At 45.4% G+C, this 144179-nt stretch overlaps 2 protein-coding genes across 4 annotated transcripts; one reads left to right on the forward strand and one right to left on the reverse strand.

Annotated features, from left to right (window-relative positions):
- The first annotated feature begins 15075 nt into the window (after positions 1-15075).
- VIM (vimentin) lies at positions 15076-31551 on the forward strand. Its single transcript, XM_053264755.1, has 9 exons — positions 15076-15763; positions 16857-16917; positions 25672-25767; positions 25858-26019; positions 27536-27661; positions 28972-29192; positions 29289-29332; positions 29875-29957; positions 31104-31551. Exons 1-9 carry the CDS (start codon positions 15207-15209, stop codon positions 31140-31142), a joined length of 1389 nt encoding a protein of 462 aa, XP_053120730.1. The 5' UTR covers positions 15076-15206; the 3' UTR covers positions 31143-31551.
- A 9472-nt stretch (positions 31552-41023) lies between these two features.
- ST8SIA6 (ST8 alpha-N-acetyl-neuraminide alpha-2,8-sialyltransferase 6) lies at positions 41024-120307 on the reverse strand. 3 transcript variants are annotated; one of them, XR_008309359.1, is made up of 10 exons: positions 119421-119686; positions 118949-119065; positions 105379-105477; positions 72838-72924; positions 56996-57140; positions 56396-56505; positions 55500-55592; positions 53381-53855; positions 46236-46867; positions 41024-41298 (listed from the first exon to the last, which is right to left on the reverse strand). XR_008309359.1 is itself a non-coding variant. In XM_053258725.1 (9 exons), the coding sequence occupies exons 2-8, from the start codon at positions 119014-119016 to the stop codon at positions 53387-53389; spliced, it is 1071 nt and encodes a 356-aa protein (XP_053114700.1). In that variant the 5' UTR covers positions 119017-119065; positions 120184-120307; the 3' UTR covers positions 41312-46867; positions 53381-53386. The 3 variants fall into 3 exon arrangements, 2 of the variants coding, with proteins under 2 accessions (XP_053114700.1, XP_053114699.1); XM_053258725.1 differs by lacking the exons at positions 41024-41298; positions 119421-119686 and adding an exon at positions 120184-120307 and having other exon boundaries at positions 41312-46867; XM_053258724.1 differs by lacking the exon at positions 41024-41298 and having other exon boundaries at positions 41312-46867.
- Positions 120308-144179: the final 23872 nt, after the last annotated feature.

Here is a 144179-nt window from a genome sequence, read left to right on the forward strand (position 1 = left end):
GCCAGTGCTCATGAATGGGGCATATGGTTCTACCATTGCTCTGCATGACGCCATTAAAACAGTTTGCCAAGAAAAGAAAAAATCCTGAGTTAGACTTCCAATTTATTTTAACATAGTTGTCTGCCTCAGAAAACAAAAAGCTAGAGAAGGAAAGCTCTCTGCTCCTACAAAAGGAGGCAGGAGGACAGAAAGAAGAATTGGAGTTGTCAGGAGACACTTGAATAATGTGAACAACTATCAAAGTCCTCTCCAGATAATTAAACGAGTGTTGTTTTAAAAAACATGTTAACATTTAAAGATATGCTATTAGGACTGTGCCATCGAGTTGGTGTCGACTCATGGAGACCACAGAGCCCTGTGGTTGTCTTTGGTAGAATACAGGTGGGGTTTACCATTGCCATCTCCTGCGCAGTATGTGATGATACCTTTCAGCATCTTCCTATATCGCTGCTGCCCGATATCGGTCTTTCATGGAAATGTACCAGCAGGGATTCGAACCGGCAACCTCTGGCTGCCTCTGGCTGTCAAGTCACTATATCAGGCAGTAGCGATATAGGAAGATGCTGAAAGGCATAATCTCATACTGTGTGGGAGATGACAATGGTAAACCCCTCCTGTATTCTACCACAGGGCTCTGTGGTCGCCAGGAATCAACCAACTCAATGGCACACTTTACTTTATTAGGACTGTGCGTGTTGGAAAAATGGGAATGCAGATATTGGAATTCCTGCCCCCCGCCACCAAGACACATCTGAGCATGAAGCAAGTGCCCCAGGTAGCACGGTGATGGGGGCGGGCTTTAACTGGCCGCCCAGCCCTTGCATGCAGGTGGCTGAGCGGTGCAGTGATGTTCAGGTGTTGGTGAGTGGGCAGGGAGTGATGTTAGGTACCCTGTGAAGCCCGTGTGGCTGCTGGGAGGACATGTGGGCTTCCAGGGTTTTAGTCCTACTCAGAACACCTAGTGGTGGGAACCAGGAATTCTGATGCCAGAATTCCCATTTTTCTGACATGCACATTAAAGCAGGCATTCTCTACCTTGGGTTCCCAGATGGTGTTGGGCTACAACTCTCATCATACCCAGCCAAAGGCCAGTGGTTCTGCCATCCCCAGCCAAAGGGCTTTGGCAAACATATGGGGACCCAAGAATGGGAACCCCTTCATAAAGTTGCCCCTGCAACTCGCATCCACAGAAGAACATTTATATACTTATTTCTCTTAGCCAGCTATGTGTGGTTAGGATTTGGTGGCAGAACTCTCATGACACACTGCGAGAGTTCCCGGCATTGGTGAGAGTTCCTGGCAATGAAAATGGTGGAAGCCGATGGTGGCGGGTCAGAAAACAACCTGAGGAGGTGGCCTGGGCTGGGAAGAGGAGTCAGGAGGCAGTGGCAGTGGCAGTGGCAGCAGCGGGATGGACTGGCCCTGGCCCTGCCCCGCCCAGGGAAGGAGTAGGCAGCGACGACCCAACCTGGCCTGGCTATCGGAAGCAGGAAGCGGGAGGAGGCAGCGGCTGGATGGAACAGACTGGCCCTGGCAACAGGAGAGGAGGCGTCGGCAAGAGGAGAAGGAACAGGGAACAGACTGGGGTGGAAGGGGGGGAAGAAGCGGAGAGCTGGAAAGCCGGCCATAAACCGCGGCCAGGAAGTGTGTGTGTGGGGGAGAAGCGGCCTGGCGGGGGGGGGGGGTGGAAGGCAGGTGGTGGGGACTGGAGCCTGGGGCAGAAGGCGTGAGGGGGAGCAGAGTGGGGCAGAAGTCTTGAGGGGGAGCGGAGTGGGGCAGAAGGCTTGGAGGGAGTGTACTACCACACAGATGCTCTGTGTGGGTTCTGCTAGTATGAATGAAGCTGCCTTGTATGGAGTCAGCTGAATTTTCATGCTTACAGGGCCAACCCGAGGGGTTTTGGTGTCCTAGACCAAGTATGACTTTGACTGTTTGTACCAAACAGAATGTAAATTTAACTGAATGGGGGTGGGAGTGGGCAGGGGCGTAGCAAAGTTGGAGCAAAGCCCAGAGACAAGATTTAAAATGCATCCCCCCCCCCGCCACTGAAGCTCAGCTCATGAAGTAAAGAAATCTTAAATGAGGCTGAATAGGGGTAACAAAAAGCACAGTAAAATTTTTATATGTGCCACAATAGAACATCATCCTAAATTATTTTTTAAAAGGTTTTGTAAATTGTGGATGATGCAAGGCATTTACTGGTGCTAGAGAAAGACGTGCTGTTCTGGTAGTGCCAGGTCTTAAGACCCACATCAATTTTGGAGGATGAATACAAAATACAACTGAAGGAAGCCCGGGTGGCTGGGCAGCTGGGCGAGTCAGTCATGTGACTTGCCGGGGGGGGCAAGGCAGTGAGCCCCCAGACAACTGTCTCCCCTTGCCCTATTATAGTTACGTCCCTGGGGGTGGGGGGTGCACCAAACTTATACTCGGTGACTGGCGTTGACTGGGATGGTGGGGGGCAGTGCCAGCCACCAAGTCTGACTCTGGTGCAGATTATACCTTTAAAAACCCATAAGATGTCTCCCCACTGTCACCCCCCCCCGCCAGCTCTGCATCGGGTCTGTCCCCCTTGCACACCCCGCTCCTGCCACTCAGCTGACCATTGCACATGCACAGCGGCCGTTTGAAGGGTGAATCCAGCAAAGTGGTGTTGCTCTTAACCAAGCTGGCTTATCAAATGGGTGCTGCGCATGCACATCGGCCAGCTGAGCAGTGGAGGCAGACTCAGATCAGAGCAGCGGCACAGGGGTGGCACCAGCAGGACGTTTTATGAAATTTTAAAGGTATAGTATCCTTCTCACGCCCCCCTCCCAGTTGCCACTGGGAGCTGCTGCAGCTATTCATTGTGGGGAATGAGGGTTGGTGGTATCCACCCTGTCCCCCAATATTTGGCACCCTACGTGATCACCTAGGCCAGCCCTGGGAGCTTAATATTGTCTTCAATGGCTGGCTGGTAATGGGTCTCCGGAATCCCTCCCAAGCCTACTTGAACATGCCAGGGATGATGATTTAAAATATGATTTAAAATATTTATATTCTGTCCCCTCCAGCATATTACTACTTGGGATGGCTTGCCACAGTAAAACAACAAAAGCAGTATACAATTTAAAACAATTAAACAAATAAAACACAATGTAGAATAAAAACAATTAAAACAAACCCAATTAAATTTTTTTTAAAAAAACACACAACCTACCGGGCTGTAGTAAAGCACATTAAAAAGTCTCTCTCAACAAGTGAGTTTTGAGATCTTTTTTTAAACCCCAAGGGAGGGAACATGATGAAGCTCTTCTGGGAGGGCATTCCAGAGCTGGACTGAACCTAGAACTCCCTTCCTCCAAAGCATAGGCTTTACCACTGAGTTGTGACCCCTGCCTGTGTTTCTGCAAAGATGTGTACCTGTCTTTTAGGACAAGTGGGGAACAGAGCAGCCTCCATTCAGAATGGTGGGCAATTCTGAAGACCTTTTAAAAGGAAAAGCAGCCTGGGAGGGAGAGCCTGCAATCAGAATATTGGCCGCAGTGGGAGAAAATGATCCTTACCTCTTTGTTTGCTGGCAATCTTTCTGCTGCTGCCCGACTGAGGGAAAAGTTATAGGTATTCATGCAGATTCTACAGGAGGCTTTACAGACAGGCCTTCTACCCCGAATCTCCTTTAGAAGAGAGTGTTTGCATTCACATACACATACACACATCAGCCAAAGTCCCTTCAAGATCCTTGGGCCCACTGCACACACAAACCAGGCTTTGTCTTGCGAATTCTAGCTTATTTCGAGTTATTTTCGGGTTTTTTAAATGCTGGTTTTAAGCTACTTTTTCTGAAAATGCAGGAGCAAATAGGGAGAGGCACTGATGTAGAATGGAGGCATGCCATGTGAACTTGCATCAAGACAAAACCTGAGAGCAGAGGGGAGGGGCTGCTTCCCTCAATGTCACGAGTGAGATTCGAAGTGGCTTCGCTCAACATTTACCCCGCAGCATGAAGCCATGTGTGAATAACTTCCAGGAGCATTTTCAGACAGCAGGCTTTACTGTCGGTTTAACTGTGAGTCTTTACTGAGAGTTCTAAGTTGCCCCCAAAACTGGTGCAAAAAGTGGATTTTTTTTTTTAACCCAGACATAAATCCAGCTATGTTCCAATGCCTAATGAAAAACATGAATTGTGTCTGGAGTGCTCCTTAATAGTTTGTGGGGACTTCAGGGTAAATCTGGCCGATACGTCAATGCATGCTCTCCATTCCGGAGGAGAAGTAAACTAAAAGCCCCAGCTGGAAATGCTCCTTCAGAAGAAAAGTAGTTGGAGCAAGCAACTTCTGAACAGAAAAATGGCTAGTGAGAAAGAGTAAGGACCCACTGCTGCAGCATCCCTGTTGCACTTACAGCATCCTGAGTCTGCTTTATCATGGAAAAACCATTTTAAAAAGTCATGTTCATAAAATACAAAGATGGCAGGGGGGCATGTTGTGCACATCTGCATGTGACATCCCCTCCGGCCCTTAGCAATTATCCCCAAATGCTGACAGCTACAATTTCTAACTTCACTCAAGTTAGCAGGCATGAGGTGTGAACCACAAGGGATTCTGCTGCAAACCTTACAATCATTTACTTTGAGGTCCTATTGATTGCAATTGGATGATGCAAGTCACCTGGGGGTTGCAGCCATGGAAACAGAGTTTCTATGTTATGGACCTAGCATTTAGCAATGGGACTCAGACCCCAGTCCTGCCAATATGTTTTGCTGTGACAATGCACATGGTGGCTGACATGAGGAAAGTTACTCAAAGAAGTTCCATTTAAATTAAAAGGACAAGTTAGGGAATGACGTCCTTTTAATTTCTATTGGCTTCCCCATATCATCCATTTTTCCTCCTCATGTCAGTCAGTACCTCGAACCACTAAAGCTTACGGTAGCAGCTGAAGGAAGAGACAGATCATTTCCCCATGAGTTAGAAATTACAGGAGTGATTTTCAATGGTATTTTATTTTATTTATTTATTGTTAAATTTATATACCGCCTTTCATTAAAATAATCCTAAGGTGGTTTACAGCAGAATTTAAAACAAGATTATAAAAATGACACAATTAAAATATAAGCTAAAAATATAAAAAAAAATCTAATTAAAAATTTAAAATGGTACAAGGAGGCAAAGTTAAGGGGATCACCTTTGTGCCCATCCTGGTTTTTGCTTTAAACTGCAGCCTCAGCTTGCAATTGATATATGCTGGTGGTTCAATCCACCCTCGCAATCACAGGTGTGCCCACCATCATGAGAAGGGATTTTCCCTCTTCAGACAAGTGCTGTCAAAACCGTGATTGATGGAGTGCACGCATGAGAGATGTGATGGGACTCCCTTCCTCTCTGCCCCTCTGTACAGTGGGGCTTTTGGATACCGTCTGGATCACTTTCTTGTCTTCTCCCTATCATGTCATCTTGCCATTGTCTGCTTCTCCCTACTGTTTATTCCTGCCCCCCACACTGTTGAAGTTTAGACTGAAAGATCCTCGGGGACAGAGGAGCAGATTCTCCCTGCCCTTGTACTACTTTGTAAAGCAACATTTCCACTGATGGTATGGTATGCATAATTTTAAAAATAATAATAATAGCTGTTTCAGAGACAAATCAATAGGAATGTGTGCTGCTGTCCTGGCACAGTGTCATCAGATCAGCTCATATTAATGGTGCAACACCATGAGTTGCAGCATAGCGTTGGTGATGAAATCCTTCCACTTGTCCTGCATAGTGACTCATAAGATTGGGCCATCAGACTATATTATGCAAGTCACTTGGACTGGCCTGCAGTAAGGACTAGAACAAGGGTAGGCCAACTTGGCCCTCTGGCTACTGTTGAACTACAATTCCCATCTTCCCCCACCACAAAAGCTGGAGCTGTAGTTCAGTAGCCACAATAAATTATAGCTGGGGCTGATGGGAGTTGTAGTTCAACAAGTTTGCCCAACCCTGGATCAGAATCTTCAGTAATGGAGCTAGGACAGGAAACTTCTTCTGCTAACTTTCCCCTGAGGTTTTAACATTACTGTCTTGTTGGGTATAAATTTAGAAAGAACAGATATTAACCAATCAAAAATGTGCTTTCTGTACCAGTCATTTTTTTAAAAAGAAAAAAAAAAGAGGAACTGAAATTTAAAAAAAGGTTAAAAAATCAAGAACCATCACTATGGAAGTAGTACTCATACAGTTTGCAAAGTATGAATAACCTAGACTAGTGAGCCCTTGGGGGCGGGGGAACCACCTTCATAAAGTATAGCAGTATTAGTTGTATGGTTTTGAAAAACCACAATCGTCATTTCCTTTTCTAAATCACTGGCTTGCTGTTTGAATGTGTTTTTGGTGGTTTCACATGGCAACTGGAAAACATAGTATGTCAGTTTGGTTTTTGCAGGAAAGGACCTTGCTTATCACCAAAAAGCACCGAAAAGAAAGCTATGTAGAGTTTTCTAGATTTGCATATTTGGCTTCCAAACTCTAGGTCTGGAATTAGTTAAGGTTATTTTAGGGCCTTCTAGCCAAACACACACAGAGGCCTTTAGCCTCAGGAATGTTCCTAAAGAGGAAGAGAAGGGGGGAAACATGTTGGTTGGTTGGTTGGTTGGTTGGGTGGTTACCAAGCGACCAGCTGTGCCACTGTTTTTGGATCCAGTATTGCCCAGCCATTCATTGGACCTCCTTTCAGGGCCAAACTAGACATTACATGGAGATGCATGGAACATTATGACAGATGTTGTAAAAAGGAAAGCAGCTTCAGGAGAGGGTTGCTTGGAAGTAGAAGAGCAATAGTGGGGAGTGGGTGCTTAACCCTTTCATGAAACCAATCTGGGGTGTGTGGAATGGAAGGAGGCCAGTAAAGATTAAAGATGGCTGGTGTGTCAATAAGCACCCCTCCTGCTGCCACTTCTGTGGTCCAGATGATTGCCTTTGGAAGCTGTTTTGATTTCTTTTTTTTAAGCTTGAGGCAGTTGTTACAAACATCTGTACCATGTCTTCTTTGCCTTCCCCCCAGACTCAAGCACTATTTCAAAGTATGTTTTATTTATTTATTTTTACATTTATATCTCGCTCTTCCTCGAGGAACCAAGAATGGTATACACAGTTGTGTTTATCCTCACAACAACCCTGTGAGATAGGTTAGGCTGAGAGATAAGTGATTGGCCCAGAGTCACCCAAATGAGTTTCATGGCTGAATGGAGATTTGAACTCAGGTCTCCCCGGGCTTAGTCCAGCTTTCTAACCACTAAAATCTGTGTACACATGTACAGATTTGTACACACCTACAGTTATTCACACATTATGTCCAACACACAGAGGGCAGTACACTTCCTATCTGTACCCAAGTTCACTTTTTAAATGAACGTATGTACATCCACACTAAAACAGGTACGTGTGTACAGATACTTGTATGCATCTACAACATCGTGTCTGAATAGGCATCTCACATATGAATAGTAGCCGCAGTAATGGTTCCTGGTCTTGTCAAGGGCAAGATCTCATGTCAAGCAGGATAGTTTTCCAATCGGGACAGCAGTTCAAGGCCTGCTCCTGGAAATGAACATACTCACACTACCCTCCCCCTTGTGAATGAATCTCCCTCCATCCCATTAATCTGAGTAAAGTCCTGCAAACATTTAGCTACTTTATGTTAAATACAAGTCCTAAGAAGCATCATTTCTCCTATCAAGTTAAATATATAGATATATAGACCAAGGACATTCTGCAGATGAAGTTGCAATGTGGTTGATAAATTGGCCCTGATACGGGGACGGGGAGATTCCCCATATTCATCAGCAAAAGTTCAAATTGCCTGAACCTTTGGAAAAAAACAAATGCAAAGCTGGAAGAACACTAAGCGTCAACAGAGTGGGCAAGGTTATATTCCATAAATACGTTAGCAATGGTAGCAGGTTGGCTGGATACTGTAAGCAATTTTTTAAAAAAAATACTGCTGGAGTACGTGTATAAGCATATACCAAGAACAGCATCTTTAGTCCAAGAGTTTGCTCATTATGTGTTTTCGCTACCTCACCTTCTGGGGTGTGTGTGTGTAATTTTTTGTCTGTGCCAGGATTTTTGGAAGGCTCACAAAGGATTATAGCTCAAACTTGATGGCTGAATGAGAGAGCTCTGAAAGAACAGGACAGCTCAACAAAATACAAGACTGGGCGCCAGTACAGATAGCCCCATCAATGTTCTCTGTTCGGGCAACCTCTGACCCCCACTGAATGAGTGAACAAAATGGACTACAGTACAAAACTTGTGCTACCAATACTTGACTACACTGCCTGAATAAAATGAAATAAGGCTTAAAGCTAGTTAGCCCAGCCATCTAAAGCAAATCCCTTTATTTATGCTCTAAATGGCATTACCTCTGTGTCCCATCTAGAAATCAATGATACTACTTCACGTGGACAAAGCAGTATGTAATAACATTTTCTTCCCCAAGACAGAAGTCACTGGTGGCAATAAGAAGTCAAAATTTGGCAGCTCCTATTAAATTTTGCCCTACTGTTGGCACATCTAAAACTGGGCACAATTTCCTCTGTGCCATAGCTTGAGACAATGCCTTGGACTGTTTACTAAAACAGGAACTCATGGTTCATGCTAGAACATCCTTCATCCTCGGCAGCATGGGGGTGCTCTTGTGTACAACAGGGATGTGAAGCCATAAGGTAAGCTGGCCCCAGCCTGGTCTGCATTTGAATGGGAGACTACATGTGAGTGCTGTAGAATATTCCCCTTCGGGGATGAGACTGCTCTGGGAAGAGCATCTGCGTGCTTGGATGCAGCTACCTACTGCTCCACTCCCTAATCCACATAGGAATCAGGTTAATCTGGTGCTACTGCTGTCTAAGTGACATTACCTACAGACCGGCCTTTCCCATCCAGTTACATCTCATCCGGTTATATCATCTCAGATGGCCTTCTTGTCGGTCCCTAATTTCTGAGAGGTTCAGGGGTCTCGGGCCCGCAAAAGGGCCTTTTCGGTTGCTGCCCCAATTCTTTGGAACTCTCTTCCCCTCCAGATTCATCTAGCCCCTTCCTTACTGATCTTCAGATCTCTATTGAAGACTTTTCTTTTTCACCAGGCTTTTGCCCTGTAGTTTACCTATTTGTTTTTTGTTAGTTACTTTAGTTTTTAAATTTAGAATGTCATTTTTAATGTTGCCTTGTTTGCATGTTTTTGTGCACCGCCCAGAGTCTTCAAAGTGGGCGGTATATTAAATGTTTCTAATAAATAAATAAATAAATAACATTTTAATTTCTCTGCCTTCAGCCTTCAGATGTAAACGAATGGAATTTTCATGAACAGTAATAATTTCAGTTGAAAGAAGCAATGCAACCCTATCCAGTATAAAGAAATATGAGCAAATTGCCATTTTCTGACTAATTTTCCTCTTCCTCTGCCTTCTGGTAGAATAGCTGCAAGGAATCATTTCTTGTGACTAAAATGTTGCATGCATCCCCCCCTTTTTTTACAGTGGTTCCTTTAAGAATGTTTGCTCCACCTTGGAGACAGTCACAAGTTAGATTTGCAGTGACATGACAAATGCTGATCCAGTCTGAATTTGACGTGTGACAGGAAGCAGCATGTACGTAACCATCTCATGCCCTGGATGATGCAGGTTGCTGAAATTTGACTTTGACAGAGATGGTCAACAGTAGTGGAGCCATGTAAAAATTGTGCCTTTCTGGGAGGGGGAACTTGTCCCATATGTTAGATTTCTGAAAGAAATACAATGTTGTGTTTATCGTGTTGCAGGCCAAGCAGGGTCTCCAACAAGGCAGGAATCCAAGAGCAAACCAGACTTTGGACAGCTCTGAGGACCCAAATCAGTACCTGAGCCAGTGCCAAGCAGAGATACCAGAGTTGGTCACTACAATATAGAACAACGTGCTCCAGCAATGTCTTACAGCACCCTCCCAGGTTTTATAGCTGCTACCCAACAAGGTGAATTGGCCGTGCACATGTTCTGTTAATGCATTTGCTTTTTAAGCAGTTATATCACAATGCTGGCTCATGTTCAACTTGGCCACGACAGGCCAGTTCACTCAAACACAGCCCCAACACACAAAGAGGGTGGCGACACTCTGTGGGCATGCCCACCATCATCTGATGGATATCCTGACACACTGTCAGCACTAGGGATGTGCACAAATTAAGGTTCATGCATTTGTTTCACGCTAAATGAGTTCGGACAAGGTCCGAACCATTTTGGCGCCATGTGGGAGTGGGAGTAGCAAGTACAAGTTTTAAATAAAAGAGCAGATCCTCTTATTTAACACTGTGCTGACCATGCAAATGGTGCATGTGCATGTGTTGACACCATGTGTGTGCTGTTGCTGTGTACAGGTATGGGTAAGGACCTGTAAGTGTGCAGGTAAGGACCTGCTCTCCTCTTATTTAAATATACCAGTCGCCGCTTCTCTCCCCGGGGCACGGAACATCCCTAGTTAGCACAGTCTTTAATCGCGTGTGGAGGTTGTTCATCTGAATGGCCCCTAAACTCACAAAGAGGGTGGTAAGTAGGTTTAAACAGGATTTTGGAGTGTGTGTTTAGGGGCTGTTTAGATGGACAGTTCCCACACACATTTAAAGAATGTCCCGACACCAGAGAGGGGGGCACTCATGAAGTATTGCCACTCTCTTTGTGTGTTGGAGCCATGTATAAGTGAAACGGTCCTTAGTGGACAACAACATTAGGCTGCCTTAACAGAATAGGGGAGGACTACAATCTATAGGACTACAATCTATGGGTTGAAATGACAAGGAAGCAGATTGAGGGTAGACATTAGGAAGAATTTCCTAATGGTGGTAGCTGTTTGACAGGGAAACCATCTGCCTTGTGCAGCGGTACAGTCTCCTTTGCTGGAGCTTTTTGAACTGAATTTGGACAACCATCTCTCAGGGATGCTACAGAAGTTTCCTCATTGACCAGGAGGCTGAACAGGAATGCCTCCAAGGTCCCTTCCAACTCTAGCATTCTATGAATGAAAAGCACTGTATGGAAACAGCGAAAGTGCTTTTTCTTCAGGTTATCACAGGGATCCAGCTATTTGGTCAGTGGGGGTGACCACTTCTCTGGGTGTGTGTCCAAGCTTGCTCCCCCTCCCGCAGGCACCACCTTTAGTGGTTGTCAGAACTTATAGAGCTTTGCTTGGGCCAGTCACTGTAGGCTCCTTCAGATGTTATTTTGAAGGCTTACTGTACCCTTGAGTGGTGGAGTGAAGGGTCCTGAGGGGGCTTGTCTGAAGAGGAAAAAGCCCTCTCTGTGATGGCAGGCCCAAGAGGGAAAAGGCTTTTCTCTCTTCAGACAAGCCCTGTTGGAACCATGAGTGATGGGACGCAGGGATGAGTGATGCGGTGGGGGTAGGACTTCCTTCCCCTTCACTCCACCACTCACAGGTATGGCAAATCTTCAGACTAGCATCTGAAGGAGCCCTGTCTCTTAACTGAATATACCTCATGGTGGGTGGCAATAACCATGTATGCCACCTCAAGTTCCTTAGTGGTTACGACTGTATCATCTACTTATGTAATAACTTATTCAGTTTTAGTGTTCTCTCTTTCTTTTAGTTTAAACTTTACTTTGCAAAGAAAGGAAGAACACCTTAATGTTGATGAAGTATAGTGACTGTGCCATGAATCAAGATTTCACTGAGTTGACTCTCACCTCTTGTCATGAACTGCCTTAGGAGGTGGCTCCCTTTGTCTTCAGCTTTTCCCACTGTATTTAAAGATGATACCTTACAGCTAGTTTGGGTCCCCAGATGTGGCTGGATTAAACAAACAAACAAGCAAATATACAATTAAGTAATACATACATAATTTTATTTGTTATCCACCCCATTGTGGCTGGGGATGATAGGAGTTGTAGTCCAACAACATCCTTGGGAACTCCTACCTCCCGGGGAACAAGTCAGAAATGTGGCTGATGCTCAGGGTCTGCACTGCCTTAGCTGCTGAGCCCGTTAATCAGGGTGGAGGGCAGGGCTGAGCTGTGCACCTAGCCAGCCAGTCAGGAGGAGAGTCAGGTCAGCAGTACCAGCACTCCAGAGTGTGGGGGTTGGGGGAGGAAGCCACAGTGTAGTTAGAGGTTTGGTTTCAGGGGCGTAGGAAGGTTGGAGTGGGCCCAGAGACAAGATTTTAAAATGGGCCCCCTCCTCACTGAAGCTCAGCTCATGAAGTAAAGAAATCTTAAATGAGGCTGAATAGTGGTAACAGAAAGGATAGTGTGTGTGTGTGTATACACACACACACACACACACACACACACACCCCTCTATGTGCCACAATAGAACATCATCCTAAATTATTTTTTAAAGGTTTTGTAAATTGTGGGTGATGCAAGTCATTTCATGGTACTAGAGAAAGATGTGCTGTTCTGGTACCTCCAGGTCTTAACGCTCACATCAATTTCGGAGGATGAATACAACTGAAGGAAGCCCGGGCGGGTGCGTGGCTGGGGGAGTCAGTCATGTGACTTGCCTCTGGGGGCCCCCCCAAGGCAGTGGGGGGACAAATGTCTCCCCTTGCCCTATTATATAGTTACACCCATTTGGTTTTTGTGTGTCCCTTTGTCGAATTCCAGGGCAGGACAGATCCACCCACTTGGGAAAGCCTTACTTTTGGGGGTGTCATAATTCCTGGCTGCTTATGTGGGGGTACCTGAGCTGAAGCTTTGAGGCAGAAGGGGTGCACTTGGAATCCTCTCCGTTCAGAGTATTCCCCCGCCCCCTCTAAACCAGACACTGGGCTTTTGTTTCTTTCTACTCGTTAGTTCTGTGGGATTATTGTTGCCCACTCAAGGGCCAAGTCTCTGCCACGGTCCTTCTGCCTGCCAAGGCTCTGGCACTTCAAAGCGCCACTTCTCTGCTTGGCTTGCTGAAATGTGCTGGGCGCAGGCCGTGCAGTCTGGCTGCCATCTCAGCACAAGTGCGAAGGAGGAGGAAGCGCCCTTACTTGGGGAGAAGAAAGTTTCGTTGAGTTCCCTGGGATGTATTTGCGTGGACACGTGGGCATGGGCTTGGGCCGTGGGGCCTGTTTCTGAAAGGCTCGGGTTGTCTCGCTGAGCAGTGCTTTGAGTACAGAGAGGCCCTACAGAAAGGAGGATGCCGACTACTTCTGCCCACGACTACCATTTCCTTCCCTTCTCGTAAGGAAGCAAAAGTTCCGGGGCGTCTCCGTTGAGGCAGCAGCGCCCGGCAGCAGCCAGCCAGCTGACTAACGGACTGGACTCGCCTCTGCACATGACATGATGATCAGCGAAGAGCCGCCATGTGGAAGCCATTGATAAGCTGCCCCTCTCTGGCTGGGCGTCCCGAAAGCACCTTCTCTCGCCTGCAAGAAGCCCGCCTCTCCCGTGGCGGGGCTTCTTGCAGGGCTGTAACTGTCGAGAGCTGCCCCACCAAAAGAGAGGAAATACCGCGGCGATGAGATCCGCTGCCTCCTCTCTCCCGCGCGGTTCCCCTCGCGTCCCCAACTCTGAGCAAAGATAACGGGATGATGGTGGGGCACTCCTCATGGAGTCCGCCTGCCTTTGGGAGCCCTCCGCCGTTCCCTTCCCGTTATGTAGGCAGGGTGTTCCCCGCCGCTGCTGCCTGCAGGCCCCACGGCCTTTGTTTTATTTATTATTTATTTACATTTTATATCCCGCTCTTCTTCCAAGGAGCCCAGAGCTCCTTGGAGTACTACATACTTAAGTTTCTCTTTCACAACAACCCTGTGAAGTAGGTTAGGCCGAGAGAGAAGTGACTGGCCCTGAGTCACCCAGCTAGTCTCATGGCTGAATGGGGATTTGAACGCGGGTCTCCCCGCTCCTAGCCCAGCACTCTAGCCACGACACCACGCTGGCTCCATCCACGCTTTGCATCCCCCTGCTGCGCCCGCAAACTTCTAACTCTCCCCAGCCAGGCCCGCATCTGTTTTTAATCGGGGCTCTTCCAGCCCGCTCCATCTCGGCGCGCTGCCTCCCCCTCCCTCCCTCGGGCTCCACTCGCCTCTCTCCTCCAGCCTGGCCGCAAACCAGGAATTCCTCCCGGCTGGCTGAGTGCGTGGGTGTCGCTCGGTCTTTCCCGCTCCTCAGCTACAGCCCTCCTCATCCTGCAGGGCCGGGATTGGCACCCAGGGTAGCTGATGAGGCGGCCCAAAAGTCTCTCTCGCAGGAGGTCCCGCTGCCGTGTTGCAGGCTGTGAACGACCAGCCCCGGCTGCTGCTGCTGCATCACCCCGTCCTCCACAGCAACACCTCCGCCAGGCTTAAGCTCAGAGGGCCGTCGCTGCGTGCATGCCCCCCACCCCCCAATTGAGCGGGGAGGATTGGGCCCCAGTGGCACTTCTCCGTGCGCCGTCGTCCCCTCTGCCTTCCCTTAGTGCCAGCCAGTCCACCTCGCCACCGCGGAGCCCGGGAGGAGGGGAGAGAGGGGTGCAAGCGGGCACACAGGCGGCTGCTTGCTTGCTCACTCACACGTGCGCTCTCCCTCTTTGCGGCTGGCGCAACTATACGGATTGGGTCGTGTGAAGGAGGGGGAGGGCAAGAAAGTAGCCACGTCTTCCTCCTCTTGCTCACTGAGCAGCCGCAGCAGGTACAGGTGGGGCTGCCAAGTGATTTGGGAGGGCGGCCCCACCTGATCGCCTGCGCTGCCTCTCGGGCTGGTCCAGAAGGCAGGAGTGGGCTCAATGGCCCCGATCCCCGCTGTGTCGCGCAGAGGCAGAATGCGGGGGAGCAAAACAGAGGATGTGGCAGCAGCTGTTCTACTGCCCCTCCCGACTCGCCTCTCGGGCCCGGGTGGGGGCTGACAGGGTTGCGATGGGAAAGAGGGCTGGGCTGGGCGTTCACCAAAAACGCCTGTGGCGATGCCCTGTTGGATGAAACACTTGTGTGGTCACGCTGGGCGGGCAGGGATGGGAACCCCGCCCCGCCCCCTCTTCGCTGGTCACCGTTTCGCTCCTTTGCCTCTCCCGCCCCGGGACCCTCAGAATAGAGGAGCCGCTGGTCCTCCGGCTGGTTGGCTGCTGCAGTTTGATTGACGGACCAAAGTCTCGGCGAGGGCGTGGCTGGGGCATAAAACCGCGCTGGGCGCGCACAGAACTTCTCCTGCGCCTCTTGCTCCTGCAGCGCACGCCGGCTGAAGTCTTCTAATTCGCCGCTGCCAGCCCGGGACCGTCCGTCCCTCCCTTCGGATTACAAAGATGACTTCCACCACCACGAAACGGAGCTCTTCTTACCGCCGCATGTTCGGGGGCGGCAGCCGGCCCAGCACGGGGAGCACCCGTTATGTCACCTCTTCGAGCCGCTACTCCTTGGGGAGCGCCATCCGGCCCAGCAGCGTGCGCCTGGTCTCCTCCTCGCCCGGAGGCATCTACGCCACCCGGTCTTCGTCCACGCGTTTGCGCAGCAGCCTCCCGGCCATGCGCCTGATAGGCGAAGGCGGCGTGGACTTCTCCCTGGCCGACGCCATCAACACGGAGTTCAAGGCCAACCGCACCAACGAGAAGGCCGAGCTGCAGGAGCTCAATGACCGCTTCGCCAACTACATCGACAAGGTGCGCTTCCTGGAGCAGCAGAACAAGATCCTGCTGGCCGAGCTCGAGGCGCTCAAGGGCAAAGGCACCTCTCGCCTGGGCGACCTCTACGAGGAGGAGATGCGGGAGCTCCGCCGGCAGGTGGACCAGCTCACCAATGACAAGGCCCGCGTGGAGGTGGAGAGGGACAACTTGGCCGACGACATCTTGCGCCTCCGAGAGAAGTAAGGCGCGGGGGGCGGGCCCTGGGCTGGGGCTGCGCAGCTCTCGGAAGGGGGGTCTTGTGCTTCTGAGCCACTTGGGAGTTAGGCGCATATATGGGGGGGGGGCGGGGGGGGTAGAGGGACTTTCTCCCAAGTGTGGAGAGTGCGAGCCCACAAGTCCCATTACAGTTGAGGGTGGTTTGCAACACTGCAAAAAATTATCTATCTATTTCTCCTCCTCCCGGCCCTTGGACAATGGAATCAATGCTCTAGTCCTGGACAAAAATTCCGGGGTCTCATTCCTTTAATGCAAGCCCGTGAGAGTTTTTGTCACATCGGCGGACTCGGAATTATCATTCCATGCTTGTACTGTGGCTCTAGAAAGTCATCTCATGGGCGTACGCACCATGTGGAAAAGTTTCATAAAACTTTTCCCCCAGGGATGAGCCTGTGAAAAAAACAAATCTGCATTCTTGCTGGAGGCACCAGTGCGGGTAGCCTAGCAAATGCCTCCGTCGAAAAGAATCTCTGTGCAGTCTTCTGTAACTTTTCCCACATTCTGCAGCACAAGAGATACAGTAACAGCTGTGTCTTGTTACTTGTCTTGATACCTCATTCTGTCCCCTGATGCACCAATTTATTCCCATTTTTTGGGGGGGGGAGGTCCTTCTGGAGAGCTTATGGTGGTTGTAAGTAAGCTCCTTGTAACTTGCCACGCCGATACTAGAATTACCAAGTTTGCAGCACAGCTAACACTGAATTACTGCCTTTGTGGGCTGAGGCAGCTTTTTGAAAACCTTTGTCTTAGCAGAATGTGAACCTGTAGAATTAGACCAACTACCCACAATGTAGGTTGGCTTCTTGTTGGTTGTGGATAAAATTTGTTGTAGGGCTGGGGTTTGGGTGGACTTAATGCTGCTACTACAACAGACCTCCTCCACGCCTGCTCTGCAGTCTTGAAAATGGAGGAATGAGGATGCTTTTGTCTAGAAGCATTCTCCTTCTCCCCCTCCCCTTCCTTTGTGGTTTTCATGGGTGTGGCTCCTAGTCTATTGAATCAAGCTAAGTGTTGCTGTGAGTTGTCTCCGTTTCTGAACGTCCTTTATTTTTCTAGACTCCAGGATGAGATGATTCTGAGAGAAGAGGCTGACAGCACTCTGCAGTCTTTCAGACAGGTCTGTAAAAGTTTTCTATTAAACTTTGAGAAGCGCATGCTAAATCTAGAATATAGTGCGAAGACTTTATTGGATGTAAAACTTAAAGCCCCCTAGTGGCTGAAAAGGGATACAAAAGTGTTGGTCCTGTAATACCGAATTATTTTCTCAGAGCCATGAGATTTCTTTGATTAGACTTCAGCTTTGTTTAGAAACTCATTAGGTTTCTTACAAAGCAGCTTATAATGCTGAACATATCTTGTATTTGTAAAAGCAATATAATACATAAATAGAAACTTAACTACTATCTTGCCAAGGCAGTGCTTATTAATTCTGAGCATTCACATAGTACCTGATTAACTTACTTTCTCAGTAATAGCAATAGGTCAGTATTGCTGTGTTGTAGACTTCTTGGCCAAAGAGTTTTGGGCTGAAGACTTGCAGTTCATACCTCCAGGCTTTGGAGTACTCCATGTTCTCAGCTGCACCTAGGTTAGCAGCTGCACTTGAAAGCATAGAGGAATACTTAAATCTGCCTGTCCTTGGACCTGCTAGGAGCCAGCTATTGTTCCTGCTTTATCAGAGTCTAGCCTGTTGCACAGAGCAGCTCTGTGGAATTGGTTTTTCTGATTGGTAAGGGTGAAAGGGAGCCATCTGTTCACTTGGCTGGAAGGTATTAATGGTTTCTATGGGATTCACTATGGAATGCAGATGCAGGCATTATGGCAAGTGTGGTGGCAGCAGATTGAAATAATAGAAGCCTTTGTATTCTGGGGTGCTTATAACAGGCTGCATTCTTACTGAATGTGTAATGATGCAAGAGTATTTTAGAAACCCACAAATTAAAGCACTGGTCACTTCGGCAGGCCCAGTCTGCCTAAAGTGGACATTGAACCAGATGTTAGCTGATCATTCCTCTGGTACAGAAACTAACAAAGTTCTTGAGAGAGAAAGTTAATTCAGGGCTGAATTCTTGAGTAGCTCCCCTCCTCTTTCCACTCTACTTGGGATAGAAGCAAGTACTACCAGGAGTTGCTATTCATCACCTTCAAATGACTATTTCCTTTTGTTAGGAAAGTAGCGGAAACAAATATAGTGAATCTACCTTTCAATGTGTATCTAAGCCATTAGGATAACATCTTTGTTCTAGAAATGACTTGGCTTTTCCTGGGCTAAGTTTCTGAATTGATTGTAGAAAATTTCAACTCTTGGCTTCAGTTGTGTTGGGCAATTTTAACTTTTGATGACAAACTTTTAAAACTTCTGACTTCCAAGGAGAAAGTAAGAGAGAAGCAAATCCCCTGGAAGCAAAATGTTCTTGGCTGCAGCTTCGTGTTTCCTCAGCCCAACATCATCTTGGTGGGGACCCGATGGGAGAAGAGCTGGTCTTGTGATGGCAAACCTGAATTGTCCCTTTTGCTAAGTGGGGTCTACCCTGGTTTGCATTTGAATGGGAGATGACGACATGTGTGAGCACTGTCAGATACTCTCCTTAGGGGATGGGGCTGCTCTGGGAAGAGCATCTGCATTATGCTTGCATGCAGAAGGTTCCAAGCTCCCTCCCTGGTAGCTCCAGATAGGGCTGGGAGAGACTCCTGCCTGAAACCTCGGAGAAGCTGCTGCCAGTCTGGGTAGACAGTACTGAGCTAGATGGACCAATGGTCCACTTCCTGTATTCTGAACCCCTGAAATATGGAAGTGGCCTGTGGGGAGAGAGGCCTGATTTTACTCAGTGTGTGCTGGGTGATTTTTTGTTACCCCATAACTGCCACATGGGCATTACCTAAGTCATCTGCTGTATGTATAAGCAACAGTACACTGGCCCACAGCTGTATCAAAGCCTCTCACCTACTTGGGGCCAAACAAGAAATGTGGAGCAACTGCATGTATGTATACATATTTGCCCCCTTCAACCATAAGGAGAGGGTGGAGGGGTCTACTTGCACCAAAAGGACTGTTTAGGGGAGAGAACTTTAAACCCACTGCTTCCCTGCTTAAGCATTATTTCCCCTGGTGAGCTCTGATACTAGAAGCAAGCCAGGCTGGGGGATAATGGGATTAAAACTACATCCAGTAAGGCAGGGTTTCACATGCTCCTTTGGGTAAAAATTAGATTCCCCACCCCAGACCTCCCTCTCACATGTGGACCGGACAAATGTGTCTAGCATACATGTACAATTGTCCTGTGTCTCCTCGAGGCCATCTAACGATTTAATTGTTGATTAGGATCAACAGAAATGATGTGGAATCAACTTGTAGGGATATATTGTCTTTAGTGACCCCTACGATACAATCAACTAAAGTTCACTGCCAGTGTTTGCTTGAGCACATGGGCTGTATGCACAACTGATCTGATGGTCGTGCACAGAAGCAACTATACAATTGGCTTTTAGTATAGCTTCTGGTAAAGTTAAACATTATGTAGGAAACTGAAATAATATAGTGTAGGTTTTGCCAGTGAAACATTAAATTTGCCAACAACAAAAAAATATTTATATACTGCTTTTCAACAACAGTTTCCAAAGCGGTTTTACAGAGATAAATAATAAATAAGATGGATCCCTGTCCCCAAAGGATTCACAATCTAGAAAGAAACATAAGATAGACAGCAGCAACAGTCACTGAAAGTATTATGCTGGGGGTGGATAGGGCCAGTTACTCTCCCCCTGCTCAGTAAAGAGAATCACCACGTTAAAAAGGTGCCTCTCTGCCCAGTTAGCAGGGGTAACAGTATTACTGGTGCATTATAGTAATGGAGTAAATCAACATGTGGGAGAAAAGCAGGATTGTGTAACATAACTACTTGTGCAGCCATCTTAATGTGAAGTCTGAACTGCTTTTGTGTGTTTTGTGGTAAAGGCCAATAGAAATACATTAAACTAAGTACTGGTAACTTAGGCCTTCGAACTGAATCTGTAGTCCCTTTATTAGCTCTCAAATGCCTTCTCCCTTCTGCATGTTTAGGGCATCTTGCAGGAAGGGAGAGAGGAACCAAAGTTGTAGGGAAAGGTAGAATGGAAATTATTTTACTTCAGAGGGGGGATCCATGTGGTTTAGGTGTTCTTAGAGTCATACTCTAATAGTAAAGCACTAGGCCTGTAAAAATTTGGATTTGGAAAATCAGATTTTTTCCAACATTGGTAAAATCCATTAAAAAAAAATAAAGTCAGATTGGTAAAGTTGGAGTTTTGAAATATCAAAATTAATTTGGAAATATGTCCATTTTGGAATTGGCAAAATGGAATAGGATTTCCCTTAATGGCCAATGGGGAAATGGGGGGGGGGTTCCCACCAAAAACCACCGGTTGGTCCTAGAGCCTTGAAACCTGCCACACACACACGAGGAACAGGGTTGGGGTTCCCCTGTAGTAAACTTGAAGAGTTCAGTGGTCAATCCCACCAACATGTGGAGGAATTTGCCCTTTGCCTTCATGAAATGTGGTAACATGTCCCTTTAGCACCCCTTTTATATTTCTGGAATGGATGGACATATAGTTATGAAATCTGGCACACATGAAGGCCACATTGGCAGGACTGTGTGTATTATTTTCCCCAATGGTCAGTCACCTGATTTTGGGTGATCTTTTTCTTAAATGGCTGAAAATGATGACATCTGGCTTGAAAAAGGCCAGAACTTTACAGAATAATTCTGGATCTGGAGCCCCTTCTTGAACAAACATTCCACCCACATGTGGAGGAACAAGGACATTCCTTTGATCTTATATTTTTGTCTTCCCCATTGCAGAAGCACACAGTGAAAGTACTTTGGATGTTTCTGTATTTGTGGTTAGAATTTCTCAGGTTCCCTTTTAACTATTAAGGGATAAAAAGGTGTGAAGTCCTCTTAAAAACCTTTAAAAGCTCTGCCTATTCCTGCAATGGGGAAGACAGTTAATATACAATCAAAGGAATGTCCTTTTTCCTCTACATGGGGCTGGAATGATGGTCCAAGGAGGGCTTCAGATTCAAAACTTAAAAATTTCTGGCTTGAAACAAGCCAGGTTTGACAATTTTTTAGCCATTTTAAAAGAGAATTTTCAAAAATTCACCCAAAATCAGGGGATTGACCCGGAGCTCTGAAAAAAGAGTCCTGCCAATGTGGACTTTGTGTGTCCCAGATTTCATAACTATATGCCCATCTGTTCAGGAGATATGAAAGGGGAATGTTACTCCTTTTATGAAGGCAAAGGGCAGATTCTTCCCATGCTAGTGGAATAATGGTCCAAGGAGGTGATAATGGTGGTCCAAGTGAAATAATGGTCCAAGGAGAGTTTCATAGGTTTTTGTAATATTCTGGCTTGAAACAAGCCAGATCTCACCATTATAACAATAAATAAAATCACCAAAACCAAGGGGATTTATCGACCTTCAAACTCACTACAGGGGTCCTGACCCCCTTCCCCACATGTGGCAAGTTTCAAGGCCCTATGGCCAATGAGTGATTCTCCCCCCGCCATTGACAACTTTGGGGGGGAAATCCAAATTTAAGTTGGGATTTTGATCTGATCCAATATTGTCAGAGCTCATAGAATCCGATATTGTCAAATTTGGAGTGGGTCGAATCAGAATTGGAATTTTCTGAACATGCACAGGCCTATAGAGCATGTGTGTTGCATTTAGGTAGTTCAGGTTCCCAGGTGGTTCCCAGGAATCTCCAGTTGACAAGACCTCTCTGTTTAAGAGCTGTCATAGAAACATAGGAAGTTGCCATATACTGAGTCAGACCATGGGTCCATCTAGCTCAGTATTGTCTTCACAGACTGGTAGCGACTTCGCCAAGGTTGCAGGCAGGAATCTCTCTCAGACCTATCTTGGAGAAGCCAGGGAGGGAACTTGGACCTTCTGCTCTTCCCAGAGCAGCTCCATCCCTGAGGGGAATATTTTACAGTGCTCATACATCAAGTCTCCCATTCATATGCAACCAGGGTGGACTCTGCTTAGCTAAGGGGACAAGTCACTGCATACTTTGTTCAAGTGGCTTATATGATGACATGACTTACAACCCTCCTGGAGGAGGTTGATAACATGGTTACTCAGAAGTTGAGAGCCAGCTTTGAGATCAACATAATGCGTATCTCTAGCAGAACCACATGTGCTAATCTTTAAACAGCTGCAGCAAAATACTCTTCCTTGATACTATGGCCATGTGACAAATAAGGGCATAGGGAAATCAATGCATATGTCTAATTAACCTAATTGCTGCTACTTCATGCAGCAGTAAAGGTGCCAGTGCCTCTGCAGGCGGTCACTTTAATATAGGCCTACAAGTTGACATTGGCCTTCAGACAGGTTATTAGGGTGGTAATTAACAGAGCTATCTGCTGTGGTTGTGTGAAGCCTTTCCTGTGATCTAATATCTCAAACTGAAATGGCTGAAAACACCCATTGTGAATTGCAGGATGTCTTTGAAGTCTGTGGATGATGCTTGAATGGGATGTGAATTGGGTCCTGCTGTAAAGGACTTATGAGGATAAACTTTGTCCCATCTAGATAATTGCAGCTGAAACACTAGTAACAGTTAGCCATTGTGTTTTAGTAAGAGGTGTCTTAACCTCTACAAGTGGGAGAGCAGGCTTAAATGTTCTCTGGTGGCCTGTATTTAACTTCTGTCCTGTTGCTTTACTTAAAATTTGTGGCATATACTCACAAATATTGAGAGCAACCATAACTATTAAACACAACCAGAAAACAGCAGCAATAAAACTAGAACAAAGGATTACACATCAAATGCTTGTCTTAGTAAAAGGTTTTATACCGTATCTAAAAGCAGGAAGAAAAGGAGCCTGTTGGAGCTTGCCAGTGGATGTTGCAAAGCTGTCAAGCCACCACCAAAAAGGCCCAGTCCCTACTGCCTGCCGACTCTGTTTCCAGTGGGGATGGACCAGAGTAGGGTCTCTTAAGCTTAACTGAAGGCCTGGTGGGTTTGTATGGATAAGAGTCTCTCTACCACAAATGTCTTGAAATGCTCGTCTAAAACAATTTCATAGTGTTAGGCAACTCTTGCCTAGCTTTTGGTTGCTCAGTAACCTTTTATTCCTGACCGCACACAGTGTGTCTTGCATTCTGTTGTGATCTTCTGTTCCATTGACTCTCCCTGCCTTAAGTTTGTTGCTTCCCACCTGAACCTTTAACGCTATAGTAGCATCAGCAGTTGTTATGCCGTTTGAGATGGCACTCTATATCTGTTACCAGATGTAAGGCAGGGTGATGTTTCACAGATGCAACTTCTTATCAAAATGTTGCATGGATGAGGAAAACTAGCACCTACTGTATGTTGCCCTGCCTTAGAACAGGAAAGAACTTCTGACTGGATGCTCCATATGCGTAGCTGCAAGAGTGCCCCCTGGTGACTAGCTACTGCAGTTGCATTTGAAAATGACTGCTTGGGGCACAGTTATAACTACCCAGATTTTGACAACTTCTACTTTTTGACAAGATTTGCCAGAAGCACTAGCTAGATAAATGCTTCACAGCTTTTGAATACTGTATCTTGTGTTACCAAATGTTCAAAGCAGCTCAATCCAAATGCAAACTTAGATTTTTATCCTAATGATGCTGCTTTTTAAAAACCACTAAAATCTTACCAACATTTATTAACATTTCATTTGTGTGCAACATCTAGAAAATAGATCAGTATTTTGATCTGGGCACCTGGTGGATAAGCCACATAGCCCAAAGTTTAAAGAGATATATGTATGGAACTTGAAGCTATGAGTGAAGAAAACTAGACTGTAACTACCCACAGGGAAAATCCTGTGTCTTATAAAGAGCTACTAGACACAGAATATTTTCTGTTTGAGTGCACTGTGCCTTGAAGGGGGAAATGGCTTTTTCCTCCATTCCTCAAATGGCTTTGTGGATATGAACTTTCAGTATTCTTTTGCTAGCTGAATCTAGAACAAATCAGATGTTTAAATGTAGTCAACATCTGGAGTTTGAGCTAGATTGCAGTAGGTGGCTTTTGAGGATATTAATTCTTACTAAATGTCTAGTATAAGCTGTGAATTTTAGGCATGAAATTGGGGGTCTCAAATGACACAATGCTATTTCTAAGTGAAATGACTAGCACTACTACTAAAAATACTTACTATATATATATATATACTGCTTTTCAAAAAACTGCTCAAAGCACTTGACCTAGAAAAATAATAAACAAGATGTCTCAAAAGAACTTGCAGTCTAAAAAGAAATAAGGCAGATGCCAGCAACAGCCCTTGGAGAAATACTGGAGTTGGATGGGGCTTGTTGCATGCGCACACACCCCTGCTAAATACAGCCCAGCTGGATCAGGCCCAAGTTCTTAGTCCAACATCCTATTTCACACAGTGGCCCAACAAATGCCTCTGGGAAGCCCACAGGCAAGAGGTGAGGACAGAACATACCTTCTTTCCTGCTGTTGCTCCCCTGCAACTAAATATTAGAGGTATTTTGCCTCTGAGGCTGGAGGTGCTTATAGCCGTGAGACTGGTAGCCGTTGATAGACTTGCCACCCATGAATTTATCTAAGCCCTTCTTAAAGCCATCCAGGCTGGTGGCTGTCACCACATCTTGTGGCAAAGAATTCCGTAGGTTAATTAAGTGTTGTGTGAAAAAGTACTTCCTTAGTTGGTCCTAAATTTCTTTGCAATCAGTTTCATGAGATGACCTTGGTTCTAGAGTTAATGTGAGGGGAAGAGAAATTTCTTTCTCTACACCATGCATAATTCTATAGACCTCTATCATGTCTCCCCTTAGTCTTTTTTTTCTAAACTAAAAATCCCCAGGTGTTGTAGCCTTGCCTCCAAAAGGAATTGTTAGGCCCCTGATCATCTTGGTTGCCCTCTTCTGCACCTTGTCCAGTTCTATAATGTCCTTTCTGAGGTATGGTGACCAGAACTGTGAACAGGACTCTAAATGTGGCCACACCATAGATTTGTAGAAGGACATTATTATATTAGCAGTTTTATTTTCATTCCTGATGATTCCAGGCATGGAATTGGCCTCTTTCACAGCTGCTGCACATTAAGCTGATACTTTCAATGAGCTGTCCACCATGACATCCTTCTCCTGATCAATCACTCACAGCTCAGATCCCATCAGAATATATGTGAAGTTGGAGTTCACTATTTTAAAAGGTGTCTCTTCACTCAGTTCGCAGGGGTACCTGCTAGCACAGTGCATAGAAAACAAAAGTAGCAACTGATATGGGCTCTGATCTCTTCAGGTTAATAAGCCTATATACCCAGCACAAATATTCTGTGTTGGTTGTGGCTGTACCTGTTGTACTTGAAATCTTCCAATTTGGCTGATAGGTCCTTGCCTAGAGCCTTACATTCTACAAAGTTTTCTCTTCATGAGCAACCTGTCCTCTGCCCTAAACAGAATGTAGTGATAAAATGCATGCCCACTAATTTGTAGCTTGCTTTAGCTGCATCAAGACATTGCTTATCTGGCACCAGTGATATATTTGAATAACTTAAAACTCTTGGTGCATAGATTCTCTAGTAATGAAAATGTATGTTAGTCAGTGGCTTTAAAAGACACCCAAACATGCCACAACATCCCTTCCATCTAAAACATCATGCAGTCTACCAACTAGAATAAAGCACACACTAAAACCTCTTTCTAATCAGACATGTTTAGTCCAAGTTTACATCTCTTAAAACTCTGTACTGGGAGAAAAGGGTCTCTGATCACTGCTGATTTAGACAGTAATTGCTATAAAGAACAAGCTTAAAGATACTAACTGTATTTGGTATGTGGACGTTACTGAGCTGTGTGTGTGTCTTTCTGCAGGATGTTGACAATGCCTCTCTGGCCCGTCTGGATCTTGAGCGCAAGGTTGAGTCCTTGCAAGAAGAAATTGTTTTCCTGAAGAAGCTTCATGATGAGGTAGGTGGAACTTGGTTGGCTTTGGGGTGTTGATATTTAGCAAACGAGTTGTATTAAGCCTTGATTAAACATCTGGACTTTTTCTTGAAGGAAATCCGTGAGTTGCAGGCCCAGATCCAGGAGCAGCATGTCCAGATCGACATGGATGTTGCTAAGCCCGATCTCACTGCTGCCTTGCGTGATGTGCGTCAGCAGTATGAAAGTGTGGCTGCTAAGAACCTTCAGGAAGCTGAAGAGTGGTACAAATCAAAAGTAAGTGACTTACCAAAGCCCCTGTGCTGTCTTAAAATACTTGACTTCGTGATGCATTTTAATGGAAGAGACTAATCTGGAGTTCAACCATTCATGGTTGGTTTCATCACTCAGATGCAATGTTTTAATGCTGGCTAAGTATTAAGGGGAATTGTATGGGCTTACAATAGGACCAGGTTCCACAATAATTCTATTTTAAAACAATATATCCTTAACTTGCAGCTCAGAATTGCATATCCTACTACTATTATTTTGGTGATCTTGACTGTTTTTTTCAAGCGGGGGCAAAAAACCTTTAATGTGAGAGGCATTTCTCACTGCACCTCACTGTGCTTTTCTCAGACTCGGCACTCTGTGCACACCTTCGAAGATGGTGCTGGGGCTCTAGGGCTCTGTTTCCCCTAAAGGAGCCCCCTGGCACTGGGCAAAGCACAACATTGCATGCTGGGAACAGTTATTTCCGCAGAGTACCAGGGGAACTCTGCAGAGTATTCCCAGTTGGCTAACGTTTTGCACAGAGCCAATAAACCATTAAAGAGTCACACTTGGTGTTGATGGAGGCTGCCACTGGCCCCCAGGCCTTACAATGAAGAACACAGACTTTTCAATGAGAAATCTTAAAACACTAAAAAATAAGATGTCTCCCAAGGGCTCCATCTAAAAATAGACTAAAATTTGAGGTGGTGAATACTTCACTCGAGTTCTCCTCATGTTGTGGAAGAAATTTTATCAAACTACAAAACCTTATTGAAAAAGGTGTTTCTGCAACATGATAAATGGTCACACCTTGCCACTGGAGGCTTAACGAAACAAATATCCACCACAGATGTGAGTGAACTTCACAGTGACTTTCCTATATCAAAATAACTTGAGGTGGACGGGACCCAAGTTCCTTGAGAAATGGGGCTATTTGCCTGTGAAGTGGTAGGGAATGTTGGGAAATGAAAGCACAGCATCACACATTCCAATCTCCTAAGAATAGATTTCTCCACAAAATGCATGCACAACTCTTATTTGCTTTGTTGCGGCTTGATCCAAACAGCAGCTTCTTTGTATTTCCCCCTATCCTGATGGAAAAACAACAGAGTCGCAACACATTTTAAAAAGGTCTTGTATGTTGTTGCAAAGGAGCATCTGGTGTGCTGCAGATGGGTCTGGTAAAAAGCAATTGGAAGTCTGTGGGGAGATCTTTGCTTTGTAAACAAATACTCTTCAGGACAAATAGACCAGGAAGACGGCTTGCAATCTGTTCATGAAATGAGCTCGTTAAAATGTGGAAAGTTTTTTAATGTGCAGAATTTGATCACATTAAGTGCTGCACAGATTAGTTGGTCTTGTAAAAGTGGTTTGTGCTGTGGGGTTACCCTTTCCCTTTTTGCTCTGCTAACTCCAAGTCAAGAATCCTTGTAAAGGTATTTAATCTCCTCCCTCACTATCACATCTTGGGCAAAGATGCTGTGACAAAGCATTTTACTCCTCCAAAGTTGGTATGACTGTGACTCTACTGTGTTAATAGTTTGCAGATCTCTCTGAAGCAGCCAGCAGAAACAATGATGCCCTGCGCCAGGCCAAACAAGAAGCTAATGACTACCGCAGGCAAATTCAGTCTCTCACCTGTGAAGTGGATTCACTTAAAGGAACTGTAAGTGAAAGTGTCACTCAGAGGAGGCGGCTTTGGCTGATCCCCCTCCAATAATTGCAGTTCGGCTGTATTGTACTGTGTGTGTGCAGCAAATGAATGGACCAATTCCTGCCAAAACAAAATGTTAAATACTGTGAAGTTCAGGTAAAATACAACTTCCAAGATTCTTTTGAAAGACTAATTTGTGCGGTGTGAAAGTTGCCTTATAGTCTTCATTCAGCTATCCCAGTACTTGATTTTGACTAGCAGAGGTTTCCCCCAGTTCTGCTCTTCAAAACAGAACCTTTAACTGGAGATATTGGGGACTGAACTTGGAATCTTACTACATATACAGAGCATGAGCTCTTTCACTAACCGATGCTCCCTATAGTGTGGCTGTGAACATAAAATTGAATCTGGAGACTTGGGGCTTTCTTTGCACTAGAGTGTAAGCATCATACACTTCTGCAACATGTAAAGCAATCCTCAATCTTCCATATGACAATTGAAATAGAATTGGAAGCACTGTAACCTCAACTGAAATATTCTTGTAAAGAGTGCTTTGAGATCAATGACTTAATCTTGCAATACCTTGTTCAGATATTGAGTTGTACCTATACAGGAGAATCCTTTTATCCAGGGGGGGTTGGATATGGGGTGAATGGGGGCAAATAATGGGGCATTTGGGCAATGGGAATTGGGGGGTTAGGTTCCTGAGGCAGTGGGGCAAAGCAGGACAAAAGGATAAAAACGGGATGAGAAAACAGACTGAAATGGGGTGAGGAGAGTGCCCTATCATGCTCTGTGACCCCAGCTGCCCAGCAATGCCTCAAAAGTTATTGTCTCTCCCCCTCCCCGAGAAAACTTTTGTCGTTCCCCACCCCACAAATTGGCTCCTGTCTTCTAAATGGCAGGTGGAAATGACCTCAGAGGTCACTTCCACCCATCTCTGACTCATGGACACATGAGTCTTAACCCTTTAATTGCATAATTTTATCACTTAAGCTGAGGTCGGGTGGCAATTACCTGACCACGGATATGTGAAACTGTGGATGCTGGGTCCATGATTAATGAATTTCTCCTGTATTCAGATGTCTGCACACAACTACTGATTTTTGTGTTAATGGCTGTACCTGTGTTCATTTTGAAAGTGAACCTGAGTACAGGCCCCCTGAAATGCAGGATGCAGAGAGGAAGCATACTGCTGAGTCTGTAAGACAGTACAAGGGAACCCAATGTGTGAATATTGCTTTGGGCTGCATGTGGGATTAACTGAGCATGGCACAACAGGTGTACACCACCTCAGTATGTGATTTTGTAAATCTCTGCAGAATGAATCTATGGAGCGCCAGATGCGTGAGATGGAGGAGAACTTTGCTCTTGAAGCTTCTAACTACCAAGACACTATTGCCCGCCTCCAAGAAGAAATCCAAAACATGAAGGAGGAAATGGCTCACCATCTTCGCGAGTACCAAGACTTGCTGAATATAAAGATGGCTCTTGATATGGAGATTACCACCTACAGGAAACTGCTGGAGGGAGAGGAGAGCAGGTACTTAAATGCATCTAGTAGGCTTGCAGCAAAAAAGATACCCAAGACTGCTGCTATCTAACTCTGGATTTTGCCTCTTTTCCCCCTCTCCCACAGAATTACTATGCCTGTTCAAACTTTTGCTTCCCTGAACCTGAGAGGTAAGTAGCAGCAGCTAGCTTGTCAGCAATGCCTAGAAATTCTGTATTTTTCATCTAAAACTATTTTGGGGGTTTCAACTTGGCAATGGATGACCTCGATATTGGCATCTGCATCAAAATGGTTTGGACTTCTAAACTGTGGCCATTCTTGTCTTGTTTCAAATGTGTAATCGGTAACTACAGTTTTGGAAGAAACGTCATTGCAGTATACCTGTTGCGGCACTTGTTGGTTTGTTTTATTTTTACATTTATATTCTGCTCTTCCTCCAAAGAGCCCAGAGCAGTGTACATAGTTAAGTTTCTTCTCACAACAATCCTGTGAGGTTGGTTAGGCTGAGAGGGAAGTGACTGGCCCAGAGTCACCCAGCTTCTTTGTGGCTGGTAGAGGGTTCACTTGCCTCTGGCTTCATCTAGCTTTATTTTATTGGTGCATAATTAGAGATGCTTTGGTGGGTTGCATGGTACAAATGTCACCTGTGATAGTATCTTACATGAGTGAGCATACCATACAGTGGTCTAACTGCATGGCCTTCCATCTGCAGAAACTAACCTTGAGTCAATTCCAATCGACACCCACTCAAAGAGAACACTCCTAATCAAGACTGTTGAAACTAGAGATGGACAGGTGAGTGCAAGTAACATTTCTTGTGGATGGTGAGGGGGGTGGGCAAGCTTTACCTTCTGCACTCTGGCTCTTGGCAGAACCTTAGGGACTCTGTCCCCACAGCTTGAGGAAGGATCAAATTCTTTTCTTAAGCATGCTGACCTCTTCTGGTTGCCTACATCCTGAACAAGAGCCTCTGCTAGTCTCCCTGTCTTTCTGCACTGATAACTGGAGGGCCAGTGTTGGTAGATGCTAGCTAGCCAAGATGGGAACTCTTCCTAGCCACCACCCAATTGGGTAGGAACATGATGGAGTTCAGTCCATTGTAAAACTTCATGGGCACACACAGTTTTTCTGGAAGAGGACAAGTTATACTCTCCTGCTGCTGCTCATTCTGTTGGCAAAAAGCCACTACATCTCATCAACCTATTATCCTGTGCCCAGAATAAATAACATCAGGTTAAGGGCCTTTCAGAATGGAGGCTTACTAAGAATCTAGTGTTGCAGTGTTTGGGTGATGAAGGGAGTGTGTAGAATTGGTAGGATTGTACCAGGCAGGAAATAACTATAGAAAGAAGAGAATACAGGGCTGTGAAAGACTTGGAATCTCACATGCTATTTATTGCAAGGTCTGTCCAGCTCTGGTTACATTGTCCAACAGAAGGAAAAGGTTTTCTCCCCATTGTGAACAAATTCCACACAGGATGCTATTCCTGTTTGCTACAGCAGCTTCATGACCTGCTCTGATGGAGCATCTGTTGAAGAGCCTGGGCAGGCTGAAGTGAGTGACCAGGGTGGAGCAACTATTTCTGAACTAGAGTTGGCTTACCCTATACCCTCTCCTCAGCCTCATTTTTCTTGGAGCAGACAGCCTAGGGCAGAGGGTGGGAGGCTAGGGAAGGCTTTGTTCTTGCTTGGTATAATTTGGGACCAGTACAGGTTAAGCTAGTTGAGAGGGCATGGTGGAATTGAATGGAGTTGCCCCTCCCCTCTGCTGCCAGTGCAACATGTAGACGATGATGCCAAATAGCATTCATATAAGTTTACCCATAAGCAATTAGCTTTTTCCACTCATTTCTTTCATTGGTGAAATGTTTAGGTCTACAAGTTGAAAATGGGTTGGCTTTCCCCCCCATTCTAATGTGTTATGCCAATTTGTCTTCATAGGTGATCAATGAAACTTCCCATCATGATGATCTGGAGTGAAGAGAGAATGGCACATCTTTCCTGTGCAGAAATGAATCCTTACCAGCAAGATTTAAAAGAGAAACAGCTTTCAAGTGCCTTTCTGCAGTTTTTTTCCAGAGCGCAAGGTGGTTATGCTAGAAGAGATAGGTCTTAGATCTTGCAGACTGACTCTTGATGGATTAGGAAAGCTTTAAAAAAGGAGTCTAGTTAAGATAGCAATATCTTGTGCTGCAATACTGTTGAGTTTCTGAATTGAATAAAATGGCTTTTTTCAGCACAGTATGAGCAACCTCTTACTGCTTCAATAAACATTTGGGAAATGGCTTTGTAATGTGTTCTAATTTGTGGCAGGATAATGAATGAATCTACTTCCATTGTGGCATGACAAATGTCTTGATGGCAAAATTAAACACTCTTTCTTTCTAAATGTGGTGCCTGGTTAAATGAGTTCTTACCCAATAAGTTCCACAGCTGGGACATCTTCTTTTCCCAATACTCAAAACAGCAATTCTGAGGCAATGGCTTCCTCTTCTTGACCAACTGGGACACCAAGTAGTCATTAGTGACAGGCAAACTCTAACTCAAATTGGGATGGGCCTGGCAAGGTATATGTTCCAGAAATTGGAAAACAGCTCATTCTTTTCTAAGTGGCTTCTGAAACGTGACGCTATTGCACTCCCCATGCAGTGTTTGTGGCGGGGGGAGGGTGGGAGAGGAAGAGACAGGAACTGAACATTCTCCCTTGTTCCAAGTCCAGATTACTGAGTCCAACCCAGGTCATTCTCATCTTGTCCAAATGTAGCGGGTGGCCTGGATTGCATCATGCCAGTAATCTATATTGGCTCAGTGCATGGAGGTGGGCTTACTTTGAGTAAAAATCCAACTTCTAGGAAAAAATAAAAATTCTGCAGGACTGATGTGAAGAAAACGTATTTATAGGTCTTGCCTTACTATATACCAGGAATGGTATATTTATCGGGGGGGAACTGCACCCTGTGTGTGGTGATTTAATTCCTAGTAATGCACCAGCAGGAGGATGGATGATGTCGTGATGTTGCGTCCTTTACTGGTGCATTATAGGGTGAGACCAGGCAAGGCAGCAGTTTTAAGCACTGCCTTTGCAGGTTGCCCACTTCAATACAAACTGGACTTTCATTGAAGGTAAGTGCCCACCTTCAAAAATTGGATGAATTTTTCATCAGAATTGCTTCCAATGAAAAACCATCCAGTTGGGCTTGTATCGCCTTGGATCCAATTTTGTGGCCAGTGCAATGCACCACCTGGGGGTCAGGGTGGGGGAAGGGCTAGCCGGGTTAATTCATGTACAACAGTAGCTCAGGGAGCCACTCATTCCTGGGAAATATAGCTGAGTAGGGGCATCAGATGGCCTGGAAAGTATACTTTACTAAGCTGCCTGGGGATGTTATTGCAAGTGTTGCTAGACAAAAGGAATGCCAATTGCCAGTAAAGTGTGCCATCGAGTCAGTGTCTACTCCTGGCACCCACAGAGCCCTGAGGTTTTCTTTCATAGAATATAGGAGGGGTTTACCATTGCCATCTCCCGCACAGAACAAGATGATACCTTTCAGCATCTTTCCTATATCGCTGCTGCCCACCATAGGTGTTTCCCATAGTCTGCGGAACATTCCAGCAGGGATTCAAACCAGCAACCTCCGGATTGCTAGTGAAATCATTTCCCCATTGTGCCACAGAGCTTCCAGAAAAAGCTTTTGCAAAAGGGCATGTTAGCAGGGAGTGATGGTGCTGGACCAAACTGAGCAAGGCCTGAATGTCAGCGGAGTTTAGGCTTGGTTTGAAATCAGCTGGGTTATACTTACTTTGCCAACTTTTCTGAACTTGAGCAACATTGTGAGTTACATCACCCCTTTCCAAACTGTTAAACACGCTTTTCTCCACAGAGAATGGCTTGATACATTTGTGCAACATATTGGAAGGTGCCTGGGCCATTAATGATGTACAATTGTTTTCTTTAATGTCGTAGAGAAAAGTGAAAGTAAGTCCAACTCCTCCTACAAATATCTCTGTCATTTAATAAAGCGATTTACTCGGCACCTTCACTGCTGAAGAGCATATCCAGGAGGCCCTCATCTGCAGTTTTGCAGATACCCATATCTGCAGGTGGGTCTTAGATCCAATTTCTTTCTTTGCAGGTTAATAAATAGGCAAAATTCACTTACCTGTGGTTCCTGAGTGGCCAGAAATGGCTTCATTGTCATTTCCAGCTTATGTTACAGCATGGAGCCATTGTGTAGTTCTCTTGGCCTTCCTGCCCTGTGAACATTTGCAAAACAATCAGGATTTGGAGAGGCCTTGAGAACAAGGTACTGTGCTCTCGCTCGCTCTCAGCTTAAGGAACCTAACCCCTGGGTTCCCATGGGGTTACATTGCTTTATATGCAGTTTACATACTTGTGTGTTTAGGCAAGAACAGAAACCCTGCAAATAAAGAGGACCTCCTGTATTCCATGGTTATTGAAGTAATGTTGAAAATGTCTTAATTAATCTGGTGAAGTATTAATCAGGCAGCTTCCTGCCCAAACTAGCTTAGTCTAACATGTACACTGTATTAAAGTGAGGATACTCAATTATGTTGTTCATGAGCTCTGTCTACAGAGGTGCCACCATTTAGATGGCTAACTCCCTGTTGTGGGTTCCGGGTATTTTAAGGATGAGAGTGATAAACTAGAGCAGGTTAAGAGAAGGGTGACAAAGATTACAAGCAAGCGGATTCAGGCTACACATTAGGAAGAACTTCCTAGCTATTAGAGCTATTTGACAGTGGCACCATCTGCCTGCACAGTGCTGAGCTATCCTTTTGCTGGAGATCCTCAAACTGGAGGGGCATCTGTAAGGGTGGCTGTAGCACTTTTTGAGCAGAGAACTGGAAGTTCTCTAAAGCTAGCACAATTTACTCAAAACACAAAATGATTTAGGCAACAATAGCACAAGCCCATAGATCTGTCTTGCTGACTTCATAATGCTCAAGCGCCACTGAAGCTAACTGCCTGTTGACTGCCCTTGTTGGGTAATATTCAAAGGTAGGATTATTCTTCCCACCCAGATTTGAAAGTGGAGAGCTGGTCTTCTGAGTGATTAAGTGCCATCAAGTCTGTGTCGACAGTGACCACATAGATCGGTTCTCTGCAGGATGCTCTGTCTTCAGCTTGGCCTTTAAGGTCTCTCAGTGGTACATTCATTGCTGTAGTAATTGAGTCCCTCCATCTTGCTGCTGGTCGTCCTCTTCTTCTCTTGCCTTCGACTTTTCCCAGCATTATGGACTTCTCAAGGGAGCTGGGTCTTCTTGCATAATGTGTCCAAAGTATGATAGTTTGAGCCTGGTCATTTGTGGCTCGAGTGAAAATTCTGGATTGATTTGTCCTATTATCCATTTACTTATTCATTTCTGGCTGTCCATGGTATCCTCAAAAGTCTTCTCCAACACCACAGTTCAAAAGCATCAATGCTTTTTCTATCTTGCTTCTTCAAAGTCCAGCTTTTGCATCCATGGTGTGTCATGGGGCAAACCATTGTCTTGTGATAGCAAACATGAATTGTCCTCTTTGCTAATCAGGGTCCACCTTGGTTTGCATTTGAATGGAAGACGTGTGAGCACTGTAAGATATTCCTCCTCCAGGGATGGGGCTGGTCTGGGAAGAGCATCAGCATGCAGAAGGCCCCAAGTTCCCTCCCTGGCATCTCCAAGATAGGGCTGGGAGAGACTCCTGCCTGAAACCTCGGAGAAGCTGCTGCCAGTCTGTGCAGACAGTACTGAGCTTAATTGACCAATGGTCTGACTTGGTCTAAGGCTGCCTATGTTCCTATCTGATTTGAGAGGGCTGTAAGGAAAGATAAAAATGAATAATATAATTAGGATTGACATTGGATAAGAGATCTCAGCTGGAGGACTGGAGGAGTTGAATGTTCAATTAAATTTACCTGTGAGTAAAACTAATGGATCTAAAGCAAGCCACCTTTGTTTAGTACACCTTTCTGTGTGACAGAGAAAAGGAAATGAATGATTCCACAACCTCTTTAGTCCAGCTGAAGCTTTTTAATGGTTAACCAGTTAAATGTTGCATCTCTAAATATAATCCTAATGGAAGATCTGATGGTTATTTTCATATGTAGAGGCCTCATCATCTTCTGCACCAAGGTTGCCAGCTTTCAATCAGCCCTTAGATTCTACTATCAAATATGCAATAGTGATCCAGTATGGAAGCAGTCCTTTATGCCAGTTTAGCTGGCTGGAGATACTAATTTAACAGGGACCAGGGAAGAAGATTCTAATAATTAAGCTAGCCCAGGATGTGTGCAGCCGTCTCCCTGGTCGGTTTAGCTTCTGCTAATTTGTTCCTGCAGCTGAGTGCTTGTTTTTCTTACTGCTGCTTTGTCTGTGAAGCACAGGTTTGTCCCCAGTGACAATGGTGCCTGGATGACGGGAGACGGAGGTAATTCCCTCCCTGTAGACTTTTGTACTGTAGGGACCACACACTCATTCCTAGTTACATTTCCTGGAAGTTAAACCCAGCACTGTGTTAGAACTATGAATCAATATAATCATTTATTAGAGTACTGTGCTTTGTCCTGACCATTAAGCACTTGCACAAACAAATTTTCCAAAAGACAAATCAGTCACCCATATTAATGAGAGAGAAACATATGCTGAAAGATAGCTTATGAACAGGCAGCTGACCTGACACAATTCAAGAGGCTTGATACTTTTGTTGTTGTTTAGCAGTTTGAGACCAGTACTGTTCTTTTCTATTGCTTTGCCTTTGCAAATGATTGCAGTTTTAACCGTAAAAGTAGTTGCACTTTTTTCTTGACAGAAGGGGAGTTGCTAGGTGTTTAAAAGATCCGGGGCTCAGGCCCACCACCCGACTTTTGATGATTAAATTCCCATCATACCCCTGCTAATTAGGCATGTCTTTTAAAGATTCTAATATAATCATACAGCATCTATGAAGGTGGAAGCAGCCAAAAGAGCTGGTGAGGCTAGGAGCTTTCCCCTGCTCTGTGCAGATGCTGCCTCTGCTGCACTTCCTTTCTGGAAGAGATCATGGAGGAGGGAGGCAGCTGCTGAGATTCAGGGCTCTGAGCAATTCATTGAGGGCCTGGGCCATCTGCTAATGATGCCCCTGCTTGACAGAGCTCTGTGCCTTTTAAGAGCTTCATGGTTGGTAAGTACTTGAACAGCTGCAGCTCTTCTTGGTATGGTGATGGGAGACTGTCGGGGAAATGAGTGGCAATTCTACCCCGCATGAGCAATAAAAGAACCTGGAGATAGATGGTTACAGAAGCCCTTTTCAGAGGTTATGAGCACTCAGATGCTCACAGTTACAGCAGTGGGGAGGAGATTCCATCGCTCTGCTGTCAGTCCACTCTTCGCACTGGTGATCATGGCTAGGATGCTGCCGTTCTGAAGGGGCGGTGCAGTAAGCATGATTGTGGTGAATCCGTGCGCTGCAATCTAGATCCAGCCCGGACGCATCTCATGGATTTGCTGTGATCACTTACGGAGCTGCCCCCTTCAGACAAACGGCACTGTGATTTTTGTTGCAAGGGGGTGACGGACAGTGAGGTGGGGGAACTTTGTCCTCACTTTTGCCTGCTGTAACTATGAATTAATGAATTAATGAGAGAGTTGCTATAACCCTCTTCAGGCATTATTAAAATCATGGGTGCTCTATTCAGGTACATTGCTCATGGAAGGATGCTGGCAGGGGTGTAGCTATAACTGAGCAGATGGATTCAATGAACCCAGGGCCTCCAGCTCCCCCCCTTCCCTATTTTCTTGATTATCTTCATTATCTCCCTCACTCTGAGGGGCTACTGGGGAGAGGGGTGAACACGGGTCCCCTCTCCCCTAGCGACACCCCTGGATGCGGGCAAGGCCTGTCCCTTGCACTGGCGTGCTCTGTAGCCCCACTCGCCACAGATACAGTGCTGGTCTGTATAGACAAATGTTGTATTTGAGGACAGTTCTCAGTGCTTAAGAACACTGGGTGCTCAGTCCACCCAATCACAGAGATGCTCTTTCTCCCCACTGTAGCATTTGCCTCTACAGACCAACACTATATCCATGGACAGCACAGGTCGGGGAGGCAGCTATGAAGCTTATCAGTGCTGCTTGGCCCAGAGTGGGCTGGTGAGCTTCTGTGGATGCAGCACCTGGGCTCAGCTTCCAGTTGTAACCAGGATTTCACTCTCCAGCAGTTCTAGGCCTCATGTATCACCCTCCCCGCCCAGCAGAAGGCTAGCACACGCTGCCACCATTTTCTGAAAAATTATGGGAATGAGAGCACTTCTGTAAAATGAGTGAAATCTGAATATGGTGAGCCCCCAGTTGAAGGACTCAGATTTTGTCTGGTTCTGATAGAGCAGGAAAGGGGGATTCAGCATGTAATTAGCTTAACACACCACTAGGTGTTACTGTTCTAACAGTTATAGTACAGTAGGAGGCACACACAACCCTTTTCAACACAAGAGTAACGTAAATTTATTCTGAATCGATTCAAATGGACCAACGTTTTTCACTTTTATAAATCGTCGCATAAATCCAATAAAATTTCACTATTCACTTCAGCCAACCCAATCACATATGCTTTCACATCTTTACGGCCCGTCTTTAAAAGAGCAGAAGATTTTGTTTCCTGCATTTTCAACTTCTCCTGTTGCATTGGTGAGGATTTTCTCCTTTCTCTTTTGAGTTTGTAAGAAATTCCTTATTTGAAAGGACAGAAAGAAGGGAGTGCAGTCACAGGTGGATAAGGAAGAACAAGAGTGAGCCATGAAAGCATCCTGAAGAGAACCTGTTCAAAGTCTTGCATAAGCAAGAGCTTATGCCAGTGGAGGAGTCTCAACCTGGAGGCACTTGTCTCATTCGGCACTCTATTCCACTGATTTGGAAACAGCCCTTCCATGAATGGAAGAGGCTTTCCAGCAGGGGCACTGGTAGAATTGGACCTCCTGGGCACATGCCCCAGATCAATTGTTTAATGCCCTGATCCTCTGCATTCAGGGCTGTAGCTACCAGTATCCACTGAATACAGCCCCCCCCCCGACCCTGCCGCCCCTAACCCCCACCTTTTGCCTCCTGCTAAGAAATGGAAGGTGCACGTGCGGCCTGATGCCGAGTCTAGGAACATGTGTACCCTCTCTTTTGTAGACATCATGCAGTGGTAAAGGGTTCTATGGCTTCTCACCACACTTCTTAAGCATGTACAACTCTTTTGGGCCTACTCAGGAGGCCAGCTCAGGTTCCAGGAAGGGGCAGGGATCCTGGCTCCTACCCAACGCCTCCCTTTGCAGGCAGGCTTTTCCTGGTTCAACAGCTCTTTGAGCTCCTGTCTTGCTAGGCCTGAGAATGGACAACCAGTAGGTGAACCTCTGGTAGATCCAGCAGGGCTCTTCTTATGAAGACTATCCCATGAATGTACTTAACTTGATATAATATCGCAGCCAGCCCCTTTGGTAAAGAGACTGCAAGCACAGAAAGAAACATTGGACTTTCCATGAAAGGTTCTTTTTCACAGTTGAGGACCTATTTTTGAATTGGAAGACGTGGCTAGTTTCCTGCCTAGAAGGTGGCAAACTCCCAGTTCTGGGACTGTTGCAGAGAAGAAATAGGATGAAGAATCACACAAGCTCAAAAAATACTGGAGAGAGATACATAGGCAACAGAGTAGAATAGGGGAGAAGAAAACCACAAAGCTAGAACCCTGAAAGTCACCGCCACCCATAAAGGAAGACCCCAGTACCAGTGAAAATGGTGAAAAAAACATCCTTGGGTGGGTTGTTTGTTTATTTGTGTGCATCATGATCAGAAATAGCCCCGTCAAAGTGAGAAACCTCTGAGCCAGAGAGAGATAGTACTGGAATATTGGGATTGGCAGGGACCAAGCGAGAGGAAGGGCCAGGACAGGTAACAGCAGGGGGAAGAGACAGAGAACAAACTGGTATTTGGGGGGCAGGCATCTCAGAGGAGGAGGGTGGTGGTGACCTGGGCCTCTTCTTATGCTGCAGGGCCCTAGTTTGTGGTGGGCAAAGGCAGCTGCAGTTTGAGCAAAGAGCTGCAGTCTGACAATGAAATCTTGACCAGCCAGGGTACCTTACTTACAACCTCCTTAAGTAGAGTGCAAGGTCCAGCTGGCTCTGCCGGTTGAGCAGGCGGTGGCTCCAAGAACGGCTGGGCACAGAGTTGGTGTGCGCTCAGGTGAGAGCATCCGATCCGTCTGAAATGGCAAAGCTGGCTGGAATGGAGGAGGGAGCTGTGGCAGAGCTAGCTCCCCATTTCTTGGAGCCAATAATGGGCGTGAAGGTGACAGAAGCCATCAGGTTGGCAGTGGAAAGCAGCATGGCTGGCTCCTCCTAGGAGGGCAGCAGGGAGTTTGGTCCTTACATACCACCTGCAGGAGGCAGTGCTCACTCAAGCGGACTGTGCTTGCTGGCATCAGGCGTTTTCACATTTTCTTCAAGGCCTTTTTAGGTTTCTCCTGGGTGTCGCTATGAGCTGCCAGGTGATCGTGCACCAAGTGCTCCAGGCAGGGCAATGCTGAGCAGGGCTACCTGGAGGCCAAACCGGGCTCTTTGGTGCAAAGCCTGCCCCGGTCTCTGAGTGAGAGCCTTCCAATATGGAGGGTCCAGCATGGGGGCGTTCCATAGTACAAGGCTCTGTGTCTTGAGCACACACACCCAGCAATCAAACAAGGAGAAGGAAAACAAAAGTAAAAAAAAGATCCAGTCAGCCCACTCAGTGAATAAAAAATTGTTTTAGATTTAGTAAAACAATGCTTCCTTTTCACCTTGGCACAATGCTAAAGGCAGGAGAGTAAAGAAAAAAAAACAACCCACAGAAAGCTAGCCAAAAGGCAAAGGAAAATCAGGAGCTCCTTTGCAGACCTGTTTACTGGAGCAAGACAGGACCAGAACTGGGGGATTTACTGCCTTCTAGGCAAGAAGCTAGCCACGCCTTCCAGTTCAAAAATAGGTCATGTCTTCGGAGCATGCTCAGTGCACAACCCATGATAGAAGGATGACCTCTTCCAACTGTGGAAAAACACAGCTTATTATTTATTAACTTAGATTTAAGTTGCTATGCAGCATGGGGGAGCATGTGAATATTTGTATATGGATGGTGCTTAAACAAAAAGTGCAAGTTAGAAGTCCCGCTACAGGTGCAGAATCTGTCAGAGACTTCTCTGGATTTATGAGCCTCTGCTTCCAGGTTTCCTGATCACCCGAAACTGCTTTAATAAAGAACTGAGACTACTAATGCACACAACAAAGATAAAGGGGGGGAGGATCAAAGCAGATGCTCCCCTCACTTCTGCTTCTGTTTTACTAGGGTTGAGAGGATTAATTAATTAAGCCATGCAAATGAATATTTTCTGGCAGATTTTAATCAATGTCATCCTCTGTGAAAAGGGTATTCAGTGCTGATGGCTTGGTAAACAATTTATTTGCATCTCTTGATTCAGGAAGTGCGTAGGAGAATTTCCTCAAGATCATTTCACATTTCTGTGCTATTTGAACAAGAGAAAAAATTATATTGAATCAAATATTTTTAGACTACCACTTACACTGAGACACTGTAAAATTTATTCTAGCTTATTCCTTCAGTTAATCAAATAAAACCAGGATAATTAATTGACCAATGGCCTGATTTGCACATGCATCCAATATACACTCTGCTGGAATACGATGGTAGACATATTGCACAATGCTCTATGTGCATTCTAACAAAATGTGTGCACAGATGCTCAAGAGAGGCCTTGTGCAGTTGCCTAAAATTGTGCAGACACAGTTGTGTGATGGACAGCCATTATTTCCAATGGCCATCCATCACACAACTCCATCTGCACAATTTTGTGTGTTGGTGCAATAGTGCTATTGTGCAACTGTGTGCACATTTTAATAAGAAGGCACACAGACCGTTGTGCTGTATATGTCAGCTACTGGTTTTTGAGTCCCATCTTACTTACATTCCCTGGCATGCTGTGCCCTAGACAGATAGCTATGATACTCGCTGCTGATTCTGCTACTGGTGCAAGGATATTATGACTGCATTGCGAGAGCCAGCCATGTTCAGGATCAGGGTGTACAAACCTTTGTAGAGACAGGGTAATTATTCAACAGGGGGATGTACACATGATCTAATAGAAGACATGAATATAACAAGTTTTTTATTTTCAAATAAAAATTGCAAAAATATTCCAGTTCACATCTAATTGGCGCAACATCCAACACGCACATCATAACCATGAAAGCAAACAGTCTTTGGCACTGAGGCACTTCAATACAACGCATCAATGACATCGTCCAGCTGATGGCAAAACTCAACTTCATAGTCAAATTGAGATTAAAAAGCAGAAGGATGGCACTGTCCTTTCCCCAAAACGCCGCACAAGTTATTCATACATGAATATAGTCAGACGCTTAGCAATATTTGCAGACAGACAATAATATCACATTAAGATTTTGAAGCATCAAATGCTGAGAGTGGCCGTACACTTGAGAAACTTTTTGTTTGGAAATAACAGTAGCAGAATGTACTCTATTAGGAACATCCCAGTACAGGTACAGTTGTAGGAGTTCAGGGACTCCAGATAACTACTATAATTCTCAAGTATAAAAACCCCAAATGGCAACCCTCCTCTCAACACAGACTCACACGCACACTCCTTTCAGTAGACACTGAAACCAAATGAAAAGGACCCCCAAGTGTTATACTGGGCAGCTGCACACAGCCTCCAGCATGTAAGTAAGTAGGCAGGAACCAGAGGTTCCAGCGAGTGTGCACTCCTGCTGCATTCCAGTATTTCCTGCCATTTCTCTGTTGTCCAAACCCAGAAATGTCAGGTGGAGAATGTTGAAAAAGCATGGCAGATTGGCAAAAAAATAAAAATTAAAAAATCATTGGGGCAGTGGCTGCTGGTACAGGTGGGGCTATGGGGTGGAAAACAAGCCACAGCTGCAGCTTCTTCTCATGCTTCTTGCACTGCCCCAGCTGCCTTGCTCTCTCTCGCCTTGCAAGAGACACTCTTACCTGCAGTGTTAACCCGAAGTGCCCAGGCTGGTATTGGTTGAGCTGGGGATTGCAACCTCCAACCCAGCAAATACCAGTCCATATGCCTTGGGCCCCAGTCCCCACAGCCCCACTTGCACTCCCCACCATGGCTTTGGGGTTCGCCAGGACCCCCTCCCGTGTGCTGTGAATTTGGTTTGTCCTGGAATAGAAACACAAGAGTTACTAGAGTGGGGCGGCACACAGAAGTATGGTGATCCCATCAGCCGCCTTGCCTTGGGAAGGTAGGCTACAAATGGGTCTACTGAGCTCTTGGCAGGTTGCCACATATTTTATTTATTTATTTATTGTTAAATTTATACCCCGCCTTTCATTCATATGACTGGCACACTGTGTTCTGCTTGGGGGCTGAAAATAAGTCAAATCTTCATAAGCAGCCTGAAAGAGACCAGGAGAGCTGGTCTCATGGTAGCAAGCATGAATTGTCCCCATTGCTAAGCAGGGTCTGCTCTGGTTGCATTTGAATGGGAGACTACATGTGAGCAATGTAGGATATTCCCCTTAGGAGATGGGCTGCTCTGGGAAGAGCAGAAGGTTCCAAGTTCCCTCCCGGGCATCTCCAAGATGCCACCTTGGACTCCTGCCTGCAACTGTTGCTTGTCTAGGTAGACAATACTAAGCTGGATGGACCAATAGTCTGACTCAGTAGAAGGCAGCTTCCTATATTCCTAAATAATGCCATCCATGCTGATCTCTATGTAGGCATCTATGTAAGGCAAATCAACAACAAAAAAGTAGGGATGTGTGAACCGGTTCGATTTTGAACTGGTTTGCCATCGAACTGGGCCTGTTTGAAGGCTCATCCTCAAGCCAAACAGGGCCCAGTTTGGTTCAGCTTGGCTCCAAGTCAAGCTGAACACACCAGGCCGGTTTGGGGGTTTAAAAAAAGGTTTTTAAAAAATTGCATCTCAGGCATGCAAATTTAGGCCAGTGCGCATGTGCGACAGCTTTCAAAATAACCACCACAAGCAGGCAGAGGTCCGGAAAGGCCCATAAATGGGCCAAACTGTCCCAAAATGGTCCGGGGGGAGGCTGGCAGGGGAGGGGGAACCTTCTGAGATTCCTCCGCGGCTGCAGCAGCACCCCCGGAGGCCAGCATTACAACCTGGACCCGAACCAGCTCAAACACAAGCCAAACAGGGTTCTAGTTGGGGGTGCCAAAACCGATTCATGCCCGTTCCAGTTCAAGTCTGATCCAGACTCGAACCGAACCGGGCAAACCAGTTTTGTGCACACCCCGAAAAAAAGGAGTCCTCTTCAGCTTTTGTTTCCTAGAGTAAGAAAGTCAATCTGGAAAGTGATCTCCTTGGCTTCTGAGGCTATGTTCCTGCTTAGATTAATAGAATTCTACAAATGGTCTGAAAATGCTGCCATGGGACATATCTTAGTTTTTTAAAAATTAGATAACATTACGTAATTTATTTTCCCTTGGCTCATGTTAATAAAAGGAAATTTAATCAAGGCTTTTAAATAATTTAATTCTAATAGGCATTTTGATGAAATGAATATTAAGAATTTAAACTGAGGAGCCCAGATTTGAATCTCTTCTATACAACATAGATACAGAGAGATCTTTTAAAATATATCTCAATTCACATGTGTACAAGATAGAGTCTGGGACCGTGGCCCCTACTTCCCCTGCCTGTGGATTACTTCCCTGTAGTCCACCTGATATGGTGATTTTCTCCCAGTTGGTATTGTAGCCCACTTGGTGGAGGGATTATCTTAGGGGAGAGTCTGCAGGGAGACTTAGGTATGAGCGGGGAGCAGGGAAAGGATATGTAATCCTCACCCAGACAATCCCTTTGATCTTAAAATTAGACCCCTTCCATTGCTTACTACATGGGTAGAACAAATCTGGGTTTAAACACACAGAACTGACAATGCAATGCAGTGTTCTTGATAGTAAGGGCCAGGGTCAGTGGTGCCTCCCATCAACCCCAAGTGGGGCTCCTTAACTAATGGTTTACTGGTCCTCCTGTGTGAAGTTTCGGCCAAAGCTGAATACTTTGCACAGTCCCCGGGCACCATGTAGAGGCAACTGCTGTGCTGCACTCTACTCAGTGCTAGGGGGCTCCTTTCAAGGAAACGGAGCCCTCTTGAGCCTCTGCACCATCTTGGAAGGTGTGCACAGAATGCTGGGAAGTGTAGCTCTTCCCAGTGCTTTCCTCCTAGAGCTCTTAAGAGAGGGCTCTGTCTCTCTTAGAGGGCCCTTCCAGCACTGAGGAAAGTGCAGTACAGAAATGGCTCTCGCATTGAAGGTTCCTTGCCCCTGCTTGAAAAACAGTCCTCAGTGTAGTCTGAGGACTAAATTGCATGTGATGTCAAATTTGTCATGGACAGCTTACATGAGGAAGTGGGCTGGCAGTGGCCCTTTTATGTTGAAAGTCATGTGCACGGTCCTTTCCCCCCCAGTTTGGTCCAAATTTTGACCACATTTGGACCGGACCGCGGGTCAGCAAACTGGTTTGGTCAAACCTACTGGGCAGCTGGTTGGCTTGAGCCAACGAGATTGAACCAGTTCAACCCAGGCTCGATTGAGCACTCACCTGGCCTCCGCGCATGTGTGTCGGCCAGATGAGTGTTGGAGCCGCACATCACTGCTGGTGCGGGCTGCAGGCTGCTGCTCCAAATAGCTTTGGTACTGCTGGACTGCCAGTAAGGACCTCATTTACTTTTAAAGATGCCTCTCACCCCTCGTTTACTTCTAAAGATGCCTCACCACCCGGCACCATCCTCACTTGAGCCTGGCTCAAACCATGAAACCAGTTCACTTCCAAATGGGTTTGGCTCGGTTTGATCTCGGACCAGCCCCCTTTCCTGAAGGGCAGTCTGGTTCATGATCAAACCACCTCCCTGGTCCATGGCGGACTGGTTCGAGATCAAGCCGGTTCTGCACATCTCTACCCTCTGATCTGGCTCAGAACAGTGGCACACAGCAAGGGGGAATCACCATTTCCCCTGTGCTGTTTTTGTGCACTGAAGCAGCTATTTGCCCCAGGAACTATTTGGCCATTTAATTATCAGAGATGAATATAGTTACTTCAAGGGAGATTTTTTGATGGAAACACAGCCCAGGAAACCATTAACCCTATTTCCTATATGTGATGTTTTTGAGGAACGGGGCTACCTGCAGCTATATTTAAACATAACAGGGCCACTTCCTCATTTAAGCCCAGCTGTTCATGATGAGGTTAACTTCTGCTAAAGTGGACCAGATGTGGAACAAATGGTCATTCAAATCCTTTCTCCACTTTTAAAAGGAAGCCCTTGAGCATCATTTTAAAAAGGTTATTCAGAACACAGCATAATTTACATAGCAGGTGCTAAACTGTACCACTAGGCCAGGGTTGCACAACTTTGGCCTTCCAGTTGTTGCTGAACTACAACTTCCACCATCCCTATTGGCCAAGTCAGGGATGATGGGAGTTGTAGTCCAACATCTGAAGTTGTGTAGCCCTGCACTAGACTATACCACTTCAGAACGCAAGCGGGTTGAATATACAACCATGTAGAACTCTTTGCAGGCGATAAGTTGGCAATGCTATTGCACATATTGGCTCTAAGCAATTCTTCCACCAAGACCTCTTTATTATGCAAAAATAAAATACCACATGTTACCAGAGTTAAAACAAAACTTGTATGTGATCCTCCCTTGTCTTCCCTGCCTTACCTTGTAATTGCTAATTTGTTGCAGCTGGTATATTACTCCCTTTCTTCCCTGCCTACTGCTTATCTTGAGAGAAAGGAATTCAAGCTCTGTTGCGATACTTGATTTGGTAAGCAACTGATGATGATGTTTTTACACAGAAATCGGCTTTGTTTTAACTTGTAGCATCTGGTATTTTATATTTGCAGGCTAGTAAAACAAAAACAGGGGGCGGGGCAGTCACATAAAACCAAGCTACTAAGGAGGCCTGTGCAAAGATTTTTCAAAGCATCAAAGGCTAAACATTTGCACCTCACCCTTCACCCTGCATGGAAGCAGCTGCATCCTCTGCTTACCTCCTTGTAGAGTGGTCTGTCCACAATACCTGAGAGGGCCCTTAAAGGGGAAGTGAAGCTGTGGGAAACCACAATGACATTGTGAAAGCTGTGCAGGAAGGCATACAAGGAATACTGGGAAATGTAGTCCCTCCCAGTGCTTCCCTTTAAGGCCCCTCCCAGTGTTGTGCACAGACTGCTCTGCACAGAGGTAAGGCAAGTGGGAGATCTGCTTCTGCATGGAGCCGGGGCAAAGTCCAAAGTCATTGCAAGGGCTTACTACAAAAGCAGACAGTTTCCTACCATTTTAGATGCCATTACAAAACCAATAAATACTTTAAAATATATTGTAATAAATGTACGAGCAAGAACCTTACAAACAACACTGACAGCTATCATCCTGAGATTGTGCTTTGTTAACTATATTGAATATTTGGGGGTTTGAACATTTTGTTTATGTAAAAAAGCAGTTTACAAGAATCTAGTCACACACCTCACTATGTAAAAAGAAAAAAGACCGCCATCTTTAAGTGCAAAATACTTCTGAATTCTAATAGCACAGTTTAACGCTTACAGGTTGATATTTGAACAAGTCCAACACTGAACCACAGGGGTGCATACACATTCTCTTCTTGGCAATCGTCACTCTGAAACTGAAGCAAAGAAAGTGTGTCACTCCTATTTGCTTGCAAGCAAACTGTACAACCTACACAAAAGTTGGCATTCCCATGCCCTTAGGTTAAAAAGCCCAAATGAATAAATCAACTTGTATCAGCTTACTGACAAACAAAAAATTAGTCATGTCACTTTAGTTTTGTCTCAATTTAAAACCCACTGTTGCATCTCTGACATTTGGTAACTGAACTAATATAATTTAGTTTCATCCATTCTGACCACTTTAATTGAAATGTCTTTCCCCCCTCTTTTTTAAAATGGAAAAAAATGTGCTGTTTTGTCTTTTTGCAGTTCCAGGCCAAGCAGAGTCTCCACTTGGGCAGGGGTCTCAGAAGGACACAGACCTCAAACAATTCCAAAGGGAAGGGGGTCAGGAGTTCAGATAGTTCTGAGCAGGTTGCTCTATTCCTTAGCAACATAAGAGGAATGTTGCTCCAGCAACTAACGAGTTGACTGCTGGTTTGTGGTCTGGTAGAGTGGATTGGCCCCACCCCATCGCTGGGGAAGGCTTTGTTGTTTAAAGGAGCTTTACCCAGTTTTCTAAGTACTGTTTCTGGCAGTGTTGGGAAACATCTGCTTTAGGCTGGCAGGTCACTGAGAAGTTCTTCTGAGGACAGTACCAACTACTTCAACTTTTTTTGGAGACAAATTTGGATGATTTTCACCCCCTGGACCAGGCAACCTTAGTTTTGGATGGGGCTACTCTCCCTCTAAAAACCAGATCTGCAGCTTGGGAGTGTTTCTGGACCTTGCTTTGCCCCTGAATGGCCAGATTGCAGCTTTAGGAGGGCCAGACCGCAGCCTTTTTGGATAGGGAATGATTTTCCTATTCTATTTGCTATATAAATTGCTATTTTTTGTTTGTTTGTTGTTATTGAAAAGCACTGTGAAGAATTAATATGTATTAGCTTGGTCTACATAGTAAAGTTGGTGTTTGGTTTAGAGATGTGTGAACTGGCTCAAGGTTGAGCCAGTTTGCCATTGAACCGGGCCGGCTTGACCTCGAGCCAAGCCACCCCCCACCCCCGGGCTGGCTCTGAGCCAGCTCAGGAGTTCTAAGGTTAAAAAAAGGTATTTTTAAAGGACTCACTGCTGGATCTGGGGTGCTGCCGCAGTCATGGGGGGGTGTCTTTGCCATCTTCCCCTCCCTCTGGTGGCCTTCCCCCGCTCTTCAAAGGGCCATTTAGACCCATTTTGGGGGCAGTTCCAGCCCTTCCTCTGATGGCAGCTGCCATTTTGGAGGCTGCGTGCAGGTGCCCTGGCCACCAAGCCATGCAAATGACCAGGGTGCATGTGCGGCAGCCTCAAAATGGCCATCACTACCGGAGAAAGGGACGGGATGGTCCAAAAATGGGCTGAAATGACCCTTTGAAGAGTGGGGGAAGGTCGGCAGTGGGAGGTGGAGATGGAAGAGACCTCCCCACGGCAGCACCCCTGGTGAGTCCTTAAATATTTTTTTAATCTTAAAACCCTTGAACTGGCTTTAATTCGATCAAAGCCAGGGGTCTTTTGGCGGGGCACAAAACCGAACATGCCTGACTTAGTTCGAGTCCAGTTCGGACTCGAACTGGGCAAACTGGTTTTGTGTACACCCCTAGTTTGTTTATGTTAAAAGATTACCTCTATGTGCACAGAGGTGCTTATAGTGTAACCACTGAAGGTTCTGTTTACTTGGCTGGCTGGTTCTGTCTTTACCGGTTTATAGCAACCCTGCTCAATTTTGGCCCCCAGCTGTTTTTGGACTACAGTTCCCATAATCCCCAGCCACAGTGGCCAATAGCCAGGGATTATGGAAGTTGTAAGCCAACATCTGCAGGAAGGCCGAAGCTGAGCAGCCCTGGTTTACAGGCAGTAGTTTAGAGAAGCGTAGAGGCTTTGGTGGTATTCTGTACTGTCCAAACTCTCCACAGATAACCGAATGAATTAAAGCTGCGGATGATGTTGCCAACCAATTTAAAAGGTAACAGCTGGGCTAGGATTGGCTGGGCCGACCTGAACATTCCAGGAGTGGAATATAAATAGAGGGTCTGAACAGGCTTGGAGGAGGAGTTGGTTGGGGTGTCAGATGGAGAGTGCTGGAGAAAGAAGAGCTGAAGAGAAGAGGTAGCTAGAAAGGAGAGCAGCAGGCACTAAAGAGCTAGTCACTAGGAAGGCTGAGCAGCAGCAGCAGCAGCAGCAAGGTTGGCTCTGCCCAAGATACCTTCAAAGGTATCCCCTGCTAACTGGGCAAAGAGGCACCTTTTAATGTGGTGATTCTGTTTATTGAGCAGGGCGAGAGTAACTGGCCCTATCCACCCCAGCACAGTACCTCCAGTGACTGTTGCTGGTGTTTATCATGTTTCTTTTTAGATTGTGAGCCTTTGGGGGACAGGGATCCATCTTATTTATTTATTATTTCTCTGTGTAAACTGCACTGAGCCATTTTTGGAAGGGCAGTATAGAAATCGAATGAATGAATGAATGAGGAGCTGAAAGGGGAAGGGGGAAAGGTTCCTTTTGTTTGTTTGTTGGTTGGTTTAATTTTACAAAATAGCTCAGGCTTTACTTCGAGGCTTGTGCTATTGGAATGGAGAAAGGGAATCTCTGCCAGGGCTCTGGTAAAGATTAGAGCTAAGCCCAGCCCAATTAGGCAAATCCTTCTATCTCTTACGAATTAGTTGATTATTTTTAAACCATATAATTTCGAATCTCCTAGCTTTAGTACATTTTAACGATATCCTTAATACTTTGTTATTACCTCAGTGGTATTTATCTTCTCTATGCATGTTACCATGCCTATGCCAAAATGCTGACACAAGGGAGGAAATTCATGTTGAGATATGTAACAGCTGCAGCCTAGTTTACTAACCGCCTTGGGGTTATCTTTTTAACGAAAGGCGGTATATAAATGCAAAAATAAATAAATAAATAAATAAATAAATACTACGCATAGTTTGCATGTAATCTGCATGCAGCCAGAGGGGGCACTGTAGTTTCCTCTGTACTGGTTGGGCTAGCTAGGAGTTTCTATTCTCCTTCCTGTTCCTGTTCGTTCCTGTTCCAATGAGAATCACCAAGTTCTGTACTGACCTCTAAGCATTTGTCTCACAAGTAAAGTTGACTTAAACCTTGCACTGGTGTTTGTTCTGAAAACCAAGCGGACAGCTCACATTCTGCAACAATTCACAAGGGTGATTAGGAATCTGAGGGGAGGGGCACTCAGACTGATGGCAGTGGGAAGGCTGTAGAATAGACCTGCTCAACTTAGCTCCCCCAGCTGTTTTTGGACTACAACTCCCATAATCCCCAGCCACAGTGGCCAATAGCCAGGGATTATGGGAGTTGTAGGCCAACATCTGCAGGAGGGCCAAAGTTGAGCAGTCCTGTGGTAGAATGACCTACTGGGTATTGGTGGGGCACATCTTTACATGCAGTACTAGCCAGTAAGGCCTTTCCAGTGGAATGATGGGATATAATGTTTAAAAGGCAAACTTACCTGCCACCAGCATCCTAAGGGAACTGGCGGTGGCCAACCCAACATTCTGTGGGGATGCCAACTTGGCATTCTGCTGCTCAGCTGGTCTCTGCACGTGAACAACCGCCAGCTGATCAGTGGGGCACATTCCCTGCAGGATGCTGCAGTTCCCTTAGAATGCTGGGTGCTGGCAACAAGCACGTTCACCTCTTTAAAAAGTTTATATCCCATTGCCCTCACCCACCCCCTGTCCCGTGGCAGGCCTCATGGACTGCTACTGTTTACAAGCAGTATTTAAATATGGTAAAAACTGGCTGATGTAGTGTGTAGTACCCCACAGATCAAAGGGTGGGGTGGGCATGCAGTTTTCAAGCCACCAGACAGCCCGTGCTCACTGCTTGTAAGCACAGGGCTGTTCTGTGTCTCAAAAGGAGTGTGTAATTGCTGCTGTGCTACTGCGCCACTACTGCCATTGGGAATGAAGGCAGTAGCAGCACAGCAGTGATGATTAGGGGTGTGCACAGAACCAGCTCCCTTCGAGTCGATGGTGGGGTGGGGATGGCTTTAATGATGGGGGAAGGTGCACTCCCTGCCCGCACTCCCCCCTGCCCCGCCGCACTCCCCTCTGACACACTCCCCCCCTCCGAGACTCTGAGTATAAATAGTCCGGCAAGGCAGCAGCGTACCGCCTTGCTGCCCCGTTGTTTCTGTGATCGGAAATCACTGGAAGTGCCATGCACACGCCCGCCCATGAACGGAGTGGCAAGGAGGTACGCTACTGCCCTGCCGGACTATTTGTACTTAGAGCACCAGAGGGGGAAGCATGGGGGGAGTGAGTGCACCCTCCCCCATCCTAAAAGCCACCCTGCCCCCACATTTGAACCGGTTTGAATGCGGGGCTTCCGCATCTGTTTGGTGTTCTAAGAACAGAATGCCAAATAGGTTTGTGCACATCCCTAGTGATTACGCACTCCTTAGGTGGCACAGAAAAGCCCTGCATTCGCAAGCAGTGAGCACAGGCTGTTCAGTGGCATGGAAACTGCATGATGTGTGCTGCACTCTCGGATCCATGGGGGGCTGCACACTGTGTTGGCTAGTAAGCATAAAGGTTTGTTTCCAAGCTCAGTCCAAAGTGCTCGCCATCATCTCGAAAGCCCTGCACGGTTTGGGACCACAGCACTGAACCTTATGACATGTTAACATCTTCAGGTAAAGTATGACTGGTGAGTATTTAGGACAGCGCCTTTTTGGCTATAGCACCTAGACCTGCCTGGCTCCTTCCCTGTTAATTATTTATTTTATTTTATTATTTATCTATCTATTTAATACATTTATATACTGCCCCAAACCAAAGTCTCGGGGCGGTTCACAACTGTAAAACAATACAAATAAATAAAACATGAAAATCAATTAAAACTCCAAAAGCTGCTTAAAACAAAGTCAATTTGCAATATTTAAAATTACAGAAGTTAAAAGGCCTGGTTAAAAAGACGAGTCTTCAAAGATCTTTTAAAAACCGCTAGAGATGGGGAGAGTCTTATGTCAACGGGAAGTGCATTCCGAAGTCTCGGAGCGACAACTGAGAAGGCCCGTCCCTGAGTGGCCACCAAACAACTCAAGGGTAGCCACAGACGGGCCTCCCCTGACGAACACAGTGGGTAATGGGGATAGTGCAGAAGAAGATGCTCTCTTAAATACCATGGGCCTAAGCTGTTTAGGACTTTATAGGTTATAACCAGCACTTTGTATTTTGCCCAGAAACCTATTGTCCGGAAGCTATTGCTAGTGAAGGCCTTCTAATTCTGACAGGCCTTCAGTGTTAGTTGAATTGTTCCCTCTGTTTTGATTGTTTCTGGATCTATGGCTTGTTGTAGATGTTGTTGGTTTTGCCACATATTTTAAATTTTTATTGTTGCTATTTTAAGTTTGTTTTTTAAATTCCTGTTATGTGCCACTTTGGGGGGAGGGACTGTATGACCTCAAAGCAGCTTATAAATGTTGGAAATAAATGCTGCACATTGATTCTATGCCATTATTTCCTGCAATACACATGTAGGAAGTGGTTATAGATTAGTAATAGTATACTTGTTGTGATATGCAACAGCTGCAGCCTTACTGTGTATAGTTTGCATGTAATCTGCTATGAAGCCAGAGGGGGCACTGTAGTTCCTCAGTACTAGTTGAGCTAGCTAGGAGTTTCTATTCTCGTTCCTGTTCCTGTGTGTGAGTCAGTCAGTATAGTTTGCATGTAATCTGCTATGAAGCCAGAGGGGGCACTGTAGCTTCCTCAGCACTGGTTGGGTTAGTTAAAAGGTAAAGTGTGCCATCAAGTCCATTTTGACTCCTGGCGCCCTCAGAGCCCTGTAGTTTTCTTTGGTAGAATACAGGAGGGGTTTACCGTTGCCTCATCCCACATAGAATGAGATGATGCCTTTCAGCATCTACCTATATCACTGCTGCCTGATATAGTACCAGTGGGGATTCAAACTGGCAATCTTCTGCTTGTTAGTCAAGCATTTCCCCACTGTGCCACTTAAGGTCATACAAGCTAGCTAGGAGTTTATATTTTCCTTCCTGTTCCTGTGTGTGAGTCATACTGATCTCTAAGTGTCTCTCTTTTGTTTGTCTCACAAGTAAAGTTATCTTAAACTTTTCTCTGGTTGTTCTGAAACCACACAGACAGCTCACATTCTGCAACAGTACATGCCTTATACAAAGACGATCCCAGATTCAATTCCTGGCATCTCCAGGCAAAGCTGGATAGCTGCTGCCAGTCAGTGAAGACTATACTGAACTAGACGGACCAATGGCCTGACCTAGTATAAGGCAACTCCACAGGTAGCGTGTGGATAACATTCTAACGTCTTTAAGAAAACAAAGTTCTATCTTACTTGATAGATGCATGTCCACAAGTTTTTTTTTAAGATGTGGGCATGTCAGCTCCAATGTAAGATGTCTCACCTACAGCCCTGATGTCTGCTCTATAAAGTGTGGGGTCAGCTTAGCTTATTGAATCCTGGATATCCAACAGTCGTACCTTAGCCTAGGCAGTCCAACATTTGCCAAACTGAAGCTTGAGGATGCCTCTTCCATGAAGCTGAAGGATCTGGTTATACTCTTTGGGCATTGCATGGAACCCAGGCTTCGGGAGCTGGTTGTCGTAATAGTGGTGACTGATTGGAATACCTTCTATGGTTTTTGAGAAAGGCCAGAAGCCATATAGCTTCACATTCTCACACAGTTCCACTGCAGCACTGGTGATCATAAAGCCAGAAGACAACCGGTAGGCTTTGACACCTTTAGTCCTCCAAAACTGAGCAAGACTTTTGAGGTATCTAGGATAGAAAAATATGGCCTTCTGCTTTGCATTGAATTCTCTAAGTGTGTGGTGTACTTTGAAAGAAGTGGCAGTGTTGCTCCTGAAGGAAAAAGCTGGTAGCAAAAGGAAAGTGTCTCCATAACTTGCAATGTTTTCCAGGAAGGTGGCCTTCTTTTCATTCAGCTTGTTATATCTGTAAACATGTAAAAAGTCTAGTGAAATTCTCATTGGTAAAGGAACAATGGTGAATAGTTAGTCGTAAGTCTCTATGCTGAGGTAATGGCTCATACAATTTAGTGAAAGTTGTCCATCGCACGGACATATGGCAAAGGTTTAAAAGATAAATGAATGAAAAGTTAGATTGATATATTGTAGAAATGTGAATATAGCATGTAATTCAAGAACGTTTTTACTAATTCAGGAAAACATTTTCATATGAACAGAACTGGACCACAAGTAGACATCTATGGAACCATTCTACAGGCTAATTTCCCCCCACAAGGAGTCTTTCTGCTTGTTTGGCATACATTCAGTCAGTGCCCATTAGGGGTGTGCATGAAATGCATTTGTGTTCCATTCCAAGCTCAGAACAGAATGCAAAATGTGCAAAACATTCCATCGGAACAACTGGGCAAGCTGGTTGTTCCAACGGAACAACCCTGGTCCATCGGAATGGTCTGATTGTATTCTGAGTGCCATATTGGATTCCAAAATGGTGCTCGGAATGGGGTCACAACATTCGGTACTTCTGGCCACTTCCGGCTGAAAAAGAAGGGGCGTCAGGGAGGTACGCTGCCACCCTGAGGGATTTTACACAACTCCAATGCCGGTGGGGGGGGGAGTGGGGGAGGGGTAAGTGCACCCTCCCCGACCCTTAAAGTCCCACCCCTTCGAGCCACCACCGCACGGTTCCGTGCACATCCCTATCATGTTGGCTTGAAGCTGAGGCAAGTCCTGTGGTTCAGGAACTTGGCATTCCAGTAAGACTGGGAGGCGGGGGGGGGGGGGGACAAAGAACAAGCTGTCATCCAGCCATTGGGCCCCTCCTCTCCTCACTGGGTCCAGGGATACTTGTACCTCCTTGCCTCTGCCCATGCCATAAAACATGTTCAAAAGACAGTACTAGGAACATAGGAAGCTGCCTTACACCAAGTCAGACTATTGGTCCATCCAGCTCAGTATTGTTTACACAGATTGGCAGCGGGTTCTCCAAGGTTGCAAGCAGGAGTCTCTCTCAGCTCTATCTTGGAGATGCCAGGAAGTAAACCTTCTACATGCAAGTCTGCAAATGCTCTTCCCAGAGTAGCGCCATCCCCTAAGTGCTCTTACAGTGCTCACAGTCTCCTATTCAAATGCAAACCAGGATGGACCCTGCTTAGCAAACAGGACAATTCATGCTTGCTACCACAAGACCAGCTCTCCTCTCCATGGCAATACATTCCATGGCTCATGCACTGAGCCATGGCAGTACCTTGAACTCGGATTTAACATGAAGCCAAGCCTTAAGTAGCACTGAGAGACATCAGCTGCCTGAAGCAGAGCCCTACTACCCCTGTTGAAGCGGTGGCTATGATTTTAGGATTACTGCCCTGGCCTCATAGCTGAGCAGTGGTGAAATCAAACACGAGGCTGTTCACTAAAGCCTGGTCTCTTTCCAAAAGCCTGAATAGCTTAAGGGCTTTCAATTTGCATTAGCCTGCCCTTTAAGAGGGAGCTTGGGATCACTAATTAAGCAATTGGAATTCACTGGCCATTGTGGTGACACACCAATAGGTTTCTGAAATGGAGAATCAAGCAATTAAACATGAGTCACAAACAAGATTGCAGTCATACTCACTTCTGTGCTATAATGCTCGGGTTGATGGTCACAAGGTTGGTTTTATTGCCAACATCTTGACTGATGCTTCCCATGGTCGGAGGAAGGTTGCATCTGGAATTTTACAAGAACTAGCACTTAGGAACCACTTCAAACTTTATGTCAGTATGAATATATACTTACTGAAATCCTTTCTAACTTGCTTTGAAACCAAGACTTGCAAAAGGTGTGTGTGTGTATGTGTGTGTGTATATATGTATGTGTGTATATATATATATATATATATATATATATATATATATATATATATGTGTGTGTGTGTGTGTGTGTATATGTGTATATATATATATATACACACACACACACACACACACACACACATATATGCTAAAAACATGCAATAAATCAAGGCAAAAATAATCACATGAGACCAGCACTAAAATAAAACAGCAGCTACATCTTTTCTCAAGATATAAGACAATTACCATGATATTTTACATATGTACTTGGAAGAAAGTCCTACTCTATTTAATGGGGCTTACTCCCAGGTAAGTATTCTTGTTCCTTGTTCCTCAGCCATCTGCCTAGAATTCCCTGTCACCACTGGAGTTGGGAAATGGGAGTTTCCACAGGATTGCCGCCTTAGTTTGGTCCCTAAATACCTTATACACATCAATTTAGCTTCAAAGTTAAACCTCATAATAAATAAGGTCAGGGCACTGGTCTTAAAGGGATAAGTGCTGTGCTTTTGAGAACATGTTCAAAAATCATGAAAGTGGTGATGACCAGCCTGGTGCCATAGTAAAATGGCACACACTCGTATACTTGCACACTTGGGAGCTATAGTGAATTACTTATATTTGGGGGGTGCATGTGCATAATGCATTCTAATTACATAATCATTTTGAATGTCTCACCTGAAAACAAAGTCAGATTGATCGATTTCTGCTCCACAACTGGAGTTCTTTAGAATCCCCCCATTTCCAACCACTGCACAGTTCTTGAAGGGAGAGCCCAGAGGCTGTGCCTGAAAAGGAAAGCAATCAACAGATTTTATTGTTGTAGGAGTAGGATTTAAGCAACATATGTAGCTTTTCTAGCCATATGCAAATAGAATGTATTCCTTTAAAAAATGCACCTCTTATTGCATACATCCCCGTGCATCTGGTGACCAAGCATTGTGAGCACATACCAGCTGCTGAACAGCGCGTGTGTCCTCATTTTGACCTCACAGGGCCCAAGTACATGTTATATTAAATGAATGATAGAAATCTATTGGCTATCCCAACCCTCCAGGGCCTCAGATAGATGGGAAGGGGATTATGTGGCATGAACCTGACCTGCAGCTACTGTTGCCAGGGCTGGATGAGGAGAGTTTAGGGATGAGGCAGTGGAGTGGGTAGTCCTTCATGTGAAGAATGTCAATAGATTTAAAGCGTTACTATTTTTAAAAAGCAAACCAAACCAAACACCTACACATCAATGACTGTAAAAAGTGTCCAAGGAGTTCTTGTTACCTCAGGCAGCATTTTGAATATTTCCTCTGTGATGTGGATGGTTTTTTTATTGTCCACTTCATAACTCATGTTGCTTCCCAATGGGGTGTTGTTTTGAGAAGCAATAAAATTGTGAACAGCATCACAGCACGTGGCAAGCTCTGACCTGGAGAAGGAGAAAGAGTAGGATCAGTATAAAGAACACTATGGAGGTGGCATGGAAATGGAAAACAGAATAGGCTTCTTATTAATGTTAGTAATAAGAGAACAGTGTGAGTTCTTTATCAGGATGCTTCCTTGGATGATTCTTCATTCAGTGTTGGCTTGTTAAAAAGTCTTCAGAATTTCTAGCAAACTTGAATCATCTTGGTGTGGTGTCATGTCGGTGCTTATTCTTACAAGGGAATTGGATAAAGTCATGGAACATCAGCCATGACAGCTAAACAGGACTTTCATGTTTAAAGCCAGTTACTGTGGTGCAACAACAAAGGACTGTTGACCTCATGCCCTGCTTGTGGGCTTTCCTGAAGCTTCTGACTGGCCACTAAGCAACGGAAGCCCAAGATACCAAATGCTGCACCCTCCCTTTTCCCAAATGGTGGTGGCAATTGGCTTGTGATATTGGCTTGTGATATACAACCACCCCTGCTGCCGCCTCTTCCTTTGCAGTGGTGACCACTGCATCACACATGGTGTGCAAATCATCCTCTGCCTGCTTCCTTGTTTGCTGCAGGCCTGATAATGAGAAAGGGAAGGAAGCAGAAGAGGAAATTAGGAAAGGGCATTCAGGTACTGGAGAAGTTATCTCAAGTGTCTCCAGTAGTCTAATGCCCTTTCAGCACATACTGTAGAGGAGGCAGAGGTGGAAAAGAGGAGGTGATAAGTGGCTTTGTTCCTAGCAGTGGATATGACACCTTCATTAAAGAGGTGCTTGAGGGTGAGGGACAGCAGAGGGAGACAAGTGAGGTGGAATCTTGCTGCCTCTGCTGGCACCCCAATAATCATCATTTGTGGTGACTGCCTGTTCCCTCTTAGCTGTGTGGCTGTGCACCTGCGCATATATTTTTTCCTTACCATGCAATTTCTTTCAGCCCCTATGCATGACCTCTCAGCTGCTAAGCCCCACCTTTCTTTTCCAGTTTCTAACTGGAGCTGAGCGCACTTCCAGTTCCCATGGGCCCTGGACACCCATGCTATCTCTCTCTCTTGCTCTCTCTCTCTCCTCCTAACCCCATGTGCACTTTCTCTCTCTCCTCTTCTGCCTTCTGCTAACACCACTGCTGCCCTTTCTCTCTTGCTCCACATCCTCATGCTGCCCCACTCTTCCTCTCCCTCCCTCTCTCTCCTTCCTCCCATTCCAACTGCTGCTGTTGCTGCCCTTTTTCTCTTGTCCTGCCTTCTTCATCCTCTGCTGCCCTGCCTTTTCTCTCTCCTCTTCCTCCACCTGCCAAAGCTGCAGCTGTTGCTTTCACACTTGCTCCTTGTCCTAATGTTTCCCTCCTCTTCCTCCCTCCCCATCCTCTTCTGCTACCACTGCTGCCCCTTCTCTCTTGCTCCCCCACCTTTTCCTCCTCCTACTGCCCCACTCTCTTTCTCTCTCCTCTTCCTTCTCCAGCTGCCACTGCCGCAGCTACTGCACTCTCTCTTGCTTCCTCTCTTCCTTCTGCTCCTTCTCCTGCCACCACTGCCCCTCCTGCTGCCACCATCTTTCTCTCTCTCTCACTCTCTCTTGCCTCCTCACTCCTGCAGCCACCCCTCCCTTTCTTGCTCCTGCTGCTGCTCTCTCCCCTCTCCTGCCACCTCCCTCCCTCCTTCCCTCTCCTTTCCCCCCACTCTCTCATTCAGCCACTTACCCAGAGATGTACCTAGGTAATTTTGGAGCCTGGACCTAAAGGCCTTTGGAGGCCCTCCTCCCCTACAAATTAAACATCATCATGCTCCACCAGGTTACCATACCACCCAGGACAGACTAAAAAGGATTTGGGGGCCCACAGGGGATGTGGAGGCCCTGGACTTTGGCCCCAAAGTCCAGGGGTAAGAGCACCTCTGCACTTACCACCATGCAAATTGCAACATGTACACACTGCTTTGGTAATTCCACACACTGATGGAAAAAAAATTGGAGAGAACACTGGTGACCCCCTCACCTTGCCTCATAGAAGGACTGCCTCTGCCACTGTGATGAGCGGGATGCTGATAGGATTGACTTTGGATCTGAACTGGAAGGGCTCATACGTCCATATGCAGGGCTCAGATTTGCCTTTTTCAAATGGCACATTTGAAAAGCTTTTGCAATCCTCCCACCAGTCCGCACAAGAGGAAGGGAATTACAGATTGAGCCTGGCTGCTCCATTCTAGTACAAAGCCTATGCAAGGGAAAGGGGTACCATTGCCCATGAATCAAACCAGTGTGCAGGATTCTGCCATTGCAGATATGACATCTGGAACCCTTTGTTACTCCAGGTTTTTGGGGTGGGGGTTGGGGGGAGTTTGGCTGACATAAACTCTGCATTGTGTTGGAGCTACTTACCAGAGAAAAGTAAGAGCAAAAGGTCTGGTTTTCCTTGGCACATCATAACACAAGCATGGACCCAATTCTCTTGTTGTTTATTAGTGTATTGAAAAACTTATAATTATCTTCAGCATTTAGGGGATATGATTGAGGCTTATAAAATTATGCATGGTGTGGAGAAAGTGGGTAGAGACAAGTTTTCTCTCTTTATTACAATACTAGAACCTGGGATTATCCGATGAAACTGATTGGCAGGCAATTTAGGACAGACAAAAGGAAGTTCTAAATGGCTACTAGTTGGAGGGCTATAGGCCACCTCCATCCTCAGAGGCAGGATGACTCTGAATACCAGTTGCAGGGGAGTAACAGCAGGAGAGAGGGCATGCCCTCAACTCCTGCCTGTAGGCTCCCAGTGGCATCTGATGGGCCACTGTATGAAACTAGCTGGACTAGATGGGCCATGGGCCTGATCCAGCAGGGCTGTCCTTATTACTTCACATCGTGCGTAATTAATCTATGGAATTTGTGGTGATGACCACCAGTTTAGATGGCTTTAAAGTTTAGATGGCTTTAAAAGGGCTTTAGGCAGATTCATGGAGAACAATAGTCTATCAATGACTACTAGTCATCATGGCTGTAGTGTATAGGTAACAACACCCCTCCCCATTTAATGTAAGTACATTCTGAAGACCCTAGAGCTGGAAATGGAAGAACCAGATACCCCAGAACAGGCACACATAGAACAGGAACTGCCCAATGAATTGGCATTTTCCACATCCCATACCTCATGCTGCCCCAGGCCTGCACAAAAGTGCTGGGAATGGGCCAAAGTGACTTAATGGAGCAGAGGAGAAGTGCTAGACTCTAGGCTAGAGAGCGGCCCCTCAGAAGGGAGGCAGAGCCTTGGAGGGTAGTCCAGCCCTAGCTATTTAAGTCTAAGACCTCATTCTGCCTCTGACCCTTGTTGGAGCAGGAGAGCTATCCAAGGTCCATCATGAGCTATCCAAGGTGCTGCAACCCTGATGGCCTCACCTCACTTGGCCTGCTCCTGATTTCAGGATAGGACAGCTGGTTTGCTGCAATTGCTTATGCTCTTAATTGTGGCAGAAGACAGTGTAACTACATGCACCTTAGATCTCCTGGATTCTAATTGTTTGGGACTTTAATATTTATCATGCAGTTGTAGGTGATACAAAGTTGTTTAAATCCATCCAGAGAGATGAGATGGCAAACTAAAATTGGAAAGAAAAATTGGCCACTAACAAGGAAGTCTGCTCACTGGGTTTATATTAAATATTAAAGAACATTAAATACAGCTGGATTTTGATCTGCTCAGTTATTGCCATTAAGAACGTGACCCAGGGCAGCTGGTACTACAAGATGTTGCAGTTGTAGCGAAGCTGAATCTATGAAGCTGGCAACTTGGATATACTCCTGGATGATTTACTTTTACATCATTGGATGGGGGGGGGGATTTAAGCCTTCTAGAACATTTGCATCAAGTTAAGAGAGAACTGCAATGCTGTGTAGTGCAACTTCATGATTCTACAAAGATCTGAACATCAAATGAAATGCCTTTGTGATGGATAACATTCATTAGTAGAGATAGTGCACACTTCCTTTTTATTACTCCCAGCAGAAAATGGAATGTTTCAATATCACCAGAAATGGTCTGGCATAAAAAAGAGATTTTGCAACTCATAAGAAAAGAATAGTTTCTAATTAATGTTATGGTTTAGCTAATGTGGTAAAATGCACTCAGGCAGTACTATTAATAAAGGGCTTCAGTGAAATATGGGAAATAATGGAATAGTATTTTAAAATAATCCGTTTTTCTTCCCTGAAAGGTCTGTGAACTCATGTCAGAATAAACACTGATGATAGGCTTTAGAATATGCAGTACACCGGTTTTCTTGTGTTGAGATCATATCAAATGAACAGGAAGCTGAACTCAGGTCTCCACAATTACAACTTCAACATCTATCTTCCTTCTGCCATGGATATTGTCAGAGATTATTTATAAAACTATCCTAACTTATGCTGTAACATCCAAAGACAATCCATAGAATCTGGCTATCAGACAAACAAACCCTATTCACATATTATGTTCAGACAAACATCTTTATTATGGACAAGGACCAGAAAGAATTATGTTCAACACATGTACATTCAGTGCACAGGGTACAAGCATAAGATCTGTACATACACAAGTTATTCACACATTAGGCTCATTCATACGACCACTGGCAGAGTAGGGGAAGTGCCCTGCCTGGGTAAGGGACCAGCGCATTATTCACACAGTTAAAAGCACAGTATATAACCTGTGGAATTCTCTTCCATGGGATAGGGTGATGGCCACCAACTTGGATGGCTTTAAAAGGGGCTTAGAGAAATTCATGGAGGTCAGGTCTATCAATAGCTACTAGTCTGGATGGCTATAGGCTATCTGCTCTTGCTCCCCTGCAACTGGTATTGAGAGGCATCCAGGCTCTGAGCCTGCTGGATGAGCAGGAGAGAGGGCATGCCTTCAACTCTTTGCCAGAGGCATCCGGTGGGCCACTGTTGGGAACAGGATGCTGGACCAGATAGGCCTTGGGCCTGATCCAGCAGGACTCTTTTTATGTTCTTATGTGAGCTGGGCTCACTCCTGAACAGCAGTCGTGTGTTTACAAACATCAAAGTAGGAGAGGGAACGTGATCATGTGCAAGGCAGCAACTGGGTAGAGAAGTGTGATCCACTCAGATTCCATCCCCAGCATTTTACTGAAGTAGGAGGAAAAGCCATCTTACCCACCTGCCACACAATCACACTCCTCTTCTCCTACCTTGATGTTTGTAAACACACAACCACTGATTGGGATGGCTGTCCCATCCAGCCTGGGTGTTTCTGCTACCCAGCTGGAGGTTGTGTGAATGTGCCTATTATGTTCAATGCATGTACAGCAGTACATTTCCTATATGTACCCTGCATCTGAGTGGGGCCTGCCACAAGTTCATTTTAAAATGCACCCGTGTACAGTCATTAACACAAAAACAAGCACACACAAGCAGACAGCTGTACAATGTAGTCTAAAAAGGACTACAGACATGGTCAATTTAAGTCTATAAAAAGGAATGCTTGATTGCCACATTAAGCCAGTGACATAAAGTTAGCTAGATTTCCATGAGATCACAATAGCACCATTCCTTAACTGCCTTATTTCCACAGTATTTATTCTCCCCCAAAGTTGTATTCAAAGGTCATGATTGATTTTGTCTGAATGTTTTGTTTATACATATTCTTGCAATCTTTGATCGATACATAAATCAGTAACTTGATTGTTTTTGAAACCTTTGTTGTTTTGCATGGCCATTAATTTGAAAAGCTGCCTTTGCCATATAATGTATTTGCTGCTAGTGAAATTCTCAGATTTATTGTGCAGTAGCTAAAGGCATATCCCAGGGGTCTGCAACCTTTCAAATAAGATGAACCATTTCTTTGTTTTTGTCTTTTACCAAGATATTTCAAGAGCCAGATCATGTGTATACATGCATGTAGTATGTACATACACCCCCACACCCCCTTATCAATATTAATTGGGACTGACATAAGAAAAAATAAATATGTGGCAGAACCAAAAGCAGCTCACAATAACTCCTTTTTATTCTGATTGCTACTCATTATCAAAACAGATCTCGATCTCTCTCTCTCTGCGCCAATCCCTTTCAATGTGACTTCTGCTCTTGGACTTCTTTAGAGAGTATCTTTCTGTATGGTGAATATGCTGTGATTTTCATTTTCAGGCAAGACTCAAGATTCACATCTTTAATTTGGCTCATCAGTTTGTTTGTGATGAAGTTCATATTTAGAGAACCATTGTGTTGCAGAGCCAAATTCAAGATGACTTTTCATTTACTATGAGTCATATTAACAAAGAACTGTGTGTATGTTTTCAAAGAACTACCAAATGAAAACCCCTGTCCCAGGAAATGTTCAGATAAAGGCACTTATATGCTCTGTACAGGTAGTCATGAATGCTTGAACACCACATGAGGGTAGCAGACCCATGAAGGGAAAATAAAATAAAATAAAATAAAATAAAATAAAATAAAATATAAAATAAAACATAACATAACAGCAAAACTTGCCACCACAGTCCACAAAAGGGCAAATAGCTTCCTTTAAGTTCTGGCTGATTTACTGAAATGAGCAAATTGCAACTTCTCAGCATGCCCATTGAATCAAACCTGTCAACATGGGGTTCAAACCACACAAGATGGCGGCACACCTATTTCTCCAAATCTGGGCCTGCTCCAACCACATATGCAGAGGGAGATGAGCAAACAGCCTTGGGAGACTGGAGCTGAACCCTTCCTACACCTGCTGCTTCCCTTCCCACAGCACCTCTTCACAAATGCTTTTCTTTCCACTGAGTTCCCTTCTGATGTTGGTGCTCAGCTGTTGAAAAAAGTACCGGAGGGAACAGACTGCAGGGAAGAAAGTTACAGGCAGTGGGAGGGATTTGCACCCCAACTCTACCCAAGCATTTTCCTGAAAAAGAACCCACTCCCCACTTTATACACGACTGGAGAAGACTTGCGTTTAAACAAAAGACCCTGCTACTCTCATGTGGTGGCTGAGCCTCAAAATCTATGGGCAGAACAACATGCTACAAATTCTTGAGGCTATTCTCACAATGGGGGAAAACTGGGCTAAAGGAGCTCAGCCCGATTTTCTCCCACCAGCTAGCCCACCAAAGAAGCCCTCCCCTTAACCTGTGTTTTTGGTTGTGTGCCGCTGCAGCAACACATGGAGAGACCCCCGCCTGGAGGCTGAAACAAGCCATTGGTTAGCCAACTACCCATTGGCTAAACCCATTTCCCATTGGCTTATGGGCCGTCCACACAATTACTGGCTCCGTCACAGAGCCGGTTGGGGTGGCAGGGATCGGGTGCTGCCCAGTCCCCGGAAGTCCCAAGATGCCCCGCGCAAGCCGGTAATTGTGTGGGTGGCCCATCGACTACCCTGGGATGGCTCAGCCATCGTCGGCAGGGAGGGGTACGTTAACTTGCTCTCCTCGTAGACCCACTGGAAGCTCTTCTCACCGATCGTGAGAAAAGCTTCCTTATGTTATAGATGCTGGATGGCTGTTTTTCCTAGGGGAAGGCAGCTTCAGGAGAGGACAAATTTGAAAGGAGAAGTGGTGGGGAGAAAGGTGTACTTCACTCTTTCCCTCCTGCTGCTTCTCCTTTCCAAATTGCCCCTCAAAGCCACCTCCCACACTGTGTCAGATATGTGTTAGCAAGGGTTAACACATTTCTAAAACTTTGTGGGGTGGAGAACAGATCCGGAGTGGAGAAGTGGCAAGCAGGAAAGGGAATAAGCACTCCCCTCCCTGCTGCTTCTCCATTTAAACAGTACATGAGCCAGCTAGGGTGGTCGGTACTGTGTGCAGGGACAAATACTCATCATGATTTTTGACAAAGTCGACACCCCTAGAGATGGAAAATTGGTGACAGCATTGCAAGGCTTTCAGTGTGCTATGCTTTTATTGTCCTGCCCATCAGGGCTGCAGCGGCCAAATTTGCAATGGTGTCTTAAAAGCTTTTAAAAGTTTTAAAAACACAAAAACTACTATACAATTTTATTGATGCTGTCAGAAGAATGGAAATAAATTGGCAGAAATGTCCTCTAAATAGTACTCCATGGAGAGAGTATAACAATTTGTTCATAGTTACCCTAGCCCTTTCCATTTTTGCATTGCAAAAATGACTGCAATGTTACCCTGTTTGGGGGTAGGGATAAAGAAAGGGTGAGAAGTCACAGAAAGTTGTAAGTGCAAAAATCCTATCACCTATTTTCCATCTCTGGGGGGCAGACATGGTCAAAAAATCATTATGAGCATTCGTCTCGAGATGGTAAAGGTAAAATGTGCTGTCGAGTCGGTGTCAACTCCTGGCGACCACAGAGCCCTGTGGTTGTCTTTGGTAGAATACAGGAGGGGTTTACCGTTGCCATCTCTCGCACTGTGTGAGATGATGAGGCTATTCACACGATTATAGAAAATCGGGCTAGCCTTCGCTAGCCTGATTTTCTACAATCGTGAGAACCACCGGGCTCGGCTGCAAGCCTGGTGGTTCTTGAGCGGGTAACCCACTCAAGTAGCCCGCCCCTAAAACTGGGTTTGCGGAGAGAGCACTCCGCAACCCCTTTTTAAAAATCGTGAGTAGCCGCAGTGTGGCTCCATGCCGCGGTTACTCATGAGTAAACCGCGGGAGGCTGAAAAGCAGCTTCCTAGCTCAGGGGTCTCCCCAGTATGCCCTGCGCACTTGCGCAGGGCATACTGGAGCTTCCAGCGGCTGCGTAGCCCCCAAACTCCCCAGCCCCCGCCGGCTCCGTCACAGAGCCGACAATTGTGTGGACGGCCACTCCAGCCCTGATCGTCTGCGGGGAGAGCCCTGATCGTCTGCTCTCCCTGCTGAGCTTCCCGAACCGGGTCTTACTGATCATGAGACCCGGCTCGATGCCTTTCAGCATCTTCCTATATTGCTGCTGCCTGACATAGGTGTTTCCCATAGCTTGAGGAACGTAACAGCAGGGATTCGAATCGGCAACCTCTGGCTTGCTAGTCAAATCATTTCTCCACTGCACGATTAGGCAGGCCCCCTGAGATGGTACCAATGACCAAAACGTGTGGGCCTGGCCCATGGACTAAAAATGGCCTTCTCCTAAAGCTGCTTTCCCCTATCTGCTTATACTACATTATTACATGCATTTGAGTATGCATGTAACATGCAGTTCTGTCCGCAAAGCTTTCCTTCTTTTCTTTCAATAGCCAGTTTACCCTCGAAGTGCAACTGCAGCAATAAGCCCTAAACTGGAGGCTAATCAGTATGTCTGTGAGGTTCACTGAGCAGCCGAAGAGAATTGATTTGTGGCTGTGGTCTCTGATTGACATTTTCCCCATTTCAAACTTTTCGTTTTAAATGATGTGTCAGTGAACATTTGCTGGTGATAGATGTCAAGCTCTCTACAACTGCTCACCACTTTACCCTGCTGATTAATTAATATTGGCCTTCTGGAATGTTAGATACGGTGCCAAACAACAGACTGGAATAGGTGATGGGGAGGGTTTTTTAAAAGCCAAATCAATAATATAAAGATAATTGCACCCCACCAGCATAAATGCAACCAGGGGAGAATTTTGGATGGAGCAAGGAGGAGCCAGAAGCCACATGCTCCCCACCTCTCAGGTTGCTTTCCAAGACAGAAATTTGAGGAATGTATTGAGGTATTTATTGACCTCGGACAGCATCTCACTTCTTGAGGCAACATTTGCCCCACCCTATACAACAACAACAAATATTTACATACTGCTTTTCAACAAAAGTTTCCGAAGTGGTTTATATAGAGAAATAATAAATAAATAAGATGGATCCCTGTCCCCAGAGGGCTCACAGTCTAAAAAGAAACCATAAGATAGACACCAGCAACAGTCACTGGAGGTACTGTGCTGGGGGTGGATAGGGCCAGTTACTCTCCCCCTGCTCAATAAAGAGAATCACCATGTTAAAAAGGTGCCTCTTTGCCCAGTTAGCAGTATACCCTTGACTTGTCTTCGCTGCCCCTTATGGGGGCCATGGGGGAATTTCACCCCCACCCCTCGCTGACTGGCCTGCACATGGGGGGGTGGGGGTGGCAGCTACGCCCCCGTTGGGCCAAGGTTTCGACTTAAGTGACTGTTGGAAGCTGGGGAGCACACGAAGAGGTCTGAATTTTTAAGCACTGTTCTCCAAAATTTGGTGACCATCTTCGTTATACAGAGAGAATACTGCTTTAGTTGAAAGGAGGGAGATAATTTGGTTATCATTCATGGCCTGGGTCTACAGGGAATTATGAATACGATGAGTATTTATATACCGCTTTTCAACCAAAGTTCCCAAAGCGGTTTACATACAGTAATTAATTAATTAATTAATTAAATGGCTGCCTGTCTCCAAAGGGCTCACAGTCTAAAAAAGAAACATAAGAAAGACACCAACAACAGCCACTGGAGGGATGCTGTGCTGGGGTTGGATAGGGCCAGTTGCTCTCTCTCTGCAAAATCAAGAGACTCACCACTTTCTCTAGTTGGGCTAGAGACAAGCTTTGCTTGTTTCCCTTAAACAGCCTCATACCCTCTTATGTACTCTTCATGCTCTCCAGCTTCCTCTGGTGCATCAGACACCTATTTTATGATAATTAGGTTTTCTTAATTATTCAATACCCTTTGGCAGGGTTGCCCCCATACTTCTGTATCTGGCCTCCTCTTTATCTCCATGCAATAGCCACACAACTCATTTACTGCCTATAATTCCAAGTTTCAATTTTATCTAGGGGTAGACATAGAGACTGTTCACACACACAGCCAAGAGTGGGCGAAGGCAGCCAAGCCTACTCTTGGTGTGTGTGTGAACCGCCAGGAGGCGAGTGGTGTCCAGCAGCAGCAGCAGCAAACCTGCTTAGGGAGCCTGCCACTTACGGGTGCGAGGGTGCCCTTAACTCAGGCTGAGTGCTTGTGTGCCAGCGCTGTGCAGCACTGACACAGGAGAAGGATTCCAGCCACCACCAGGGGGATCCCCACAATGTATCATGCACTCTCACGCGGTGCGTTGTTGGATATCCGGGGCCTGGGACAACGCATCTCAGCCCCCAATCCTCTACACTGCCTGGGGCAGCAGCAGAGTGTCTGGATATGCTATCAGCACACCCAGAGCCTACAAGATGATCGTCTTCAGGGAAGATAAGCTTCCGCTGCCTTCCCCACTGCCTGCCGCCAAGCCCTTCTCACGGATCGTGAGAAAGGGCTCACTGATGAACTTATCACCAATGTGCATTTTCTTGACTGTTCTCCTTGGTCTTTCTTTTATCTGCTCTGGAATGAATATATCACACTCTTATTTCTTTTAGCCTACTGTCTAAAGGCCCCTGGTGGCGCAGTGGTAAAACTGCCGCCCTGTAATCAGAAGGTTACAAGTTCGATCCTGACCAGGGGCTCAAGGTTGACTCAGCCTTCCATCCTTCCGAGGTCGGTAAAATGAGTACCCAGAATGTTGGGGGCAATATGCTAAATCATTGTAAACCGCTTAGAGAGCTTCGGCTATAGAGCGGTATATAAATGTAAGTGCTATTGCTATTGCTGTCTTCAGGCTAGGGGTTTTTACTGCTCTGCATAGAAGCAGAGTATATCAGTATCCCACACTGATGTGCATATCTGCATGCATCAACACGTGTTGTCAGATGCCAATCACTATAGATGGGACTACTTTCTCATGGTTTTACTGGCACCTGGTCCACATGTACTGGTGCATGCACAAGGGTTGGTTTGTTCTTTGCTGTCTTCCATCAGTGGCCGACATGATGAGCAGTGTTCTGGCACTGGAACACTTCATGTCAGGGCTACTGTGGATTCATAAGGAAGCCAGACGCTGTTGAAAAGAGTGGCTGCACAAGTAGCACAACCGCAGTTATTCCCATTTACCACAATCGGAATGTTCAACTGTTTGGTTTCAGTAGCATCGGGGATGCCTTATGAGTCTGCAGCAGCCCCAATATAGATTGTACCATAGCTAAAATGCTGTGCATCATGTCGGCCAGTGTGACATCATTATATGCTGATTAGCTTGATCACAGCACATTCAGCAAACATGAGTTGACTGGCATCCTGTTTCCTTATTTCATTTTAAAGTTCTGTCACTTTTCTACCTCATCCTCTTTTGAACTCCATCCAAGTCCTGAATAGTCAGTGGAAATTAGAAGGCTGTCAATTATGTCCCAAGGTAGACCCCACCATTTGGCACCACAACTGATTGCTTAGTTTGCCTCTACGATCTTAGTTCTTATGGTGATATGCATATCAATACATGGCACATGTACATACATGTACATACATACAATACATGGCACAATACATGGCACATGCAGGAAGTGTAGTAAATCCAACAGGAAAAGCCTGTTTTCTCAGATGTAATAAAAACTGAGAACTCTTGCCAGCCTATGATGTGTTGTGACAGCAAGATCTCTGTAAAATTTTAATATCCTATTTCTGAAAAGTGCAAAAAAAGAGAGAGAAGAAACTGAAGAAAGAGAGCGACGTGGAAATATGCACTTGTTAAAGAAACATTACTTCTCAGAGCTACTGGCAAGCAATGATTATGTATGCAGCTATAAAAACATTTCTGTTTTCAGAGACCAAAAAAAGCAACAACACACCACCCTTGAATTTGGGAAAAGCCAACATTTCTTATCCGCCCAGGTGGAAGGCCAGCTATCCCACCAGACTACGAAGTGTAGGGAACAGCCCTCTCAGTGTGGGAAACAGCCCTCTAATCTTACACTTTGTTGTAGACCGCCCAGACACGCAAGTCTTAAAAAAAATATAACTCATAAAAATATGTCAAATAAATAAATAAATAAATAACCTTCCTTCACCGCTGCCACCCAGTGGGCTTTTGGAATGGCTGAGTCCACTGCAACAGCCCTTCCAACACTTTAAAAAAACCCAAACCAAATCTCAGTAGAGTGGAAAGGCCTATAGGCGTGGGGTGGAGACAATCAACACACTTCTACTATGTTTAAGAGGAAGTTTTACCTTTAAAGGAAAAGATTGTTCAATTAAAACATTTCTTTTACAGAAAAATACAACACAGAACAGTACTTGCAGAGCAGGTCAGGGTAACTAAAGGTCAGGGTAATCTGCAGAAACGTAATCACTGCCTGGCTCTATCCAGGTCCCTATGCAGATTCCTTTCTTTTCAGCTTCTGGTTGGTTGGGCAGACTTCTTTGTTCAGAAGATAGCACAGGTCTGGGGCGAGTCCAGCCTGGCTCTTCTTTCTCTTCAGTGATTGCAGCTCACTGTCCTTTCTGCTTCTTGCTGGCTGAAGTCTCAAGCAGACACCAGCAGACTCTAGCTCTCTTGGCTCCTTTCTTGACTGCCTTTCTTAGATTCTCTTTCTGCTTCCACTGCTCCCAAGGCTCTCACTGCTCTCACCACCAGGACTCTCCTCCAGGACTTGTCTCTTGGACTTTTTAGGCTTCTCTCCAGCAGACTTGACTTCTCCACCTTCCAAGACTCACTCTTGGACTCCTTAGTCCTCTCTCCAGCAGACTCTTGACTTTACTATCTTCCAGGCTTCTGCCTCTCAGACTCTCCCTGCGGACTCTGTCTCTTTACTTCTAGGACCCTGACTCTTGGACTCCTTAGTCTTCTCTCCAGCAGTCTATTGTCTTCTCCATCTTCTAGGCCTCTGACTCTGAGGACTCTATCTCACGACTCTCCCCCGTCCCAAAATATGCAGTTTCTCTGCCCATCAGTTCCTCAGCCCAGCGATCAGAACAAACAAAAAATTCCCTCTCCTTTAAAAAATCTCATTTCTCTCCAAAAACCAACTCTCAAATGCTAAACCAAATGTGAAACTATAGAAAAATAGCATTGAACTTTTGACCCTGATATCCTTCTCCATGCACAGGGATTTGCAAACAAAGATATCCTATTTACAGTAATGAAGTTCTAGGAATATACTATAATACAATTCATTTATCAGGGCTTATTTACAAGAAGATGTTTGGGAATATTAATAACAATACAGGAGCTTATATACAGAAATGCAAGAGGTCTAGGCCTCGTTCCTTCACAGCCTAATATTCATTTCACATTTTAATTGGAGAATCGATAGTCTGGGTTTATTTTAAAAATATTTTTTTTAGATCTTTAAGTTGGTTTTGAAAAACAGCAGTCTAGTAACCTACTGCAAGGAAAAAGCAATTTGTGCTGCATATAAGTGTTGATAGACTAAGTTTGCATATCTGGTTGTGTTTAATATTAGTTTCTGTTGCTTACTGTCACACATCTGTCTCTGATTGTTATGGCACGATCCAAAGTCCATAAAACTCAGTACAAATATTCCCAATGACATCAGTGTGGCTTAGATTAAACCACAGGATATCTTCTGCTGGATCAAAGGATAGGGATGATGGGCATCTGTTTCCCAACAGTTCTAAGTGGAACCTCTGAGGACATCTGCAGTACCGATGGTGGGCATGATTCTACCAGAGGAATATGTATTTGTGCAGTTAAAGTTGTTGTGCCATTGAGTCAGTGTTGACTCCTGGTGACCACAGAGCCCTGTAGTTTTCTTTAGTAGAATACAGGAGGGGTTTACCTTTGCCATTTCCTGTGAAGTATGAGATGATGCCTTTCAGCATCTTCCTATATCGCTGCTGCCCAATATAGGAGTTTACCATATTCTGTACTTAACTCTATTCCATTGAAATTGGTTGGACTTAAATGTTTAGAATTTGGGCTGGATTGTAACCACCGGGTTTGTTCCCAAGACCCTAATCAGGGTAGGAGGAGGAGCATTCAGCCAGGGTGGAAGAGCCATGCATGCTCCTGATGGGTGGTTGTTTGAATTGAAAGATCGAGGTAGGAGGGAGAGTGATCGTGTGGGAGCTGGGTGCTGGGAAGGATGGGCACAGTCATCCCACATTCTGTTCTCAGCATTTTATTGAGGGTGGATGAAAAGCCATCCTGCTCAACTCTAAGATGATCCTTCTCTCGTCCTCCTACCTTGATCTTTGAATTCACATGACTGCTGATTGGAAGCGAGCTCTCTTACCCTAGCTGGGTGCTTCTCCTACACTGATTAGGATTGTGTGAACAAGCCTGTCGTAATTACCTTTTCATGTCTCAGACATTTCCAGTACCCCAGTTAGTGTTGTCTATACGAAGTTGCCTTGTACAGAGTTAGCCCATTGGTCTAACTAGCTCAGAGCTCTCTATTCTAACTGGCAGCACCTCCCCAGCATTTCAGACAGAGATCTTTCCTAGGTTTAGTTGGAGATGCCAAGGATTGATCCTTGGACCTTCTCTTAGCAACATGCATGCTCTACTACTGAGTTAACAACCCCTCACCTACACTTGGCCTTCCAATGTTGTACTGGATGAAATGACAACTCTGCCACACATAAGTTTTAATCCAACAATGTACACAGACGACATCTCAGATACTGACACCGCTGTGGCTGATGCAGCAACTTTTCTGCTTCAGTATTAAACCTACTGAGTGAATTCAGGTTATTTCCACATTCATTCACAAATACAGAGTGCAGGCACATAAAACAGATTTACTGATCATTTATTTAGTTTTTAAACCACTGAAAATGGCTCTAAAATATCATTGCATCCCCAAAGTAGACAGAAACAGATAATGGTGTGCAGATAATGGTTGTACAACTGAGTTTTTTAAAAAACATAATTTGATTATTTCAGTATATCACATTTTCACAGACAGCAACTCTGTGGACTGCTTTATAGAGAAGGAAACACTTACTTAAATTTGGCGTATTCTTGTGGCCTCCTGTTCCATGTGCAGTTCTGCAGTTTTCCAACTATCTGCAAATAATAGTCTTCAGAATACCTACAAAGATTAAAATAATTCATAAAACAAATCTAGGCACACTCTCGTATCAAAAGCAGACAGTTATCAAGAGCAACGCGAATTCATGTATGCGTGACATGGGAAATCTAGAGGCTGCAGGGCTGATTCTGGTGCCCCTCAGAAATATTTTGCCCCCACAAAAGAGGACTGGGACAGATGCCAGCTCACCCTATTGGAGTGGGATTTTGAACGCCCAAATGAAGGGTCTCAGTGTTGCTTCCTTCATTTGGGGGGATGGGGCTTGAGCTCAGTGGTAGAGCATCTGCTTTATAGGTCTCTGGTTCAGCCCCTGGCATTTTCAAACAGGGCTGGGAAAGACTTCTGCCTCAAAGCCACTGCCAGTCAGAACAGACAACACTGAACCAGATGGACCAATGATCTGATTCAGTATAAGGCAGTTTCCTATGGTTATGCACATACATATACTGCTACTCTGGGGTGGGGCCATAGCTCAGTGGTTTAGCATCTGTTTTGCATGCAGAATGTCCCAGGTTCAATCCCTGGCATCAGGTAGGACTGGAATGGTCAGACAATACTGAGCTTCCAATGTGGGGCATTTCCTGCTAAGTGGGGTAGAAGATTCTCTCCACCGCTGATCTATGTATACTAGACTCTCATCTGAAGAAAAATCTGGCTGCCCTCTTTGACATGCCCTATAACACACAGATCTCTTCCTGAATTTGCGGCAGGGATAAACTCTTTCTTGTTGAACTAGGTTTTTAAACTTTAATGATGTTTTGAGACCTCCTTTGCCTAGCAATGTACAGCACCACATCTCCTTGAATTTTCATTTACTTATTTCTTGGAGTTTTTCAACCACTTCACTTTTGGTTCAAGGCTGTCGTTCAGTATTTTTAAAATGAACATTTATCTGCAGAGCAGCATTTAAGCAGAACATCACATTCATATGCAATGAGCCTCAGCAGCAAAGGCTACAAAGATGCATACCATCAAATTTCTCCCCTTTAATAAAGAGTCTTTCAAAGAGACTTAATACAGACTTGGAAAACACACATTATGGTGTTGGTTGCCACTACTAATTGCATTTCTGCCTTGTAAATAGCTTGAAATGTCACACAGCATTCTTCTGACCCCTTGCACAACAAATTCATGGGTTTTCAATAATATAGTTCCTATCTTCAAATAAACATAAGCGGCAAATAAAGCTTGCCAGACTAGAAATGGTAACGTAAGTGCTGTACTCTATATATCTAAAGTACAGCACTCATGTTACAGTTGATAGTCTGATAAGCTTTATTTGCTGCTTATGTTTATTTGAAGACAGGACTTATGTTATTAAAGAACCATAAATCTGGTGTTTCCCTATATTTTGGGGAAACAAGGTTTATCTAGACTATTTACCAATTGTTTAGGAGGTAATCCTTATATTGAGCTGACATGAATCCATAATAATTAACTTATTAATTTGAATCAGAAAATAGCAGCAGGACATTTACAAAATGATAACAAAACTCACAGAATGAATATCTGATATGAACAAGAGCAGTGTAGAATGAGGAAGATCCGGAATACAAAATACAAACCTCTATGTTTTCAACGTGATCATTCTCGAAGAATAGTGAATTTCTACTAATTAAGATTTATATATTATGAACACTGATTTTCAGTTAATAAATGCAGTGTATGTTTGTATATTGCATTCCTGATCTTCCTCATTCTAGACAGCACTTGCAAAGTTATAGTAAGATCCAATCAGGTGTGAAAGGTAACTATGGGATACTATCCTTAGATGTACTGGTGGGCATTATCTGGTACTGGTGGGCATACAATGACCATAAATCCCATTTTGGCAGTGAAAATATTTTATAATTTACTGATTAATCAGGGTACAGGTCATGATGCTATTGTAGCTGATAATTCATTAAGAGCCCCCAACTCTGGTATTTGTTTGTTTATTTGGCTAGAATAAAAAATATGTTTGTCCATGGATCCGTTTGGGGTTCAGACTTCCCTTTGCAAAGTTTTAGCCAGCCTCAGAACCTGCAGGTTTCATAGTATAGGCAAAGTAAGAAAAACAAAGTGTGCAGAAAATAGCAAACTGATCCTCCAGGGAACAACAGACCCACTTTATGAAGAAGGCTGAAAAAGGTTGATCATTTCATGTGAGCTGATTTTACTAAGCTACCACTTACATAAAAAGTATGGTAATATGAGGATCAGACTATAGTTCAGCCAAGCAGAGAAAAACATTAGGTGGCTGTGGGGAAAAGCGCTCACAAGTTCCATTATTTGGTGCTTAATATCATCATTCACTACAAAATAATTTTACTTAGACGACTTGAGGCCTGAGGGGGGGAAATCTATAAATTAAGGGAAAGACTATAAAGCTGATAGAATGGAAAGAAAAAAGTGACTTGGAGCCATTTTATCGTGTAGGGAAAACTCTCGTGAGGTTCTGATGCAAACTGCCGCCTAAGGACATCTGCTAGCTGGAGATCAGAAAATGAGAACAACTGTCAAACCCGCTGGATTGGCATCGTATTAGAATGCCACAGAGACAACATTCAGCTTCAAGGAACATCAAAGCCCTCATCATGGTCACAAGAATGGCCCCTGTACTTGCACAGCACTGGTAATGCATGTATAATTGTGGGTAGATCTATTCTGAAGTGTAAAGCACAGAGCTCTCAAGCCGGATGGCCTGGCCTCCTGCATCCTGGTTTGGACTTGGCAGGGGTTCTGCTAATGATGCTGATATCCCAAGCTTCGGAACACAGGAAGCTGCCTTTTACCGAGTCAGGCCATCAGGGCCGATGCGGGGGGGGGGCGGTACAAATAACTGTGACCCGGTGGGTCTGGAAGGGGGTCCAGAGCCCAACTATGTTGCATATGGTTTTGTCTTGCCTCCTGCCACCACCCCGCGCCCGCCCCTCTGCCGTCACGAGGCTGAACCGCCGATCAATAAAATAATTCTAGCCACCATGTGTGGAGCCGGGGGGTGGGGGTGAGCCAAGCACACACACACTCACACACACACACACACACACACACACACACACCCATGGCCATGAAGTGGGAGTAGCCACTGAGCCTGACCATCAGGCCCAGCGGCTCTTGAGAACTGCGAGGCGCTCCAGCACACCTGTGCAGTTTGAATTGAGCGCTGATGCTCGATTCAAACTGCGCAGGCACACTAGAGTGCCTCGCAGCTCTCATGGGCTGCTAGGCCAGACGGTCAGGCTCAGCGGCCGCTCCCAACTTGTACTCTACAAATAAGCCTCTGAACATATGAAGCTGCTTTCTATTGAGTCAGTCCACTGCTCCATTTATTTTTTTGTTTATTTACTTATTTAACATATTTCTATACTGCCCAAAACTCACACCTCTTGGTGGTTTACAATTAAAATCATTTAAACATTAAAAGCAATTAAACAACAAAACTCATTTAAGCATTAAAATCCTTAACATTACAATCAGTTAAAACCCAACACTTAAAGTATTAAAACTACAAATCTAATAAAAAGCCTGGGTGAATAAATATGTCTTCAGCACTTTTTAAAAAGTTGTCACAGACGGGAAGGCTCTTATTTCAGCAGGGAGCGCGTTCCAAAGCCCAAGGGCAGCAATGGAGAGAGCCCATCCCCGAGTAGCCGCCAGACAACTGCAGATGAACCTCTCAGGGGCGTAACTATAATAGGGCAAGGGGAGACAGTTGTCTGGGGGCCCACTGCCTTGCCCCCCCCGGAGGCAAGTCACATGACTGACTCCCCTAGCCGCGCACCCGCCCGGGCTTCCTTCAGTTGTATTCATCCTCCGAAATTGATGTGAGTGTTAAGACCTGGAACTACCAGAACAGCATGTATTTCTCTAGTACCATGAAATGACTTGCATCGTCCACAATGTACAAAACCTTTTAAAAAATAATTTAGGACAATGTTCTATTGTGGCACATAGGGGAGGGGGAGAGAGAGAGAGAGAGAGAGAGAGAGAGAGAGAGAGAGAGAGAGAGAGAGAGAGAGAGAGAAAGAAATTCAGTGAGGGGGGGCCCATTTTAAAATCTTGTCTCTGGGCCTACTCCAACTGTGGTACACCCCTGGAACCTCTCCAGACAATCATAATGGGCTCCTGGTGAAGAAGACATTCTCTTAAATACCCAGGGCCTAAGCTGTTTAGGGCTTTATAGGTAATAACCAGCACCTTGTATTTTGCCTGGAAACTTATTGGCAGCCAATGTAGATCTTTTAAGAAATATGGTCTCTCCTAGATGTCCCAGAGACCAACCTGGCCACCACATTCTGGACCAACTGCAGTTTCCAGACTACGTACAAAGGCAGTCCCACATAGAGCATATAGCAGTAGTCCAGCCTAAAGGTTACCAGCATATGTACCACCATTCTGAGGCCATTCATCTCAAGAAACAGACGCAACTGGCATATCAGCCAAAGCTGATAGAAAGCACCTCTGGCCACCACCTCAAACTAAGACACCAGAGAGATGTTCGGATCCAGAAGCAGCCACAGACTGTAAGCCTGTCCCTGATGTTCAAACCTGTACAGAGGCTCATAAAAGGGCCTCCAAACAGGTTCGTGCACATCCCTAGTACTGATTGAAGAGGGAAGGGGCACATACTAGGCCCTTCACAACCCTGAAGAACTCAGCTGGATGTGAACTTGCAGACGCGATACGGGAGGAAACAAATCGATTCTTTGCTACACGTATAGCCTGAGCATTGGTCTTCAAATGTGCTCTGTGTAATAATCTGCTGGATTCAAGTCGAGTCTTTCTCTACTTGTGCTCTAGTCATCTACCTTGCCGCTTCAGCCCCCACAGTTCTTATGTATACCAAGGGGCCAGTTTCAAAGCGGGTCAAAGAGGACGCTTAGGAACAATTGTGTCCACTGCCCTGGTGAGTTCATTGTTCCAATTCTCCGTCACAGGGTCACTGGCAGAGCCAACATTGAATCCCTCCAAGGCTTCTTGGAATCCTATTGGATCCAATAACCTTCTTAGGCGGACCATCCTAATGGGCCCCTTGCCCCTGCAGAGGTGGGACATGATCTTGAGTCAGATGGTGGTCCGTCCATGACAAAGGGGAAATCACAGGAGTCGCCACACATGGAACACTATCCTGTTCAGAGTGAAAGACCAGATCAAGCATGTGACCAGCAATATGTGTTGGTCCCGAGACCACTTGGGATAGGCCCATAGTTGTCATGGCCGCTATGAACTCCTGAGCTGCCCAGACAAATTGGTCCCAAAGGAAACACAGAATTCCCCAAGCACCATAAGCCTGGGAGAGTCCAATGCCAAGCCCGAGACCAAGTCCATTAGCTCAGTTGGGAAGAGCGACGATCGGTACACCAACAGAAGTCCCAGTCTATCCCTGGTCCCCAAACTTATGTACATACATTCAATATGGTCAGACACTTCAACTGGGATCCTGGCAAGGGAGATGTTGTTCTTATAGAGACCACAGCCACTCCACCTCCCCACCCACCTCCCCTCTCCTGCTCCTCAACAGAAAACCCTGGAGGGAGAAGCTGGGACCAGACTGGGCCACTAGCCTCCCTCAACCAAGTCTCTGTATTTAGCTCAGTATTGTCTGCACTGACTGATAGCAACTCCCAAGGGTTTCAGACTGTGGTCTTTTCCCAGCCCTATCTGCGAACCTTTTGTATCAAAGCCATGTATTACCACTCTATAGCTCCTCCCTGCAAGTTTTTTGAAGCTCCTCAGAATCTGTACCTTAGGGGAAATAAATAATCATAAGGACATGTCCACGGCCTTAATTCCTCAAGGATGAAAGGGAATATGGAGTTCCTTCATCCCTCCCAGTATCTTAATATTGAGTTGGAGATATTTTGAAGCCATCTCCACCTTATCTGTAAAATAAAGAAGGCTATGCATCCCACAACTTGTACAAACCATCATCACTTCTGCAGATTAATGAACTGTACAGGAGGACCTCATTACCCATGGATTCAGCATCCGTGGTGTTGTGTATCCATGGTTGGGTAATTGACACTCAAACTTGGTATATGCGTAAAAACTGGGGAGGGGACAATTCCACATATTTGCAGATTGGGGTGGCCAGAAATTACCTCGGAGGTCATTTCCAGCTGCCATTTTGTGGCTTATTCTAAAGGGGGGGAAACCCACAGGTTTTTTGCCAAAAAATGGCAGAACAGAGATTATGGGGGGGTATTGCTGGATTGCTAGGGATCCCCGGAGCATGGTAGACCAATTCCCCCCATGTTTCTAGGGCCATTTTCACCATTTACCCCTCTTTTTTTGCAATCTCTGGGAACCTAACCCCCACGATCCCATAGACATGATTCAGTATTCATGGTTTTGTTATCCGTGGTAATTGTGGGGACCGGAGCCCCCACAAATACTGAGATCCTCTTGTATAGTTTTCCATCCAAACCGTATGGATTTACTAGGATCTTTCTCCCAGGCATCACACAATCTACTGTGAGGTTGTACAGTTTTTCTGCCTCCAGTTCACTGCTTGTTCCTAAACCAAAGACAAAATGGAGTCTCACGAGGGGAAGAAAATAACCAAACACAAAATGGAATGCCACCAAGGGGAAAAAACTGCTCAGTCTATCTTAGGAACATTTGCAGAAAATATTGTTTCCTTGACTTAAGAAGAAATAGTATGACAAGACTGGAGAAACCCCTTCTACACAGAAATCTATCTGGCTCAATGTGCCTCTTTATTCCTTTGGCTGTGCATTATAACCTGGGCAACATAGATTAATTTGAAAGGGATATTTAGTATAGAGGATTCCAACCTCTATTTTCATATTCCTTCTAACTCTATATTTACCTGGTTTATAAAGTACTCAACATGAGTATCTATCTGGTCAGAAACACTGGTCACACTGTCCATTAAGTTACACACAGAGTCATACATGCTGAAAAAAAATTCCATTGTGTACATTGTCTGTGCTCTTCTCTGTACAGTATTTGTGTCCAATGTATTTGTGTTATTTGGTCTAGGGGAAGAGTCCAGTTCACTGATTGGTTGATTTGACTTTTGAATTCAGTCCTGTGTCTGCATTCTCACAACTATTTCAGCCTTTGAGCAGTAAAGAAGGAGCTCTGTTTTTCTCCTGGACAGAAGATTGGGGTTTTTTTTCTTTCTTTCTGCAAATAAATACAAGCCTCATTGTTTTATCATCAACTCCACTGTCTTAAATTACTCTGCAACAACACAAACATACAGCACAGTGCCCTAGGGTCAGCACTTGTCCAGATCTTTCCAACATGAATATATGATTTTGTGTGATGTGTCTGTAAGCATGCAGCAAGGTATCCACTGCAGTTATGTGAGAGTGCATGGAACTTTATCTGACTGCTATTTCTGCTATGAGTTTATCCAATATATAAGGCAAAAAAAGCAGAACTCCAGGAGGTACAAGATACAAGTTTATTGATGTTAGTAATATAAATTTCAATCCAAACATGTTTTGAGCACTGGAATAGGCTCTTCATCAGGGGACTGTATAAAGAGAAATATATTTAAAAGTTACAACAGGCATCAGTAAAAGAATTTTTTCTGTCCAACAAACATAAAATAAAGAGACAATGCTTCATACAATAAAACAAAACAAGGAAAACAGCATAATTTAACAAATAATATAAAGCTTATTCAAACTGAATTATGGTTTATCGGTAGTATACCCAAACAGAAAAAGAAACTTCATAGCTTAAGCAACTAACAAACACATGTGAAATCAAAATTGGACCACAAGGACACTTAAAAACCAAAGTAATATAGGTGGACATTTAACACACATTAACTTTATTTAAAGAAAGAACAAGTAAAGTATTGCATTTTTTCCACGTTGCCCTTTTGTTTTGATTCAGTGTGTATGGTATTAAATCTGTTCTTCAAAGTGGTTGACATCCAGACTAAATTACTCCTGAGTAGCCCTATTAACATTAAGTAGTCCCTTAGTGTTACTCCTGAGCAGTACTATTCAGTAAATTAGTCTGGATGTCAGCCAGTTTCCTTAATCCTGAAGAGTATTAGAACAAGAGTTCTTTATGCGCAAACTCTCTTTAATGCATGTCAACTGGGGAATTAGGAGTGATAAATCTTGGCTCCATCCTATCCCCATAAGCTTTTGACATATTCTGTTCCAATCCAAGTGTGCCCTATTTATGCGGAGGCCCAGAAGTGATCCTAAGCAGCAGTAGCAATAGCAATAGCAATAGCACTTACATTTTTATACCGCTTTATAGCCTGAGCTCTCTAAGCGGTTTACAATGATTTAGCATATTGCCCCCAACATTCTGGGTACTCATTTTACCGACCTCGGAAGGATGGAAGGCTGAGTCAACCTTGAGCCCCTGGTCAGGATCGAACTTGTAACCTTCTGGTTACAGGGCGGCAGTTTTACCACTGCGCCACCAGGGGCTCAGTAGGAAGGGATGTGCATGGAACTGCAGCGGGGTGGTTTGAAGGCGGCGGGGGTCTCCTTGTAAGAGTTGGGGAGGGTGCACTTACCCCTCCTGCTGCTTTCCCCCCGCCAGCATTGGTTTTTTAACAGCCCATCGGGGCGGCAGCGTACCTCCCTGCCACCCCATTGCCTCGTCTTCTGGATATGACCAGAAGTTGCTGATGCACCTGTGTGCGCCAGCACAGGGGCGTGTGCATGACGCGTGCCCATCTGTGTCAGCACACGCAGGTGGTGTCAGGTGGTGTCAGCACGCGCAGCCCAATGGGCTGTTAAAAAACCAATGCTGGCGGGGGGAAAGCAGCAGGAGGGGTAAGTGCACCCTCCCCCACTCTTACAGGGAGACCCCCGTCGCCTTCAAACCACCCCGCCACGGTTCCATGCACATCTCTAGCAGTAGGTTCCACCTCCGCACATACCACCTTCATTCCCAGCAATAGTCTCCCATGGAAATCTATAGCTGCTTTATAATCTCTTTGTGCCTCAAAGACTGGATAAAAGGAATGACCAAGCTTGAGATCCAAGTGATTTGCAACAATAGATGCCAACAGATCCACTGAAAATGTATACATTTTTAGCCTAATTTGTTTAAGGAAAGTAACCTTATGAGATCAGCCAGCAGTGAGTGAGTGAGTGAGTGAGTGTGTGTGTGTGTGTGTGTGAGAACTTTACAATGCCTGGTCCAATATGAACCAAATTGGCTACAGTTGTGGGGACACAAAGGGACACCTCAACGGCGTAGTTTGTGATGATGTCATCTACCCCAATTCAAGATGGTGGATGCATGAACATTTGAGGCACAAGTGGACTAACATTTTAACTCCCTGATTTGGACAGATTTAGTCTAGTTGTAGGGATAGTGAAAGGAAAATAGGCAGATTAGTTCTTACAAGAACTACTTGTTATCTACTTTTTGATCCAGCAGTGCTCCCAAGGTGGCTATTTGTCTGTTGGTGATGGTGTGGCAGAAATGAACAGATCCTGAAGGGTTCTGAGGCAGATGCCTTTAAGTGCGGTGTTGTTTTGAAAACTTTGTTGTCAAGCGACAAAGCTGCTCTGAACGTAGGAAAGCTTTTGAATAGGGCAGGGGTGAGAGGAGGTGGTTTTGCAATATTTTATGGAGGCTGTCTTAAAACAAAGCATAACAGCATGCTGCATTGCACAACATCCATTCAATGCCAGATACTGGCAGTTTAATGAAACATTTCAATTTGCTACCTTTAGTTTTCAAATGTGAGTGTTGTTTTGATCTCTAAATGTCTATTTGCTTTTTAAAGAGACTTCAGGGCTTCTTTATTTTTGGATGGAATGCATCCAAGATGGTGGATGGCATTTTGTTTTACAGCCAAGTCTGAAATGTTGTCATTCTGTTCTTCATTGAGTTTGGGGGTTGGTTGGTTTATTTGTTTGTTTTTGGCTACTGGGACATTTATTTCCTTTATTTATTTCTTATTTTTGCATTCATTTCCTGTAATTTGGCCTTGCACAAGGCCCCTAGGCCTTTTCCTTTTTACAAGATGACATTCATTTAGTTCTTTCAGTGCTCAAGAGATTACAAAAATATTAAATATTCAACTCAATACTAATTGGGCAGACCAAATAATGTGTTTTGCTTCATCTGGGTAAATTGCACAGCCAGGACACAGGCCAGATACCACATTTATAGACTTCTGTCTTGCCTCTGGATTTTTCATTGTCTACTTCCTAATCACATCAAAGAAGCGCCAGTCTAGTTAAAATTATAGGAGCAATAAAATACAACTTTGCTAGACTAGTGTCCTGTCTCCAGTTGTAGCCCACATCAAATGCTACAGAAAGGAAGAGATGACTCCAAAGGGAAGGGGCAAGGGGAGGGGGCATACCCCCAAAATATGTTCCCCTTTCACTCCAGACTGGAATTTTATGCAAAGGGTCAGACAATGCCCTCATAGTATACTATGGTCCTATAGCCTGAATTAATTGTTTTTAAAGGCCCCCATTATTTAAAGAAGTCTCATTTACTCACTCCTCTCTACCCCAGAACAAACTGGAGAAGTCAGTGCAGTCAGGTAGGTAGGCGACTCCTCCAGCCTCCCAGGAGCCAGGCCAACCCGTTAGCTGCTTTCCCTTCCAGGAACTGCTCTGGGAGAGGTCATGTGTGCAGGGTCATCTCCAATGCAGATTTCAGCTGGCTACTGACCTCTCTCATCACCCCAGTCTTTTCTGCCACATGTTCTTGGACAAGAAGAGAAAACTAGCCTGGCTGGAAGTCAGACTGGAAGGTCTGACCCAATCCAAAAAGACAGTATTTTTGGAGAGGAATTTGACCCATTTTCTGATTAAGTTTGAAAACTGCCCAGAGCCTCTGAATGGATAAGGCAGTACAGGGATGTAATAGATAAATAAATAAAATGTCAAGCAAGCAATGATTGACAATTTCAGAGTCTTCTACAAAGCAAAGTGCAAAGAAGAGACCTGGCTTATCATGGACACTGAAAAAAGTGGTTAAGTCTCTTGATCTGAGGAAAGTTGTAGACAGATTTGCTTCTTGTGACAACAGGCACATTCAGCTTCATTAATATGGTAAATAAACTGAACGTTAATTACCTTACATACTGTAAGCATTTAATGGATAGCAAGATCCTCACTCCTTGATAACATTCTTTGTCCCCCTAACTAGTTGCTCCTGGTCTCAGGACAGTATGGTCACTGCAATTGACTGAATAATCAAAAAATGTGAAATGATGGAGATTCCATGGGGCTTACATGAAGAACATACAGTCACAAAGCAATCTGAATGAACTAACGTTAGCCACATTAAATGAAAAGCCCATAGTTCATAGCATTTGTCCTTCAAGTATAACATCCCAGATTCAATCCTTGGAATCTCTAAAGAATCTTAGGCAGCAGGGCTGGCAAAGGCCTCTGGCTGTGTCCCTGGACACATGATCCCACAAAGAGCAGGCAGTAGTAGGCTAGAAATGGGCTAGATGATGGGTGGCCTGTTTCCATAGAAGTCATGTCCTTGTATCTGTGTTATACTTCGAGCACGAGGGAAAACGTTCTGTATATCTTGGCTAAGAGCCATCAACAGCCATCTCATTTCTGAATGTGCCTAAGTGACTGTGTAGTGGCCATGCACAGTGGCAGCACTAGGTCGGTGCTGGGTGCTCTTTTATGCACACTCCTTTCCAGCGAGGCATTCATGTCTTCCCTTTTCCTGCTTCTTGCCACAATGAAGTTTGCTGCCACAACAGCAGTGGGAGGTGGAGGCGTGTTCTAAGCAGACTGACTCAGAAACAGTTTCTTTTGTGTAGTGTAGCATTTCCCATCTTATACAGACAGCTCTTTTTAAAGCTTGGGAAACTCAAACAAACTCAAATTAGTTAGCCTTCTGGGAGCATCAAGGGAGGATTAGAATAATAGCTGCAAGGCGTTATGGTAGAAAACAAAGCTATAGATGGGATGGATATTTGAATAGACAATTTGAATAGAGTACCAGAGTACAATGTTGACTAGAGTACAATGTTGGAGATGCCCTGAACTTAAGGAGGAATGGATATCCCCATCTTGACCTACCCAGGAACCTTTTATGGACCATTTAGTATCTTTAGAAAGCAGTGTTATTACAGGGGTGGCCAACCTGAGGCTCTCCAGCTGATGTCGGACCAAAACTGCTGTCATCACCAGCTGAATTACAGCTGGGGATGATGGGAGTTGTATTACAACAGCTGGGGAGCCTCAGGTCAGCTACCCCTGTAAAAGACCATTGGACAAATTCAGCATGGTAGTTCTCACGTTCTTAAGAGCGCAACCCTTGATTACAGCTGGAGGGCTTTGACCTGTTGGCCTGACCTAGGGCAAGCAGTGGCTACTGCTATGCCAACAGAGACTTGTGCAACAGGATCTAAAGTGAGGGTTCAGATTAGGCTACTGGCTAGCGGGGGCTGCTGCAGGAACCACTGAAGTGATTTGCTGGTTGGAAACTCTGGCCATATTCCTGCTCTTACCTGCAACCATCACAACATGATAGAGGAAGCAGAGGGAATTCAGCCAGGGACTTGTGGGCGCACAGGTACAAAGTGTCGCAGTCTGCTAGAAGCCCAGCAGAGGAGAGGAAGAGCACATTTGCTTCCCCTTCAGTGCTGCTTGGGGTGGGAGACTGAGTATGTGTTGTTGGCTCCTTCTGCTACTACCTGCCTGCTTCTGCTTCCCCTGTAAGACTGTAGCCTGCTGCCTCTGGGTAACATCTGTGGGAAGTGTGTGCAGGACTGCAGCCAAGGGTGGGTGACTCAGCAGTTCCTGGGGTCAGCTGCCCAGCTCTGGGCCTTTATAGGAACACTGCCTGTTGCCCCTGTGTAGGAGCCACTTTGGGGGATAACGAGGGCGTGGGCCAAGCTGTTTGGCTCAGGATCCCTTGTGGTGGGTGGCTATATTAATTAAACTTTTGTTTGCAATCCTGGGTGAGTTGATTTTTAATGTGTCTGGGTCTGTCTGGAGATGGGGAGACAGGGGATATATCCACTGATTATGGATTATCCTTTTGATCCTTGCCCGACATGGCTTATACTATCTGGCAGGGAGGCTGTTGTAGAGGGCCTGGTAGAGATTATAAATGCTTCTCTGAGGGAGGGCAGGATGCCTCCTTGTCTTAAGGAGGCAATCATTAGACAATTTCTGATAAAGGCCTGCCTTGGATCCCTCAGAGTTAAGCAACTACAGACCTGTCTCCAACCTTCCATGGGTGGGAAAGGTGATTGAGAAGATGGTGGCCTCCCAGCTCCAGGCAGACTCGGAGGAAACTGATTTATCTAGACCCATTTCAAACTGGCTTTCAGACAGGCTATGGAATAGAGACTGCCTTGTTCGGCCTGATGGATGATCTCCAACTGGGAATTGTCAGAGGGAGTGTGACTCTGTTGGTCCTTTTGGATCTCTTGGCGGTTTTCGATATTAGTTCTTGCTTGCTTGCTTATTTATTTATTTGATTTATATACAGCCCTTCCAAAAATGGCTCAGGGTGGTTTACATCAAAATAAAAACTATTAAAATCAATTAAGAATTAAAATCAAAACTAAATCAATTAAAACCAATTAAACATTAAAATCATTAACATTAAAATCATTTAAAATCAACATTAAAAATTAAAACCATGAATCTAATTAAAAGCCTGGGTGAATAAATGTGTCTTCAGTGCCTTCTTAAAAGTTGCCAGTGATGGGGAAGCTCTTGCCAGTGAACAGGGAGCGCATTCCAAAGTCCACGGGCAGCAACGGAGAAGGCCCATTCCCGAGTAGCCACCAAATGAGTTGGCGGCAACCGCAGACAAACCTCTCCAGATGATCTCAACAGGCGGTGGGGCTCATGATGAAGAAGACGTTCTCTTAAATACCCAGGGCCTAAGCTGTTTAGGGCTTTATAGGTAATAACCAGCCCCTTGTATTTTGCCTGGAAACGTATCGGCAGCCAGCGTAGTTCTTTCAACACAGGAGTAATATGGTCTCTCTTAGATGACCCAGAGACCAGCCTGGGTGTGGCGTTCTGAACCAACTGCAGTTTCTGGACTACGTACAAAGGCAGCCCCACATAGAGCACATTGCAGTAATCCAGCCTAGAGGTTACCAGCAGATGTACCAGTCGTTCATCTCAGGAAACAGACACAGCTGGCGTATCAGCCGAAGCTGATAAAAAGCACCTCTGGCCTCAGCCTAGGACACCAGGGAGATGTTCAGATCCAGAAGCACCCCCAGACTGTGTACCTGTTCCTTCCGGGGGAGCATGATCCCATCCGCGTAAGTGGCTAGTCTCACTCCGGCATTTGCAATCTGCCCACTTCCATGGTGCTCCTTGCCTCCACTAGCACTTGCCAATAGTTACAAGGAAGGGCAGGAATTGCTCCTTCCCCAGCAGTCCCTATAATAGCCAGCAGTCACTACTAATGAGCTGCTGCATGGACCGCTCTGGAAGGGCAATTAGCTCTGGCAGCTTGCCATGGAATGCCTTCCATTGACTGCCCAGAATACTGGATGGCGATTCTAACCTAATCTAAAAGAGATGCATAGAAAAAGAACCCAGGGCTGCCCCAGTGCCACCAAACATCATCCACTGCATAAAAATGTGGTAGAGCACCTTTGGGACTTGCTTCAGAGTAAAATTGCAGATTCCAGCAGCTGTCATAGTACTTTGAACATCTATCATTGTCTGGTATATTAACATCTATCATGTCTGGTATATTAATTCCTATTAATTGCATAGTGCTTTTTATTTTCACAGTCTTCTGGCCAACCCCCTACATCAGTTACATCAGGGGTCCACAAATATTGACTTAGCTTGGTAGCCAGTCATTGTTTCTAGTAGCCATGGGGCAAAGCTTTCTTGCTTTCTATTTTAGAAATGCAAAGAAAGTGCATTGCTTTTGAAACCACTGTCCAGTGAGGGGATCTGGCAGGAGAAGAGTGGTGTGTGGTGTGTGTGTGTGCACATTCACGCACATACGTAAGCATGTGGCAATAATCCAGTTCATTATGCTGATGCCACATTCCAGCACAAGATACATCCTGATCTGCTTCCATATGTTGCTGGTAGCTTTTTAAGAACTGTTCTTGCTATGATAAGACCATATTTGTGGACTCCTGTTAACATGTTGATATGCATTGGCTAGGGAGACAGATATGGTCAGAATATTCTGAAAGGAATGGTGAAATTTCAGAGTGTAGCACTGTTTACATATTCATAGTAGAGCTCAATGAATGAACTGCCTTATTCTGAGCTGGAACCACTGATCTGTTTAGGTCAGTGTGTTGTCTGCATTAATTGGCAGCAACTCTCCAGGTTTCATTTAGACCAGGGTTTCTTAACCTCGGGCCCCCAGATGTTGTTGGACTACACCTGCCAGAATCCCCAAGCAAAAGCCATTGTAGCTGAGGATTCTGGGAATTGTAGTCCAACAACATCTGGGGGCCCAAGATTAAGAAACCCTGATCTAGACTCTACACTCACAATATTGTCAACACTCACTGGTAGCAATTACCCAAGGTCTGGGCTTTTTCCTAGCCCGACCTGAAGATGTTAGGGATTGAACCTAGGACCTTCTGCATGAAAGCATGTGCTCTGCCACTAAGCCATAGCCCTTCTGCAAATGAAGACACTGGACAAAGACTTGAACTTAAATTCTGGTTCAGCAATGAACCTACAGGCAGAACAATGGCAAATAAGGTCGTATTTGCAAAGTTTCCCTTTGCAAAATTCCAAAAAAATGTGGGAATGCTAATGACTTAACAGACAAGGATGTTGTGAGGTTGTATGAGATACAAATAGTAAAACACTTTGCACAGCAGCAATGCGACATGAGCTGATGTTGATCAGAATGATGGCTTGCCTTGCCAGTCAATCACAGCTGGGGGCAACAGCAACAAAATGCTGATAGAGTCTCTGTCCAGCTACAGAAACCAAACTGCAGCACTCATTCTGTCAATCCAGTTAAAGGAGATAAGGCTGTCCCCTACACTCCCAATTCATTCTGCATCTTTCTTATACTGCATAACAGAGTGAGTGTCTTAAGTTCAAGGACAGGATTAATGATAGCGGAGGAAGTAGCAAGATCTTTGGGATTTTTGTTTTTACACACATCTACTGGCAGGCTGAACATGATAGCTTCTGTTTGCTTTCATCAGTGATGGAAAGTGCTGATATCCAAGGTGCGATTACAACATACCTTAAAGCTAGATTGCATGATGGAGTACACAGCATGCAATCAATAATGCTAGGAACAATAAGTTCCCTAACATTTCATCTTATTCTTCAGAGCAGGGGTGGGCAATCTTGGCTCTCCAGATGTTGTTGGGCTACTACTCCCATCCTCCCCAGCTACAATAAATACACACACCCCCTCCATGAACATTGCCCACTCCTGCTCTAGAGACACGGGGATGCTGTCTCTCTAAGTTTTATATATTTCTCTTAGGCATACCCGTCGCTAAACCTATGTGTGGCAGCTCTCGCGAGAGTTCAAGCAGCTGCCAGATAGCGATGGGGATGGGTGGGAGGGGGGAAAACGGCGGCGGCAGCCAGCCAGTCAGCTGGCGGGCCAGCAGTAAAACAAAACAGCGGCAAACGGTGGAGGTGGTTGACTGGCTGGCCAGCAGGCAGGTGGGGGAAGAGGGTGGCTGGCCAGCTGAGAAGAAAGTGGCAGCAGCAAGCGGGCGGGTGGGGGAAGTAGTGAGCAGCTGGCCGATGGGGAAGGGAAGCACTGGGAGCGGGGGAAACAGTGGTAGAGGGAGGCTGGCTGGCAGGCAGGTGGCGGGGGGGGGAGTGGAGACAGAAGATGACTGTGGAGGTGGGGAGAGTAGAGGGGCAGATGCTCCGTGCCCGGTTCTGCTAGTTTTATTAGTCTCCCCACAATTTTTAGAGTTGTATTTTATAATTTATACCTTTATAGTCTATATGGGTTTTTAAAAAGATATTTAGTTGTAACTATTTCATGATTATTCCGATTATAATAATTTTGATGTAATATGATTTTATTGCCACATGATCTTCTCTCTTACTGTATCTGTATTATATCCTGTGCTGGTCTTTGACCGTAATAAAGATGATTGATTGATTGACACAGGGATGCTGGACATGATCCTGCAAAGATTTCAAGGGGAGTTGCACCAGTAGACCAAAGACACCCAGCTCAGATTTCTTGTTTCTTGCCTCACCCACAGTGGATTTCAGCCCTGAAGTTTCACCTGTGGATTCCAGCCCGGCAGTCTCTGTTCATGACTGAAGGACTGGATGTCAATGGGCTGAAACCAAATCCAGACAGCACTAAGGCAGTGATGGGTGACATGCCCTGTGCTTCATTTTGCCTTTTACTTTTCCAGTTGTCAACATGTCAAAAATGGTTCACTTCAGGGTCTTATTCTCAGCCTTACCTTTCTTTCAGCCTCTCTTTGCAACCCTTTCCCCTGAGGCAAAGAGAATTCTAGAAGCAGCATGTTCAATTTTACTTTCAACTTTCTTATCTCCTTGGCCTGGTTCACACAATCATTTAAGACTATGCTTTGATATTGGTAGCTGACATTAGTGTGATTGTATGAACCCATGCCAAGGCAGGAATCTCAGATTCATCTAAGGACGCAAACCAACCTAGGTAATCTTTCTTGGCATGGATTCACACAATCATGCTGGTCTGCAGATAAAGTGATCCATTTTATTGGTTGCCGGTTCGAATCCCTGCTGGTATGTTTCCCAGACTATGGGAAACACCTGTATCGGGCAGCAGCGATATAGGAAGATGTTGAAAGGCATCATCTCATACTGCGTGGGAGACAGCAATGGTAAACCCCTCCTGTATTCTACCAAAGACAACCACAGGGCTCTGGTCGCCAGGAGTCAACACCGACTCAATGGCACACTTTACTTTACCTTTTAATGTTTTATTGGCATCTGGGGAATAAGGCAGTTTTTCAACATTAGAGGCCCAAGATGCTAGTTGACATGTCAACTTTTTCAACACTGCCCAATGCAGCTATTCTAAACACAGTAGCAAAGTGAAGAACAAGAGGAAAAAACCAATCTGGTCCCAGAATGTTGTTCTCAGTTCCAGGGTGTCTCTACTGCAGCTGTATCCCATCTTTACTGCCAAAATATTGTATATGTGGGAACAAAGGCATAAGCTAGATCCTACACTCGAGACCTACCATGTACAAAGGAATATCACTTTGTAATCTCTCTAGTGGTTGATGTATTGTGCAACTGACAATGTTTTTTTCCAAGAAAGGGAAACCAAACCTCTACCCAATCACTACCGGATAAAGCAGTAGCTTGCAAGCCTTAGCTTGAGTGCCATTTTCCCCGTCTAAGATGTACAAAATGAGCTTAGCCTCGGGGAAGGTAATGTTGGCAGGCAGAAGTCTAATTACTTGAATCCACTAGAGCTTTTCCATTTATTGGGTCAGGCTTTCACCCACAGGCAATTTACAGTCCAGTCTTGAGTCCTAAAGCAATCAATAAGTACTTATGGTAGGGTAAAGGAACAGCCATGCCAGGGCAAGGGCACAACCAACAAGACAAATACTTGCATGCTGGAATTTGGTTTATCTTTTTTCTTTAAATCAGAGTATGTTTAAAAATAAGAACATGTAAGGACATACTAGAGTGCTGGACCAGAACTGGGGAGACCCAAGTTCAAATCCCTGTTCAGCCATGAACCTCACTAGGCGTGTCTGGGTCAGTCACATTTCCCACAGCCTAACCTAATCTACCTCACAGGGTTGTTGTCAGGAGAAACATGGCCATGTACTCCTTGGAGGAAGAGCAGGAGATACATGTAAAAATAAATAAATAAATAAAAACTCACACTAGGTCATAACCAAAAGGTGGGAATCTATTAACATCAAACACCAGAGATCACGCCCCCTCTCCCATCTTAGATAATGACATCTATTTCTGAAATTAGAACCACAGTTGAAGATTATCAGTGACTATCGGCAGTGGTGTGTGATGCAATTTCTATCTGCCAGTGTTGTGTGCCAATCGACCTACACAGGCCACTATAGGACACAGCCTTTATTTATTTAACATATTTTTATACCGTCCAACATTTACGTCTCTAGGAGGTTTACAACAAAATAAAAACAGAAAAAGTAAAAAATTAGTTTAAAAAAAAGTTTTAAAGATTACAATTTTAAAATTTAAAATAGTATTTTAAAACAGCATTAAAACCATTAAAACAATATTAATTAAAAGCCTGGGTGAACAGATGCATCTTTAAAGACTTTTAAAAATCTGTCAGAGATGGAGAGGCTCTTATTTCAGTAGGGAGCGCATTCCAAAGCCTCAGGGCAGCAGCGGAGAAGGCCCATCCCTGGGTAGCCACCAGACAAACTGGTGGCAACTGTAGATGGACCTCTCCAAGAGATCTCAGTGGGCGGTGGGGTTCATGACAAAGAAGACATTCTCTTAAATACCCAGGGCCCAAGCTGTTTAGGGTCTTATAGGTTATAACCAACACCTTGCATTTTGCCCGGAAACATATCAGCAGCCAGTGTAGCTCCTTCAATATGGGAGTAGTATGGTCTCTCCGAGATGACCCAGAGACCAACCTGGCTGCCACATTCTGGACCAACTGTAGTTTCCAGACTACATACAAGGGCAGCCCCACATATTGTGCATTGCAGTAATCCAGTCTGGAGGTTACCAGCAGATGTACCACTGTTTTGAGGTTGTGCATCTCAAGAAATGGATGCAGCTGGTGTATCAGCCAAAGCTGATAGAAGGCACTTCTGGCCACTGCCTCAACCTGGGACATCAGGGAGAGGTTTGAACCCAGAAGCACACCTAGACTGCGTATCTGTTCCTTCTGGAGAAATGTGACCCCATCCAGAACAGGCAGATCAAAATTGTCTCTCGAGTTTCAACCCTGTACAATGAGTACCTCTGTCTTATCTGGAATCAGTCTCAGTTTGTTATCCAGCCCATCACTGATTCCAGGCAGGCATTTAGGGAGGTCATGACTTCTCCTGATGATGCTGACATGGAGAAATAGATTTGGATGTCACCAGCATACCGACAGCACCCTGCACCAAATCTCCTGATGATCTCTCCCAGCGGTTTCATGTAGATGTTAAACAACATCTGAGACAATATGGAGCCCTGAGGCACACCATACAAATGTTCAGATTTTGAAGAACAGCAGTCCATAACTCCTCCTTTAGGGAAGAGCTTTACAAGAAACATAAGGGCCTGCTGCTGTCAAAAATGGCAGACCAGTGTTGAGTCTCGAAGACATCATGTGCAATTTAGCCCATGACCTGACAGTATTAATTATTGTTTCCAACAACCATTCTACATGATTGGCTGTTGTTGGCCAGAGTTAGTAAGCACACAGAATAATGGATTTAAGATTAAAAGGACAAGTTGAATTAGACACTGCAGAGGGAAAGAGGGGACTTGACATGGGATTTCAGGTTTTGGTGGGTTAGGGTGGTGGACAGGGAAGTGGTTTTGTAGTGGAAACCACTTTTTGCAGAGCAAACCAAAGAAGGAAGGGAATTCCCACCCACATCTGTAAGTGATGGGAAATGCAGTGGAAGCAGGAGAGTAATTCACTCAGAACCTAAAAACATGCAGTCACTAATAGGCGTCCTTACTACCCACACGAGGATCACCTATCAAGTCCGCAGCACATCTTTGTACAGGGCTTGCATCTTTCCCTCTACTGGTGCCTCTCAGTGCTTACAGGTACCAGCAGGGATTCCACCCTCCGCCAATCACCTCATAACAGTGGCCAGCACTTCCAGTCCGCATTACTGCCCACCCCTGAGTTTACTCTAAACTGTATCAATCATCCCCTCATATGAATATATGACCCTACCTGATACTAGGGATGTGCATGAATGGATTTTTTTTTGTGATTCAATTTGATTCAAGTTCAAATTGAATCTGGCCAATTCAATTCAAGGTCAAATCAAATCATTGAATCTGCAAACTCAAATCTGATCAGATTCAATTCGAGTTGGATTCAATTTGATTTGGATTTAATCAGCCCACTTCTAAAGGTCTTAGAGGCACAAAATTTGGGTGGTGGGTAGGTCCCCATGGGTGCCACCTACCACCCAAAGTTGAAGGCAGTAGAGGACTTGGTTGATTTTTAATGATTTTCTTTAGTTTTTACTGATTTTGCATTTTCCTTCCATAGGAAATAATGGGGATTCGAAGTTGCCCTAACCTTAACTTGGATCCCCAGCTTTAGTTTTAAAAGTTCTTTAAGTTCTAGCCCTTGTAAAAGTTATGGAGTAAAATGTGCGGTCACTACTTTTCAAGTGTTTGGATTATTTGGTGTATAATAACTTTTCCTCATAATGAATCCCTATGAGGATTCATTGCACACCTTCATTTCTTCTGTTCATTTTGACTGTCATTGGACAATACCAACTGCCAACTGCCTTGTGACAGCTACAACGCCCCCCCCCACACACAAACACACACATGTAAGGCATACATAAGAACATAAGAAGAACATAAGAACAGCCTTGCTGGATCATGCCCAAGGCCCATCTAGTCCAGCATCCTGTTTCCCACAGTGGCCCACCAGATGCTGTTGGAAGCCACAGACAGGAGTTGAGGGCGTGCCCTCTCTCCTGCCATTATGCCCTCTCTCCTGCCAGGAGGCAGTGGGGTACTCAGTTTATTTTTTAGGAATATTTAAGTGTTTAGATTCTTTGGTGTCTTTATTACACACCTTCATTTCTTCTGTTCATTTTGACCCCACTGCTTTGTGGGTGGGGAATTAGTGGCATCTCACGTGCAACTGCCAACCCCCAAAGCCACTGGGATACTTTTATGTTTTAGGAATTTTTAAGGTGTTTAGACTATTTGGTGTGTAATGAATCCTCACAGGGATTCATTTTGAGGAAAGGTTATTAGACACCAAAGAGACTAAACACTTGAAAAAATTCCTAGAACATAAACTGATAGTACCCCACTGCTTGGTACCCCACTGTCCAAAGACAGTCAAAATGAATAGAAGAAATGAAGGTGTGTAATGAATCATCATGGGGATTCATTGAGGAAAGGTTATTATACATCAAAGAATCCAAACACTTGAAAAATATTGACTGCATATTTTGCTCCATAACTCCACTTCTACAAGGGCTTAGCTTGCTTGCTTTCTTTTTTAAAGCTGGAAATCTGGGTGAATTAATAGGAGGAACCCGAATCTCAAACCGATTCCAACTGAATCTGCCGTGATTCGATTTGAGCTCAAATTTGGCCAGGAATGTCTGGGCAGAATCATTTTGAGTGTGAATCACCTGAATAGACCAGACCTGGGTCGAATTGATTGGAATCTGAATCAATACAAACACCCCTACCCGATACTGAGTCAGACTATGAGTCCATCTAACTCAGCACTTTCTACCCAGAGCGGCAGCAGCTCTCCAAGGTTTCAGACAGGGGTCTTCTCCCAGCCCTACCTGGGGCTGCCAGGGATTGATCCCGAGACCTTCTGCTTGAAAAACAGGTACTCTACATTGGAGCTATGGCCCCACATCACCGTCCCCTGCCACATCTTGCTGGGTTTGGCCTGGAAATGCAGCATGTATCATTATATTGGCAGCTGCTACTAAACATTCTGTTGTGCTACCTTATTGTGTTGTGATGCATATGAGTGTGTTAAATATGTGACACGACCTGCTAGCTTTTCATTTTAAGGATTTGTGTCTGCTTTTCCCCAGCACCCCACAAAATATATGCTGATTAAAACAAGAAAATGCCTGAATGGAAATATGTTTTTTCTTGGTGTTTTTGTCATAATAATCCATTTGGAAAAGTCTGAAGAAAACAAAAGACATATCACAATCATCTTCAGTTGTAAAAGAAAATCTTGCTGAAATAGGTTATGGTAATTTTTGCTTGTTTAAACCTGTAATGTAAAAATCAATACATACAGAAGAAAATTCAGCAACGCCTTGGTTGTTTGCTTGTGGGTTGTCATTGGGAACCTCTGCATTAACATTCATAGCATTATGTGTGACATTCATAGCATTATGTGTGAAAGTATAACAGAACCAGGAGTTCTAGGGCTTACTTTAGAATCTGTCTTAACGGGATAAAGTCAGAAGAGCTGTGGTTGTTAGTCTAGCAAAAAGGAAGCTACCTTGCACAGAGGCAACATGGCAGAGAAAGGAGGATTACACCATCTTATAGAGTCCACTAGTATCTTATTTGCTAAAACAGAAGGTCGTTACAAAAAAGAAAGAGAATAATTTCACACAGGAAAATAAAATCCAAGCGAGGTTCAACACAACAATCCAAGACGTGCAATACAAATTAAAGTGTGAATCAAAAGGCTTAGCATAATTTTTAGTAGGATAGCTCTGTACCAAATGATCACCCTGCCAGGATAAAGCAACAGATTTAGGGCTGGTTCACTCATTAAAAGCGATTACAAGCAAATTCCTGATCGCCAAGCCACTCCTGTGGAGTGTCTCATGTGTAAAACAAAACACTTCCAATCATCAAACCCAGGATCTGGGATTGGGAGATTCTAGGCTTTGCACACAACAAAATCTGCGGGAGCATGCATAGCTCAGCAATTGTAAATGGGGAATGCTCTGATCATGTTAACCAGTAAAGTACTTGTAGAATTATACTGATATTCTGTATTGGCCAGGGCAGAGCAATAATTGAGTGGGCGAGTTCAAAGAACTTGAGCTGCCCAGCTCCTGAGAGTCATCTGGCTTGCCCCTTGCCCCTCCCTATTTTCTTTATTCTTTTCCTCGCTCTGAACGAGGAGGGGGGCAATGAAAATAACACCCAGCCAGCAAGGAAGCTGACTGAGAAATGAACTCAGGAGGGTCAGGCTGGGCCTTCTGGGTGCTGGCCACGGGCCCTACATGTGACATCACACACAGGGCCTGTGGTTGGTGTGTGTGAGGAGCCACCGTGGAGAAGGGTGCACTTAAGTCCCCTCTCTCCTAGTTATGCACTTGATCTGTGTTACCAGCTGAGCTTATTCTGCCCACTCCCAGAAGCCTCCCTGGTTGCAAATGCCTCTCCAGGCTTGGAGATTGCACTTTTGCTATGCTCAGGAGCTGCACCTCAATGTGAACTCCTAGTCTATGTTATACATGGGGACAAGTCGCTTAGTTGGAGGTGGACTGGTTGCCCCTAGATTTGACTGCAAGCCCCACAAATTGGAAAGGGGATTAGCTTCACTCTCTATGAGGGGTGCCCAGCTAAGCAGACTCCCAGGACTAGCTACTGCAAGTGTCTGGCATCTAAGAACATTTCAGCCTTGAAATGAACTCTAAACTTCCCTCTTTCTCTTGCAAAGAGAAACAATACCTGGTTATCAGATATTTATTATCTGAAGCCTCCATTACAATAGGGATGAGTAAGTGATGCAACTTTGAAAGTGTGCCTATTGAAACTGTTGAATGAATGATGGGAAAGTCAGTCCCAGCACAGGATATCCTTTAAACACATCTACACACTCCAATTGTCCTCACAGTCACCCTTGAATGGCATAGGCGATTCACACACATTCATACCCAGGAAGGACTAAGACACAATGCATTCACCCAAAAAAGTTGTCTGGGCTCCCCTGTTCAGCAGAGCAGGACAAAGGACAAGTGTCCTCAAGGCATGTTTTGGGCTATAAGTATCCCTAATTCCATGACCCAGTGTGCTTCCTTGTGTATTACTACACTTGGGACTCCCACAGAGAAACATCTCAGTGTTCCCTAGTGCCTCTCACTCTGGACCCCAGCAGACTGCAACAAGAGACTCCAGCAGACCACCTTGGTGTTCCTCTCCAGGACAGGTGATATAGCCTCTTGCCCGGCTTCTTCAGGGCTGAGCATCTCCAGGCTTTGCACACAACAAAATCTGTGGGAGCATGCATAGCTCAGCGTTTGTAAATGGGGGATGCTCTGATCATGTTAACCAGTAAAGTATTGTAGAATTTCTCTTTATTCTCGTATTTCTGATATCTTGCCCCTCTATCTTAAAGTACCTCTCTAGCCCGCCTGGGAATTTTACACATCATTTGGAACTTTAAGCTAAATGTGCCTTACAATAATCTGTTTCTTAACATATTTGTAGTGCCTTTAAACTAGGGTCACATAGTAATTTAGTCTGGTTTTATTTTTTAATAAACTCCATTTTGATTTAATTCAAACCTCTCTCTCAAGCCGATTTTCTTGAGTTCATACGCTTGCACAAATTAAGGCTGATTGGAACTGTCTCCCCTTTTGAGCTAAATTCCCCACATCTGCCTGAACTAGGGGGTGCAGGCCAATCACCCTCAAGGCAGTTTCATTAACATCTGGGCTCCTTCCACACAATGCTTTCTAAGCTTAGCAGGCGCAGGCTTGGTTGGTAGGCTTAGGAACTAAGGACAAATATATATATATCATGATCAGGGAGCCCGGTTTTGTGGAGCGCTCGTTCTGCAAACCCGGGCTAAGGGCAGGGCCACTTAGGCAGGTTACCCGCCTAGGAAGCACCGGGCTCGCAGCCGATCCCGGTGGTTCCCACGATCAGGAAAAATCGGGCTAGGCTTTCCTAGCCCGATTTTCCCCGATCGTGAGAATAGCCCCCATATCTCAATCCTTCCCTCATCGCCACTCAACATGCTTTCAGCATCTTGGTGATGGGGTGACAAATGTAGGGTATGCTGTATGTACAGCTAAGCAATCATATGACTGGTTCACTGCTTTCAACATCAGGGGTTCTCAATCTTGGGTCCTCAGATGTCATGGCTGAGGACGATGGGGACGAGCTGTAGTCTGATCACATTTGGGAACCTAAGTTGAGAACCCCTGTTCCAAGTGAAGCTGCTCCAAGGATGGGGCCATAGTTCCGTGGTAGAGCATCTGCTTGGCATCAGTTGGAAGGCTACTCAGTAGCATCTACTCAGAAGGAGCATCAGTTGGAAGGCTACTCTGGGAAGTTGGAAGGCTACTCTGGGAAGAGCAGACACAGCTGAGAAGGTGAGCAAGCCTTTCTAAACATCTAGCCTTTTCCCCTTCAAACAAACTAACAGGAAGAGGGGAGTTTTGCAGGGGCTGTTTCTCTTTAAGGGGTAGGTCTTAGTCTGTGTGTGTGTGTGTGTGTGTGTGTGTGTGTGTGTGTGTTACTTGTTAGGGTTAAGATATCACAGGGCTAGGAGTTTTTAGGGTTACCTAATTCCAGTGTTTACTTAGTGGCTGCCTGGAGGGGGTGGAGTCAGCTAGGGCTGGGAGAGGCCCCACATTCCTTTCCTTTGACTCACATCCTGTGTGACAGCTGGAAGGCTACTCTACATATGAGGTGAAGGCCCAAGAGCACAGCAAACAGAGCATAGTGAACAGGGATAGCAAACAGGATGCAGAAGTTTTACAGGAAGTGTGCGGGGGAGCCTGGAACAAGCCCCTGTGATCACAAGGATCACAAGGATCCTGGTGGAGAAGAGAACGTAAGTACATATCCCTCCCTCGTATCCCTCATATTCTTGGGAAAGGCTGTTTGGACAGTTAAATAGTTGACCATTACAGCTGAGACCTATCCTAATAAACTATCTAATAAACGGACAATAAGCTCCCTAAATACTGTAAACAGCCAACAAAAACAGTATGAAGATAGAAGGTCAGCAGGGGAAGGGGCACTTCCCAGTGTATTGCACAGAGTGCCACATGTATGACTATTTGCCCCATGGGCAGAAGTCATGGGTGTGTGCTCGGTGCAAGGAGCTCCTGGCTCTCAGGGAACAAATCCCTTCCCTTGAGACCAAGGTGGCGGATCTGGAGAAGCTCAGAGAGACAGCGAGGCATGTGGACGAGACCTTCAGGGATGTGATAGAGGCATCCCACTCCAGGGCTGGTAGCTCCTCTGCTGTCAGGGAGAATGAAGGTCTTGGGCAAGGAGGACATCGGTCTGAGGAAGAGGGAAATGCTCCTTTAGAAGGGACCCCTTCCACAGATGATGAGCCCATATCCTCTCGCACAGGGGATACTCCTCTGGGGGGTGGGTGCCTCCTTGTAGTTGGTGATGCGATCATTAGAGGGATAGAAAGATGGGTTTGTGACCCGCGTGTTGACCGCACGGTTACTTGTCTGCCTGGTGCAAAGGTTGAGGACATTACGCAGCGTCTAGACAGGCTCCTAGGCAGTACTGGGGAGGAGACAGCTGTCGTGGTGCACGTCGGCACCAACGATGTGGGGAAATGCAGTCGGGAGGTCCTGGAAGCATTTTGAAGTCCAGCATTTTGTAGCATTTTGTAGCATTTTGAAGTCCAGGACCCCCAAGGTAGCATTCTCAGAAATGCTACCTGTTCCACGCGCAAGTACAGTGAGACAGGCAGAGCTGAGGGGTTTCAATGCGTGGATGAGACGTTGGTGCTGGGAGGAGGGGTTAGATTTGTTAGGCACTGGGACACATTTTGGGGCAAGCAAGGCCTGTACAAAAGGGACGGGCTGCACTTGAACCAAGATGGAACCAGATTGCTGGCGCTTAAAATCAAAAAGGTTGCAGAGCAGCTTTTAAAATGACACCTGGGGAACAGCCGATGGGAGCTGGGCAGTATCCCGTTTGGCTAAAGCCATCCTTTAAAGTGTGAGGCTGCAAAGAATTCAGATAAAACAGAAGGGGACAGAGCAGAACTGCATAAAGAGCAGACGGGAGCCTGTGCCAGCAGGTCAAAAAGTCAAAAGAATAGCATACTTCAGGGGAGAGATTCAGTGTATAGGTGCTTATATGCCAGTGCCAGAAGCCTCTGAGCCAAGATGGGTGAGCTGGAGTGCTTGGTTGCTAACGCAGAAATAGATATAGTGGGCATAACAGAAACATGGTGGAACAGTGAGAACCAGTGGGACACTGTTATCCCATTTTGTCGCCCACTCTCCCTCTATGGAAAGGACAGGGAGGGGCGCCTTGGAGGAGGGGTAGCACTGTATGTTAAAGAAGGGATAGAATCTAACAAGCTAGAAAACCTAGGTGGACTGGAGTCCTCCACAGAAACCCTGTGGGTGACTATACAAGGCCGGAAAGGGAACGTGCTACTGGGGACGTGCTATCGCCCTCCGGATCATAATGCCGACAGTGACTGGGAGTTGCAGGAGGAAATCAGGGAGGCGTCAAGGAGAGGCAGGGCTGTAATTATGGGTGACTTCAACTACTCACACATAGACTGGGTAAATTCATATTCAAGTCAGGACAAAGAGGTCAAATTTCTAGATACGCTAAATGACTGTGCCCTAGAACAGTTGGTCATGGAACCAACCAGAGAGAAGGCGACCTTGGATCTAATTCTGAGTGACACCCAGGACCTGGTGCATGACGTCAGTGTCATCGACCCTTTAGGGAACAGTGACCACAGTGCCATCAAATTCAGCATACATGCGGGGAGAGAATCACCAAGGACGTCTAACACAGACATTTTGAATTTCAGAAGAGGAAACTTCTCCAAAATGAGGAGTATGGTGAAAAGAAAGCTGAGGGGGGGAAATCAGGAGAGTCACTTCGCTCCAGAGTGCATGGAGTTTACTCAAAACCACAATACTAGAAGCCCAGTTAGATTGTATACCCAAAAGGAGGAAAGGTACCACTAAGTCCAGGAGGATGCCAGAATGGCTAACGGGTACCATCAAGGAAGCCATAAAAGGGAAAAAGACTTCCTTCTGAAATTGGAAGGCCTGTCCAAATGAAGAGAACAGAAAGGAACACAAACTCTGGCAAAAGAAATGCAAGGTGACAATAAGGGAGGCAAAAAGAGAGTTTGAGGAATATTTAGCCAAAAGTATCAAGGGTAATAACAAAAACTTCTTTAAATACATCAGAAGCAGGAAACCTGCCAGGGAGGCAGTTGGACCATTAGACAATGAGGGAGTGAAAGGGATTATTAAGGAGGATATGGAGGTTGCAGAGAAGCTGAATGAGTTCTTTGCATCTGTCTTCACAGCAGAGGATACTGAGCATATACCTGTTCCTGAACCAGGCTTTTTAGGGATGGAGGCTAGAGAGCTGAGTCAGACAGAAGTGACAAGGGATGATGTTCTAAACTGTCTGGAAAAACTGAAAGCTAACAAATCACCAGGGCCGGATGGCATCCATCCAAGAGTCCTCAAAGAACTCAAATGTGAAATTGCCAACCTCCTTGCTAAAATATTTAACTTATCCCTGAAATCGGGCTCTGTACCAGAGGACTGGAGAGTAGCAAATGTAACACCGATTTTCAAAAAGGGATCCAGGGGCGATCCGGGAAATTACAGGCCGGTTAGCCTAACGTCCGTTCCAGGCAAATTGATGGAAAGCATCCTCAAGGATAAAATTGTAAAGCACCTAGAAGAACAGGCCCTGCTGGGAGTGAGCCAGCATGGCTTCTGCAAAGGTAAATCTTGCCTCATCAATCTTTTGGACTTCTTTGAGAGTGTCAACGAGTGTGTGGTTCAAGGTGATCCAGCTGACATAGTCTACCTGGACTTCCAAAAAGCTTTTGACAAAGTTCCTCATCAAAGACTCCTGAGGAAACTTAGCGGTCATGGGATAAGGGGACAAGTACATGTGTGGATTGCTAACTGGTTGAAAGACAGGAAACAGAGGGTAGGTATAAATGGAGAGTTTTCACAATGGAGGGAAGTAAGAAGTGGGGGGCCCCAGGGATCTGTACTGGGACCGGTGCTTTTTAATTTATTCATAAATGATCTAGAAGCAGGGGTAAGCAGCGATGTGGCCAGATTTGCAGATGATACCAAACTCTTCCGGGTAGTGAAATCCAAAACGGATTGTGAGCAGCTCCAAAAGGATCTCTCAAGACTGGGAGAGTGGGCGACAAAATGGCAAATGTGGCTCAATGTTAGCAAGTGTAAAATGATGCACATTGGGACGAAAAACCCCACTTCAAGGACATGCTGATCAGATCCGAGCTGTTGGTGAAAGACCAGGAGAGGGATCTTGGAGTTGTGGTTGACAGCTCGTTGAAAGTGTCGACTCAATGTGCGGCAGCTGTGAAAAAGGCCAATTCCATGCTAGGGATCATTAGGAAGGGGATTGAAAATAAAACGGCTAACATTATAATGCCCTTATACAAAACTATGGTGCAACCACACTTGGAGTACTGCGTACAATTCTGGTCACCACATCTTAAAAAGGACATTGTTGAACTGGAGAAGGTACAGAAGAGGGCAACCAAGATGATCAGGGTCCTAGAGCACCTTTTTTATGAGGCAAGACTACAACACCTGGGGCTTTTTAGTTTAGAAAAAACACGACTGCGGGGAGACATGATAGAGGTCTATAAAATCATGCATGGTGTGGAGAAAGTGGAGAGAGAGAGATTCTTTTCCCTCTCACACAACACTAGAACCAGGGGTCACTCCATGAAATTGATTGCCAGGAGGTCTAGGACCAACAAACGGAAGTACTTTTTCACACAACGTGTGATCCACTTGTGGAATTCTCTGCCACAGGATGTGGTGACAGCCAACAACCTGGATGGCTTTAAGAGGGGTTTGGATTACTTCATGGAGGAGAGGTCTATCAATGGCTACTAGTCGGAGGGCTGTGGGCCACCTCCAGCCTCAAAGGCAGGATGCCTCTGAGTACCAGTTACAGGGGAGTAATGGCAGGAGAGAGGGCACGCCCTCAACTCCTGTCTGTGGCTTCCAGCGGCATCTGGTGGGCCACTGTGCGAAACAGGATGCTGGACTTGATGAGCCTTGGGCTGATCCAGCAGGGCTGTTCTTATGCTTTGCCCAAAGAAGGCCCCAGGTTCAATCCCTGGCATCTCCAGATAGGGCTGGGAGAGACATCTTTTTGAAACCCTGGAGAGCTGCTGCCAGTCATTGCAGACAATACTCACCATGCTATGTACTGATGCTCTGACCTGGCACAAGGCAACTCTAGAGGTGAATGACCTTAAAACAGTGGTACATATGCTGGTAACCTCCAGGCTTGACTACTGTAATGCACTCTACGTGGGGCTGCCTTTGTATGTAGTCCGGAAACTACAATTGGTACAGAATGCGGCAGCCAGATTGGTCTCTGGGACAACACGAAGGGACCACATAACATCGGTTCTAAAAGAACTGCACTGGCTACCAATATGTTTCCGGGTGAAATACAAAGTGTTGGTTATTACCTATAAAGCCCTTAATGGCTTGGGTCCAGGCTATTTGAGAGAGCGCCTCCTTTGTCATAATTCCTGCCGCCTGTTACGATCTTCTGGAGAGGTCTGGTTACGATTGCCACCGGCTCATCTGGTGGCAACCCAGGACCAGGCTTTCTCTGTGGCTGCCCCAGGGCTTTGCGGCTTCGTGCTGAAATAAGAGCTTCTCCTTCTCTGTTTGTTTTCAGGAAGAACCTCAAGACCCTCCTGTTCGCTCAGGTTTTTAATTAGAATTAATTTTAATAACTTTAAAAACTTGTTTTAATAATTTTATTCTATTGTTTTTATTGTCATGTATTTTAATTTGTGACTTTTAAATATTTTAAATTTTGTACACCGCCTAGAGGTATACATATCAGATGGTATAAAAATATGATTGATAGACAAATCACTTATGTCCCTATGAAGAATATGCATCTTTCTCCTCCACTCTGGGCTACCAGTTTCTCGGTATGTTTTTTTTTCATGGGACCTGGCTGCTGCAAAACAAGAATTCTCACATAGGGAGCCAGGCAGACAGCACACTGGGCCTCCCTTCACAACTGTGGTTCTCCTGCTCTAGCGAAAAATGGGACTTTGCTGGTCAAAAGCATCTCTGTTCCACCCACCTGCTGATATCCCACCATCCTAGTTTTCTGCCCCAAGTGACATCTGAGGCAGGCCTTTTTCATGCTACCCATTCTCTCTCATTATCCAGAAATGCCATCATGGCTCAGAAAGAGCTATTAAGAGGCTTGTTTGCCTCTTAATGGTTCTTTCTGGGTCATTATGGCATTTCCGGATAATGAGACCAGCATTTTGGGTCTGTGCACATCTGCCTACTTTCAGGGACTCTGAGAACGAGAAGGCTCTTAGCCTGAGGGTGGTTCCTAGCCTGCTGGACTACCTACGCAGCAAGGCTGTGTTTGCTCAGGCCTCATTGCCACTTCCGGTACACAGGGGGAAAAAGTGGGACCATATTAGCCCCAGTAACTGACAGGCAGAATGAAGCTGCCAGATTGGTGAGGCCTGACTTTTTACCTTTGCCCAATCAGTAGAGCAGTATTTTCTGTCCAACACACTTCAAGCTCCAGCTGAAATCACTGGCTCTACCTCTGGGTTGCAAAATACACATTCCAAGTTGGGATTTAGGTTCTACCCCAAGCTGGTCTTGGATACTTACAGACTTGGTCCACTGCTAGCCAAGTTCTTGTAATGAAACTCCACTATAGCCTCATTTGACAAGCGGGAGTCATGCCTTTATCACACATGTACCCATCGTGCATGCACACGCACACATGTGCACGTGCGCCCGCACACACACACACACACACACACACAGCCTTTCTGGATTGTGGTCACCATATTAGTGGGTGTGGAGCAAATCAATGAAAAGCAGAAACAGACATCTACCTTTTCTTCTTGATAGAGGAAGACCAATTGTTGCTCCACATCTCTTTGCATTTTGAGGCTTGCTCAGACTTCCGGATTCCAGTTTGATTAGCAGTTGTTCTGTTTAAATACAAAGGAAAATCCATCTTTGAAAGAACAAAAATGGTCTTGGCAGTAGCACAATGGATTGCTGTGAAGCTAAGATAAGCAACAGACAGAGTTTGCTGGAGGGGGGGAAGATTGCTGTTGAAGTCTGCTCCACTTTCCTGATGTGGTTTCAGTCTAGAGGACTATTTCCAGTTGCCACCAAAAGTGCCTTCGATTTTAAAAACAAGATTAGCCTGAATCATTCTGTGCTTTGTGTTGATTCTGATGTAAATCAGAAAAGTGTTTTTTCCCCCAAGTGGAACTCACAATCAGTTTCAACATAATTACATTTCAAAAGAATACTGCACTATTTTAACAATAACTGTTAATAGCATATACAAAGCTGCTTCCAATTTATTCAAGAATAAATGTGCATGTCAGACAATATAACTATAATTTATGTATTACTTTTATCCCCTACCTTTTCCCCAGGAAGCACCAGTCACAGCCACCCCAGGTCATTTCCAAAGCACACACTGACCATGCCCAAACCTATTTAGCTTCAGCAAAGATCATACATGATGTGTCTCCATATTACATCAGATAGGCATCTGATATGACTCTCATTTTGGCAGGCCATTGTCCCATGCCCAGGATTCCATGAAGCCACCTCCCCTGGAGGTTCCCAGGGAAAGTAGTTTCATGGAATTAGTACAGCATCTCCCTTGTGCCAGTACCTGTGGCACTGTCTCTTGCCATTGAGGCGGGGAGAGGGGATGGGGCATCCCTTTTAGGCATGCAGGAGGGAAGGCCAGTGCTGAGACGAGGGAGGCATAGAATTCTCAAGTCACTCTAGTAGCTACCCATTCTCCTCAGTGATTCTGTAGCTACTTCTCAGCATACAAAGACTGAGGTCGGAAAGGTGAGCAACTCTGACTGGGCTGGCTCAGGAAGTGCAATGGCCTCCCAACACTAGCTGTTCCTACCATGTACTCCTAAGAGAGTCCCCCCACATGTGATATCTTGCCTCAGACACTGGTGTGTATGTGCGGGAGGGAGCGGCCCTCCTGTCTGCAATAGACAGAACATAAGAACAGTCCTGCTGGATCAGGCCCAAGGCCTATCTAGTTCAGCATCCTGTTTCACACAGTGGCCCATCAGATGCCTCTGGGGAACCCACAGGCAAGAGGTATGTGCACGCCTTCTCTCCTGCTCTTGCTCCCCTGCAACTGGTATTAAGAGGCACTGAGCCTCTGAGGCTGGAGGTGGCCCACAGCCACAAGACTAGTAGCCACTGATAGACCTGTCCTCCATGGATTTGTTTAAGTCTCCTTTAAAGCCATCCAGGCTGGTGGCCATCACCACATCCCATAGTAAGGCATGCCATAGATTAATTATGTGCTGTGTGAAAAGCTACTTCCTCTTGTCAGTCCTAAATTTCCCAACCTTCAGTTTCATGTGATGATTCCTGGTTCCAGTGTAGTGAGAGAGGGAGAAAATTTTCTCTCTGTCCACGCTCTCCATCCCATGCATTATTTTATACACCTCGATCATGTCTCCCCTTTGTTGCCTCTTTTCCTTTTGTTGCCCACTGGAGAAGTGGGCAAAAAAATGGCAAATGCGGTTCAGTGTAAGCAAGTGTAAAGTGATGCATATGGGGGCAAAAAACCCCAACTTCACATATACGCTGCTGGGCTCTGAGCTGTCAGTGACTGACCAGGAGAGAGATCTTGGGTTTGTGGTGGACAGCTCATTAAAAATGTCAACTCAGCATGCAGCAGCTGTGAAAAAGGCTAATTCCATGCTAGGGAACATTAGGAAGGGGATTGAAAATGAAAATGCTGATATTATAATGCCCTTATACAAATCTATGGTGTGGCCACATCTGGAATACTTCATATAGCTTTGGTCATCATATCAAGATGGACATTGTAGAATGGGGAAAAGTGCAGGAGAGGCAACCAAGATGATCAGGGGCCTGGAGCACCTTCCTTATGAGGCTAGGGTACAGCATCTGGGGCCCTTTACTTTGGAAAGGAGGTAACTAAGTGGAAACATGATCAAGGTGCATAAAATTATGCATGGGGTAGAGAGAATGGACAGAGATAATTTTTTCTACCTCTCTCACACCTCCAGAACCAGGGGTTATCCCATGAAACGGAAGGTTGGGAAATTCAGGGCCAACAAAAGAAAGTACTTTTTCACACAGCCATAATTAATCTATGGAATTCTTTGCCATGGGATGTGGTGATGGCCACCAGCTTGGATGGCTTTAAAAGAGGTTTAGACAAATTCATGGAGGACAGGTCTATCAATGGCTACTAGTCTGGTGGCTGTGGGGCACCTCCTGCCTCAGAGGTATGATACCCCTCAATACCAGTTGCAGGGGAGCAACAGCAGGAGAGAGGGCATGCACATACCTCTTGCCTGTGGGCTCCCCAGAGGCACATGGTAGGCCACTAAGTGAAACAGGATGCTGAACTAGATAGGTCTTGGGCCTGATCCAGCAGGACTGTTCTTATGTATCTCTGTGTGTATAAACAAATTGGACAGGGTGTAGAGCTGGAGCAACAGTTGAGGTTCAGCCATTCACCCCTGCTCCTTCAGATATATGCAGGTCTTTACATTGCTCCAAGTGAGAATTTATTTCTCTCTTTACACATAACCTAAGTCAGCTGAAATATCTGGATGATGATGCAAAGCAGTAAATAGCACAAACAAATGAACTCCAGTTACCACCGCCATAGGCTCTCTTGTGTCCCAATAACAGTGGCATGTTTTAAATAAAATCAATGATTGTTTATAGCTAAAGAGCAAACAGCCTAGATCCACACAGCTCAGTTCAGTTTCTAGGCTAACGAATAAGGAGCTATTTTCTGGCTTTTTGAGAGCCAGAAGTCATTCTTGCTACTGCATGCTTGGAAAGCATGGAGTGCATAAGGTCATACTGCATGGATCCAGAATCACTTTAATTTCTGGGTTTGTGGAAATACAAGTGAAGTCTACCTCTGCGAAACCCAGGAAAAAGTGACATGCAAATCAGCCCTCTGTATTGGAATTCAAGTTCCTCGGCAGTAGCCAATCATACGACCCTTGTCAAAAATATTAAAGTAATGTACTATATTTCTGGTGTCACGTTCAATGCTTTTTTCCCATTCACAAGATGATTTCCAGTTTCCAGATGTTTAGGTGATGTTAAATTTTTCTGGATGCTGACTTTCTCTTCCACACCCCACACCCTGCCACCTGCCCTCAGTGCTGCAGTATTCTGGAACCCATCAAGAATCTAGTCCTATTATCCAGATTTCATGTAGGAAGCCAAGAACAGCTCCAGCCGTATGCATACACACAATAGACGCACAATAGATCTTTGTTCTCTCTTCCCACTTCTTTGAAAAGGATCAGAAAGAGCTGATAGCTAGTGATTGGAGAAGCTATGATTCCTCCTCTGGTCACAACAGTGACTCGCCAAATGCCTGCAGCTTTTCCCCATTTTACACCACGTTCTCTTCCCTGTCCTACCCCAGGCACATGGACAGATGGATCTAGCCCTACTAATTGGACGAATAGCTGCACTGATGCCCCAAAGCTGTTCCATCTTTGGACATGAAATAAAATAGATCATATTTGACAATGTCCTTCCTTGTCATTGTATCACTCTGTACATTTTTTGTTCTCCCACACTGTGTTAAGCTGGTCGTTCTATTGCCATTAGAAACCAATAAATGTTCCTCAGAAGGATACATGCTTTTAACTTCTTAAATATTCTGCCACCAATTTGGTTGAATTAGATAATGAGACTGCATTGCTGTTTTAGGGTTCATGACACTTTGATTAATACGGTAATATGCAATCTAAATGCTGGGTGAAATGGACCGTAAAATCTCAAACTGCAGAAGTAACAATTTGTCTTATGACATTAATCACAGCAACTGTGTGGGAGATGGTCTGACACTTGTCTCCCCCCCACCCCGCCCCAAGCAGAATTGCCACTAATGTTTTGAACAAGTAAAGTAGATTGAATCAAGACCTTGCTGTCAGACAGCTCCCCTACCACGCCCAGAAACTCTTCTGGCCTGACATATTCTTCACAAGCTTTAGTTCCCATGCAATTTGAGGAGGAGAGTCTCACTCTTCGAAGAAGCCATAATTTGGATCAGTGATCAAGTCACAATGTGCTAAGATAGGAATAACCAACAGGCAACCTATGGTTAAAAGTCTTAATAACAACCGTATTCATCCAAAGATACTGTGAAGTTGAGCAGGGAAGCCTGGGGCCTGTGAATTCTCTTATTCAAAACATAAAATCTGCTGCAGCCGCTTCTTTTTAAAGTTCAGATAGAGCAAGCTCATATGAGCTGGCCTGGTGAAAATGAAGCGTAATCCAATCAAATTCAGAACTGTGCTGGAGGGGAAAGAATACTATTGAGCACTGAGCACATTGACAGCTCTGAGTTCAGCAAGAGTGTGATGTCCTTTATCCTGGAAGCCCTCCCTCAGATGTACAGGACGTGGCAGTGGTGAGTGGAACAAACTCTGCATAAGCTCAAAGGCATTTTATTATTACTGTACAGCTTTCAGAAAGGAGACAGAAGACTGAAGGTAAGTTCTGTTTGAAAATATGCTCACCCTCAGCCCTTCTCCTAGTCCAGTCCAGGGCGCACAGGGACATTCTGGCCAGGCATGGTAAAAGTACAGGTGAGGCAGCAAATGGACAGGACCATGTATAGTTCACTAGAAAATGAGGCCAGATACCAGAACCACTGACAACCAAGAAGCTCAGAATATTGCTCCAGCAATAGTCAAGGGCCAGCGGCAAGCTTACTGGTAAGGTGAGCGTCTCAGGCAACCCTTCCTTCCAGGAAAACTGCTTTGGCTTCAAGAGGCTGCACCTTATTCCAATGTCTGCATGCATCCTGGCAGGGCTGGGAAGATCCTGCTGCCACCGGATGAGGTGTGGTAGCCAAAGAGCTTCTCCCAAGCTGCAGGTGGTTCTGAGGATAAGTTCAGGCATGGGCCATAGCTCAGTGGTAGAGCATCGGCTTTGTATGCAGAAGGTCCCAGGTTCAATGCCTGACATCTCCAGGTAGGGCTGGGAAAGAATTCTGCCTGAAACCCTGGAGAAGCCACTGCCAGTCAGTCCAAAAACAGCTGGGGGGCCCTAAGTTGAGTTGAGCAGGCCTGGCTAAGGGCACATGATACAGCCAGTCTGAAGCTAAGCAGATATTGGTGTGCTCAGTGCCTGGATGGGAGACCCATGTCCAGCATCTTTGTGAAGGGGGCTGCAGCTCAGTGGAAGAGCATCTGCTTTGCATGCAGAAGGTCCCATAGTCAAGCCCTGGCAGCGCCAGGTAGGGCTGGGAAAGACTCCTGCCTGCAAGCTTGGAGAAGCCACTGCCAGTTAGTGCAGACAATACTGAACTAATTGGACCAATGACCTGATTCAGTATTAGCAGCTTCCTACTCTATGTTCCTAGCCTTAGTCACAACTAACTTGTCTCATTAATTTCAATGGTGTGTAGTCATGTCTAACTAGTCTGGATGTTGTCCACATCAGAACACTGACTTGGGGTATTTGTTCATGCTGAAAGATGGGAGTCTCATAATGGGATCATAGGAACATAGGAAGCTGCCACATACTGAGTCAGATCATTGGTCTATCTAGCTCAGTACTGTCTTCACAGACTGGCAGCAGCTTCTCCAAGGTTGCAGGAAGGAATCTCTCTCAGCCCTATCTTGGAGATGCCAGGGAGGGAACCTGGAACCTCCTGCTCTTCCCAGAGCGACTCCATCCCCTGGAGGAATAGCTTGCAGCGCTCACACTTCTAGTCTCCCATTCATATGCAACCAGCCCTTCCAGAAAATTCCTGTATGTTTGTAAGAAAACAGGTCCCTACTAAGCTCTTGTTCACCTGACCTATTGTTTGCTTTTCAGGTGAATATGTTTGCCTGGGCCAGAAAAAACTTAGCCTGGTCTGCTTCTCTCCTTTTAAACTATTTAACCTGTCCCTGTTTGGTTTGCAGAAATCAGCAGGAAGAATCTTTCTCATGGCAGAGGGGCCAGACTTGGTCACCTACTAATTGCTCCATATCAAACTGCTCTTCAAGGAACTGCTACGGTTACATAGGAAGCTGCCATATACTGAGTCAGACCATTGGTCTATCTTGCTCAGTACTGTCTTCACAGACTGGCAGCAGCTTCTCCAAGGTTGCAGGCAGGAATCTCTCTCAGCCCTATCTTGGAGATGCCAGGGAGGGGACTTGGAACCTTCTGCTCTTCCCAGAGCGGCTCCATCCCCTGAGGGGAATATCTTACAGTGCTCACACTTCAAGTCTCCCATTCATATGCAACCAGGGTGGACCCTGCTTAGCTACAAGGGGATAAGTCATGCTTGCTACCACAAAACCAGCTCTCCTCTCAGGATCGAAATACAAGTGAGATGTAGCTATACTACATCTCAGCCAGTGTGGTGCAGTGGTCTAGGACTGGGGAGACTTGAGTTCAAATCCCCATTCAACCATAACACTCACTGGATGACTCTGGGCCAGTCACGTAACTCTCAGCCTAACCTACCTATTATTGCCACTGCTGTTATCACTATCGCTATTTTGCAATTTCATTTTTCCTACAGAAACCAAAAAGAGATTAACATAATATGTGTACTTGGAAATGAGTCCAAGTGTGTTTATTGGGACCTATAGCCATGTAAACATGTTTGTTACTGGGTAGAAAGAATGTGTTCCATTTGGTTTGAAGATCACCGTGCCTTGGGAGCACCACGCAATGAGGATTCATTTCCTTCAGACCTATCAGATCTATCAAGCACTCTCCAGAAAGGTTCTTTTATCATATGCATTAGATATTCTGGAAGCAAATAATAATATTAATGATAACAGTCAATTTGATACAGCAGCCATGCTTGCTGAGTAATGTAAACAGCAGTGTATTACTTATGTGCTAAGTAACTATTCCTATTCTTTGTAATAATTATTTTACCCTCGGGGATACAATATTCTGGCAGAAGAAAGAACACAGAGGTCTCTGTAGCTTAGTTAATAATTAATTACATAGAGTTAATTATTCCACAGCTTTGCAAAAAATAATATGTTGTTTTAGACAGTAGCAATGGATAAAATAACAATGTGATAGTTATATACACCCAAACAACAACAACACCCTATTACTTTACATACACACATTCTAGGAAGTCATTGCTTGAGCTGCTGTGATGTCACAGAATTTTAATGAGCATTCTAGGCAGGCTCTGCAATTGCTCACGTGTCTCTCTTTTACTGCACCCTACAACCTGCAATCTGGCTGTTTTTTTCAGTTTTATTACTCAGGTCATATATTTCTGTTCTCTCATATCTTTTAACTCATGCATTTTTAATTACTTTTACTATCTTTTAGGTGTTTAGACCCTCATGTTGTTTACTATTTTTAGTATTTTTAGAATATTTAGTCCTTTTAGTATATGTAATCATTTTTTATCTAATCTCACTTTTAACATGTAATCACCCTTATACTTTATACTGGTCTGTGACCATAATAAAGATTGATTGATCGATTAATGAGCATTCTAAGTTCTGAAGGCAAAGGGCAGGTCAACACAGAATATTGAAACATAGGGTGGCTGTGGTGAGGGAAGTGTAATGTCAATTTGGGGGGGGGGGACATGTAGGGTCAAATGGACAGGTATGTAGTTTGGGAATACTCCTGGATCTGAACATCTTCCTGGTGTCTCAGGCTGAGGCAGTAGCCAAGAGTACTTTTCATCAGCTTTGAATGAAAAAACACCAGTTACATCCATTTCGCAAGATAAATGACCTTAGAACAATGGTGTATATACTGGTAACCCCCAGGCTTGACTACTGCAATGTGCTCTATGTTGGGTTGGTTTTGTATGTAGTCCAGAAACTGCTATTGGTGCAGGATGTAGCAGTCAGGTTTGTCTCTGGGGCAACCCAAAGAGGCCATATTACTCATATTCTAAACTAACCTTACTGGCTACCAATATATTTCAAGGCCAAATACAAAGTTCTGGTTATTACCTATAAAACCATTCGGCTCAGTGGTCCCTCTAATTTTTTCCATCTCTGCGTGGAATGAGTTTTGTTCTGGGTGACAGTATCAAGGCAGAGTGTGTGCACCTGCATTCAGAATGGGGCCTTCCTGATTCAACTTGAGTGAGATCTAAAATTAACTGAGCGGACACGAAAAAACTTGTGGGCATGTGTGCACATGTGCATGCCTTAGAGAGAACACTGCTTGGGCCCATGGTATTTAAGAAAGTGCCTCCTTCATCATGAACCTCACCATCTACTGAGACAATCAGAAGAGGCCGGTTGTAGTTGTTGCAGAAGAGGTCCAATTGCAGCCATTTTAGTGACCTCAATGCCTGCATAGAGACCCGAACCAGGTCCAAACCTGCACGGGTTACTCAGGGGAGGGCCAGAGGGGGTGGGGGGAGCCACCGCCAGCGGCACTTTTAAGATACTTTTTTACTCCCCTCCTGCCCAATCTACCTTTATGGAAGGCCTCCTGCCCCTGCTTGCCTTTTACTGGTAAAGGGGAATCCTCACCAAACTCCGAGCCAGTGTTCCCTCTAACAGGGAATCCCAGATGTTGTTGACTACAACTCCTAGAATCCCCAAGCAAAAGCCATTGTAGCTGGGGATTCTGGGAGTTGTAATCAACAACATCTGGGAACCCGTTAGAGGGAACGCTGCTCCAAGCCCTTTCGAACCAGCTCAGTTCAAACCCAAACCGGGTCCAGTTTGATGGTGCACGGAACTGGACTGGGCCGGGCCGGCTCAAATCTGGTTCAGATTTGAGCCAAACCAGCTTTTCCAGTTTTATGCACATCCCTAGTGGTGACTCGGAACCAGGCCTTCTCTAGTCTTCCTGGGACTGTGGGACATGTTCCCTGCCAGAATAAGAGATGGTTTCCCCATCTCTGGCTGTCTTCAAGAAAACTCTTAAGACACACCTGTTTTTTTTAGGGCTTTTAGTTAAAAAATTTTGTTTTGTTTTTAATCATTTGTTTTTTAATGGTTGAAATGGTTTTAATTGTTGGGTTTTTTAAAAAACATTTTTAAAAAATATATAAACTGGCTGGAGATGTTTTATATCAGGTGGTTTATAAACCCAAACAAACAAAGAAATAGCTGGAGTGATTTGTGTTATAATGGAGCGGCAGGAAAAGAAGATAGTAATGAGATAAGTAGGCGGGGGGGGCAGATTACATTCAGCTTTGGGACAGAGGTGAACATGCGGTGTATTGGATACAGGGAGACATTAGAGACAGGAGAGTAGGAAGGGGAGTGAGCTGTCACCCAGCCAGTGCCCGCCTCCCCACCCGGGGCACAGGGGCATTTTGTCCTGCTTGTTCAATTACAGCTATGCTCCGGAATAGAAGGTAGAAAGGCAGGCAGAAGAAGCAGCGGAAAGCTCACCAAAGAACTTAAGAACAGGAGGGGTTGTGTGCTGTTGGTTGGAAAAGTTCAGAGATGAATGTCATGTGCTCTTTCAGAATAACTAGTGAAATCTTTAGCCGACGTTCTCTCATTCAATATATCGATGTAATGGCACCACTGCGAAACAGCTCTTTCTTTTGCTTAAGGCTCATCTAATCTTATATCTATTTCCGAAATGTTGTGAATCTCATGGACACGTTAACTGGTGAGAGGGAGGTACTGGCAGACTCAGGGTGACCCACAGATCCGTCAGTTTCACAAAAATCTAAAGGGGGGGGACTTAAGTGGGGGGGGAATAAAGAAATCAGCATTCCAAACTGCCCCAATATAACTCAAAGGAGTGAAATGTTTGTGGACACAGGGGGCAGTTAACCAGGTAGGCAGAGCTAATGGAACTCAGTGGCGACAAGGGACAGGAAGAGGGCTTGAACAAAAGGAGTGGGAAATTTACCTGCCTAAAGAATACTTACCCAAGACAGGCACAACCCCTTCCACTTCTGAGGGGTAAAGGTGCCTCAAACTTGCACCATGTTCAGGCACAGGCTCAGAGAAAACATGTATATAAGGGGGATATACTGCAATATTTTGTTACGGGTCCATACTTGTATCTTGTATCTCTTAATACTGTTTGACTGCTATTCCTATATGTGTGTTTCAGGCTTTTATGAAAAATGGTAGCGGAGCTGATAATGTTTGGGCAAAAATAACAGACACCTCATCTGTTTATGTCTACAGTTCTGCACCTGGTATCCTGACAGAATACTCACCAAGAAGGAAGTGTGTGTGTGTGTGTGTGTGTGTGTGTGTGTGTGTGTGTGTGTGTGTGATGTTCTTATCATTGCTAGGACAAAATATAAAACTTGTATGCTAGCACAAGCAAATGAAAATAACCAAAATTTGACTTTATACATTGGACTGGCAATTATTCCAGAACCAGTAGCTCACAGCCATGCACTGCTTTGAACCATAAAGATATAAGACAGATGCCTACAAGAGAATAGAAACATTTAGTTTTACCATAAAGGTGCTTAAACAAAGCAAAGTGATCTTGTTCTCTTATTTGGCATTCTCTGAAAGAAAGACCACTGTCTGTCTTACCCATCAAATCTTTTATTCATTGCAGCAGAACAACACTGTGAAGCCTCCATTCAAACCTTTAATCTGTATCAAATTCTAGGTAGAAAGGTTTATTTGATATAGTGCTTTGCCACTGCTGTAATGCAATAGCATTAGTAATAGAAAAATATCAGCTGAATGCTGAAAAAATACTCTCAAAAGGCCTAGATCGTCTTGGGGAAATAGCTACATATGAGGAGTGAGTCCTTTATTCGAGACTTAAAATCATGCAGAGCTATGTAAAATGCTGTGCTGGGAAGACATATAGATGACAATGAGGCGTGTCTCACGAGCAGCAGAAACTGGGCTAAGGGAGCCCAGCCCGGTATCTGCTGCTTGTGTGCAGCAATGGGACCCGCGCAGCTCCCAACGGTGTCTCAGCGGCAAGCCTGCTTACGAAGCCCACTGCTTAACCCAGGATTTGGGCACGGATGCACCCCAAAAACGAGTTAATGGATTGTGTGTCTGCTGCGGCTGCTTGCAGCTGTGGTGGACACACTGTGGGAGGGGGGGTCCCAGAAATGCACGACTCACTCGCACAATGCATTACTGGGGCTCCGGGGGTGGGGTGCCATGCGGCAGCAGCTCCCTTCGCCCAACCCCCAGAGTGCCCAAACAAGCCATGGCCGGCCGCGGGAACACCAGAGCAAAGCCGCCTGGGGAGGGGTGTTTGTGGGGAGAACAGGTCAAGCCCGCTCTCCCTGTAGAACCCCTTTCGGCTCTACACACTGAACATGTGTAGAGCCTGACTCCCTAAGTCACCCAGAACACAGTCGGAGAATAAACCACAGAGGATGTTCTGTAGGGTCCTAATCCAGGACCAGACCTTTCTAACAGGGAGTTTAAGCCCTCTGCTACATTAATGCACCAAGTTAGGCTGGTTACTTCTCTCTCTGCCTCTGTTTGAGATGACTGACCATGAGGTCATTCACACAATCAAAAACTGTGTTCTATCCAGATTTGGGATTTGTATGTGCTCCCCATTTTTGGTTGTACTGAAGCAAGGTAGAAGGAAAACCTGGGTAGAAGTGATTGTGTGGAAGCCAGGTAGGAGGAAAACCTGGATAGCTTTTCCTCTCACCTTGTTTCCACACAATCACTTCTACCCAGGGTTTTCCTCTTATCTTGCTTCCACACAACTGAAAATTGGGAGCACACACAGCTCCCAAACCCAGGTAGAACACAGTTTTTGACTGTGTGAACGACCTCTATGTGTAAGACACACAATGGTTTTACCATGTGAGGCTGACCCCATATTCTGTGATGAAACTTGAAATAAGGGTTCAGCAATCCTTGTCAGAACAGTGACTGGCATTCAATCTAATTTTCTCAATAGTAATACTCAGACTTTTACTCTAAAGCAATGTTTCCCAACCTTTTTCATTCAGAGAAACACATTAAAAAACACACACTAAAAAAACCAACTGGGGCATACTGCCCCCTGCAACACTGTCACAATCTCATGACTTTTATTTATTTATTTTTACTTCTTTATCTTTTTTATTCTTATAAAACTTTTATTCTTATTCTTAGCCATCCCGTACATCCCTCCTGAAGCTGATTTGCCCCATAGTGCACTGAGAGGGCTACATCCTTCCTGGTGCATAAGAGAGAAAGTCGACTGCAAAAATGGGGGATTTAAACGACTAGATTTCAATTGGACTTCCTCTAGTCAATTTAGTCAGGATATCAGAAGTCCTTGATTCTACAGATCTTGCCTGTAACACTTCTTGCTACACTTGCTTTTCTTCGTGCTCCACATTTTTCTTCTCTGGGCCTTGCGTGGCATCCTTTGGGGTCCCTGCCTGGCTAGAACAAGATGCAACAGAAGTTGTCCTTTTTAGTGAGAGGACTCGGGTACAAGTGTTTATAACACTGGCTCAGTCAAAGGGCTGTGTGACTATTTCTCGATTTTTTAATTTAGTCTTGACGCCAAAGTTTAACACACAAGCTGAATGGAAAAGGAAAACCGCAAAGGAGGAAGAGGAGGAAAGGAATGTGAAAGAAGATGGGTAGCAAGGAAGAAAAACTGCAAAGCTGGGATCCAGAGGGCTATACATCTCCAACACACACACACACACACACACACTTCTCCCACAGACTTTTGGAGCTGGATCAGAGAACTTTTCGAAGGGTGAATTATGGGAAACGGCACATATTGGCATTTCCTTTTTGAAAAGTTCTTCTCACACCAATCTCTAAACGGATGTCTTTTTAAGCTGGAGGAGTTTAACATTAACAAGCAGTTTGGGGGAGCAGTTTTCTTTCCCCACTGAAAAGCAAACCCAAATACATGAACTCAAGGAAGGTGATTCATGGAAGAAAGGGGTGAGGAAAACCAAAACTAGGGGTGATAGATAAGGCAGGAAGAAAACAAAAGTGACCGAAGAACATGGGAACAGCTATATTCTGAGCAGCTAGTCTACATGTGAAACTCTTCAGTTTGTTTTTGGAAAGAGCTAGTATAAATTTCGAATTGTATTTATTTCTTAAAACGAATGCTTATGTGCCATTTGTTGGCTTAAGAGAGCCTCAAAAGTGGGTCTTGGTTACAATTGTAACCCAAAATGCAATTAAATAATGCATACACAAGTGCTTTTTCTATTGATACTGTACAATAAATTATTAACACATAAAAATGAACACATACTTCAAAAATACAGTCACAAAACATCTATCAGCACACAGTTTTGTGAAGCCAATGGGCATTGAATGACACACTGATTTGTAGGGGAACAGAAACACAGCACAGGTTACCCTCTATCCGTATGTTCAGCGCATGGATGTCCCTACTGATCAGGGCTGGTCCACATGGACTTGCAAAAACAGTGGAACTACCTGTGCTGGCCAAAACACCATCCAGAGAGAGCAGATTATCTCTGAAGTGCCTGAAGAAGTGAGGAGCCTTTACCTGTTGGTGTCCATCTGAGGAGCTGCAAGCTGGACTGATGTGGCAGGAGGAGCTCTGAGGGACCTCATCACTCGGGGGACCCCATCGCGGGTGGCTTTGACCTCCTTCTCCCAGCCCCTGGCAAGCAAAGCAAAGTTGTCAAAGAGGGTCAGCGAAGAATGTTGCTCCTGGAGAGACCACAGAGCCACCACCAGGCATATCCAGACCCCCAGGAGCAGCACAAGCATCAGGGCTGCCTGGCGCTGGGGGCTGCCCTTCTTCTTCCCCAAGTGCAGCAGCCGCCTGGCTTGGCATGGAGTCTCACTCCGCCGGAGCATCCTCCAGGCAGCTGGTGCGGGAGTCCCCCGGGGCTGCGCGCTCTTCCGCTCCCCACAGCATGCATGGAGCCCCCCGCCGCCGCCAGCAGCAGCAGCAGAGACCCCCACCCCGCCTCAAGGCTGCCCCCTCCCCCGCAGCCCCCGGCTCCGCTTACCTCGCGCTCCAAGAGCCATCGGCGGAAAGCCACGCGAGGCAAAGGAAGAGCAGCAGGCTGCCGAGCAGAGCGGCGAGGGCAAGGAGCGCCCGCATGGTGCGCCTGCCTGCCTGGGGAGCTGGGACCGAGGAGGAGCACCTGCTGGCCGGCGAGCAGAGCCCGAGAAGGAGCAGCCCCCCGCGGCGGCAGCGAGGAAGGCGACCCCGTCAGCACGGCGGCGGCGGCGGGCAGAGGGGCGGGCGGCGATGGGCAGCACTACAGGGTCCCTCTCGGCCCCCGCCCCTCTCCCTCTCGGCCCCGCCCCCCGCCCTCCAGCAGCTCCGCCACCGACACCCCCCACCCCCGGCGGCTCCTGACATCAGCCTCGCCTCCCTCCCCTTCTGGGGCTATCAAAGCTGATGGGGAGCGGAACGCCCGAGGCGGCAACCCAGCCCCGCCGTGAGCTTCTCCTCTCGGCAGCCATCCAGCTCCCCCCTCCCTCTTGCTCAAAGGAGCTGCTGCATGACAACCAGAGCGCAGGGATGGGAAAGGGGAGGCGGGGGAGGGTAAAGGTCTGTGGCTTGGGGAGTTAACTTGCGGGGGGCGGCCAGGGCTCGGCAAGAGGCTGCAGGGCTTGGCTCCGCTCCAGAGTCTTTCTCCAAACGGCAAGCAAACCATCCTGGGAGGGCGCCTCTGAGGCTGTGCAGAGAGTGCGGCGGCGGCTGCTGCTGCTGCCAGGGCTCAGGGGTCTGACCCGAAGGGTTAGCGTCTCGGTCTCCTTTACCGTGCCAAACTAGCAGGCGGTGTGGCAGAGGAGATGCCCCCGCCGACGTCTCCTACGGACAGGGTCCGGCGCACCGAGGGAAGGACTCTTTTAACCCGTTTCGGCGACGCCGAGTCGACTTCAATCGCCCCACCTCCGAAGTTGCTATTTGCGACGGAGTGGGGTGGAGAGGCAGATACGCACATTGTCCTATCTTTTCCTCTGTCCTCAACTGCGGAGGGGGCGGTTAAATTGGGGGAATATTGCGGAGACGCAAAAGAAAAAGAACTGCCCCACCCCAGTGCCAGAGCTCCAATTCAGTTCGGTTCACCTCCCCGCTCAAACCGTTTTTAAGAATCACATCCCCCTCCCCTACATCAAATGTGGTTTGGCCCTCAGGGTCTCTCAGTGGTAAACTTGCAGAGTAAGAGGGTAGAATCAAGTGGTAGAGGCGGGTGGCTATTTTGTGCTTGGCTGGAGCTTTCTGCTCTCTGCTCCACTCACCTCATATCCATTTGGCTCCGCATCTGAGGCTCCAGCCTCAGCCAGACTTTCCCTAACCAGCGGTTGCCCTCCACTCTCTGATTTGCTAGGCCTCACTCCTTAGCTCCCCGACACTGCCCTTTGAGTCTCAAGGGTCTGAACCTCACAAGGGCTCCATTCGCACATAACACTAAACCGGAGTGGAATGGGGCAGAGGCGGGACTCCATGTACATCCGAATGTGTTAAGCTGGGTTTTGCGACAAAAGCAAACCGCAGTTTCCCTCACCAACCTCTAATTTGAACCTTGTAGTGAGTTTCACTGCCAGCCTGAGGTTTGAAGGCTGCCGCCTTATGTCAGAACGTTACGTCCGAACGTGGATGCCACAATAACCGCCGTTTCATGCTGTTTATGGAACCGAAATCATAGAGAGGGCAGCCCAGACCTGGCCAGGAACCAGAGGCGATCGTTCTCACAGACCTTGGGGATCTGGCCCATGGCCTCCTGCCTCCAGGGGGTCTCCAAATGTTCAAGGGGGGCTCCCCAGAGGCCTGCCGCTCCCCAGAAGCCTGCTGCTGGAATGATGATCACCTCTGTGTGGGCATGGAGCAGCCAGCAGCTGCCACCACACCCAGCTGCCCCCCAGGCCTCCTAGGAAAAAGAAAATGGGATTAATTCAATAAAAGTGGACCTTGCTGTGAAGCTAAATTCACACAAGCATGCATGTGCACTGGATACCACTCTCTGCATGAATTCCCTCAACAGAACAGTATGCTGTTTTGAAGGGAAAGTCCTGTCTGTGGTGCTTGATCTTTGTCCGCCTGTAGTTTCAGGTTTAAATTTACTCATCAGCAGCAGTTGTGGGGCTGCAGTTAGAATCAGGATCACAACACAGAGGTTTGGGGTATTTCAATCCTTTAGCTCTGTGCTGTTGTCCTGTAAGAAAAAACGCCTCCCCTGGCTGCTATTTAATCCCCAAAGGGAACTAGCAACTTTAATAGAGGCTCTTTTTAAGCAGGAGAAGAGCGTGGAAGTAAAAGGGTTAAATACCTCCCGCCTCTGTGCTGCACTCCCATTTCGGAGAGTCTTGTGTGGCTGCTACTCATGAGTAAACTAGCCACTACATGCTGAAGCATTCAATGTCATGTTTAGCTGGACTAAGAAACAAGGAACCCAAAGCTCTCCAGGATAAATAATGATTCTTTAAAAGGCTCTTTAAAAAGAGCAAAAGAGCATCTTGATCAAGAAGTATGTTGATCAAGAAGTATGTTCACAAGCACATGCAGTTGTGGTGGCACCATAAATTGGGCAGCCCAATTAGATCCCTGAAGTGATGTAGTTGCAAATTCAGAAGTGCATGTGCTTAACATGACAGCCCCCATGGCCATACCCATCCCAACAGCCAGAATAGCTCCATCCCTGCATGTCCCCCCTCCACTAAACACCTGGATCCCTGCAAAGTTTGTTTGTTTATTACATTTATATACCACCCCATCCAAATGACTCTGGAAGGTGCACAGATAATAAATAGATAAGAAAAAAAGTGTTCCTTGGCACTAAATAGTGGCTTCTTGGCACTATCACCTGCTGTCAGAAATGGTGCTTGTGCAAGAGTGTTTTGTTGCGGGGCTCTTATGAGGGCAGTGTTGCAGTTGCTGTCAGACGAAGGGCTTGCATGGTATTTAAAGGGATTTAAATGCTCTTTCCCTGTCGAGGGCAGGAGGTCCATTCTGAAGCACAGTCGCACCTGGGATGCTCCCTTGGAGATCATGGCCAATGGCTGCCACCCTGCAGACATTCTGACACCTTGCCCACAGTCTGGCGACATGAGTGCTATGGAGCTTGCAGGGATGCAACCTCAGTGAACCAGGAAGAGGAAGTGGCTCCCTTGCCCTGAAACTAGAGGTTGCCAGGCTATGGTTGGATGAATATCTGTGATGCAATTCACGGTTACAAAAATTAACCTCAGGTTCATCTTCCTGTGCTTTGCCGTTACGTGCAAATGGGGCCAAGATCTGGCAACCCCTAGTGGAATCTGCCTCTCACCATTTAATAACCACTGCCAGTTTCCACATATTTGGGGAAATAAGGGCATATGTAGACATGAAATTCAAGGTGCATGTGAGTTTTGCCTGCATTTCTAGTATTATTGTGAAAACCACCTTGGGATGAGTTTTATGGAAGGTGCTATACATATTGAGCAATAAATAAATAAATACTGTACAAAGAGACTGTGTGGTGTCGTGGATAGAGGCTGTTTGAACCAGGCAGTCCTGGGTTCTTCCTGTTAATTCAGAGCAAGGGTTTGCAGTCTTAAGGCTGAAGGCTATTGTGGCTTGGAGTTATGGGAATTGTAGTTCAGCAACATATAGGGACCAAAGGTTGGGAACCCCTGATGTAGAGAAGGTGGGGCACAGCCATGCCCCGCCATCCCAAATTTATTCCTTGTGATTATGTGATTGCTTGCACCTCAACTGCACCTTGATTTCTGGTTGGTGTGAGATTATCTTTTTAAGTACCCAAAGCAAAAACTCTTAAAATACATTGCTTTAAAACAAAACAGAACAAAAATTTCATATTAAATATACCCAAAAGGAGAACTTTGAACCTTCTTCTGAATTTCAGTGCAATCTTCAAATCTCATGTTAATCTCCTTGAGTCTAAACCTCATTGAAACCTTCCCGCTCCCTTCTGAAACCTGTAATGGCACTCTTGTCTTTCTGCAAATATTTCAAGAAGGAAAGGGAGGTTGTATAAAAGGTGAAGATGTTCAGTTTTCCAGGCTTCTGTCCATATTTTTTCAGCCTACAGATTCAGGAGTAAAGTTTGGCTTGTCAGATTGCTGGCTAGCCATCAATGCTCTGAACATCAGAGACTGGAAGAAGAATGTGAGGAATTAATATAAATAGCTACCTTGAAGCAATCAGCATTAAGCCAATAGTACAATTAACAATCATCACTACAAAGCACTGCTATCGTCATTAAAACAGAATTCTTTTTGTTTTACAATATACATCAGTCAGAATGCTCATTCACATCACAAATGCTTCCCTTCTGCTTTCTTTTCTAAATTAATCATGATCAACATTCATGTAAATAGCACAAGAGGGGCTCACAAAAAAGTTAAAGCACATGTGTCAAAACGTGCCACATTATGGCTTCCCAGTAGGAACCTTCCATGAATTGTAGTCTCATGAAGGATTCATTATAGCTTTCTGAGAGATATCTTGAGCACCCTCACCAATCAGTTCGCAGAGTTTCTTACAGAGAAGCCATAACCAACTTAAATTTGTGTCAGGGCTTTTTTAAAAAGTGTGCAACCAGACAGAAAATGAGCAGTCCTCCCACCCACCACCCACCCCCAAGGTTGTTAGTGCAGTTTAAAAAAGGCAAGTCATGCAAAAGCAGTATTATATTAAAGGATGTAACAAGTGACTGACTGTTACAATGAGAAAAGTAAAGTGTGTAGTCTAGGCTATAGAACCCAGACCCTAATCAAGCGTACCCACATCACCTCCCCCTGCCAAAGATGTTTCCTGCAATCATCACTGCTACTCCCTACAGAGTCTTCACCAATGAATATAACACCCTTCTGTATTAGTTCTATCAAATTCCCTGTTCTGGTTATTTTCTCCCACTCTATGCAGGCTTCTAAATGTCATGGAATTTGACTCTAGGCAGCAAAGTATGTGTGCACAGATAAGGAAAATGCACAGCTTTGTGTAACAGCAGTGCACGTGAGACACACAAATAACACAGAATTTCTGGATTTCCCTTTTTAAAAACTCTGGTTTGTGGTGTGGATAGGTGGAAATAGTGCAGAAATTTGACAACTGCATAATGTCTCTTCCATTCATGGACTTTAACTTTGCACAGAAAAGTGATGGCGCTGTACAATAGATATTAATAAGGACAGTCCAGTAAGCTGTGCTTTATTTCTGTTCTTCAGGAGGTGTTGGTACAATGTGTGAGAACCTTCTGGTTCTCCAGTGAACATCTATTCTTAGCCTGTCATAAATTAGGAACCTCTCATCAACCAAGTACCTGTTCAAACAAAAAAATTCTACCCCAGTTCCTGGGATCACCTACAAAGTAGACATTATTGTGTTCATGAGCGTGAATTCAGAGTGACGGGCAGCAAAGAACTATTTAATAATGGAAACTCACCGGCGGCACTGAAATATGGAAAGCTGACCAATAACCTCTGTTAACTGAGCAAAGGACACCTTTTAAAGTGTTGTCTCTCTTATGTTTAGCAGGAGGAAGAACAATCCAGCATAGGGCAGAATCAGATTCACACCCGGCACAAAACTGAAGGTTCAGCAGAGCTGCCAGATCCTTGGGGATACGTGCAAACCCTGTCTCCAGTCTTAGGCAAGATATGCTGAGACTGGGCATGAAGCCACCAATCTCTGCATTTTCTACCCTACTTGTGCTACAGAACCCAACATCTGTAAGTAAGATTTGAAATTAGGGACAGGTGTCAGGTTCTGTACAGCAAGTAGGGTAGAGGTGAGTGGCAGATGTTACCTGCCAAATATAAAGGGGAGGCTGGTGGGTTTGACCAACACAACCAATTTTGACATATCGTTCCCAAGACTAGAATTAGGGTTCACACGTGTTCCTAGGGCTCAGGCAACACTGCCAAACCTCAGGTTTGGGACTATGTGTGAACACGCCCATATTATCCTTGCAGTGCCTGTTACTGGTGATTCCTTGAATTTCTTTTTAGGTTGTGAGGTTAGGTTTTTAGGTTGCCCTATGAGACAGGGAAACCTTTCCTTTCCTTTCCTTTCCTTTTTCTTTTCTTTTCTCTTCTCTTCTTGCTTATCCACTTTGAGAATTTTTTTGGTTGAAAAGTTGTGTGTGTGTACACACACAAACACACACACATACACAGAGTATATATAGAAAACTGGTACACTGAGTAATGCAGACAGTTTTTAAGCATCTGGAATGATTTCCATGATGTCTCTTTCATTGCAGCCCAGTCCTATGCAAGTTTACTCCTCAATAAGAAAGAATAGGACCAGCTGCACATGTACAAAAGGAGCCTGCAAGTGAACCCAAGTCCAGTGTTCCTTGTAACAGGGAATCCCAGACGTTGTTGACTACAACTCCCAGCATACCCAGACAAAGGTCATAGCAGCTGGGGATGCTGGGAGTTGTAGCCAACAACATTTGGAATTCCCGGTTACAGGGAACACTGCCCAAGGCCTGAATCATCTACATGCCATTGGGTTAAATGAGATCTCAGGTAAGTAAGTGTGCCTAATACAGAATATTTCCATGCCCTGCTTCTATTTTTAGAGGCACGTATAAATCCATCTATTATCTGTTCACGAGCAGAAATTCCAATTCCCTGGTTACCTTCAATCAGATGTCCCAATTACATTAATGCTTAGTGATTGTGCTGTCATGCAGTACCATGAAAATACAGTTCTTGAACAAACAAGAGGAAGCCTGATAAAAAGGGAGAAGATCATCTGAATGGTGGTGAACTGTTGAAAATGCGATTTTTATAATTGTCTTTTAAAGGTGCATCAATTCCCACTCTCGTATTTCATAAGAACATAAGAACAGCCCTGCTGGATCAGGCCCAAGGCCCATCTAGTCCAGCATCCTGTTTCACACAGTGGCCCACCAGATGCCACTGGAAGCCTACAGGCAGGAGTTGAGAGCATGCCCTCCCTGCTGCTGTTACTCCCATGCAACTGGTACTCAGAGGCGTCCTGCCTTTGAGGCTGGAGGTGGCCTATAGCCGTCCGACTAGTAGCCATTGATAGACCTCTCCTCCATGAAGTTATCCAAACCCCTCTTAAAGCCACCCAGGTTGTTGACCGTCACCACATCTTGTGGCAGAGAATTCCACAAGTTGATTATGCATTGTGTGAAAAAGTACCTTTGTTTGTTGGTCCTAAATTTCGTTGCAATCAATTTCATGGGATGACCCCTGGTTCTAGTGTTATGTGAGAGGGAGAAGAATTTCTTTCTATCCACTTTCTCCACACCATGCATGATTTTATAGACCTCTATCATGTCTCCCTGCAGTTGTCTTTTTTCTAAACTAAATAGCCCCAGGTGTAGCCTTGCCTCATAAGAAAGGTGCTCTGGGCCCCTGATCACCTTGGTTGTCCTCTTCTGCTCCTTTTCCAGTTCTACAATGTCCTTTTTTAGATGTGGTGACCAGAATTGTACACAGTACTCCAGGTGTGGCCGCACCATAGTTTTGTATAAGGGCATTATAATATTAGCAGTTTTATTTTCAATCCCCTTCTGTCTTTTAATGATTCTCCTCCTATGGCATATTCAAATATTGGTGGACAAGTGAGGGATCTCATTTTTCCCACTGGAGACTACAAGCCAAGGCTGCAATCCTGCTCCTTTAAAATTATGGAAATTTTGCCACTGCTTTCTATAAGACTTCATCGTAAAGTTACATCTTCATAGAGCTTTTCTAGTGATCAAATGAATTCATTGCATCTAGTCGCCTTTCACCTATTTACTGTGCAGATGGCAAAACAAGCACCAAGAGAGGCAAAAGGGAGGGGTCACAGCACATCGGAAGAACACATTCTGTGCATGATGGAGGAGGAGGGCTGGTCTTGTGGTTGCAAGCATGAATTGTCTCCTCTGCTAAGCAGAGTCCATCCTGGTTTGCATTTGAATGGGAAACTACATGTGAACACTGTAAGATATTCCCCTTGGGGGTGGGGCCACTCTGGGAAGAGCACCTACATGCCTGCATGCAGAAGGTCTCAAGTCCCCTCCATGGCATCTCCAAGATAGGGCTGAGAAAGACTCCTGCCTGCAACGTTGGAGAAGCTGCTGCCAGTCTGTGTAAACAATACTGAGCTAGATGGACCAGTGGTCTGACTCAGTATATGGCAGCTTTCTATGTTCTGATGAGGATATCCCTGATTCAATGAAAGACTGGGAAAGATCTTTGCCTGAGATCTTGGAGAACCTCCACAGCAAACAGGACTGGACTATCCAACGGGCTGCTTCTCCAAGAAGTCTGGCTCCTGGGGTGTTCCTGGCGAGCATGTCTGAACCCGCCAGCCGCTGGTTCTCAAGCCCTCCACCTGGCTTTTGCCTGATATTCTCTGCCCAACTTCAAATCTTCGTTACAAAAGTCAGGCAAAAGCCGGGGAGAGGGCTTGAGACCTTGCCATTGGCAGGTTCAGATAACATGCCTGCTGGGAACGCGCACTTCCCAGGAACCAGATTTACTGGTGATTGTGCTAAGCTGCCCAAAGTTTAGTTGTCAGCATCCAGTCTAGACCAAACCACTTTGGATATGTTCTTCTAAACAGAAAAGCAGAGTAGAGATAATTAAAAAAAAAAAAAACTACTGGCATTTTTATTATGGTGACTGGCCTATGCATGTGTTAAATTCTGTGCACGGGGGTGGGGTAGAATATGCCTGAAGTTCACATAAATGGGAATCATAGGTTTGGGCACAATCCACCATGAAGTTCTTCTGTGTTTTTCCACAGCTCCCATTCATTTTCATGGAGCTTGTGCAGTAGAACCCATGGGCCATGGCCTCAGGCAATAACTCTGGAACCCTTGGATGAATTCTGTTGAAATCAATCCTCAAACTTCTATAATAAAATCATAATTATAATTACAGGCAGTAAACAGGGGCCAGCTTAGAGACTACTTTAACTTCCTTTGTGTTTGGAATTCACATTTTCACTGCAGCTGATATTGGAGTTGCCATCTAGCAAATTATGGACAATCTAGCCAAAGTGTGTGTGTGTATGTGTGTGTGTGTGTGGTGGGGAACAAATACAACAGAAAGGACATCACTGCTATCATAGGATAATTATGTATATCTGCTCACAATATTAATTATTTGAACTATTAAATATGGATTTGGAAAACCAGATCGTTAGTGCATAATAACTAACATCACTGTGCTTTACCAAGAAGCTCTGTGCCCAATATATAGTTTACTTGTTGTCGAGAAACACATTTTTCTCTTCAAACACATACTTTGAAGCTGAAGGCTTGACTGATTGAGGTTTGATTATGTGCACAATTGTCTTCAAAAACAGAGTCAAGCTCCATCCCTAAAACATTTTCTGTTTGGTATTGACAGAGCTCCAAAAAATATAAACACATTACAAGCTTTTGCACAAGGAGTTGGCAAGCAGTACTCCATGGTTATGGAGAGATTAAACTGCATTATTGACCCAAGCTGAAATCACACATGACAGTCTAGAAGTTAAATCTTGACATTAATTAGGGTTGCTACCAGTGTTCCCTCTCAGGTGTGCAATTGTGCGTGTGCTCACATGTTTTTTTTAATGTCCGCTCAGTTAATTTTAGATCCTGCTTCGGATGAATCAGGAAGGCCCCACTATGGATGCCTGTGCGCACACACTGCCTTGATACTGCTGCCCAGAACAAAACTCATTCTGCACACAGATGGAAAAAAAATTAGAGAGAACACTGGTTGCTACATGTTATGAAACTATGAAGTGCTTTCACATGATTGTTGTGAATTGGCCGATAGGCAGCGGAGCCCTGGGCGGCTGGAAAAGGATCAACCACCCAGATCAGATCGACCAGATCGGATCAACCGCCCACACGACTGCCGGCTCTGTCATGGAGCTGGGGGGGGGGGGCCTGCAGAGGTTGGGGCTGTGTGGCCCCTGGAAGTCCCAGGATGCTCCTGTAGCCCACTTTCCGTTGATCATGGGAATAGCTTCTATGTGTCCATAAGAGATAGCAACCATAGCTAATGTTAAGATTTTTAAATTCTTGACCGTCGTGTGTGATTTCACCTTGTAGGTGCACTAGATGAATCATTACAGGTGAATCTCTCCAAAGCCACTGAGAACTGACTGTGCAAAAAGCCTGTGCTGTATTCTGAAAGTGCCCTTCATTGCCTAATCGTGGATGCCACTTTAGGTACAATGGCATAAGCTTCTGCTGCTGAAATAGGATTGTAAGATCAAGAAGCCTGCGAGTTCTTGATTCTGGTACAACAGACTGAATAAACCCTTTTCCTGTTTTGAGTTATGTGGGCCATTTTTGCTTTTTTCCATGTCTGTGCAATAGTTAAATTGTTCACTCCTTACAATATTGTTTGGAAAACATTCCATGTGGCATAAGCTATCAATTAATGGGGAAACAAGAGAGAAAGCTACATCATATTGCCATTAATTTCTCTACAGACCATGCTCAATGAACCGTCTACAGACTATTGTTTCAAAGATATTTTTCAAGACGGCAGTATCAGCATCCACAATACAAAGAAAGACATAGTAGTTTGACGCTCCAATGTATTCATTTATTTCCCTTGCCTTCATCACTCATTTGGGACAAATAAGACAGGAAGTCATCACAAGAAGCTAGTTGGAGAAGACTAAGGAAGTGGAATGCCCTCTTCTTTTGCACTACAGTGTAAACATTGTTCTGTACTTCTGGTGTAAACAATGTCACCGTAGTCCTTGAAGTGCACCTTTAGGAGAAAGTATAGTTTTGTCCCTAATTCTGCTCTTACTACTCATGTGATCTTTGGAAAGTCCCTCTTATGCCAAGAGGATGTACTTGGACCTGCTGCCCTTGGAACAGATTTTTTTCAGTCTGATGCCTCAGAAGGAACCATCTGAACCCCAGTTGTCACTGGCCTCTGTTAAAGGCACATGATGATGATGCAACCTTGCAGAAGCTAAGCAGTTATGGGTTGGGTCAGGGCCTAGATGAGAGAAAGCCTGGAAGCCTATGAAGACTGCTTTGAGTTCCATCGTGGAAGAAAGATGGAATACAAATGTAATTAGCCCTGACAGGGCCAAGAAGAAACATGCACCCCATCCAGTGCCTGTTATTCCAAGCATTTAGTAGTTTGGGACCCAAGCACACCAGAACCCATCCAGACCCATGGGGAGTACTTATTTATTTATTTATTACATTTATTTCCTGCTCTTCCTCCAAGGAGCCCAGAGCGGTGTACTACACACTTAAGTTTCTCCTCACAACAACCCTGTGAAGTAGGTTGGGCTGAGAGAGAAGTGACTGGCCCAGAGTCACCCAGCTAGTTTTATGGCTGAATGGGGATTTGAACTCGGGTCTCCCCGGTCCTAGTCCAGCACTCTAGCCACGACACCACGCTGGCTCCTTTAGCACAGGTAGAGGTTGTGTGGAAAAGGAACAATGCTAGACTAGTTGCCTAAACATGACTCTTTTAGGGAAACTTTTGTGTCTATGCCTTGGCACATTCAAGTCTGGAATATATTGGGGCTTGAGGGTAGATGAGAACATTTAAAAAAAAGCCCTGCTGGATCAGGCCAAGGCCCATCCAGTCCAGCATCCTCCTTTATGCAGCAGCCAATCAGGTGCACTTGGGAAGCCAGCAGGTGGGGAAAAGAAGGAAACTGTCTACTCCTTTGCTGCTCCTTTGGTGCTTCCCTGATGGAAGTATAGAACTACCAGGCCTAGTAATTGTTGTTAGTTCTATTCTCCATAAATGTGTCTAATCTTCTTTAAAAAGCCAGAAGCCTTGCAGGGAGGATGAGGCTTTAACATCTGATTCCCAGAGACAGCTGCTGCCCAGTGGTGAGAGCTTGTGTGTTTGCTCTCTGCTGTTGTCAGCTTGCCAGCCTGTGTGCCCCCTAATGTATGGGGCTGTGGCTGCTGTCTTGTGGGTGAGTCTGTGTGGGATCAGGGACAGAGGGGGTGAATCAGCAGTTCTTGAGGATCAGTTGCTTAAATGAGCCATCTTTCTGGGCTTATAAGAGGGTTGCTGCCCTGTGGTGGTGGGCCCATCACTGGCGGGGTCACCACCAAAGGGGGTCACCCCTTTGGGGGAGCCACTTTGGGGGGGGGCAAGGGCCAGGTGGTATTTTTTTTAGCTTCTGTTGTTTTTGAGTCCTAGGTTTTTCAGATGTGTTTTGGTTGATGGGGATGTGGGCAGGGAGGTGGAGTGGCTGTGGTCTATAAGAATAACCTCTCCCTGACCAGAATCCCTGTGGAAGTGTCTGACCATATTGAATATGTGTACCTAAGTTTGGGGACCAGGGATAGACTGGGACTTGTGTTGGTGAACCCATTGCCCTGCTGCCCCATGGAATCCCTAACTGAGCTGATAGACTTGATCTCGTGTTTGGCGTTGGAGTCTTCCAGGCTTGTGGTGCTGGGGGATTTCAGTGTCCACTTTGGGACCAATCTGTCTGGGGTGGCTTAACAGTTCATAGTGGCCATGACAATTATGGGCCTATCCCAAAGTTTCTCGGGACCGAAGCACATTGCAGGTCACATACTTGATCTGGTCATTCACTCTGATCAGGGTGGTGTTCCGTGGGTGGTGACTCCTGTGATTACTAGGGATGCGCACGGAACCACGGCAGGGCGATACGAAGGCAGCAGGGGTCTCCCTTTAAGAGCGGGGGAGGGTGCACTTACCCTTCCGCCGCTTTCCCCCTGCTGGCGTCAGTTTTTTTAACAGCACATCGGGGCAGCAGTGTAACTCCCTGCCGCCCTGTTGCCCTTGTCTTCTGGTTATGACCGGAAGTCACTGATGTGCCTGCACGCGCCGGCACAGCACGCTGGCACGGCATGCACAGGGGCATCAGCGTCTTCCAGTCATATCCAGAAGACAAGGGCAACAGGATGGCAGGGAGGTACGCTGCTACCCCAATGGGCTGTTAAGAAAACTGACACCGGTGGGGGGGGGAGCAGTGGGAGGGGTAAGTGCACCCTCCCCCTGTTCTTAAAGGGAGACCCCCGCCACCTTCAAACCGGTTCGGATGCCCATAAAGGGCCTCCAAACCAGTTCCATGCACAGCCCTAGTGATCACCCCATTGTCATGGATGGACCACCATCAGGTTAAGGTTGGACTCACAGTCACACCCCACCTTCGCAGGGGCAAGGGGCCCATTAGAATGGTCTGCCGGAGAAGGTTATTGAATCCCATAGGATTCCAAGAAGCCTTGGAGGGATTCAGTGTTGGCTCTGCTGGTGATTCTGTTGATGCCCTGGTGGAGAACTGGAACAGCAAGCTCACCAGGGCAGTAGACATGATTGCACCTAAGCATCCTCTCTGAATCGCTTCAAAATTGGCCCCTTGGTATACGGAAGAACTACGGGAACTGAAGCGGCGAGGTAGATGTCTGGAGCACAACTGGAGGAAGACTCAGCTCGAATCTGACAGATTACAACATAGAGCACATATGAAGATCTATGCTCTGGCAATACAGGCAGCAAAGAAACGATTCTCTTCAGCCCATATTGAGTCCGCAAGTTCATATCCAGCTGAGTTATTCAGGGCTGTGAGAGGGCTAGTGAGTGCCCCTCCTCCATCGAATCAGAATTTGTAACAATCTATTACCCACTGTGATGCGTTTAATGATTTTTGTGTGGATAAAATCGCTCGTATTTGGGCCGACTAGGATTTAGACCCCACAATTACTGCAGTGTCTGAATCGGAGGTGTCCAGTGACTCCTCTTATGTGGTTAGGCTGGATCAGTTTCAGTTTGTAACTCGTGAGGATGTGGACACGCTGCTTGGAGTGATGCGGCCTACCACCTGTTCTCTTGACCTCTGCCCGACATGGCTAATACTATCTGGCAGGGAGGTTGTTGTAGAAGGCCTAATAGAGATCATAAATGCTCCTCTGAGGGAGGGCAGGGTGCCTCCTTGCCTTAAGGAGGCAATCATTAGACCACTTCTGAAGAAGCCTGCCTTGGACTCCTCAGAGTTGAGCTGCTTCAGTATAGGCCTGTCTCTAACCTTCCGTGGCTGGGCAAGGTAATTGAGAGGGTGGTGGCCTCCCAACTCCAGGTAGTCTTGGAGGAAAATGATTATCTAGACCCATTTCAGACCAGCTTTCGGGTGGGTTATGTGGTGGAAACTGCCTTGGTCGGCCTGATGGATGATCTCCAATTGGGAATTGACAGAGGAAGTGTAACTCTGTTGGTCCTTCTGGGCCTCTTGGAGGCTTTCAATACTATCGATCATAGTATGCTTCTGGAGCATCTGAGGGGGTTGGGGGTGGGAGGCACTGCTTTGCAGTGGTTCCACTCTTACCTCTCAGGCAGATTCCAGATGGTGTCCCTTGGAGACTGTTGTTCTTCAAAAACTGAACATTGATATGGTGTCCCTCAGGGCTCCATATTGTCTCCGATGTGGTTTAACATCTACATGAAACCGCTGGGAGAGATGATCAGGAGATTTGGTGCAGGGTGTTTTCAGTATGCTGATGGCACCCAGATCTATTTCTCCATGTCAGCATCATCAGGAGAAGGCATAACCTCCCTAAATGCCTGCCTGGAGGCAGTGATGGGCTGGATGAGAGGTAACAGGCTGAGGCTGAATCCAGATAAGACAGAGGTACTTATTGTGCAGGGTCAGAACTCGGGAGATGATTTTGATCTGCCTGTTCTGGACAGGGTTACACTTCCCCAGAAGGAACAGGTAAGCAGTCTGGGGGTGCTTCTGGACACAAAACTCTCCCAGGTTGAGGCAGTGGCTAGAGGTGCCTTTTATCAGCTTCAGCTGATACGCTTGCTGCGTCCGTTTCTTGAGATAAATGACCTCAGAACAGTAGTACATCTGCTGGTCACCTCCAGACTTGACTACTGCAATGTGCTTTATGTGGGGCTGCCTTTGTACGGAGTCTGGAAACTGCAGTTAGTCGAGAATACGGCAGCCAGATTGGTCTCTGGGTCATCTCGGAGAGACCATTTCACTCCCATCTTAAAAGATCTACACTGGCTGCTGATACATTTCTGGGCAAAGTACAAGGTTTTGGTTATAACCTATAAAGCCCTAAACAGCTTGGGCCCTGGGTATTTAAGAAAACGTCTTCTTTGCTATGAACCACACCGCCTATTGAGATCATCTGGAGAGGTTCGTCTGCTGTTGCCACGAGCTCGTCTGGTGTCTACTTGGGGACAGGTCTTCTCCATTGCTGCCCTGAGGCTTTGGAACACATTTCCTGCTGAAATAAGAGCCTCCCCATCTCTTACAACTTTTAAAAAAGCAGTCAAGACACATTTGTTCACCCAGGCTTTTAATTAGATACTGTTTTAATTGTGTTTTAATAGTTTTAATGTTTTAATCTTTTTATTAGTTGTTTTTATTGTTTTGTTGTAAACTGCCCAGAGAACTGTTGTTTTGGGTGGTATAAAAATGTGTTAAATAAATAAATAAATAAAACCATCTAGATTAGTGGCTTTCACTACATCTGGTGGCAGCAAATTCCATAGTTCAACTACATGCTGTGTAAAGAAGTACTGCCTTTTGTCTGTCCCAGCATTTAGCTTCAGTGGATGACCCTAGGATCTAATATTATGGATCCTCCTGAAGAATATCTGAATCAGCCCTGAGCATAGAGTTGCTAGTCCAACAGTTTGAACTGGTCCAGCTCCCCGAGAGCCATGCCTGTCCTACCCTTGTGTCTGCCCCATCACACTTCCTAGAGGTGAACTTTTAAGCTCAGACAGACAGAGGCATATGAAGGCATGGAGGAGCATTCTAAAAAGGGATGGAAGCGCAGAGTTATCAAACACAGCCTTGTCCCCTTGGGCTATTTCATTCCATCTTAAGATTCTTTAGTGTACAATATTCTCCATAGAAGCAAGCAAGCAAGCAAGTGCAATTTCTTATTATTTGGAATGTGGAAATTCTAGACATCCTAAATTAGCCTGGGTTGTTTAAAAAAGAAAATCATGTTTACAGCACACTTTCCCAATCTGCTCTCTGTTCGTACACATGCACAGTGTGAATTCTCAAGGAATTATCATGAAGCACACTGTGAATGCAAATTAAGCATTGTGCATAACACTCCAACAGATCCTAACAGTGGTATGACGTTGAACATAGACAGAGCAATTAGTTTGAATATTTGTGCTAAGAGTACAAACCAATGTGATAAAATCTGCTTTGAAACAAATAAGTTCTAATTACATTTACCCAATTCTTTCCAACATTCCAATTTTATTATAGGCAGTAGACTTGCACCTAGACCTCAGAAGTTGTCCATGGGTTAAACATGGTGTACAATACTTCTGAGGGAAAGAAGCATTCTGAGAAACTCATTAAATTATAGCTAATCTGTCAAACCAATACTGTAATCTGAAACCAAGCAGCATTTATTCTGCACTTTCATTCGGTGGAGAGGACTAGAATGTAATAATCAGCTATGTTTGTAGCGACAAAGATTATTTTTATTATTAAAAAATGTTCTAACAGTTTTTACAATAATAGAAATATAGACATCTAAATAATGTTCAATGTGTTTATTATTCATTACAACTAAACACAATTATTTCTGTTTAACTATTTTGCTTTATACATTGTCAAGCATAATTTATGGAATCTCAGCTTGCCAAGTCAATATCACATTGATATATCATTATATCATTTTATTTGATATAAAATTCTAAAATTGCAGTTTTAGCAGGCAGTTCAGACATGCAAAACAGTTGCTTTTTTTCTTTTCATGTGATCTTTCCCATATTTGAAGAACCTCAGTGTGAAAGGCGTCCTGTAGACTTCAAAGCGTAATTCCTATGAGCTGTATATGCCGTGGCTGCAGGGCTGGTCCAAGCTCCAGAAGTTGTGTGACCTGCTCTGGCCTTTCCACACTGCTTCTCCGGAATGCACAGAGTGCACTGCTCTTTCCTTCTGGCTCCTCCAAATTCTGCCTCAGCAGTGCACCACTTGTGCCAGTCCCATGCCATGGGATGCTCGACTCCATCACTCTCCTCTCCTCTGCACTTCCTCTTCCATTCTTCTACCCCTTTTTCACCTTCCTGAATCCAGTGCACTATGAGGTGGAGAAGGAGGAGCAACTCTTTGCGCTGGCATAGGTGGTGGGCAGAGAGAAAGATGATAGCAGGCAGGGGTGGCATTGGGTACCCTTCCCGAGGCACCCAGTGATCTTGGCCTGATACTCCTGCACCACTAAGGCTTAAGCAAGTGGAGGAAATGTGATCTAGCATTACAATCTAGCATATTCCTGCTCCCAGGAACCAGGGGATCCTAGAAAGCCATCAAGTTCCCTGACTTGACTCATTCCCTGAATCTGGGTGACTTGTTGCTGAGAGAGGCAAGCAGGCTATTTGGTCTGCAGTGCCGGCTCCAGATGTTTGCTAATGCTTAGACCTGAGCACTTGCCAGGCAGCAGCTTCACAGGAGTGCCACAACAGATCCCCCTATGTTGCAGGCTTCTGGCAGTTGCCAGCCCCCCAATGATGATTCACTTCAATCGTCCGTTATCTAACTTGGAACATGCCGCACCATGAAAAAGAAGGATTGCGTTTTTTATTTGCGCTGAGCTGTGAATATGCAAGGTGATTTCAGGAGATAAAGCCTGCCCAACAAAGGGCAGTGAAAAGAACCAGCATTCTCAAAGGCAAGCAGGTACAAGTCAGGAACATTGCAAAGCAACACTGAAGCCATCACTGCAACTGGAAAGCTTCCTTAAATGAATAACCTCCTAATCATTTAAAGAACATCATCTGTGTGGCTGGAAATGCATTAAGAATATCTTCATTTAAGCTTCAGTACCTATGAATGCGCCTGCATCATTGCTGGAGACCCACAACTGCTTCAATCAAAGTCAACCTCTGTGAAAAAGCCAGGAAGCTGTTTCTATAGAAGTTGTTTGATTCAACTTCAAGGTCTTTGAAGAGGTTCCCCCCCCTCAATCTTTTTGGTGTTGTTTTGTGGGTGGTGTCTCACAGGGTTTCTCTCTCTCTCTCTCTGCATTAAATTCATTTAATTAACTTACATAAACAGACTCCTTAGAAGCTTTAATACCCAGTAAAATACTGAAAGCCAGTTTTACATGACAGCCTCCTCTTTAATATGTGATGTTTGAAAGGATATAATTATTTGTATTTATTTGATAACATTGCATTTATTATTATTATCATTATTATTTTACACAGTCAGACAGGTGTTATTGACTGGTTTGTTTTATCCAAACATCGAGTCCTTCCCAAGGACCTGGGATGGCTGAATTTTATTATCAGTGTTATTGCTGTTATTATTATAGATATTGTCGCAGAATATAGGCTGTTCCCAGTAATGTTGCTTTTTGTAATTGGCTGATGGTGATTTCTGTGGCCCCTATGGTGTTGAAGTGCTCTTCAAGTTGTTTTGGAATTGCACCTAGGGTGCCAATTACCACTGGGATTATTTTGGTCTTTTTCTGCCACAGCCTTTCCATTTCAATTTGTAGATCTTTGTATTTTGTGATTTTTTTCTATTTCTTTTTCTTCTATCCTGCTATTGCCTGGTATTGCTATGTTAGTTATTTTAACTTGTTTTTCTTTCTTCTCGACTACAGTTATATCTGGTGTATTGTGTGGCAGATGCTTGTCTGTTTGTAGTCAGAAGACCTATAATATTTTTGTATCTTCATTTTCTACAGCTTTTTCAGTTTTATGGTCCCAACAACTTTTGGCTGCAGGTAGCTTGTATTTTTTGCAGATGATGATGATGATGATTTTGTTTGATTTCTATACCGCCCTTCCAAAAATAACAAACAAATAAGACAAAACAAATAAAAATAACAAACAAATAAGATGGCTCCCTGTCCCCAAAGGGCTCACATTCTAAAAAGAAACATACCAGCAACAGTCACTGGAGGAACTGTGCTGGGGGTGGATAGGGCCAGTTACTCTCCCGCTGCTAAATAAAGAGAATCACCACGTGAAAAGGTGCCTCTTTGCCAAGTTAGCAGGGATTTATTAGATGTGCATATGATTGGAGCCATAGGATTGCAGCTTGGGAAGAATGTCCTAGTCTCAAGTTCTGAACTTTGCTTTGAAGCTGAAGAAATTGGGCGGCTGGGGTGGGGGTGGGGGGAGGCAAACAGATGCTGCTGTTGGGTGCCATCCAGAAAAGTCAAGTCCTCCAAATCACTTTCAGCTCAATGGGCTTTAAACACTAAATTAATTGCTGAAACGTTACTGATTTCAGTGGAATGCCCCCCACCCCAAATCCATTCCTAAACACATTGAAGCAAAACTTAATCCCATTGCTTGAAACTGAATGTATCCCTGTGTTACCAAATGTGTTTTGTTTAAATTTCATATCATAGGCAAATCATTTAGATTTTTCCATTTTTAATGTTAAAGAAGCCAAATTCATCCCCCAAATAATAAACTGACTGCGATACTCCCTGCAACCTCAGAGTTCAAACATTTATACCAAAATTCCAATCCGTACATCTGTAGGGCTTTTAGTATAAGCCCTAGTTGTAAATTGAAGATTTGGCTGGCGCTAACAAATCCTATTATTCACTATGCAGTAGCTTGCATCATTCTAGAGCTTAATTGCCTGTATCCCACCAGTTAGTCACATGGACAGCTCTACTCATCTGAATTAATTAGACTCATATGTTAACCTGCTGTGTAATTTATAACGTCCAATGCTTGAAAGTTCCTTCATGAATACATAACTGCAACTCTATGGCGTATAAGAATGAGTGAAGTGTGAGCCATTTTCCTTTGTGTTCTCCAGTTTCTTCTTGAGTATGACTGTTAATGTTGATCTGTCTGTACAGGGAAAGGATGGAGCAAAGATGACTAGCACGTGTTCCTGCAGGCCTTGGAGAACACTGCTAATATGGGCAAGATGAAGCTATGTTTGAAGAAATATGTCTTGGCAGGATTGGACTCAGAGAACATAGCATCTACTGGAGACCTCTTACAGGGTCATAGCCTGTTACATTGTGTGGGTGGCAAACATTCAAGCTTAGCTGCCTACAGCATGTTTTAGGCCCTGTGAAGGAATGAGGCCTGAAGCTCCTCTTTTTGTATATAAGACTCCTGTACTGCAATTGCTTTACTTACTCCCTATGTTAAAAAGCTGTGCAGGGACCAAAAGTTCACAGCTCCTGTGAACTTAAATTGTGTGCGATATGCAAACAGAAGGTGCTGGTTGTATTGCTTCTTCAACTAGTAACACTGGGGGAGAGAAAGAGGAAAGGAAAGAGGGCAGGTTCTTCGCACCTGGGCAGCTGCTGAGTTGGTGTTGCCTCTCCCCAGGTATGTGTAGTGATGCTGAACTGTGTAACTGCTCTTGTGTTCCTGTACATTAAAAGGTTTCAGTAATGCTTAGCAAGATATCATGATGCACTTTCATCTATATATTTAATTCTCTTAGCCGGCATGCGTATCCTGGATTTGGCGGCGGAACTCTCGCAACACATTGCGAGAGATCCCAGCCTTGGGCGAGAGTTGCGGGCAAGAAAAAATGGTGGTGGTGGTGGGCCGCGAAATGGCCTGACGAGGCAGCCTTGGCTGGCCGCTGGGAGAAGGAGGCAGCGGGACGGCCTGGCCTGGCCAGGCCGTCCCGGGTGAGGAGGAGGAGGAGGAGGAGGCCCGGCCTGGCCTGGCCGCCAGGAGCAGGAGGCAGCAGCGGGACGGCCAGGGACAGGCGAGGGGAGAGGAGGCGCTGGCGAGAGGGCAAGAGGGCGGGAAAGCTAGTGGGGCAGCCTGGGGTGGGAGGGAAATGGGTGGCGGGACTCCCTAGTTCGCCATCCGGGAGGAGGAACGGTGGCAGTGGGGCCCTTTTCGGCCCTCTGCTGCCCGGTAAGGAGGACCTGGCTGTGGTGGAGGTGAGGTCTGGCTGGAAGTTGCTCAGCGCGGGTGGGTATGCAGGGCAGGGAGGAGAGGAATGGAAAAGGAGTGAGGGCAAGAGAGAGTGAGGGGGGATGGAGGGTGGGGGAGGGGGCAAGAGAGAGAGGGGCGGGGGGAACAGCCGGCCCCCAAGAGCATGCAGATGCTCTGTGCGGGTCGGCTAGTTTAAAAGTATTTTTAATGTAAATAAGTGTATTGAAAGATAACTGTTTTTGTTAGATTATTAGTTTTTTTGTTGCATCTTTCAAGTATTGATTGTGCCATTGAGTCAGTGTCGACTCCTGGCGACCACAGAGCCATGTGGTTTTCTTGATAGAATACAGGAGGGGGTTACCATTGCCATCTCCCACGCAGTGTGAGATGATGCCTTTGCTGTTGTCACTGAAGTGAGCATCTGCCCCCAGCACCTTCCTGTATCACTGCTGTCCGATATAGGTGACTACAAATATATATTTACTAGGCACAGTCTGAGAAGAACACTGGCGGGGATTTGAACGAACAGCCTCATGCTCCCTAGGAAAGCTGCTTCCCCACTTCGCTATCGCAGCTGATATCTTTCAAGTGTATATATGTAAAAATAAAGTGTTATTTCTATTTTCATTTTTGTTAGAATATATATTTTTTAATGTTGTGGGGCCTTTCAAGCTTGTTAACTATATACTCCCTTTCCTGAGCTCAAACACTTCTCCCTGGATCATCACCCCTGCAGAAGCCAGCAGCCTTCACAAGGAGCACCTACCCTGGCAACATCCATATTCTTGCCTCATGCTGCCTGAGGAGCCTCCTGTGTCCACTGCCACCTCCCAGCACTTAAATGTGGGGATTCCCTTCCCCTCTCGACTGCTTCACTTCAAAACAGATGGAACATTTCCATTATGAACATTTATTATATAAAATGTTCCTTATGTGCAGGAACATTTCTTGGAGGTGGTATTGAGTTGCTTGATGCAAGAGCAACTCTGGGGGAAATGGTGTATTTGTTCATCAAATACACCGTTGGTGTATTTGTGCGGGGACTCAGAAGTCAAGAGATGATTTTGATCTGCCTGTTCTGGATGGGGTCACACTTCCCCAGAAGGAACAGGTAAGCAGTCTGGGGGTGCTTCTGGACACAAAACTCTCCCTAGTGTCCCAGGCTGAGGCAGTGGCCACAGGTGCCTTTTATCAGCTTCAGCTGATATGCCAGCTGTGTCCATTTCTTGAGATAAATGACCTCAGAACAGTAGTACATCTGCTAGTCACCTCCACACTTGACTACTGTAATGTGCTCTATGTGGGGCTGCCCTTGTACGTGGTCTGGAAACTGCATTTAGTCCAGAATGCGGTGGCCAGATTGGTCTCTGGGTCATCTCGGAGAGACCATATCACTCCTATCTTAAAACATCTATACTGGCTGAGGGTAAGTTTCTGGGCAGAGTACAATGTTTTGGTTATAAACAGCTTGGGCCCTGGGTACTTAAGAAAGCGTCTTCTTTGCTATGAACCACACCGCCCATTGAGATCATCTGGAGAGGTTTGTCTGCAGTTGCCACCGGCTCATCTGGTGGCTACTCTGGGACGGGCCTTCTCCATTGCTACCCTGAGGCTTTGGAACACACTTCCTGCTGAAATAAGAGCCTCCCCATCTCTTACAACTTTTAAAAAGGCAGTCAAGACACATCTATTCCCCCAGGCGTTTAATTAGATACTGTTTTAATTGGGTTTTAATTGGGTTTTAATAGTTTTAACTGTTTAATTTTAATTGTGGAAATGTTTTAATCTTTTATTGGCTGTTTTTATTATTTTGTAAACCACCCAGAGAACTTGTGTTTTGGGTGGTATGGAATGTATAAACTAAACTAAAATAAAACAAATCATAAATTTCTGTCCCATTTCTGTCCTGTTTCCACCCCACCCCCAGCTTAACTATGTGGATGGCACTGACAAGAAAGTCTAACTCAGCATTAAAAGAGTTGGGGGAGGAAATCCACAGGGAATGAGAGGATTGACAGAGTAACAACAACATTCAAACACCATGTTAATGGAAGATTAAAAAATACTGAGGATACTGTGCTTTCAAGAAGTACACACCACTCACCCAAGCAAGTCCTTAAAAGTGGGTCAATTATTTATAGGTGAATCAGGTTATATTCATCTGGCTTCCCCTAAGATGTAATGCCATCATCTAAGAGCTTCCTATGGTTAACAAACATCCAAGCAAAAGAACAGCAAGCACAAAGACACATGATAGAATCTACCATCATTATAACAGACCATCAGAAGAAGGGGAAGGACGAGGTGCCATTCATCATTACAGCCTGGCATGAGGCTGATAGCAAAAAACTGATCCTTCACGAAGCTGCCTGCATTAAGGCTGCTACTTATTGCCCTGCTGATGGATTATGCCTTGAGTCCTTCATGTTAATCTGGCCAAAATTGCACTTTAAATTCAGCCTTCTGGAGTAGGAGTGCTGCTTTCCCCCTCTCTGGCCCTGCTCCTGTACCTTTAATAGTAGTCTAACATGAAGAAATAAAACAAGACTAGCTGACCCCGCACAGAGCATCTGTGCGCTCTTTGGGGTCGGCAGTTACCTCTTCTCCCCCACTTTCTGCCCCAGTCTCCGCTTCCGGGCCCATGCGCCTCTCCTCCCCACTGCCACTTCTCCCCCCCACACACACACACTTTCTTTCTCCCCTCCTGGGCCTTGCCTCCATGGCTGGGCCGGGCCCACTGCCACCTCTGGCCTCCGCAGCTGGGCATGCTGCCGCGGTGGCAACCAATCCTCCTGGGTGCACCTCAGCCAATCAGGCGTGTCCGCCACCCAGCCAATCAGCTGGGCTCTGGGACGCACATTCCAAGGCACACCCAGGAGAATTAATATAATAGATTGTTTTTCTCCACCACTTACCTCCATACCAGTTAAAGCTTCGCTTGCTAAGTCTCTGTATATTAAGTTGCTGTTAAGTTACAGTCACAGGGGTAATCTGCTACAACTACAAACATGGGTGTAGCGTCCATTGGACAAGGAGGAGGGCAAATGTCCCCCGGCCCGGAGGTTCAGGGGGCCCACAAGGGGCCCACAAGGCTGCTGCCGGGAACTGCTGGGATGTGGTGCTTTCCCTCGCGCTTTCCCCTGGCTCCTGCCATGCTTCCTTCTCCCAGCCCCTCGCCGCTGCTCCGCTCCCTAGCCTGCTCACCATGCAGGAGCTGCCAGAGGAGGAGCTCCTCGACCCTGATCCGCTGCCGACCCCCAGACAGAGGACAGTGGCCCCAGCGGCCCCGCGCCCAGCCACGATCCACACCGCCGAGTTGGTGCTGCTGTGGCCACCCTCCCCAAAGACTCACTGAACTGTGAGTTCAAGAGATGAGGGGAAGGCTTGGTGGGAGTAAGGTTGCTCCATCCCCTTGCATCTGGTGTCAGACACAGGGGGCGTGGCTAAGTTGGGGCTCTACGGCATCTGCAATGGATGGAGGCCCCTGGCTAAACTTTGTCCCCTGGCCACCAGGAACCTTGCTATGCCCCTGACTACAAATATCTATATACTGCATTTCAACCCAAGTTCTCCAAGTGGTGTACACATAAAAATAGACAACAATAAACAAGACAGTTTCCCCTGTCCTCAAAGGGCTCACAGTCTAGAGAAACACAAGGTAGACGCCAGCAACAGCTACTGGAGATGTGCTGTGCTGGGGTTGGATATGGTCAGTTGCTCTTCCCTTGCTAAACATAAGAGAATTGCTGCTTTGAAAGGTGTCTCTTTGCTCAATTACTACTACAACAGATATTTATATACTGTGGGGAAATGACCTGATTAGCAAGCCAGAGGTTGCCGGTTCGGATCCCCACTGGTGTGTTTCCCGGGCAGCAGCGATATAGGAAGATGCTAAAAGGCATCATCTCGTACTGTGCGGGAGCAGGCAATGGTAAAACCCTCCTGTATTCTAC

The sequence above is a fragment of the Hemicordylus capensis genome, chromosome 6 (assembly GCF_027244095.1).
Source record: "Hemicordylus capensis ecotype Gifberg chromosome 6, rHemCap1.1.pri, whole genome shotgun sequence".
Lineage (NCBI taxonomy): Eukaryota > Metazoa > Chordata > Lepidosauria > Squamata > Cordylidae > Hemicordylus > Hemicordylus capensis.

Excerpts from the sequence above, each read along its gene's own strand:
- ST8SIA6 (XM_053258724.1), bottom strand. The coding sequence starts at position 119,515 with ATGCGGGCGCTCCTTGCCCTCGCCGCTCTGCTCGGCAGCCTGCTGCTC. Across the intron at positions 72,925-105,378 it reads TCCTCTATCAAGAAGAAAAG|GTATTCTGAAGACTATTATT; the intron begins GTAGATGTCTGT and ends TAATCTTTGTAG. Across the intron at positions 57,141-72,837 it reads CAAGAATACGCCAAATTTAA|GTCAGAGCTTGCCACGTGCT; the intron begins GTAAGTGTTTCC and ends CTCCTTCTCCAG.
- VIM (XM_053264755.1), top strand. The coding sequence starts at position 15,207 with ATGACTTCCACCACCACGAAACGGAGCTCTTCTTACCGCCGCATGTTC. Across the intron at positions 25,768-25,857 it reads TGAAGAAGCTTCATGATGAG|GAAATCCGTGAGTTGCAGGC; the intron begins GTAGGTGGAACT and ends TTTTTCTTGAAG. Across the intron at positions 26,020-27,535 it reads AAGAGTGGTACAAATCAAAA|TTTGCAGATCTCTCTGAAGC; the intron begins GTAAGTGACTTA and ends CTGTGTTAATAG.